The following is a 120550-nucleotide window of genomic DNA, read 5'->3' as shown; positions in this document are numbered from 1 at the left end:
GTCAAGCTGGCTTCCGTCAAGTGGGGTCGTCACATTCCAACTAACAGAATGACAAACGTGTCCCTTTTTATCAAAAAATAGGGACTGAAATGTGACTTTTTTTTCCTAGGGACTAAATTGTGCCTCGTGAAAATTGCTAAGGACGAAAAAGGGTATTTACTCAATTATTAAATATTCCCGGTAATATTTACGTCTACCAAACAATTTTTTTATACCATTTCCGGTAAACTGAATTTCTCATTATATGACTGGAAATCATCGATTCCCGGACACAAAAAAATTTCTCTTGTACCAAACACATCCATTTTTTTTAGTAGATAAGAAGGGCAAAAGCCCAAACTGCAGAAAACAAACTAACAACTAGAAAAACGACTCGGAGGCTGCGCTATAAAGATTAGAACTTATACAAAAGATCCAACTCCTTCACCCTTGTCAATAGCCATGTTGGCGAAGAAATCAGCACACGTATTACCTTAATGATAAATGTAACTGAACTCGATGGACTAAACCCTTTTCATGCAAGCTCAATCTTAGTCATCAAATGAGACTCTGCATTACCAACCAACCTTAATAACTCTCTTTCAAAAATAATTTTCTGTATAACCCATGCTTCAAGCAACCTCCTTCCCTTTCAAAACACCTTATAGTGGATGAAGTATGAATAACTTTGTGAGCATCAGCCATTATCCACCTTTAATTTAATTTAAAGTATATCATTATCTTAATCTATTAAATTCAAGGATAAATATATAATTATTTTAAAATTAAATTCACTTTTTAATTTTCTTTCTCGCAAGTATATTGTGTGCATTAAAATATTCAACTGTTGATTTAAGGGGGATATTTTTTTCCGTTCGTTCGCAGGAAGAAAAGTATTCTCCTGTCAAGAGACATCCAAAATTTCAAATATTTTTTTTCTATTTTTTTAATAAAAAATGTGATGGGCTCCATGCATTCCTCTGACAGAAGAATTCATTAACCTTTGGTTTAAATGCGTGTTTAACTCATTCATTAGAAACATAAATAAAGAATTATATTTTAGACGATCATAAAATCTGACATACATGCATAAATACAGCACAAAATCAATTATAAACTCAATGATTACTAACCCGTTTTAGATCACAACATCAAACTACAGCTTCCTAAGTCAAGGATTAGTTTATGAGGAATATTCTCAGACCCATTTTTCGTTTTTTGAATTTCTATTTTCTATTTTTTTCTTGTTTCTCTGGTTAAAAAACAACAAAAAGGAGAAATTATACTTATACCTTTTTTTTTTTCAACCACTTTCGATATTGGTGGATCAAAATCAAATGAGAGTTGTTGTTTTCATTTTGATCTAGTAATAATAAAAATGGTTGTAATTTTTTTTTTATAAATATAACCTCTTTTGGAAAAAGAAAAAAAAAGTTATAAATTAAGAGACAAGTTATTGCGAATTACGTAAGAAAGAGATTCTTTTGCTGGGTTGTTGGCATTTAAATGAGAAGCCAAAAAAATGGGACAAGAAATGAGAAACAGTATTTTATTTCTTTATTTTTTTCTTTCTTTTCATGAGTATTAATATCTAGAATGAGCTGTTAACATTGATTATGAAATGATAACATTAATAGCTAATAAATAATTCATAACTCACCCTAATACTAGTACTCGTTAGGATATCACAATAAATCACTCTATATAATGAGTAAGTGAGAGGCACGAAAGTGAATTAATGTTGATGCAACATGCTGATCCTTAAAGTCAAGGGTAATCCCTTGTATGGGCAAGTAATCTATTAGTCAATCTTATTTATCAGCTGTCACATATATTCCTGTTACTATATATATGCTTGCCAGTTATCACCTACACTTGAAACAAGCCTTTAGGTATTAAAATGTTAAAAGCAATGCTAGCTTTGTGCTTCGGTTCATTTTCTAAAATACCATGGAAGAATTGGTAAAAGCACAACACAGCAATTTCTTAATGTTCTTTTTCCAATGATCAAATAGTGGGTGAATGAAAGGATGAAAAGTAAGACAAAGAGTACGGAATTTTCCTCCTTTTTTGGCTAATCAAAAGTAATTTATCTTCTTTTTATTTCTTCCTTTTTCTATATTTTCTGTTTTCTCTTTCAAGTTTCAAAGGTGGAATTTTCCCTCTCTCGCTGCCCCAGTAGTCGGAATATTAATAACTTTCCCTTTTGTAGCAGTAGTTCAAATTAGATTGGCTGTGGCAAATTAGATTGAGATCTTACAAGTCACAAAATGATGATGTATATAATGCCCCCATAGTTATGACTATGAGAAATAAATTTGCATTTATTTTAGATATAATAATTGACTGGGTATGAGAATTTAAGTAATAAAAAATAAATATAAAAATTAGCTTTGACAGGATTTGCAGACCCAGCATAATTTTCAAATATAAATAGAACCATAAGAACTACTAAGTAATAAGTGATACTTTTTCAACCAAAAAAAAAAAAATAAGTGATACTTTAATAATGTGAAAATCTCATATAGGTACCTAGATCCTGCTAATTGGGTACCAATGTGTGTGTATACCTATTAAAACGTGTCAAAATTTGTTTTTATATATATATTTGCTCCACAATCTCATTACAAATTTACTCTGGATGACTTTTTTATCAAATATATAGGAAAGCTTTTATCTTCGGTCACTGAGAAAATGAAATATGTGAGACTCACCTGTTTAAAAAAAAAAAATCAATGCAAAAATTAAAGTATCATTGGAAGAAATTTGTGTTCTCCTATTAACTCCCTTTATATATAGAGAGATAGGATCATTTGACACTAGTGTCAAATTTAAAGTTTGACACCTCATCTGAGAGTCATTAGATCAAAAAAGATCAATGACTCTGATTTATAAGCATGTGACACCATTGATCTTTTTTTATCTAACGGCTCTCAAATGATGTGTCAAATTTTAAATTTGACATTGATGTCAAATAATCCTACCTCAATATATATATATATATATATATATATATATATATATATATATATATATATATATATTAAATAACTAGTCTTACTCTTTGAAATTGAACAGAAATTCAATCCTAATCATCTGTTATCTTCATGCTAACACTTTCACTATACCAAAAAAATTAATTAGGTAATCGGTTTGATCTTAATAATTCTTGAAACATATATGACATATATCTTAATACATAAAAAAAAATGCTTGTTTTCAAACAATCAACATAACACAAATGATTTCTAATTATTTTTTTTGTACAAATGAAGTTTAAGATTTTATGTGTAAAAAAAAAAATTAATCTATGGTAAAATTATGTGAAATGATTTGACTTTAAAGTTTTAAATAATTTTTAAAAAGCTTAATATTGCTTAAATTACTGTTAAACATATTATCTACTTTTTTTTTGGAGGTTACATATTATCTACTTTAACCACAAGATATAACTTAATTAATAAACTGATTTATATGAAAGTGAGGTTTAATTATATAACAAAACTATAAAAATTCATGAAGAACATCCTATAATCAGAAACAAATTGACAACCGGATGAAAATTAATCTTTAATAATAAAACTAATTTGAGTGAACCATATAAAGTTTATAGTGTCCACGCCACTCTAACTCGAATAGTTTGAAATGCTGGAGCGAGTCCATGCAAATAGTGAAAGTGAACCATAATATTAATAATAATTATTATAAGAATAATTACTATATGCTAATTAATCATACATTACATAACATTCATGATTTCGTATCATATGACATAGATACATATGCGAATGCGAATATGCCAAGAATGGGAACCACCTGACGCGCGACTTGGCTTGCTCTACGCTACGCCCGCCGAAGGAAGACACATCACCATCCGGGGTGGGTCCCACCTTCTCACTTTCTCTCTCCTGTCCCAACTTTCCGCTTCTTATGCTGCCCAAGCTGCCCTAATTGCCCGCTCTCTGTACGGTCAGACTCATAGTCTGTTTGGGGAAGAACGGGCACATCAAACTCCTACCCCTCTCTCTTCTTCGGGCAGCCCCACACACACAAACCCATATTCCATTTAAAACAACAACAATAATTTCCATTTCTTTTCCCTTAAAAAAATAAAAAAAATATATATTAAAGAATGTGAGAGAAATAGAATTCATAATTTTTTAATTATATATTTATTTACAGAGAAAGATTATACTTATTATTTATTTTTATTTACAATATTTTACAATTATATGTTGATTTTCGTCAATTAATAATTATTATTTTTGCAAATTAAATTTATTAATTAATATTTAATTTATAATGAATGATAATCATTGATCGACAAAAATTAACAATTAAGATATGATTATAAAAGATTAAAAAAAAAAAAAAGTTGTATATATAATTTTTCCCTTTTTAATATATCTATTATCTGTTTTTTCTAATTTTCCACATTTTTGTTTCCTTTTTTCCATTTCAGCATTGAGTTTGTAGTTTTACTGGGTCAGCTTGCATAGGATAGGACACAGCCTCGTCTCCGAGATTTATGTTTGTGTTTTTTCTCTGAGCATAGCTTTTCTGAATTGAGCTAAGTTGCTGTGTTCCTTTTGGGTAAAGGGTTCGCATTACTGTTTAGTTTGCCCACAAGCTGATCAATCTAGGGTTCAACGGATTTGTTATTTTGTTTTGGGGGTTTTGATCTGCTTCATGTGATCTACACCCCTTTTGTGTCAGTTACATTTTTAAACTTCTGGGTTTCCTTTGTTTTTTGGTTTTGAGTGGTAAAGTTGTGATTTTTAGGTTTTGTTTGGGAATTTGTCATCTGGGTCTGGTTTTCTTGTGGGTGATTTTGCTGGTTGTGGTGGTGGGAGGTTGGACATTGTGGGGGGTGGGGGTGTTTTGAATTTGGGGTGGGTTGGTTTTGATGATTTCTGGGTTTGATTCTTTAGGACTTGCTCGAGATGGGGTTGGGTGCTGAGAATGGTAAGGTGGTGGAGTCTTTGGATGTGAGTAAATCAAAGTGGAGGAAGAAGAAGAAGAAAGAGGATAGGGTAGTGGAAGAGGAAGAGACTGGGTGTTGGCTTAGGCTGAGGTTCATTGGCAGCTGCATTTCTTCGAGATCCAAGGTTGATAGCTCAGTTAGCGGCACCAGCACTAATTATGGTAACTTCTATCTCCCTAGAAGAATTACTCTTCTTCTTTTGTGCTTTGAGGTTCCATCTTTGAACATGTTTTTTGTGATTTATTTTTATCGTACATAATATTTTAGTCAAACTCAGGGTGGCATCAAAATAAAGTTGAACATGTTGAAATTTACTTGTTAAAAAGTAACAAATTTGAGTTTCTCATAGTTCCTGCTTATTCAAAACTATATGGAAATATATTCCTAAGGCAGGTTGGGGTTAAAATACAGACAATGTTTTGTTTAGGATTGTGTGAGAGCTTTGAAAGGGCAGTCATGGTTCATTCTCTTGTGCCATCCCCGTGCCCAAAACATCATTGACTGAGAGTTCCTTCACCTCATTGAGTTGGGGATGAGTTCATAATTTAGACAATTTCATTTATGACTTGGTAAACTTGTGACAATCAAGTTCCATCACCCGATATTCGCTTGCGCGTGTGTGTGTGTTTGTCAAGCATGCCGAAAGAGAACTTCTTAGTTGGACAAAATTTCACTGGTTTTCTGCATTTCCTTTTTCTTGATTTATCAAATTACTCTTGAATTGGTACCTAGATCTCCATCTTGTTTAAGCCCAATACTGCATGATGCTATCTTATTGCTTTTTCTAATCATTTACCCTCTCTTTACTGGACTTTGGCTTCTCATTAGCTGAAAGTAAATCAACTAATGATACAAGTAGAGACCAACCAACAGTTCCAATAGTCTCTTCGACTACCACAAGTAATACTGAAAGCAATTCATCCACTTCCAAACTTGAAGAGGAGCTTAAAGTTGCTTCCAGGCTGCGAAAATTCTCTTTCAATGATCTTAAGTTGGCAACAAGAAATTTTCGGCCAGAGAGTCTTCTTGGTGAAGGTGGTTTTGGTTGTGTGTTCAAGGGATGGATTGAAGAAAATGGAACAGCACCAGTGAAGCCTGGCACAGGGCTTACTGTTGCTGTTAAAACCCTCAACCACGATGGGCTCCAGGGTCATAAAGAATGGCTGGTTTGTAATTTCACTAATATAATTTTTCTTCCGTTGAGTTTAACTTTTTGTATTTTCTTAAAGATGTGTCTTTTCATTGAATATTATATACTGAATTCTATGAAGTTTTAATTTCTTGTTTGGTTCATGTGACAGGCTGAAGTAAATTTCCTTGGTGATCTAGTTCATCCAAACCTTGTTAAACTTATAGGTTACTGCATTGAAGATGATCAAAGGTTGCTAGTATATGAATTCATGCCTCGGGGTAGCCTGGAAAACCACTTGTTTAGGAGTAAGTTACTATTTTCTGACTATTAGTTTCTCAATTCTTTTTCCAATAATAGCTGGATCATTACTGCACCTCGAACATCAGAGGGAGGAGCCTGCCGTGTGTCTCTTGGGAAGCATAGTTCCCTCCCAATACAAAGCCCAATAAATATATGTTTTTGGCTTCTGGTATGAAAAAAAAAAAAAATTGGGTAGGGAGAGATGTGCTTCTGTTATATATGATGTAGTTTACTCTAGTGATCGGCTTAGTTAAAAATAATGTTTAGAGCTAATCTATACCCTTGTAGTAGTGTTTCTATTAATAAAGATCCTGTTTTTTTACTGAGTATCTCACTTGCTTTTTCTTGTTGAAATTTAGCAGCTTCCTCTTACATGGATGAAGTATAGATTGGAATTTGAAATTTCTACTTTATACTCTTCGTTTGAATTGTATACTTAGATCCATTTTCTTATGTACTCATGTTCGAAACTATATCTTCTGAAGGATCCCTGCCTCTTCCGTGGTCCATTAGGATGAAAATTGCACTAGGAGCCGCAAAGGGTCTTGCTTTTCTTCATGAGGAAGCTGAACGACCTGTAATATATAGGGATTTCAAAACTTCCAATATACTATTGGATGCAGTAAGTGCCAATGTTACTATATGATTACATTTTTTCATTTTTCCTTTATTTTGACCTTTATGATATTGTAATAATTCAGGACTACAATGCCAAGCTCTCAGACTTTGGACTTGCAAAAGATGGTCCAGAGGGTGATAAAACCCATGTGTCTACTCGAGTGATGGGAACTTATGGTTATGCAGCGCCAGAATATGTCATGACGGGTAAGTTTAGTTGGATATGCTTAAGTCGAAATCTGCAAGATTTAGTTGTTATTTTTCAGTGAATTAAAGCATGCCTATTCTTGGGTATTTCTATCTGACTATATTTTTTTGGGCATTTTTTTATCTCGGAATTCATTTGTCCTGATCCTGATGACTATCACTAAATATTTCTGAACAAAAACATCTGCACCGTGATTTCTTGTGGACCATGCTCTCATAATGTTTGTAACTTTCAAAACTTGCAGTTCTATTATATTTGGCTGATGATTTTCACTCACATTCGTTCCTTGTCTATATAAATGTAATCCAACATCCGTATCATCTAATCCTTATATAATCAGATTTATACTTTTGTGGCAGGACATCTTACATCAAGAAGTGATGTGTATAGTTTTGGAGTGGTACTACTTGAGATGTTGACCGGCAGAAGATCTATGGACAAAAACCGACCCAATGGTGAACACAACCTTGTGGAATGGGCTAGACCACATCTAGGGGAGAGAAGAAGGTTCTACAGATTGATAGACCCTCGCTTGGAAGGTCACTTTTCTGTAAAAGGAGCTCAGAAAGCTGCTCATCTGGCTGCTCACTGCCTTAGCAGAGATCCAAAAGCAAGACCCCTCATGAGTGAAGTTGTAGAAGCTTTAAAGCCTCTCCCAAACCTGAAGGACATGGCTAGTTCATCATATTATTTCCAAACAATGCAAGGTGAACGTTTTAGTGCAAGCCCAAATACTAGAAATGGGAGAACACAAGGAGCATTGCTCACCAGGAATGGACAGCAGCAAAGGAGCCTTTCAATTTCACATGGTACTCATGCATCTCCATTTCACCATCAGTATCCCCAACAATCACCAAAACCCAATGGCAAGGCATAGAGTTGATGAATTTTCATTTTTCTTTTGGTCTCTCCCTTCTTTTTCATCATTTCTTATTTCCTAAGTATAGATGTAACTTGTGTCAAGCCATTTGTTCATGGGACAACTTGAGAGCAAAAGAAGCATGCTGCTTTTGTGATGTATGTTATGAGTGTTGATTCCACCCCATAGAGCAGGGAAGAATGTAAGAGCAAGTGAAGCTTATTCAGCAACTATGTCTTATGTCAAATTGTCAACCAATATGTTTCTTCAGATTGTTTGGAAATATTCAAGATTATTAACTCCTCAATTTTATTTCTTTTTCTTCCATTTTCTCCTCAAACAGTGAGGCTCCTTAAAAATTAATCACAAGCTTTTGTTTATGGAAAGATGAGAAAGAAGCCTTTTTTTCATTAATTTATGTCAGGTTTTTTTATCCCATCAATTAATCATTGAAGCTCTTTATGAAATAAATCTTTGACATGTTCCCAAAACAAAAAATAAAACTTTGACATGGTAGGCCATTGTCATCATCAAATTTACGTGCAAATAACTAAGTACGCATATGAATGGTGTGCAATATAATATATTGTTCCAATTTTCGTGTATAAATTTTGTGGAGAAGATTTCTTATCTTGCTGAAAGTGAAATCTATCTCTATAAATAGGTTAGGTTTGATTAGGTTTTGCCTTAAAATACTTTAGTTCTGGGTTAATTTATTAGTATAACGAGGAAAACTTTTCTGAATAAGTTATCTTCTACTCAAACAAAAATGTGGGGCCATTGTTTTTTTTATAAAATAAAAAATAATTTTTTTTTTGACACTAAACTCGATGTTAGTGCAGGAAGTGTTTCTTCTCAACTGTGAAATAAGACAATCATTGCCCTAGTATAATATAGGCCCAAATTATAAGTCTGATTTAGTTTATATTTAAAAAATAAAAATATTGTCCTAGATTTGTTAGCATGTTTAAACTTATTAGGTATTCAATAATTTAAAAATAAAATAAAATAAAATTACTTTATTACTCAAAATTATTAAAATAGTAGTCTATTTATTTTATTTAAAATAAATAATATGTTATAAGTCGACATGTAGGCTTATAGGCAAAAAAAAAATAATAGTCTGCTTTCTAAATAGATTTTTTTTTTAAGTTGAGTCTATTATATTTGACTATATATAATAGGCCGAGTCTGGCCTAATGTAGGCTAAGTCGTAAGTCCCTGTTAGAGTGACTGATCCATTTACATCTCAATCTCTAACTAACTTAAGAATGCACGTGCATCCCACCATCAATTTTTTTTCTCCTCTTTTTTCTCTTTCCTTTACTGTTTTGGATTAATGGGAAATCTAATCCCCATAAATTTTAGGCGTATATTATGTTTTTTTTGTGTGGATACAAGTGAAAATTGAACATATTCTAGTACAATTTATCGAAACTCCTCGTCACTAGAGCAATCTTTGTGGCTTATGTTATGTTTCAATTTAGTTGAGATTCATCAAGGTTAAGAATTGAGAATTCAATTAATTTTAATATATCTTTGTAGAGCGAAAAATGATGTCAGTTTAATGTTTTTATTTACTAAGTATTTTTTATGTTTTGGGTGTGAGATTAATTACATTCGAAGTCAATTTAAATGACATGAGTATGGTTGTACTTTAAAATAAAAATAAAAATACATGAGTATGATACAATTTTTTTTTTTTTAATGATAATTTGTGAAAACCTAATCTTACGGATCAATCGTTAAGTGCAAATGGATCCTAACCTAAATCTTATTTAAATGAAAGTGAGGAGTGAATTCTAATAATTGAATCTGGTATGTTTGGTTTGATTTCAACGTAAAATTGTATTTTTAAAAATAATTGTGTGCTTTTAAAATAATTCTAATGCTAGTAATCTAGTTCACAAAAAAAAAAAACTAGTAATCTATTAGAGATGAAATAATGAAGATTGAAGCCTTATTTAATTCTTGAATCATGCTGATATAAGTGAAGGTGATATTGACGTTGACAAAAATTGTTGTATTCAATACTAAACAATACATCTTTCTTTTTTTCTCATTGTTTTTAGTACACGATTCTAATTATTTTTTTTGGAGGAGTCAGATCCTTTGATATTTTCATAATTCGAGCGAAGAAAGGGCTTCGTGACAAATATCTAGCTCTAACCCCAATTTTTTTTTTTCCAGGATTCGAGTTCCTATTTTTTTGATAATTCGAAGTTTTTTTTTTTCTCATCTAAAGAATTTAATTTAATTCATTATTTTTTCAGCCATACATTTACATGCACAATCGTAAAGAAATCTCACCCATGTGAATTAGCTTGTTTTGCATCAAAGAAAGCTTTTAATCATAATAGAAATCGTGACCACCAATTTAAGTAAGTACGATCTATAAAAAAAAAACAAAAAAATTGCAATCTAACCCGTTTAATTTTCCTGCTGAGACGGATATAATATTTGAATATCTCTTTACCCAATTACTATATGAAAAAGTATCTTTCATTTTAAAGGACGTAAAATTGTGTCATTTTAAGAGAGAGAAAGAGATAGATAAAGAAAGAGAGAGTTGACAAAAAAAATAAAGATGTGGGTCCTACCTCTTTGTGAGAGTGAAATAATGTAAGTTGTGTCAATTAAAAGAATAAACATTTTTCCAATTATTATAAGACATAAATGCACCCAAAAATATATGCACCAAAAAACAAAAAAGAAAAAGATGAAGAAGAAGGGGAAATGCATGTAAAACAAAAAAAGGAAAATGCACATTACAGTTACAGATAAAGCGTAGCAGCGGCTACAAATGTTTGAGACACAAAAATTGATTTGTTAGCAAAACCTTTTCCTTTTCCTTTTCCCTCTCTCTCTCTCTCTCTCTCTCTCTAGCTTTCAGGTGAGACAACAAATTTCTCCGTTTCTTCACCACCTTTTTTGCTTCCAATTCCTCTTTTTTTTTTTTTTTTTTTTTTTTTCATGCAATTCACTTATATATGGTTTTGATTCTTTATATTTTAGTTATTGCTTTAGAACACTTGATTTGATTACAGTTATAATAACATCCTTATGAATATAGGTCATTTTTCTGTGTTTGCTAATTAGCCTGGTTATATCATATATCATATATCTCATGCCCTTCTTGTACTAATATATAAATATAAATTGAAATACATTATTACCAAGTCTGGTGATTCAGAAGTGAAACTGCAAAAATGTATATATATATATGTCTAATGTGATTTCTGACTGTAGGTGATACTGGTTGGAAGGTCTTGTTGTTTAGACTATCTATTAGATCAGATGTTCATGGTTCTCATGTCCTTTTTTTTCAGAATTTAATGGGTTATTACTTAATTCAGAGGCATTATGTTAGATTTTCTTGCTATTTTTGTTCAGGGATCCTAAAGATGGGACTAGCTCTGGGTTGTCTTCAAGTGGACCAGTCAACAGTAGCTATCAAAGAAGTTTTTGGGAAGTATGATGATGTGCTTGAACCTGGTTGCCACTTTGTGCCCTGGTTCTTTGGCAATCAAGTAGCTGGTTACCTTTCATTGCGTGTGCAGCAGCTAGATGTTCGTTGCGAAACCAAGACAAAGGTTTGCTTTTAAAAACTAAAATGCATATACGAGACAAAGATCTGTCTAACAATATATTTTAAGTATTAGCTTGTGTCTGTTCATTTTTTGCACAAAATGTTGCACATATATTTTCCTGATTTTCTTTGCTTATCTGATCTTGATATATCATATCCCATCAGGACAATGTTTTTGTCACTGTGGTTGCATCTATCCAATATCGAGCACTGGCAGAAAAGGCAGTGGATGCTTTTTACAAACTTAGCAATACCAGAGAACAGATTCAAGCCTATGTCTTTGATGGTGTGGATTTTGTGACCTAAACGCATATTAAAAATTGGATTCTTTGGATGCTTTATTAGGATGAGACTGATAAATTCCTATTGCTATTTCAGTTATCCGGGCATGTGTTCCAAAGATGGAACTAGATTCCTCTTTCGAGCAGAAAAATGAAATTGCAAAAGCTGTTGAGGAAGAACTTGAAAAGGTATTTCCGTATTCCTTTCTTTTTTTTTTTTGTGGACAACTAAAGGGTTAGCACTTAGCATCCATAATGTTTGGTTTTTTACTTGCTGTGCATACGAAGGCAATGTCTGCTTATGGGTATGAAATAGTTCAGACTCTTATTGTGGATATTGAACCAGATGAGCATGTGAAGAGAGCCATGAACGAGATAAATGCTGGTATGCTTTCTGTATTGGCATATTATTTTGGTTGAGCTCAAATTATTATTATTTTTATCTCTTTCAGTTTCATACTGTACATGGAAGAAATATTCATTTATAGGAAATTACGTGTCATTAAATTGATTATCTTACAAAAAGGTTATAATGCATACAGCAGATCAGCTAGCTGTCAGGAGAAAAAAAATGTGATAACAGCACCTAAACTTTAGTCTATAGAAAGAAAACTGCCGAATTATCAAACCCCTTAATCCTTGGGATTTTAATTTCAGATTCCGTTGCTCCCCTGAAGCTAGTGAATAGATGCCAATCACTCCCAACTAGCTAACGTTCGAATCAAATTCTAACGATGCTAACTTGGTTGGCACATAATGAAGGCTGAAAGTTCCATTTTCAATTTCCGATTTGATGAAAATTTTGTCAATCCTCACATGCTTCATCCATTGTGCTGAATAGGATTATGAACGATGCTAACAGGACCTTCAAGTGGAATAAATGGTCTTGTTGCAACCTAATAGTCCAAGGTTCACAAACTCCTTGAGCAATTGCCCTATATTCTGCCTCAGCTCTACTTCTCACAACAATAGTTTGTTTCTTGCTTCTACATGTCACTACATTGCCCCGCACTTTTGTACAATACCCAGTGGTTGATTTTGTGTCTTCTAATGAGCTCGTGCAATCAGCATTTGTGTAGCATTGACTATTACTCTAGAACAATAGTCTTTTGCCAGGAGTCCCTTTTAGGTAGTGAAGGATTTCATTAACAGTATCTATCTCTTAGTAGGAGAATGTATGAACGGACTCATAACACTAACCACTACCCATTAAACCTTGACTAGTGAGGGTGGGGTGAGGACAATCCTTATATGCAGCTTTACCCATACATATTTGCAAAGAGATTATTTCCTGGATTCGAACTCATGACCTTTCAGTCACGAAAGAGCAACTTTACCTTTACTCGAGGCTCACCTCCTTCTTGGACTCATAACCGTAAACAATTTCAGGTTTAGTGAGGAATAGGTAGGTCATCTTCCCTAATAAGTACGGGTAGGATTTCTTTGCCATAGGAGGATCTTCTCCGTGTTCTGCTTCAAATTTTCTGTCTATAGGATTTCCAGCAGCCTTGCACCTATGTTTTCTAGTCTCCTTCAGTAGATCAAGAGTATATTTCCTTTAGGATATAAAAATGCCTTTCTTGCTACTTGCTACTTTCTAATTCAATCCCAAGAAAGTATTCTAAGTGTCCAAGGTCTTTTACCTTAAATTCTGCCTGAAGCTGACTTTTCAGCCTTTCAATTCCTTTAGTGTCATCTCCAGTAACCACTCTATCATTTACATAGACAATAAGTACTACTTTCTTCCCATTTTCAACTTTTTTAACAAAGAGGGTATAATCTGTACGATGAACCAATTCAACCCAAAAGCTTAAGCTGTTGGGTGGGGCTATACTAATGGTTTTATATTTATCTAACATGCCCCCTCACACGAGAGCCCATTGGGCTTAAAGGGTAGATGATGCATCAGGTTCAGGTTACATGTGCTAAGAGACTCCACAATATTTAATTATTTTTATTAATAGAATGGAGGAAGGTGAGGATCGAACTTGTGACCACTTTGTCACGCCTGCTCTGATACCATGTAATGAACCAATTCAACCCAAAAGTTTAAGCTGTTGGGTGAGGCTACACTAATGGTTTTATATTTATCTAACAATCTGCACTGTTTGATAGTTGAGCTAAATATGGTGAACCAAGCTTCACCCCAAAGCGATATGCGGAAGTTAAGATAGCTTTACCCTAACGAATTTAGCACATGACTTGAAAACATTAGGGACCACAAGCAACATCTAGAATGTAGCCATTTTTTTTTTTCATTTAGCTATATCATTTTGCTATGGAGTTTAAACACAAGTGCTATTATGGAATATGCTATTCTCAACAAGGTAATTTGAAAGTTCATGAGAAAAATATTCTTTGCCATTCGAAGAATCTAATTAGGGGACAGAAACACATTTTGGACAAGTTTGTGAAATTGTTTAAATACGTTTCTGGTCTCAGATTTGTCTTTCATGAGATAGGTCCAACTTATGCATGTGATCAACTGATCATCAATAAATATAATGAAACATCTTGATCCAGTTAGATTAGGAATTTGGGCAGGACCCAATAGGTCACTATGATTGAGGTTAAAAGGTTTGATTTTTAATAAGAGTGCTCAGTATGATGTTTTTGAGATTGCTTTGCGCTAATATAAATTTCAAATTGGAAAGAGGAAACATCTTTATTCATAAATAACTTCGTATACAAGGACTTGAGATAATTGAAGCTAGGATGACCTAAATTTTTATGCCAAAACATTACATCAGAATCTGAAACAGTAGAGAAGGAAAACTTTGATTGTATTTGAGGTTTTGAAAATAGAGACCACTTGTTCCTCAGCATTACCATACATCATGCCCAAAGTCAAATCCACAACCAGTAGGAGGAAAAATGACTGCACAATTTTGATCTATGGATAGTTTGCTAACTGAAATTAAATTGTATTTCAAGTTGGGAACATCAATAACAGATTTCAAACTTAAGCCACATAAATTCAGATCACCAATTTCAGCAACAAGGGAAGAACTTCCATCTGCCACTGTAATTCTCATCTCACTATCACGCCTTTTATCGGAAGAAAACTAAGTCAGGTCCAGTCATGTGGTCTGAAGCTCCTGAATCAACAATCCAACCAGCAAAATTTTATAGTAGGAGTAGAAGTTGTAGGGGCAGAAGGTTCAGTTCTGATCTGACTGAATAAATTCTTGAGCATCTCCATTTGTTCAATGGTGAATGGAGAGCTATTTGGCTTATGTTGCTCCCTAGTAGTCTCTGCCACAAGGGAAGATGCGAAGTTATTGTGTTTCCTTTGACTATGAGGCTTACAATCCGAAGCTTTTCCGTGGATGTTGCAGCATGTTTCCTTGGTGTGTTAAGGATTTTGGCAAGGATAACCCCACAGTTTGTTATCTTTATAGCGTTGGCTCTTTGATAAAAACCTTGGGATGCACTACCCCAAAAGTTAGCTCAAAATGTGGGATATATTCAAGGCTTTATAAACCCCAAATTAGTTGCCTATACAACCAATATAGTACTCCAAATCCCATATCTTGCAAATGGGTCTTAACATTCAACCACGCTCTGCAGCCCCGACGCCCACGCGGGCTAGCTTTGCGTTAGTCTTTTACTAGCCCTAGGCGACACTGCAATGCCAGCGTTACCACCCGTGCCGCTCGATTGCAATTGGAAGACATAGTGGAAGGCTTTGATACCATTTGATAAGAACCTTGAGATGCACTACCCCAAAAGCTACCTCAAAGGGTGAGATTACCTAAGGCTTTATAAACCTCACATTAATTGCTCATACAATCAGTGTGGGACTCCAAGTCCCATATCTTGCAAATGGGTCCTAACACTCTTGTTGCTAGACTCTCCCCCGTTTAAGATTAAAGTACAGCCAAATTGGTGAGTTTCCTCCACAGTTGGACTTGTATTCAGCATCATTTTTCTTCTACTTTCTTCCCTCTTAACTTCAGCAAAAACTTCACTGATTGTAGGTAGCGGCTTATTTCCAAGGATACGACCCCTCACTTCATGAAGTTCTTTGTTATGTCCATGAGGGAAATAAAAAACTCTTTCCTTGTCACGCATTTGATTATATAGCAGGCTGTCTTTAGTACACTTCCACTTTATGGCGTAGAAAACATCCATCTCTTACCACAACTCAACCAATACATTATGGTATTCAGTAACAGACCTATTTCCTTGCCAAAGAGTATGTTGGATCTCAAAACATTGAGAAGAATTTTCAAAGTCTTGAGTACATTTCTTGGACTGTTTTCCAGATTTCATGAGTTGTGTTGAGAAAAAGGAGATTCGAACAATTTTAGGTTCCATAGAATTGGTCAACCATGCCATCAGAGTTCTCTGCTTCTTATGCCTTGTATGTCGAATCTGACAACGCTGGTGCAGAGGTGTCTCTAGTGAGATAGCCCATCTTCTCCCCTCCCTTTCATAACGAGGAAGGGTAATGGTTACCACTCTCGAAAATTTAACCCATTTAATTTATGCTGGGCTATTTGGAAGTAGTTAGACAAACTAGGCACTGGATTATGGTGCACCAGGGTGGTCTGTTGGAAATTCTGTGTGCGTGAGGCACCATCACACTTGGGTGTTTCAGGGGTATTCGGTCAATTCCAGCCATGAAAGAGTTCTGGCCTTGTCCCATGGTTATAGGAATAAGGAAAACAGAGGTGTCGAACACAATTTTCTGTTTTATTCTACAATATATAAACAGATTAACTAGCTGTTGGGAGAAAAATATATGATAACAACACCTAAACTTTAGTCCATAGACAGAAAACTCCCAAAAAATAGAAAAAGAAATAAATTTACAAATAATAATCCCATGATTTTGGGATTAATCAAATCCCTTAATTGTTGTTATTTTAATTTCAAATTCCTTCATAGACTTTAGAAGAAAATTGTATCAGTGACGATGTCCCCTAAACTTCACAGGCTTTATTGCAGATGAGAAACATCTTTAGATTAAGTCTTGTTTTGAGCAAAAACTTGTTTAACTTGACATTTTCTTCTATTTTTTCTTTACCCTGTGCTTTAATCATTGCAAATAGCTGCAAGAATGAGGTTGGCTGCAAATGAGAAAGCTGAAGCAGAGAAGATTCTGCAGATCAAGAGGGCAGAAGGAGATGCAGAATCGAAGTATCTAGCAGGACTTGGAATAGCTCGTCAACGTCAAGCCATAGTAGATGGTCTGAGGGACAGTGTGCTGGCTTTTGCGGAAAATGTCCCTGGGACAAGCTCAAAGGATGTCATGGACATGGTTCTGGTGACCCAATATTTTGACACGTTGAAGGATATTGGTGCATCCTCAAAATCCAATTCTGTTTTTGTTCCACACGGACCAGGTGCCGTCAGAGATATTGCTTCACAATTTAGAGATGGCCTTCTTCAGGGAAACATGTCTCGGTCTTGAAGTCGTATCACATTAGTAGAACTATTGGAGTTTATCTTCTAAACTTTATCGATATAAAATTTTTAATTTTGTCTATGGCTTTTGAGTTTTTTAACTAGTTTGGTTTGTTTGTATGCCCTTCCATACCCACTGTCTTTCTGTCCTTGTCGTATTCTTTTTAAAGTTGTGAATAGTCAAATATAGTACTGTTATTTTTTATTTGGAAATATAAATAATTGTGTGCTGAATTGCTTCACTTGTGGCTTGTGCTTTTGTTTGCAAAGATGTTAAGATATAAAGTTGTCCTTGACCTTGTCCTACTATCAGAATTAGTGATAGGATTAAGTCATGCCAGGGAACAGGTCCACTCAGAAGGTGAGAGGATTTTGCCCACAAAATCTTCAGATCATCTTGGCCAGGAAGATCATTGTTAAAACATTGTTATTCTGTTAAAAAAATGTTTCAAATTTCTTTAAGAAAAAAAAAGGGGTGAGAAAAACCCTAGAAAATGGAGAACTTGGTTTCATAAAGAGCAGGTTCATGAGTTCCTTTTGGTTCTCCACCTCTGGTCATGGTTCAGAGCACAAGTTATGCTTCCTTATCCCACAATGCCAATCGATAGTGTAAACACCTTCTATGTGCTTTTTAGTGCCTGTGTGTTATGTCATGCTTGACACGGGTTACTGACGAGAGTATTTGTTGGCACCTAGTGCAATGACAAGATATTGCTAATGAGAATAAATGTTGAAAAGCACAGGAAGAAGAGGTCATCATCAATTCATCATCATCACCACCACCACTTATTTTGGCAATTGGAAAACCACTAATACCTAGCTTCTTAAGATCATGGCTAGGTGTCAAAGATAGTAAATAAAAAAAAAATGGATGCATGGGGGAATTTTAGGAAATGGCATGAAAATTTAAAGGTGTTTGAATGCAAGATTTTTGCTATATTATGCTGTTATAAGCCATGATAGTAGCATGCCCCGCTCAAATATGTTTTATTGAGGAGAGGAAAAAGTTTCTGCACCTAATCTTCAGTTTTAAGAGTGCTTTGCTTTGGGTTCCTTAGGTTCTTCCCATTGGTGATTGAGCAATTTTTCCTCTGCCATTTCTGCAAGTGCCCATTTGTCCATTGCTGCAAGTATAAATTCCTACAAGATGTTTGATTTTGAGTTGTTTATTAAACAGAATTATGGTGATATGTTTATAACACAAAAATCATAATGATGCATGGGCTTTTCGGGTGTCTATGACGCATTTGTCATTTCGTTGTTTGATGTAACTTTGAAGAAGATAGAATACGGGCTTTGGGGTGAGTTATGTCACAAGAGTGAAGGGATTGGGCCTGAGGTGGTTTTCACTTTTCATAGTCACATATTTTAATTTCGTTTAGCATTGGAAGGAGTATCCCCAACTATTTTCTCTGATAAATGTTATTTTACCCTTTAAGTCTCAGCAGCTTATAGTGTAGTTTTGCTTTTGTTCCCTTAAAAATAGTGAAAAACAAAGGAGTTGAAATAATTTATTACACTTCCCCTTCAAAGGCAAAACCCTTAAATAAGCCATTACCCACCACGCAAACATCGAATTGGTATGTATGTTTAGTATCAAGTCTCCATTGTTTCTTTGTTTTCAAGGGATGAAACAGAGAAAATAACAGAAAAATAACACACTCATGGCTCATGGAATGTGATCAACCAACAGTTAAAATTAACACCCACTTAACACTTTGATGGTTAAGCAAAGTTGATGGAGGTTTAGTCACATAACAACTTTAGGAGGTAAATTGATAACAAGCATTAAAAAAGCTACAGACCAATGTGATTGTTAAACATACGTAATTATTAAAACTTATTCTTTGTCACATACAACAAGCATATCATAAAAACTTAGAAGGTAGTTATTATTTTACTTACGATAAATTGCACTATTTTTGTCTATCAAAAGAAAAAAATTGCACTATTTTTAAATCCAGACTTGCAAATTAAAAAAATTAATATTTGAGTTAAAAATTTAAGGTACAAATTAGTCACACCAAGTAATTTGTCCCACCAAGTGAATTGGTCACAATTTGATTAGTTCAACCAGCCTTTTAAAAAAAATCAATTTGAAATTTTAATTACAAAATGCATTTTTTTATTTCTAATTTATTTTCTGTATATAAAATAAAAAAATCCACTAAATTTAAAAATACAACCTGATATAGAGTCACCATTCAATAATTATTTATAAAATACAAATTTAATAAAATCTGATCATTAAATTATGGAATATTATTTTAAAAATAAATTACACGTTCACACAAATAACTACTTCAAAATAAAATTGAACAATGAAACATCAACCATTTTTCAAGTTAATTAAAGGTTTGTTAACTTAATGAGAACTTTTAATTTAGCAATTAAAGAAATTCAATGACCGTAAATAATTATTAAATTGTATAAATGTCATACTTGCTCCTGAAGCAAGTAAATACAACACCCCCCCCCCCCCCCCCCCCCCCCTTCCTGCTCCTCTCCAAATGTCAATAAAAACTAGATATTCACATTCGAACAAAATCCAAAAAAAAAAAAAACTAAACATATTGCAGTAACTCTCACCTTCCATGTTCAAAATCTTACTCAAATGTGCATCAATCAATGACGTTCGGATGAATCTGTTGAATAAATACAAATTTAAAATTTGTTTGTGCTTTATTAATTTTACACCCCACGCCCCCCAAGATAGAAGAAATTAATAGCTCCAAAATGAAGGACCAAAGGTTCATTCGGAAAGTCAAACCCTACCACTAAACTTATTGCCTCCACCACAAGAGGCGCGGCCTATATCACTCACAAAATCACCAAGTTTAAGGCTTTAAGGCCACTGCAAGACCAACCTTTGCACTCTTTTCAATGGCCCCAGTATCCACCTCACTGACGATAGACACACGGGTTCTTGGATTCCAATCATGCTGGATCAGAGCACTTGCCCTGCCATAGTTATTCACCCGAGCTTTCAACAAGGTTATGGGGTCAAGTGCATGCTGTGTGCCAATAGTGAGCATATTTTCGTTGCTAGAAAAGCTATGCGAAAGCTCCGCACCAACAGCAGTGTTAGTCAGCGGGCTTACAATGTGGTAATACGAGGCATTAAGAGTGTCACCTTTATCATTTCTACATTAATAAAAAAAAGGAACAAATAAATCAGGAGATCAATTCAAGTTGTATAAGAATATGAATAACACTCTAAAATGGTAGGCACAAATAACTACATAACCTCCCAATAAATACTTACATAGTTAGAGACGCAATAAGGTCAGCATGAGTAAGGTTCAGCCCTGCATTGTATTTGACAAAGTTGCCAGAGGCAGTATCAAATGAAAGATCAGTCCCAACAGCGACCAAATTATTTCCAACCACACCAGAGAAGTTAACAATAGGACTTGCTGTCAATCCAATGCTGGTGCTGATTCCAGCATACTCATGCTGGTACTGGAGTTCCACCTATTAAACACCACAGAGAGAATGAATATCATCATCATTCAGGACACTTGAAAAATTATTGTTGACATTAAGTGAATACAAGAAACCTATAATAAAGTAACAATTTACAAGATAGGACACAGGTAAATTCTTATTACCTTGCCAGATTTCTGATCTGGAAAAATGAAGCTAAAAATTGACTTGAGTCCAGGTGCAGGTTCATCCACAGTAATGGTCGTAAGTAGCTGAAAGGTATTCAGTCAGACAAAAGACATGTAGCATGAGCTGTAACTAATCATCAGGTATTTTGTTGTATGAGGCTTGCGTACACAATAGTCAATTAAATTATAAAGGCTGCTAAGATTCCTAATGATCATTCCCAGCCAGCCACAGAAAATAACTCTCATTATAAAAAATTTGCAAACCAAAAAATAAATAAATAAAGGGAGTAACCAGTTACATATCACAGGTAACAGACCTCAGGCAAAAACATAGTTGTCAGCTAAAAATAAAAACTAAGAATATACATTAGATAAATCAATAGAAATCATTGCAATTAATTTTACTATTGCAAAATGGCTCGAGTGTTACGAGTAAAATTATCACAGGTTGAAATTTCGACTCACATTTGAGTTAGTGTCCACTTTGACATCCGTTGTGATGTTCTTGTTCTTAATCTTAGTGCTAACATCGGCCAAATATACCTCGCCCTTCCTCACTCCAGTTGAAGTGATTTCCTGAATATAGAAACCAGTTGAAACTGTCAGAACACTGATAACTCAGCTCTTACAATAAACCAATGAATCCAGAATTCAAGCTAACTAACAACAATCGCCATTACAGTGAAATGAAAAACTTCAACTAGTTTCTTGAATCATTTCCGAATTCATATCAATTATTACAAAATAATCAGCAGAGTTTCCAACTCCAACTGTCCAACATTTAAATTGCGCTGTCAGATAGGGTTTCCATCATCTTGACAAAATAAATTAAAAAAAAAAGAGAGGAAAAAGAAAAAGTAGACATGCAATAAAACTTAGAAAATGACGAAAATCACAAAATTAAAAATTAAAAAAAAAATCAACAAAATAAATTTTCCATAATCAAAGTTCAAAAAAAATTCTAATGCAGAGGCAAATAGTCTTGTTGAAATTTATAAAAAAAAATAAACAAAGGAACTTACCACTCCAGTAGAAGTGTAAGTGGTGATGGTGAACTTGTGGTCATTCTGATAATCCTTGAACAGAAGATCTGAATTGCGATTTTCAGTGAAGGTGAAATTTTCATGGAGATTGATACATGAAGAAGAAAATTAAACGAAAACTGAATAAGCTGAATGATTCAAAATGAAAAAAAAAAAAGAACAAATCGGTCACCTCGAGCTCTCTTGCCGATGTCGGAGTAGAGACCTGGACCTTTCACCATGATTTTCCCGGGAAAATTGAAGCGGAAAATGCGAGAAAATAAAGGTAGGAGAAGAAGAGGGAAAATGTGTGGAATTGTTGGCAGAAGAGCAAAAGAGAAACCCTAATATCTGGGACGGTGAGGATGAAGCACAACCGTTAGATGGAAATATGGAATCGTGAGCGTTGATTTAGAATATGAGAATGAGTTGCCCCGAGAATCGGGACAATGTGTTGATCTGTGGCATATTCCCTCTCCAATTTGGATTCTCTTTTTCTTTGTCATTTGATGAGTTGTTCACGTACGTGTAATAACATGAGCGACATGGATATTATTATTATTATTATTTATTTTTTATCAAAGTCTAAAAGGAAATATTTTATATTTTATATTTTATAAAAGGTTTTATAAAATATAAATGTAGTTGCACCGAACAAACACCAGTTATTAATTAATGAGACTTGATTCTTCTACACCGATTATTACATGTTTTATATTTAAATTTAGTTTTTATTTGTAGGCTGCATGTAATTTCACTAAATTTTTTATATGTTTACCGAATTTATTATATCTTAATAAACCATATCAAGTTTATTAATCGTAGTTGTAAAGTAGTCTTAAGGGACTCCGAAAGAATATTATATAAATAAAATAAAAGTTGGAAGTCTCGCCCAACAATTTCTTCTTTTATTACTGGGGTCTGGGGCTGCTCATTTTGGAAAAGACATCTTCTGATTGAAAATAATTATTGAAAGCGAAAACAATTTATCTTGACATAATTTATCTCATTTTACTTTTATAAAGAGGTAGAACCCACATTTTTATTTTTTTTTATTTATCTTTTTTCTATTTTAAAATAACACAATTTTACATTTTTTAAAATGACACACATTTTTTCCTTAATTAAAAAGTCATTTCTTATATTATTAATGACTTGCATAGAGTTTCCTTGTTGAGGATTATTAGTGTTAGTTAAGTCTAACCTTCGTGATGGGCCAATAGATAGGCCCAGAAGCAGGTGATAGATATCCATGGTGAATTGATTCAGTGTTGATATTTGGACCAAACCAGGCAACGAGCTATCGAAGATCTGTTTGGAGCACCTGATAAAGAAGATAAAATAGGATAATTTATCATATCTTACTTTTATTTCTTGTTTGGTGAGTCAATAAGATATGATTAGTTTATCCTATTGTCTTATTTTATCCTATCCAATACATGATTTCTTATTTTATTTTGTTTTTTGTTTTTCCTTTCTCTTTCTATATAATCTTATCAGATTACTAATCAGGTGCTCATCAAATACAGGACATGATATCAGCTTATCAGCCTCATATCATATCTTACCATTATCTTATCATCGTATCCACCAAACAAGCCCTATAATCTTTTCAACATATTTTGTTTTGTTTATTTATTTGGTAAGATAATATTGGCAAAATGTAAACAACACACAAAAAACACATGGGTAAGATAATAATAGTATTATTAATACCTGGTAATGTTAAATTTGTTTCATCCAAAAGAATCTTATCCAAAAATACAAAACACATGGGTTTTATTTTATTTTTTTAAACCAAAACACACCGTTTTCTTTCAAAGCCAACCCTCCTGGACAAAACAAGTCTATTTCGTCTCATTTGTTCCCTTTTATTCTTCCCCCAAATTTTTCAAAAAGTACTTCATATACTACCAGGAAAGTCTTATTTAATAGTTACTGTTCGACAAAAACAAGTCTACTACTTCGTCTCATTTGTTCCTTCTTTTATCTTCAAAATTTTCAAAAAGTTCTCCACATGCAAAACAAGAAAGTTATTAGTTACAGTTCTCTCTTAAGAATCTGCTTGTGACAATTGATTCAATCCCTAGTAAAGGAATAATTTTTCGTTTTTGGAATTTTTTAAGTGAGTCAAAAAACAATGATTATCAGCTTTATTGAAACGATCGGTTTAATAAATTTGTTACATGGATTTAGACAATATTTGTAGTTTTAAATTTTATATCCATGTCTTAATTAAAACAAATACACAACGTTAACTAGGCATAAGTGGATAAATTAGTCCCTTTTAAAATCAAGGACTGATGAAATGAGATATAAATTTCTTTTATGGAATACAAGTTCCATTGTTATCGATAATGGATGCTGATCGTTTTACAATAAAGATAGCAAAAAATATCACCTCTAAAAAAAATATAGGAATAAATAAACTAATCGTATCGTACTGACGGAACCTAACTGAATTATGTTATTAAACTTATATTAACTTCACATACTCAAAACAAAAAAGTTGTTGATAGGTGTTTATATAAAATACCACTTCTTTTATCCAAAATAAAAAATATCAATTTTCGTGTAGTCTAATTTGATATTTTTTTACCATTATGAGTAAGTTTACCTTATTTTAATATGAGATTTGTTTTTCTCGTGTTACATGAGAAAATAAATTTTTCTTACACACACCATAAAAAAATGTGTCACTTTTTTTTTTTTTTTTTTGTTAAATAAGTGAATCTTACACTTGATGTATCTATGATATGAGGTTAGGATTTTTCTATAACGTAAATTTTATTTTCCCCTTTTAATATATGCACAAGAAAATGGTATTGATGAGGGACTTTTGGGTCTGTAGACAGAATTTGTTGGGGAGAAGAGCACACCAAAGATGACCTTTTTTTTTTTACCATTTTAACAAAAAATAAATGAAATATGGGTTTGATATTTGTTATTTTAAATGACATAAGTTATGTCATTTTAAGAGAGAGATAGACACAGAAAATATAAATCATTAGGAGAGAGAAAGTGGGTGATTTTTAATTTAAAATTTAAATAAAAAAATTTATTTTGTGTCTACCTCTATCTTAAAATGACATAACTTTATGTCATTTAAAATGATAAACACTTTTTCCACAAAATATATGTTAAAAAATTATTTTATTATATTGTAAGAAAATAATTATCTCATGTTATAAAAATAAAACTATAAATAAGATCTATAGATAAAGAGAAAGATGAGATCTACCCAATTTTATGCCTGTAAAAAATTTATTTCACTGGTCCAAAATGTTCATGGAAATTTTATTCCCATTGTCTTATCAATAAGGGGGTGTTTGGTTCAAGTTTTTGGAGAGGATTACTGGTAATCTTTCTTTGGTAAATGTAATTACCACGTTTGGTAGAAGGAATAAATTACGATTCCCGGATATCCAAGGATTACCGGTAATTTGATTTATAAAGAAAAGTCACTATTCAGATTATCAAAAATAATATGGTAATTCGGAATACCAATCAGAATACCAAGTAAAGGGAAAGCACAACAATAAATTTTGAGACAAAAATACTCCAATACACATAAAAATCTAGACCCAATCTATCAACTACAAAAGTAAAAATAGTTTGGGGTTATTTTTGTAAAATAACCTCATATTCCAAGTCATATTTCGTTCTAAACCAAATATGGAATCAGTAATTTTTACCCAATATTTCCGGTAATATTTTGGCGAACCAAACACATCTTTCGTAGATTCCAAGTAAACTCAATTTCTACTGAATTCCCATTAATCATGATTCCCGGTCACCAAAAAATTTCTCGTGTACCAAACACACCCTAAGGGTAGTGGGATCATGGTGTCAGATGGCAACGTTCTGCCAGTCTTGTTGGGGCAGTCAAAAAGAAATTGATGGGATGAACGGTCAAAGATTTTATTAAATGGTAGCCATGGTCTCAGTATATGCCAGCATACTTTAGCCTTCAGGTAAAAAATAATATATTGTTTAGCATTGTTTATTTTTTGAATAGGAAAGTTATGTCACGATTAATTTAACTACTTTCTCATAAAACTACGAAAATTATAGCAATAATCATGTGAATAATCAATTGTCATTTTACTAACAAAACTTTAACAATTTCATATAACATTAAAGATATGATAAATCTCCACGAAAAAAAAAGATTTGATAAATACATGAACTCATAAATAATATAAATACATTCAAAATTAAAATTAAACTCTTTTGGAAAGGAATAAATTTATATTCATATAAGAATAAGAATTCTTGAACCTTTATTAATATTTAATTTTATTTATATCTAATAAGTCTAATATATTGAAGATGAGAGTTATGTAAACCGTCATATACAAACAGAACTAACGATTAATAATAAATACAAGAGTTTTTAAATTTACACGAATATAAATTATTCTCCACAACTCCTAAACAAATTTTCTAACATGTAATAAGCTCTCGAGAAGTAGGTCACGAATTCATTGAAAAAAAATGTTATGTGAAGCTAATTTTTATAAGGGAACATAAGAGCCATATTATGAATTTTAAGGAAACAAAGATGTTGTTCGGAGTTAAAGATTTGTTCTTCTTGGAGTTGTGAGAGACAAGGAAAAGCCTCAGCATAAAATATGCTAGTATGTGTTGAACACTGGGTCAATCAGTCACAATTTTGTGGGTTGAGTTATACTGCCTCTCATGGAAATGGATAAAAAAAAACATGATATGATCACGTGGAAATATCACAATCATACAAATGTAAATTAACGGTTATGATTTCGTAACTATTTATTTTAATATTTTTTTCTCTCTTCCTTTATTATCATTGATCTACCTTTGTATGATTATGATTCTCCACATGATATGTTTATGTGAATTTTCACATGAAAAGATCCAGATCTCTGCCTCATATATAGGTGGGTTAAAGTGAGTTGGACGGAGGAATGGGAAGGAAATAATAGCGCGGGAGAAGAAATATTTTTATTACAATAAGCTAATAGGAGTGCGTTATATCAGCTCAAATAATTTTTGAAGAGAGAAAAAATAATTTTTAATATTTTACCTATATACTACCGATAATATATAGTATAAATATTATCGTCACATCCAAAAATAAATACAAGGGTGGTATTGAAAGTTTTCTTGGTGGGGATCAACACTTTTTTTATTTGATATTGTTGGTTCCAAATGAATTCACCAGGAAGGTATATTGAGTTTATAAAATCAATGCTAGTAACAAATTTTACTAATAAAAAAATATTAAAGAGATAACAACGCGATTACATGGGAAAAATTCTAAGAGGATGTAAAAAACCCAAAATCCCAATTCGGATATCTTTATCCAATTGGATGATAAGTTCAGAGCCAAGCTCAATTTAAAGTATAAAAATATAACATATTATCCTTTTATATAATAATTCACCCAAACTTATCTCTAGATTTAGGTACCAAGTAAATTGTGTCCCAATTGTCAAATTCATGACAATTGCAATATACAGTTTCAACTTAACTCTAAGTCAAAAATATTTTTCTAAATAAAATAGATTTGATTGTTTACAATATAGAATCAAAATTGATTTCAATTCGTTTCAATTGATTTTCAATCTTATTCTTTTTCAATTCGATTTCAATTCAATCCCTAAATATTTTGGCAATCAGAGACAAAGAAGAGGGATCAAAATCATATTAATCCTTCAACAAATTAACCTATTTGTCATTTCAAAAACTAAATAAAGTGTTAGATGACTTGATTTCGCTTGTTTGCTGTCATCCAAACTGCACAATATATGATACCCAACAGATTTGTCATTTTCATAGATATCTCATTGTTTATTCATCAACATATTCACGACTTTGGTGCCATATATATTATATAATACATGTTTGATTTTATATTTGATTATGTTATAGTTTTGTTGCAAAATTACAATATCTATGCGCGTCTTCAATGGTCATTCATTGCCATTATAGTTGAAGGTCAAAATGAACAAAACCAAAAGACTCACACTTCCATAAAAAAATACTATCATTAAAGTAATTTTTTAATAATAATACCAGTATAAAGTTACACAGTGACACATATATTTAGGGGTATAAATGAGTCAGGCAGCCTAACAGGGGCAGCATAACAAGGGTAGCCTACATCCAGGTCAGCCTCGACCTATTACATACAGTCAAATAAAATAGGTTCAAGCTTTTAAAAAAGCTTATTTAGAAAGCATGTCATATGCTTTGTTTACATGTCAGGTCTATAAATCTTCAGGCCAACTTATATCTTATTATTTATTTTAATGATTTTGAATAATAAAAGTAATATTATTTTAAATATTGAATGTCTAATAGACTTAAACAGGCTAACATACCTAGACCAAGACTTTTGTTTTTAAATATAGGTCACACCAGACTTATAATTTGAGATTACACAAGGTTAAAAGATCAAACCAGGCCTAAAGTATTTTACACAGAACTGACTTATTTAAGCCATTCAAGCCCATTTACACTCCTACACACATCTCTCTTAATCACACAAGTCATTAGATAATGTGATAATTTTAATATAATTTTTTTAATATTAATTTACTCATCGATAAAATAATAAAATTTTTAAGTTGATATTTTCAACATATAAATAACCCGCCGGTGGCGGAGCCAGAAATTTATACTAAGGGCTAAAATAAAGTGGTTACTCTCTTGTAGATCTGCCTATGCTTCTCCGGCACTCTGTGAGTGTCAATATTTTCCACATCAAATAGAGCTTTAAGCCTCTCTAAAACAACTATTTCTGATTTGGGTCCATATCTTTCTAATTTGAGTAAAGAAGTATTTACTACAGGAGTGGTGAAAATTTTCTCAATACCCATTTGAGCAAACACTTATCTACAAGCAGAAAGAACAAAAGATCATCACAAAACCATAAAAAGAACCATTATCTCGTTGAAACGCAAACTTGCAAAACTAAATAAAACATTTCTGGGTATTTTTTTTTTTTTTTTTAATTTCAACGGGTAAAAGCATAGATAACAATAAAAATATAAACTAGAAGACTGAAGAGCAATTGTAACCATCGGCGGCAACAAGACTAGCAGATTTACTACTACATGACAACATCCCCAAGCAAATCTCAATAACATTAACCATAGAAAGCATCAAGAAAAGGAAACACATGACAGATCCAATAGCATATCCCAACATTCCAAACCTAAGACTAAGTGCCTTGATATTGGTGTGTGCTCTGAAAGCCTCATCCACGTCCTTGCTGTTTAACAAGTTGAGTGTGAGCTTCAATCCTTGCGCCATCAACGAAGAGAAGAGGAAGAAGTTGAAGGAGACAATCTCAAATTTTTTAGGTATTGTTTGACTCGGGAGAATTTTTTTTTTAATACGGAAATGTAATTGACAGGGAAATGGTTGAAAAATGAGTTTGGTAGGAAAATGTAAAAAAAGTTATTTGGTTGACCCAAATATTATCAGAGAAATTTATTTAAATATGCAAAATCTATTTCCGGAAGAAACTTTGCACCTATTTTTTCACTTCTCCATTTATCTCAAAATACCACATCTCAAGTGGTATTCTGTAACAGTGAATTTCATCCAAAAATCAACATAAAAGTCATTTTCCCATCTATCTTATTTGCCTGGTATTTCTTGAAAAAACTTGAACTAAACGTGATACTTTTCAATATTCACTTACACTTTCCCATCAATCCCAAAATAAACCAACAACCAAACACTACCTTGGGAGGTGTTTGGTAGGAGCTTTTGATTTTTTTTTCCATGCAACTTGAAGTGTGTTTTCTATTTCACTGTGTTTGGTAGGAGATTTAATAAAATTTAGATAGGAGAATGCTTTACCCATCCATCTCATTTTGTTTGCAAAATTTCTTTCAAAACACTGTTCCAGAAACCCATATTGATGGTAGTATTTTGGGTTTGATGGGGAAAAAAAATTTGAGCATGAAATTGTTGACTAAATTGTTACTGTGTATATTGTTGAAAGTGTATTTTTAACCAAATTTTTCTGGTAATATTTTTACCTTCCAAACAACTTTTTTTATATTTTTCTACCAAAATCATTTTCACACCATATGCCTAGTAATTGTATTTTCCTGATAACAGAAAATTTTCTCCTCTATCAAACACCCCCTTAAAGTTTTTTTTGGGGGGGATTATAACCACCTGTTTCGTTTTTTAGAGGATGGAAACAAAAGGAGCATACTTTTAGTGATCCAGATTACTGGAGATGAAAATATAAATAAAAAAAGAAAAAAAGTATTTTTTTTCCCCCACATTTGAAAAAGGGACCACTAAAAATATTCTCAGATGAAAGGATTAATTTCATAGGCAAGTACAGGTGTCTGATCAAAAACCATAATGATCCCAAAATGGTAACACTTTTCATTCTTTTTTTGTTAAGGGAAAGACAAACGAATCAAGTATTCAGTATGATTTGCCGCATGTGTAATTCATGAAGTGCACTGACATTGAATGTTGATATACTGATCTAATTTAATGTAAAATAAAAATTTGAATACCAGGGGAAAATAAAAAGTTTAATTGAATTAGATTAGTTTTTAATTTTAATTTTAAAAATTGATATAATTTAAATTTAATTATATTTATATGTATAGATACTACAATTTTATTATGAAATTATGGTACTTTATATTTATTCTCTTATTTTTTATCGAACAAAAATTAGTAATTAATCATTCATTAATATGTGGTTAATTCAACTTTATGTTAAAACTGTTATAATTATTATGAAATATAATTAAGAGATAAATTATTTTACCTATCTTATTTTCATACCTACTTTATTCATTATTCTCCAATAACATTAAATCAGTTCTTAACTCTCTCCTCTCGAGACCCTAATTTAATAGTATTAAAGAGTAGTGAGTAAGATAGACATAAAAAAATATAAATAAACTAATCTATCCCTATAAATAATTATAGTATTTTTTTTATTTTGACAAAGACGATTAAACCGTGACCCATATGGAGTGTAATCTAAAATTTGCTTAATTAAGTTATCAAAAAAAAAAAAAAAAAATTTGCTTAATTAAGTAATAATTTTATTTGAATTTGTATATATCTAACAATGATTAATATGGGTAGTTGAAGGGAACGAAATTAGAACGAAAGAAGAGAATTAGGGAGGATATTTAGACATTATGAAATATACTTGAATTATTTTCTTCTTCTCTTTTTATGTGTTGATTGAACTAACAATTTATAGAATTATAACTTCAACAAAGATAAGAAAATCCTAATTTAAATTTAAAACTAATAACACTTACATGATAACAATTAATAAGACAATTTAAACAATTAACATAAATATAAACTAATCTAATAAGAAATAATTAGGATAATGCGATCATGATAAATCTTGATTACTATAGTAACAATATAAGGCTAACTCATAGGCATATGACCAAAAAAAGTATTTGTTAGGCAAAAATTAACTTTATTAAATAAGAAAATTTCATAATGAGTTTATTTATTTAGGCAAGGCTATAGATAACAACAATATCAATCCTTTGGTGTTAAAGGCAATGCAAACCCATAACATAAATAATCTCACGGAATGTTACTCTCATTTTATATTAGAGTAATTTTCTCATATTATATAGAGAAGTCACGTGAAGCTCATTATTAAAAAATAAAAAAGAAAAAATAGATAAAATAATCGAAATGGAATAACATAAGATAATTATATTATATAAAATGAGAATAATATTTTTCATAGTACTTTTATATAAAAAAAATGAGTATATTTTGTTAGGGATTTTTTTTTTTTTTAGAAAATTGTCAACAGTGCTTTACTAGCAAAACAAGAAAAGTTATTATCTCATCCATCCCGAGACGAAAATCATTGGAAGTAACATACAATTTTTATTTTATTTTTTATTTGTAAGGAATCTAAAGAATTTTAAAAAAAATCCTGTCCACGTTTACAAGTATGTGCAAGCTAAGAGAGGTGGTGTCTGTTGTGTCGCTGCAACATCTTCCTTAACATTTCCTTGCAAAAGGAGCCACCATACCATGATCTTCTCCACCACCGTTTCCTTAGAGCCACTCTTCAACTTTTGCCATTCTCGCAGAGAAGCTTCCATTCACCGTTCCAAGCCAAAGCCATTGTTCCCGCCTTTCTCTCTCAGTTCCTCTTCCAACACCATCAAAAACTATGCCTCTTGGAACTTCTGCTATTCCCGGCCACACCACAGGTTCCACACTCCAAAGTTTGAAGCTTTTGCAACGAAAACAGATACCCTCGAGTCTCTTCAATCCTCTGATGTCCTCTTCAACCGGACTTTCCCCATCAACCGAACTGAACTGGTCTCTCACCTTTGCCATAACACTTTTTTTTTTTTTTTTTATTGAACATTGTTTTGTTTGTTGAGAAAGTTCTGAGAAAACCCAGAAGAAAAAAATTTAATTTTTCAGAGGAAACAGTGAAGAAGAAGTTAAAGGGTATTAGAATTTTGCTTTTAACATTTTTCTCCGCGGAGAGTAAAAGGGGTATAATTTTGGATCAGCTCAATCAGCTTGGTTGTTATTACTGTTATTTGTTTTTTTGGGTCATCGCGTTTTCTTTTGATTTTCTGAGCAATCAAACAGAATGGTGTTACTGTAAAAGTATCTAGTGAGTTTAATGTTTGCACTTCCAAAAAAGGAAATTACCAGTACATAAAAAGGCAAAAGGTTTTTTTTTTTCTTTACCTTTTTCTCTTTGTTTTTTCATTGACTAGACATAGTTTGGTGTTTGGCGTTGATGGGATTGTTGTCATAATTGAAATGGAATCTGCAGGTGGAGGGAAAGATCTTTGTAAGATTAGATCAGGGGAAGGATTTGAGAAATTGGGAGCTTACAGTGGGTTGCAATCTACCGGGAAAATGGATTCTTCACTGGGGAGTTTCCCATGTGGATGATGTTGGAAGGTACGTCATGTTTAACAAGGTGTTTGAATTTGCTTTCATTATAATTTTGAGATATCTGGTTATTGTACTTTATTTGAAATCATTGTAAGAGAAAAATCTTAATCTTAATGATCCAATAAAGATATATGATGATGATGATGTAAGCTTGATTCTGCAGTGAATGGGATCAACCTCCTCGTGATATGATACCCCCTGGATCTATTCCTATAAAGGTAGACATTGGCTTCATGATTCATGATCTCTCATATGGCAAATGTTCATTATTGCCATGCAGAAAGTTTGAGTGTGAAGTGAAAATTTCAGGACTATGCAATAGAGACACCTTTGAAGAAATCATGGTCATCTGCTGAAGGAGACACTCTTCATGAAGTCAAGATTGATCTTAAACCCAGCAATGAAATTTCAGCAGTTAATTTTGTTCTCAAGGTTTATTTTCTTTCAGTTAGCAGCTGGAGATGTTAGTTACTACTTACTAGTGTTAGAAATGTAATTGTCAAGTACCCCCACCCCCCAAATTTCTTTATTTCTTGCTTCTTTCCAATATGGGTGGTCCTGTTGATGTAGGATGAGGATACTGGTGCTTGGTATCAACACAAAGGAAGAGATTTCAAGGTTCCTCTGGTCAACTCCCTCAAGGATGATGCTAATATTATTGGACCTAAAAAGAGCTTTAGTTTATGGCCAGGTTTTTTTGAAATCATTATGCATTGTGATTTTTTTGCTTCTTCAATGAATTCTTATTTTATCTCTCTTAAATTTGTGCATGTCATGGCTTTATTTTTATTTTTTTTAGAGAGTCAAATAAATAATAATCCTATGATAAATTATAGCACGTAGTTTCAACTAGTTCCTGTTTGTTATATCACCTTCAAGTTTTATAAATGAAGATACTTTTTCTTAAGATGCTTATAGATGATAAACAATAGAGTGGACAGCCATTGAGAATATTACAGCAAAGAAAAGAGAAAGGAGAAGAGAATGTTTGCCATTTGATGTGTATCTCAGTGCTGTGTAGTATTTTCCATTTTAACATAGGGAAAAGTAACAATTTGGTTGATCACAATTTTGTCAGAAGAATGAAACTTGATTATATCCTAACGTCATCCTGTACAAAATTTTGGTATGGGGAGCCAGTTATCTACTTAATTTTCAAAAGATGATTAGTTGTGCTTATAATATGCGTTAGGGATACTTCTTTTCTTTTTATTTTAATTTTGTTATCCTTTTAGATATGTCCTCACACCATATTTTTTGTGAACTTGAGCTGAGACACGTTTCATGGTTTTTACTCACTCACAGAGGCCTTGGGGCGGATATCTAACATTCTCCTCAAGTCGGAAGGAACAGATGACAAAGTTCAAGATAACAACAGTGAATCCAGAGGTCCAAAACAGGAAAATAGTCAACTAGAAGGTTTCTATGTAGAACTGCCTATTACCAAGGAAGTTACTGTCAATAACTCTATCAGTGTCTCCATTAGGAAATGCTCTGAGACAGCTAAAAATCTTTTATATTTAGAAACGGATATAACTGGAGATATTCTCCTTCACTGGGGAGTTTGCAGGGATGATTTGAGAATGTGGGAAGTTCCCCCAGCTCCTCATCCACCAAAAACAGTAGCATTTAAAGACAGAGCTTTGAGAACTCAATTACAGGTAGAAATCTGACAAATTGTCCCTCTTTTGTTTTTTATGTTTTAGCGCTTGTTTAGGTTAATAAATATATTTCAATACTATTGCTCCATTGGTGATGTTCTTGTCTTTGACAAATTCAAGGAAGATGTTCCTATACTTATATACTTGCATAAGATCTCAAACCTGATTTTTCCATCGTTTTCTAAATTATAATAAATAAATCACTTAATATGGTTTTGTCTTATCAGACTATAAAAATTAAGACTGTATCTTTGTGTCAATATCTCAAGGATTAACCTTGTGTTCTTGTCTTTCCTTTAGTTAGGTGTGGGTGTTCTCTTAAAGTCAAATCTATGTACTTTTTTTATTTAAGGTTTCTTAACCATTCTTTTGACGATTTAATCCACTGAATGTTCAAAGTTTTATATCTAAATAATTCCAGAAACTCGGTGCATTTTACCCTCCAGCCAGCACTTTTATATAACTGCATTTCTTTTATAAATACTGCTGTAAGTTTATATGAGTTGATGAATATATTTGGATCATGATTGAAATATTGAATACATAATATTCAATCAACCTGCAGTCAAGAGACAGTGGATCAGGAAGTTCAGTACAAATCTCCTTGGGAGAAGAATTTTCAGGATTTCTTTTTGTTCTTAAGCTAAATGAAAATACATGGCTAAATTTCATGGGAAATGACTTCTACATCCCTCTCCCAAGTTCTAGTAGTGCAATTATTGGCAATAGAGAGGATCAATCAGAAGGTGTGCAGAGGGAAGTGACTGAAAAAGCAGATCAAGAGGAATCTGTCTCTGCATTTACTGATGGAATAATCAATGAGATAAGGCATTTGGTGACAGACATTTCCTCCGAGAAAAGTCGAAAGACGAAATCCAAAGAAGCACAGGAAATCATTCTTCAAGAAATCGAAAGACTTGCTGCTGAAGCATATAGTATCTTCAGAAGCTCCGTTCCAACTTTCTCTGAGGAAACTGTTGCGGCATTTGAGGCTGCTGTGGTATCTGAGGCTGCTGTGGAATCTGAGCCTGCCATGGAATCTGACCCTGCTGTGGAATCCAAGAAAGTGGTGTTGCCTTACTCGCCTCCAAAAGTATCCTCAGGAACAGGCACTGGGTATGAAATATTATGCCAAGGATTCAACTGGGAATCTCATAAGTCTGGAAGATGGTACATGGAGCTTAAAGAGAAAGCTGCAGAACTAGCGTCATTTGGCTTCACAGTCATTTGGTTACCACCACCTACAGATTCTGTTTCGCCTGAAGGATACATGCCAAGGGATTTATATAATTTAAATTCCAGGTACTTGATTAAAATCCTTTTAAAGGTCTAGTTATTTCAAAGTTGCTGATGGCAGTTATCTTTAAGTATTTAGATAGCAGGCCCAGTGTTAAGAAAATTGCTTTCACTCAAAAGCATTTGCCAGATGCTGCACCTTCAAATATTATCATCACTGATTCACTTGAGTGGCAGGAAATATTCTTTGATGTGCTGATTTATATAATGCTTGAGAAAAAGATGAATAAAACTTTGTCTCAGGATAGAAAATAATCACATATCTCCATGAAAAGGAAACTTTTGATATGAACTGTTATATCTTTTATTTAATATATCAGATATGGAACCTTTGATGAACTGAAGGATGTGGTGAAAAGATTTCATGAAGCGGGAATCAAAGTGCTTGGAGATGTCGTTTTAAATCACCGCTGTGCCCAGTTTAAGAATCAGAATGGTATTTGGAACATATTTGGAGGTCGTCTCAACTGGGATGATCGCGCAGTTGTAGCTGATGATCCACATTTTCAGGTTTATTTGTGAGAGTTTTAGATATGTACTTTGTTCTTTACTCTTTACACACTATTAATAATCATACTAAAAAGAATCAGATATATCTTTTCTATTTTCTCTATATTCTCAGCTACTTGTCTAGTTTCTTTATTCGGTTGAAGAACAATGCCTTTCACTTATGTTTTTCCCCCTACTATTAGGCTAGTCAATTTTCTATTCCGAGAATGAGAACCATTGATAATTGATATCAACACTCATAACATGTTTCTAGGAAAGAAGATATAAGTGCTTTGTTTGCTGTTTCCTAGTAAAGTTGGGTACATTTGAAAACTACAGATTGAAGTGTAATAGTTTTTTATTTATATCTTATTTAACCCCCAGCATATCATTCTATTGTTTATGTTTTTAAACTACTTTGTGATTACTTGTAATTATATCTTATACTACTTTGTGCTTGTTTTCAATTTTATTTCATTGATTGAAAACAGAATAACTTTATACTCATTAACCTAGATTACAGTAATTAGCAGTCATCTGAAGTTCAGGGTGAATAATTTTCCTAAAATGTATGGTATAATCTTAAGTACATTTGTATGCAATTGGTAGCACACTTACATTAGTTAAAATTGTTTGAAAGATGCCAATCTTTAATTTTTGTGAGAGGAAGAGACACTTTGTGAATATTTTATCGTATGTTCATATTTTATTCTTATCACTTTGTTAAGTAAACTACGTAATAATAAACTCATAAGTTATTTGTAGATTGTTACTGGATTTGGCGGTCCTATCTGCAACCCCAGGAACCTAATTTTTATGTAATGTCATAAAGTTGGTACTCCCAGATTATTCAAAGTTCCCACATAATAAGAGACCATGGAGTGGATTATGATGATATCGGTAACCAAAGATTTTTCCATCCCTGATTATTATGTAATTGAACCCTATCCTTAATAGGAGTACATAGCATATTTCTTTGTACCTATTGTAAATAGAAAAGGTTGTTGTTTTCTAAGAATAAATAAAATAAAATAGGTTTAATGACTAAATTTTGTGAAGCAAAGGCTCATATGCATTATGTAAAGCAGATCTTCATGTACATTACATTTTTGAGTTGGAAGCCCACTGAATATGCCAGCTGTCTGCATGATAAACAAAATTTGACAACAATGAAGCATTTGAAGTGCCTTTGGTGTTAGTGTGAGATATTATATGACACTGTTATCTTTCTGGGTTAATCTGACATAAATAATGGATATTCTTTCTGCCATACAGGGGAGGGGCAACAAGAGTAGTGGAGATAGTTTCCATGCTGCTCCAAACATTGATCATTCCCAGGAATTTGTGAGAAAGGATCTTAAAGAATGGTTATGCTGGTTGAGGTTTATACTCGTTACCCTAATTTTCAATAGCTTACTATTAGCACAAAATGTTGTGTCAGAGGGAAACATATCCAATCAGTTTGTAAGTAGTTCATACATTATAATGTTGTATTATGAGTCATGATTTCATTGCCAAAATGGCTATGCTGGAGAACTAAGACAATCTGGCATAGAAAATGATGTTAAGATCATCTTTTGGAGACTCTGGCATGTAGCATAACCAATAAGACAATGTTCTAGTTTCATGTAAGAATTCACATGTGTGCTTCAACTTCATGATATATTGATGGAACCAGAAAAATAACATTGAAATTATAGAGATAATGGAGGCCATGCCTCTTTTACATACACTAATTTGCAGAAAATAAACCCCAAGAAAGCCTCAACTCCCCCTCAAACCAAATACCTAGGCTTAAGAGTTCCCTAGAGGTCTCTCATTTCCCACTAACCACTTCTGAATACATGAATAATGAAAACCCCACCCCCAAATCACTTTATATAACAACATCTCTCTCCTCTAACTAACTACTATGGACTCTTTTGCATTGCTGAACTTGGGCCCACTAATCATAGCCCATCATATAACAAGAGACTTTCAACTTCTTTTACGAGAGGATGCTTGAACATGCTTCAACTTCATGATCTAAGTTTCTATCCTATCATCACACTTTTATGGGCGTCTTAATTTATCTCATGCTTGTCATGTTGTCCTTTTGCACTAATGAATGACTCCCGTGGTAAATTTTTTTCCATGGATGAATCATACTGGTGGTGACTTATGCTGACTATGATTCAAACCTTCCCCATTTTTTTCTGTTTGCAGTTTGGTTACATCTCTAGTCCCACATGCATCGCTTGCACTTGTGTTATATCTTTAATTTATTTTCTTTTTGTGTGTTTGATTATAACAAGTCTGTCTCCAGAGTCCAGTCCTAGATGCTATCACCTGCCACTGCGTTATATCTTTTGGTTTATTTTCTTTTAGTTTGTTTAATTGTAACCACTGACAAGCTTAAGGCTTAATAAGTGTTGTAAATAGTAGTTTAGAATAGTAGTTTACTAGTCCCACATCATGTATATCTCTTTGTGTTGAAATATATAAGGCCTTGGGCACTCCCACCCTTTGAGCTAGCTTTTGGAGTGGTGTATCCCAAGGTTCTTTACATGGTATCAGAGCTTGAGGTTCGATCCTCACCGCCCCCCACTTTAAAGTGGAAGCACAAAAAAGGTAAACTAAAGATTGGGCCTGTTGCATAATCCACGCTTCAAGCCAAGAGGGCTCTTGTGTGAGGGGGCATGTTGAGATATATAACGCCTTGGGCACTCCCACCCTTTGAGCTAGCTTTTGGAGTGGTGTATCCCAAGGTTCTTTACACTTTGTACTTCCTTTCTTTTCAGTTATATAATAGACTCTCCGTTGTGTAGTTGAGACACGAATTACTGATAATTCTCTTGGATTCTGATATTCAACATGGTATCAAGAGCCTAAAGAGAAAGATCCTAATCCTCGTTTTTCCGGTGGACCTACTGTTTGCCGAGTACCATTTTTCCGGTCACTGAAACATCAGTCAGTTCTTCGGCCACCACCATCCACCTCTTCCGCCACCAGAAAATTTTTCCGGCGACTATTCAGATCAAATAGTACGTCAACAGACTCAGAAAGAGCCAATCTATCCAACGCCGCCAACCCCACCATCGTCGGAGTTGTTACGCGCTCTCACGCACCACTCCACTCTCTGCGCGTGGTTTCCACGCACCACATTCCTCCGGCACGTGCGGCGTTTTCCGGCAGCCGTTCACGTCGACCAAAGATAGAATCGGTCACCCTTCCACCCTCTATCTAGATCTGCCTTCACTTCGTTCAATGGAGTTCGTTTGGACCACACATCTTCTCGGATTTGTTCTGCCCGTGTTTGTGCCTCCATTTTCTTGCTGTCCATTTGGATCCAGCCGCCAGAACCTCTGTTTGTCATCGTCGTGTGCTAGTTTCCTTTGTTCCTTGTTCGCGTCCATCGTTCCAGATCGGTTCAGCTCATGTCCTGTTCATCGACCGTTTTGTGACTGGAAGTGAAGTGAGTATTCTTACATATAAAGATCCGACGTTTCTTCTTCGTTGTCGGTCCTGTTACAGCAAGCTCGTCGTCCTTGTTGCTTATCCGCTGCTGTCAAGTACCGCCAGTCATATTTTTGACCGCTTACTGCAACCGGTTTTATAGGTGCTTTGTTCACTTTTTAGAGCCATAGGTGATTCTAGCTCCTTTATCCCCGTTTCCACGACTACTATTTTGCATACTGGTAAAGGTAATACCTTTGTTGGTTTCACACAAAATTCATCCTTTGGTCATTGGGTTCTTGATTCCGGTGCCTCTGATCATATTTCTGGTAATAAGTCTTTATTCTCTTCTCTTTCTACCTCTAGTTATTTGCCTGTTGTTACTATGGCTAATGTTTCCCAAGTTCAGTCTAGTGGAATTGGAACAATACATCTTTTTCCTTCTCATACTATTGATAACGTGCTTTATGTCCCTGGTACACCCTTTAATCTCCTTTCCATTAGTCGTTTAATACATTCTCTTGATTGTCTCATCTCTTTTACTAAAGATTCTGTTGTTTTACAGGATCGGAGTTCGGGGAGGACAATTGGTGGCGGATTTGAGTCCAACGGCCTTTACATGCTTTCCAGTTCCTCTTATGCTCATTCGGTATTAGATTCTCCACTCACTGTTCACGCTCAGTTGGGTCATCCTAGTCTTACAAATCTCCAATAGATGGTGCCACATCTATCCAAATTGACCACTTTGCAATGTGAATCATGTCAATTTGGGAAACATACTCGCAGTTTTTTTCCTGATAAAGCCAATCATCGTGCATCATCTCCTTTTAGTTTGGTTCACTATGATGTTTGGGGACCTAGTCGTACTAAGTCAACTCGGGGGTATAGATATTTTGTTACCTTTATTGATGATTATTCTCGGAACACTTGGTTATTTTTACTGAAAAATTGCTCTGAGTTGTTTTCCGTATTTCAATAGTTTTATCATGAAATCCTTACTCAATTTGGTGTTTCTATCCGTACTTTCTGTAGTGATAATGCTCGTGAGTATCTGTCTCAAGCATTTCAATCATTTATGGCCTTTCACGACATTCTTCACCACATATCATGTGCGCACCCCCCCAACAAAATGGGGTTTTTGAAAGGAAAAATCGCCATCTTATTGAAACAACTCAAACACTCTTAATTCATGGGAATGTTCCTACCAATTATTCGGGCGATGCTATCCTCACTGCATGTTATCTCATTAATCGCATGCCCTCCTTTGTCCTCGATAACCAGGTAGCGTACTCTATCTTGATCCCCATCGGCCTTTACATTCCTCACCCTTTCGTATTTTTGGTTCTACTTGTTTTGTCCATCAACTCGGCCCAATCGTGACAAGTTGTCTGCTAAGTCCCACAAATGTGTGTTCCTCGGTTACCCTCGGACACAAAAAGGTTATCAATGTTACTCTCCTAGTCTCCGTCGCTCTTTTGTCTCGGCGGACGTTACCTTCTTTGAGTCTGTGCCATTTTTTGGCTCCACCTCTGTTCCTGGTGATTCTGTTGATACTCTATTTCCTTTATCCTCTGTTCTAGTTCAATATGTCCCAGCACCAGATCCTCCACCAGCATTGCCTTCTGTCACATCTTCAGATGTCCCGGCACCAGATCCCCCTCTCTAGGTTTATCACCGTCGGCCACGTCCCTCCATGCCCCAAGACACTGACTCTGTTGATAATGAAGTTCCTGTGGACTCAGATCTGCCGTCATCAACTCCTACGGCTTCGGTCCCGCCCTCAAACATTGACCTACCAATTGCTTTCCGGAAAGGTACTCGCGATACTCGTTCTCCACTCAGGTATTCAATAAATATGAGTTATCATCGCCTTTCTCATCACATTTTGCTTGTCTCTCTTCTTTGTCTTTTGTGTCTGTTCCTAAGACTACAGGTGAGGCGTTATCACATCCTGGATGGCGGCAGACTATGATTGACGAGATGTGTGCACTTCATGGCAGTTGTACTTGGGATATGGTTCATCTTCCCTCTGGAAAATCTGTTGTTGGATGTATATGGATATTTACTGTCAAGGTTGGTCCTACAGACAGGTGGATCGTCTCAAAGCACCTTTGGTGGCCAAGGGATACACTCAGGTATTTGGTGAGGTTTCTGGGATACATTTTCCCCTGTTGCGAAAATGGCGTCTGTTCGCCTCTTTATTACTATGGCTGTTATCCGTCATTGGCCCCTTTATCAATTGGATGTCAAAATTGCTTTCCTCATTGGTGATCTTGCAAAAGAAGTTTACATGGAGCAACCTCCTGAGTTTGTTGCTCTTCGGTCTAGTTTGTCGACTCCGCAAATCTTTGTATGGTCTCAAACAGTCTCCGCGAGCTTGGTTTGGGAGGTTTAGTATCATTATCCAGCAGTTTGGTATGACTCGAAGTGAGGCTGATCACTCAGTCTTTTATCGCCACTCAGACTCCGGATCTATTTATTTGGTGGTATATGTAGATGACATTGTGATTACAGGTGACGACCATCAAGACATTACTCAGTTAAAACAACATCTCAATCATCATTTTCAGACAAAAGATCTTGGAAGACTATGATATTTCTTGGGAATTGAAGTGGCTCAATCCAAGGATGGTATTGTGATATCTCAAAGAAAATATACTATGGATATTCTTGAGGAGACAACTCTGTTGAATGCTAAGCCCGTCGGTACTCCTATGGATCCAAATGTCAAGCCCATGCCAAATCAGGGGAATTATTTTTAGATCCAAAAAGGTATAGAAGATTGGTTGGGAAGCTGAACTATCTCACAGTTACTCGACCAGACATCTCGTTTGCAGTCAGTGTAGTAAGTCAGTTCTTGAATTATCCTTGTGAAGATTACTGGAATGCAGTGATTCGTATCCTCAAGTACATCAAAAATGCTCCAGATAAAGGTCTCTTCTATAAAAACAAAGGTCATACCAGAGTTGTGGGATACTCAGATGCTGATTGGGCAGGTTCCCCTAGTGATAGAAGATCTACATCTGGGTATTGTGTATTCCTTGGAGGTAACTTGGTTTCTTTGAAAAGCAAGAAACAAAGTGTAGTTGTCAGATCAAGTGTTGAAGCGGAATATCGCTCCATGGCCAAACACATTGAAGTAGACTGTCATTTTGTTAAAGAAAAAGTCCTCTCAGAAGATATAGTCACTAGTTTTGTTAACTCAACTGATCAAATTGCTGATGTATTCACAAAGTCTTTGAGAGGGCCTATGATAGTTCACTTATGTAGCAAGCTTGGTGCATATGATCTATATGCTTTAGATTGAGGGGGAGTGTTGTAAATAGTAGTTTACTAGTCATACATCATGTATATCTCTTTGTACTTCCTTTCTTTTCAGTTATATAATAGACTCTCCGCCTATGAAGCACGGATACGCAAAATAAAAAAATTTCTACGTATCGGACACACGTCCGATACGGATACGTTGGGATACTCTTTCTTTGCGTATCAGATGAGTCAATGACATTTCAGTAATTTTTTAAAAAATAATTAAAGCGTGTTTTTTTTTTTTACAAAAAGCACCCAAATCGATTGAATCTCAGACGCGCTTAAAGTTCTACTCACTGTTGGTTCGCCGTCGCTAGTTTCTCCTTCGTCGTTGGTTCGCCGTTCCTGTTCCTCCTCCGCCGTTGTTCGCCGTCGGCCGTCGCTGTTCCTCCTCGGCTCCTCCACGGTGGTAGCTGTTCGCAATCGATCTTTCTTCCTCCTTGGCTGTCGGTGGTAGCTGTTCGTCCTCCGACCTCCATCGTCGTTCTTCCTCCTTGGCTTTCGTTCTGCTCCTTTTGGCTTTTTGTCGGTCGCTGCTCAAAAAGGATCCTCTCGCACGGAGTCACGGTGTCGGTAGGTAAGTGAAGGATCAAATGATGTATATTCTATTTGTATATGGTATAATATAATAGAATGGAGTGATTTTTATATTGAAGGATCCAATGCTCCTTGGTCTGCTCAAATATAATATAATATACAAATATATTTTTATATTATATTTGTATATTCTATTTACATAAAATTTAAAATATATTATATTTGTATATTCTATTTACATAAAATTTATATTGTTATATTCTGTATATTTGTATATTGTATATTCTATATTTAATTTTTCCATTTAACATGATTTTGAAGTAACGTATATTTGTATATTTTATTATATTTTGTTAATGTGAAGTACACTATTTTAAAAATATTATTTAATACTAAGACATATCGGAACGTATCGAAATATTAGTATTTTTGAAGTAACGTATCGGACACACGTATCGGGAACGTATCGAAAATGCCGTATCGGTATCGGTGCTTCATAGCTCTCCGCTGTGTAGTTGAGACACGCGGATTAGTGATAATTCTCTTGGATTCTGATATTCAACGTTAAGTTTTGATTTGTGTTAGATTTATATGAAACCATTAATGTAGCCTTACCCAATAGCTTAAGTTTTTGGGTTGAATTGATTCTTTACATGGTATCAGAGCCTTGTGTCCTGGGTTCAATCCTCATCGCTCCCCATTTAATTATTAATTAATTTAGTATTGTGGAGTTTCTTAGCACAGGTAGGTGGGCCTGTGCATTGTTCACCCTTCAAGCCTCGTGGGCTCTTGTGTGAGGGGGCATGTTAGAGTTATATAAAACCATTAAAGTAGCTTCACCCAACAGCTTAAGCTTTTGGGTTGAATTGATTCTTTACAATTTGAAAGGGAGTGTTATAATGTATAGAAAATATCTCATAAAAATAATTACTATTATATCTAAACATTTTAGAGTACCTTATATGATCTCTCAGGAGTGGTTTTTGTATTTCATCATATTTCATTATTTGTTTCCTTGTTTAATTAGGATTAAGGGACTAATATTAGTATAAGTAGCGGTTAGTGCTTTTACCTTTGTATCAAACCAATATATTAAAAACCACTTAAAAAACCACTCCTCGTTAAACCCGACTAGAGAGTGTGGGATGGATGCAATCATTGTACGTAGCCTTACCCTTGCATAATTGTAATGAGGCTGTTTCTTAGATTTGAACCCATGACCTTTCAGTCATGAAGGAACAACTTTACTACTGCTTCAGTTCGCCCCCTTTTGTATCAAACCAATATACAAGAGAATATTATTCCGTCTCTTTTATCTCTTTTTTACTCATCCTTTACCTACATCTCTTTAATTTCAACATTTACCATGTGTCTGTGATGCTCATTTATATATTTTCGCCCCTTTTTGTTTCTGTTGCATTGAAGTATTACAAGAATTGTATCTTTTTCTAATGCTGTGTAATTTCCAGGGAAGAAATTGGGTATGATGGGTGGAGGCTTGACTTTGTTAGAGGATTTTGGGGTGGTTATGTAAAGGACTACCTGCAGGCAACTGAGCCTTACTTTGCTGTTGGAGAATACTGGGATTCCCTCAGTTATACATATGGTGAAATGGATCATAATCAAGATGCACATAGGCAGAGGATCATTGACTGGATTAATGCTACCAGTGGCACTGCTGGTGCATTTGATGTTACAACTAAAGGGATTCTTCACGGTGTAAGCACTCAATGATTTCAATAACGTTTATTCAAATTTTACATATTCCATGTATAAAATATTCTTGGTGTGTTTCTCTTACATAACATGAAAATTTGACAGTCATATGTGTTTTCAAATATTCTTCACGGTGTATGCTACTTTCTTACTTGAGCTTCTGTTCTTTTCTTTTTATCTTTCATTAATTTTACTGTTACAGTGATAATGCTTTTAGTTAAAGAATCTCATACTCATTGCTGATAAGCTGCTTGCTGCCATTTTTGAAATTTTTAATGTTTGTTTATTCTTTAATCTTGAAGAAATTTGATTTAATTTCCGCTCCATATAGGCATTGGAAAGATGTGAATATTGGCGATTGTCAGATAAGAAGGGAAAACCCCCTGGTGTTCTTGGATGGTGGCCCTCCCGTGCTGTTACTTTTATAGAAAATCATGACACTGGTTCTACCCAGGTTTGAACTTCCCCTTTCAAAAATATCTCGGTACAGTTTGAGATTTTTTCAAGGTTGAATAATTGAATTTGGTTGAAATAATTTTATTATCATTGGCTGTGCTTCACCTAATATTATGAATGATACCACTAGAAAAATCGGAAATTTTCAAATTAGGCATTTTCCTTTGAATTTCTTCAGATTGTTTATGTAGATTTATGTATCTACCTGTGGATCCATATTAGTGTAATTATAAACATTTGTAATAGTTTTATGTACTAAAAAGTAATGGTTGAAAGGATTTAAATTTACTCAATGCGTGGTATTTATAAGTGTTGATTAGATAAGCTGTTAATATGATGAAACAAGATTCAGAATTGCAAGCATTTAAATACGGGGATAGCCATATATAACAGATAAAGCTATCTGATATCTACATGTACCCCGTCCTCTTGCAGGAATTCATTTGTTCATACTGTTTTATATGCTAAAAAAAGTATCAACTACTATAAAATTTCCTTCATATTTTCTCTTGAAGGGTCATTGGAGATTTCCCAGTGGAAAAGAAATGCAAGGATATGCTTACATTCTTACTCACCCAGGAACTCCATCAGTGTTCTTTGACCACATTTTCTCTCACAATAAAACTGAGATAGCGACACTTATCTCTATCAGGAAGCGGAACAAGATCCACTGCAGGAGTACAGTAAGTATCAGAATATTCTCTTATATTCTACTTAGTTATTGTTTAAGTGGATGGATATTTTCTGGGGTGGACGATGAGGAAAATTTTCTTTGCATGTCAAAGTGATAGAAACTGGAAATCTGAACTGAAATATCACTGTATTATTTACTGGAATATCACAAAGCTAATTTTGGTTACAAACTTGGGTCAAGAGAGTGAAACTATTTACTCATCATAATATAGATGAAGACAATGATGCTGTTGGACAAATAAACGAAATTCTCTGTTTGCAACAGTCCTTAAGAATGCAATTATGTTTTGTCTGCAGTTGTTATATATATATATATATATATATATATATATATAGTGAGCATGAGGTGAGGGCAATTTTTGAATGCAGTCTTACCCTTGTATATTTGCAAAGAAGCTATTTTCCAAATTTGAACTCATGACCTTTCAGTTACAAAGGAGCAATTTTACCGTTGCTCCAGCTTCGCCTGTGTTTTCTTGGGGTTTGATAGGGAATCCATATGCATGCTTACATTATCATGATTCTCTTGATATGTTCTTTAGATGGCCATTCTTTGTCCAACTATATAATGTACAAACATTGAAATTATTGGAACACTCACTTTTCTTTCCCGGTGTTTAAGGTTCAAATTTGTAAGGCAGAAAGGGATGTTTATGCTGCTATCATAGATACAAAAGTTGCTATGAAGATTGGACCTGGTCATTTTGAACCGCCTAGTGGATCCCAAAGATGGTCCTCAGCTTTGGAGGGAAGAGACTATCAGATTTGGGAGGCATCATAATGTAATTATATGTATCTTGTAAGTATATATTCCTTTGGAAAATCTTCCTTATTGCATATGCCATTGCCTTTCTTAGGAGGCAAGTATAAATAGTCAAGAATAGGATATTGTATTCGGATTATGGTACTGCAGGCTGCAATTGAAGTGAGTTGAGTTGTGCCACACTGTTGCTGAACGTATATATGATTCATAGAAGCAACATTATGGAGAAGGCTGCAGAGTGTTCGTTTCAGTCAAAAAGCTGGCTCCTTTGAAACTAGAAAGCCTTCAAATCAGGAAATGAATTGTATCATATGTTACTATGTTTACAAATTTAGACATTTATTATGACAATAAATGTATCGAACAACTGGCATCGATAGTACATAATTATCTTTTATTGTTTGTAAAAATGAATAAGGGATGATTGAAAGATTTCATGATTATATATTATTTTAATCATCTGATTTTAAATAATTTTTAGATTAGAAAATGTTTAATTAAAATGAAGAATTTATACATCCTTCTCTTTCCAAAAGCATCTATCCTAAATATATCTCAAGTTTACAAATTTATGAAATTTTAGTTCTTGATTTTTCACTTGTTCATATCTTTTGTATGGTAGAAGGTAAACTATCTTGACCTGAAGATGGCATATGAGTAAGTTAAGATTGAATACAATGGGAATAATTATCTTAAAGATGAGTATCAGTATGCCTTGCCACCCTCCAATTGCAAGCAAACTAAGATGGTTAATCGTTTCGGTTGAAGGTTTATTTTGAGATTGATGGGAAAGTGTAAGTGGATATTGAAAAATATCACGTTTGGTTCAGATTTTTTCAAAAAATACTAGACAAATAGGATAGATGGGAAAATGATTTTTGTTTTGATTTTTGGATGAAATTCATTGTTACAGAATACCACTTGAGATGTGGTATTTTGAGATAACTGGATAAGTGAAAAAAACAGGTACAAAGTTTCTCCCGAACATAAATTTTGCATATTTAAATAAATTTCCCTGGTAATATTTCGGTCAACTAAACAATTTTTTTTACATTTTCCTACCAAACTTAATTTTCAACCATTTCCCTATCAATTATATTTCCCTAGTAAAAAATAATTTCTCTCAAACCAAACACTACCTACCTTAGAGACTTATATCCGGTGCTTTGGTTCTGAACAATCAAAGAATTGGTTGTCCTTGTGGGTCTCAAATCATGGTTTATGAAATCAAAACTTTGAATTTTTTTTTTCGGTAGATAAACTTTGAATTTTGTATGTCCCTATATGATTTTTTTAAAATATTAAAAAATATCATGCACGGTGAAAGCTGGAAAATCCGGTGTTTAGCATCACTTCCCAAATTTAATTTGATGTAGTTTTCCTATTTAGTATCGTATATTGTATTTTTATTTTCTTCTAATATACTTTTTAAAAAAGATATTTAAAATGTACAGTATTATCAATTTATCTCAAATTTTAATTTTTTATATCAAATTAATTTTAAAGTTAAATACATATTGAATTTAAATTGTAACGCATATACTTTATTTAAAAAAAAGAGAGTAAAGTATGAGTGATTACAGGTTAATCAGTTTTTAATGACTAATTTCATACTTAAAGAGTGAAAAAATCTCATAGAAAAAATAGTTTGTAATAAGTTATCTACATTGAACCCAAAACAACGTTATTTTGATATGGAAATCAAGGTATTTTTATAATTATAATTTATCTTAGGGTTATAATAGTCTTTCTTATTATATTTTTTTAATTTTTCAACTCAAAACAACGTAGTTTTGGAAGTGTATTCACTGTCTTTTTATAGAGTGATGTAGATTACTTTTCAGTAAGCATGGGCCTAAAATTGTTTCATAACTACTTCAGTAAGCATGAGCTAGTTAGATAATTGCTCAGGCATTAGAATGAAAGCTAGCTTTTTTTATCATTCCATGTGAAAATGAATAGCTTTGCATATACCTGATACCCGTTTCCACAGGAATTAACGTTGATAAAGCTCGGCAAAGGGAATAAACTCTTTTCTGTCCGGTTTTCAGTTATACAACCCGATAAGAGACCAAGTTGGTTGGAACTTTTACACAAATTGACAGCTAAGTACTCCTTTTGGACGACATTTACTAGACATTTATTAACAACTTTCCTTATTGACACATTTTGCTTTTGCACGTTATAGTATATACGACAGAATCACTTATACATGGTTATCCCAAAAAACAAAAAAGTTTTCTAAAGACATTTTGGACTCATTATTCAGAACATGCAAAACCCATTTGTCTCACTTTCTAATGCCAAAATTACACCGTCATTGGATTCGCCAACTTTGGTCTTTTTTAGGATGAGTTACTGCAAGCTTATTTATTTATTTTTGGAGGCAAATTGCCTTTTTTAAGTTTGATATACTAACTTTGTAATGTATATTTAGGGTTGACGATACTGGATGAGAATCCAAATGTGAGCAGTGAAGTTACACATGGTTAAAAATGTGTTAAATGAAGACTATATAAGTGGAAGGACTCCTAAATCCAAATTGTCTTTTCACATGTGGAGTCGTCATTTGATCCACTTAACCAATGTAAGACTTCACCACTCACACTTAAATTCCAAACAACCATAGTTCTAAAATGCATGGAAATATAATAATCTTTCGAAGACTTTGATTCTATCAAAAGCTTTGTTATGGATAGTTCTCAACAAAAAAAGTTGTCTTACATTGAGCCATATGATTCTTTTCATACCTTAATAAGTAGGCTCTTAGCTGCAGGCTCTTTTGGTTTTGTGTGGTGTGGACAAATTAAATTTGTCTTATGGTAAAGTTATCATCGACATTTTTGTGTCTTTCTTTCAAAAAGCAGTTAAAAAACAACAAAAGGACAACTCAAGCATGAAACAAATTTTCTGTAGGATATATAGTTAAGTCACAGCTTGAACCTGGTATCTTGTTCCAAGTAAGTTGCAGTGTTATCTATTGGCTTTGGCTGCTGAGAATCAAGAAGAGTGAAATGGAGCTTGCCACTGTGAAGTCTGAATTGAACCCAAGAAGTCACCGGTTACTCATGATAGATGGTGAGACTAATGGCACTAAGTGTGTCAAAAGGCGGCGAAGAGATTCATCTGTAGCACTGTTAGTGGGCAATGAACAACAAGGTGAACAAACAGAAGAAAAGCAACCATTAGGTGGCCAATCAACCACCCCCACAGTGAAAAGAAGCTCAAGGTTCAGGGGTGTTAGCAGGCATGTGATGTTAATAAACACCATACTCTTTTTTCTTGCTGTTTGTGGTTGCTTTCTGATTTGAAGCTAATTGTTAGATGTAATATAAAATCATTCATATGTCTTCATTTAACAACTAAGTCCAAATGACTCTTGTTTGAGAGGGCATGTTAGATATGTAATATAAAACCATGGAGAAGGATCCATTTACAAAACCTGCCCCTAAAACCATTCATGTAGCTTCGCCTAGACATGACACTAATTGTATCTTCTTGTCAAGCAGACACAGGTGGACTGGAAGGTTTGAAGCCCATCTATGGGATAAAGGGACCTGGAATCCAACTCAGAAGAAGAAAGGAAAGCAAGGTAGAGATTTTGAACACTTCATTTACTTCACTTTAATTGGATATCATTCTTCTTTTGCTTTTTCTGATTGCTCACACCTTGTTCATTGCATTGTGGTCTTGTTTGTGAATGTGGATTTGTTTGCCTTGCTGACGTGGAGCAGTATATTTGGGTGAGTACTTCAGCTGTTTGATTCCAACAGTATCTTCTCTGAATAATATGATAGAGTAGAAATTGACCTTTTGATGCTCACTCATGCTTTAATCAGGAGCTTATAATGATGAAGAAGCTGCTGCTAGAGCTTATGATTTGGCTGCACTCAAGTACTGGGGAACTTCAACTTTCACAAATTTCCCTGTATGTCTATTGTACATAAACTGCATAAGTTTAGTACCTCACCAATATCCATGCCTCATACAATGAGATATTTTTGCAGGTACCTGATTATGAGAAGGAACTTGAGATAATGAAAACTGTAACCAAAGAAGAATATCTAGCTTCATTGAGAAGGTAATCCCATTTCTTCAAGAAATACTGCCATTAAGACTTTTTGATACCTTTCCAAGTTCTAAATCCTTTTCTGTTTTTATTGTAGGAGGAGCAGTGGTTTTTCTAGAGGTGTATCAAAGTATAGAGGAGTAGCAAGGTGAATTTTTTTTCTGACTTTTGCAATCAAACTCTACCCTTTTGTTTCCAACAAAGAAATATTTGATGCTAAGTATAAGTCTGAAAACTGATTGCAGGCACCATCACAATGGAAGATGGGAAGCAAGGATTGGGAGAGTGTTCGGCAACAAGTACCTCTACCTTGGGACTTACAGTGAGTTTTCAAGATCTTAATCCCTTTGTTTCTTTTGAAGAACACAATTCAAATAACATTGGCCATTCTACTCTACACCCAAATTTTTAGAAACAAAGGATCAAAAGATTTGAACCTGATAATAGGATAACAAGTCACACTCATTTTCTTAGCTGCTATCTTATATATGTGTTCAATGTCTTCCTCTAAAGGTACACAAGAAGAGGCAGCTCGCGCATATGATATTGCAGCAATAGAATATAGAGGCATAAATGCAGTGACAAACTTTGACTTGAGCACCTACATCAGATGGCTAAGACCAGGAGCACAATCTACTACTTCTCAAGAGCAAAAGCCAGGCACAGACCCTCAACCCTATGCAAACTCTAACTCCATCCAAACCAGAGGAAACACTGATGTAACCGACTCCAACATCCAGCCATTCCCCACAGGTGAATTGGACAGTACCAAGAAGCAAGACCTTTTCAACCACATGGCCCCTTTAAGTCCTTGCAATAAGTCATCTTCCCCAACAGCATTAGGACTTCTCCTAAAATCCTCAGTGTTCAGAGAACTGATGCAGAGAAATCTGAATTCTTCTAATGAAGAAGCTGAAGAAGTTGAATTGAAATACCCTCAAGAGGGCAGTGATGGGATTGGAGGGATATTTGATATTGATGTCAGCAGTAACTCTTACTTGTGCCCTTCCAATATCAACAAATTACCTAACTTGGAGTCACCAGAAGAGAGGACATTGCCTGTGTATCATAGAACTGTGCAATCCCTATGGAATGGTGATTTCAACATTTCTAACAGATAATTTGTTATCTTTTTATGGTGTTAAGAAACACAGTTGAGAGAAAATCTCCTTTCTTAGCATACTTGTGAATATCAAATAATTGCTAAGATGTGCATACTAGCACTGCACCTTTTCTGCTCATAAATCAACAATGTTAATAATTTTGAAACAATGTATAAAACTGTTTCATCCAGTCTTGTGTTGACACCTTATTTAATGATGTTGACTATGTTAACACTATATGAGAAGTCAAAATCACTTAAACAATATGAAGCTTGCTTATTAGTGCATTCAATCCCTATTGTTCAATGGTCATCATCTATATAACTAATTTGCCAACATATACAGCTAACTTAATGTAGAGCTTTTTAAATCTGTATAGGATCCAAATCCATTTTCAATTAACATATTCTAATTCAAATGCTGCCTTGGTCGCTAGAAATTGGTTTCAACTTTCAATAGCAGCTATACTTTACCAAACATGAGGAAAAAATTATAGCTCGTAGTATAAGCAAGCACTTTTTTATAAACAGGACAGAGAATGGGAAAAATCCAGAAAACTTAAGCAAGCACATTTCGTCCTAACATTTAACACAAACTTAAAATCCCCAATTGTTATAGTATGTTATACATGATAGGTAGATCTATGCAGTGGCAGCGCATTAAGCACATCCCAAAACACTCAAGCACGAAGTAACATTTTAAATATATTAATTGTATCATTACCTAGCAACTTAAACTTTTAAAATAATATTTCTTTTTCTTTTATTTATATATTTATTTATTTATTTTTGTTTCCGAGGGTCTCTCCACCCATTTGAATAATTAGTTCAAGACAATATCTACTCAAAAAGACATAAGCAACTTGCCAAATCAATTTCTTTCAAGAAGCGTTTGCTACATCAGAATTACGACAATAATATATAAGATGGGGTGTTATGAATGTGAATATGATAGGAATATACATGTAGGTGTATCTAAAGTAGGTTGTAGGGGATTATGTGCTACTGATGAGGTGGCATAACTAACTTTAGAATATTCAAAAATATTAGACTCAGTATAAAAAGGGAGGATAGAAAGTGTGTCAAATGGACCGGGAAATTGAGACTTGGGCTCTGAAAAACCAAATTGGGAGAGAATCAGAGCACTCTCTAATTGCTCTGAAAACCATTTAGCTTTTCTTGTATTTTTTCCTTTTTTCTTCCGTTACTATCAAATTGTCTCTGTAGTTGTATTTTCCTTTGCTGAAATATAATAGAAAATCCAATTCTCTCGGCCCTTGTCAGTGTTTTGTTGCATTTTACTCTAATAATTTGCCAGATCCTAACAGAATACTTTAAAAACCAAGAACATAGGGAGATATAACAATGCAAAATGTCTATGAGTCCTAGATCTCCATCAAAGATACTTCACGTGCAAACTAGACATCAGAAATTTCCTTACGACCAATATACTCAAGGTATCTTGCATTTCCATATTGAGATAACATCATGACAGACTATATCAAACAAATTAAAATAAGCAAAATGCTACTGAACCAGAATCTTTTTGCCAAATTTTTTAACAGAATGAGTTGGCATACTTGATAACTTTTCGATGGATGAATGACCCCATCCAACAACCACCCTTAAACCTAGCTGAATTCTGTCAGTTTTGGCTAATCGACATTACTGAATAGGTCTTGCTGCAGATACATAAACCTGAGGAAAATAAATAAAGCTTTTCCAGTTCTGATTACATTCCTCAATATGATTTAGGTTGAAAAGCTTGTGTTTTTCACAAATACGGTTATTAATCTTCAGGATGTTCAGTAACAACTGTTCTACTAGGGCATGTCCTAATATTGTGTCCCTCTCTATGGCACAACCGACACTTGTATGATCTTCGAGAGGCCATGTCCCTTATTTTATTAGAAACAACTTGAGGGCATGTCCTGCTGTTATGGCCATATTGGTGACATATTTTACACTGATGGTGTTTTATAACTCTCCCATTACTATGGCTTATCCTTAACTTTCTACACGTTCTTCTGTTGTGGCCTTTTTCCCCACATAGCCTACATGCAAACCTGCGATCAATCAAACTATCCTTGAGTTCTGGACAGTAGTGTCTCCTATGCCCTTCCCGTCCACAGTTTTGGCAGTAGAATTTCACTCCTGCATTAGAGGGGAAAAGAAAAAGCCCAATGAGTCAGAAGTTCAACCATGCCTACCAGCCATGAAGTCACAGGTGCAGGGGTATAAAAATGACCCTTCATGGCCATGCTCCTTTTCTGACGGTTTATTGGATCACTAAAGTAAGCTTTCATTGCTTTGGAGGTCTGCTTTCTTGCTGCAACAGTTCCCTTGGCTTTCTGCATCCATTAAAGCAAATATTCATTGTGCAGAATTTTCAGTATGCCAAAATTCTAATGCTTTAAATACTTGCACAATTTTCACCCTGGCAAGCAGAAGTCTTGTGACCACACTCAAGTAGTAACTCATGCCCTTCATGTATGTTTTTGTATTTCTATCCGAGGCATACAATTTATGTATTTCTATCCGAGGCATACAATTTATGCTAACAGAAAAGAAAATTACTCAGCCTTTGGTAGATTTCGTATTACCTAGCCTGATCAAAATTAGCATCAAACTTATAGAATTCATAAAACATGTGCAAACAGAAAAGGTAAATGCTCAGGCTGTAGAAGATGTCTTATTCCCTAGCCTAATTAAAATCATAGCATTCAAAAACTATTCAAGAGTTTCGTTGAGCTAGGACTAAAAGGAAATTTATTATTGATAAAACTCAATTCATTTCATTGTAGAGTAAACACTCATTTTGATCCTTCAAAGATATACACAACATCATATTAGCCTTACATCAGTGACATCAAATTGGTCCTTCAATTATGATTAATGCCATTAGTTTTCGTACTTCAAGGACAAGTTTGATATCATTTTACGGACCAATTTGATGGCAAAATTGTGAAGTTTAAGGACTGACTAATTTGATGTCCCATATTATCTTTGGAAGATTAATTTGATATATTTTTAAATGGAGAACTAATATGGTATAGTACATATCTTTGGATGACCAAAATGAGTCTTTACTCCTTTACCATATCACAGAAAAATAAACACATTAAAAAATTATTTTGGAATCGTGTTTATTCCTGTGGACATTCCTCATAGATCAAAATCAAGTGATTCCTAATTTCCTAAATGTCAATGAATCAAACAAATATTAACTTGTGAACAAAAATAATTATGAAGGAAGCAATCCATTTACAATTCTGAGAGCAATCACCATTTTTTAAAGCACCAAGTTCAAATGAAATGCAAGTCTTAACGTTTTAAACCTTAATAGCAGCCACTCTCTGAGCCTGAAGCATGGGATCCTGGTGGATAATCTTCATTCGGTTGCTAAATAGACCAGTTTTAGCATTGAGACTCTGCAATCATTCAACTAAACAAAGACATTTAAGTGTGCAACCTTAACAATATCTGAAAATCCTCTTTCTCAGATTATCATATTAATACACCAGTAAACACAAGGAAAGAGAAAACAGTGCAAAATCAATACACAAATATAACCGTCCTCTGAACTTTTGCATGGTCTGTCCATGCATAACATGAAGAAGTTAATGCTCAAGTCTCTTTAACTAAAAATAGGTTAATACCGAAGTCCACATGATAAGAAGCATTCTTATCAACTTAGTTCTCAACGTATGGGACCCCACAAAGAGCCATTTGATTATAGGAATTACTTCTCTCATGTAGTAGGAGAGAAGTTCTCTCATGTTGAGAGACAAATAAAGTGGGGCCTACCAATTCTTAAAAAAAAGAAAAAGAGAAAGGCACATTTTTCGATGTGAGTGCAACATGAGAGATCAATCTCATGCAACATGAGAGTATAATTTCTCTTTGATTATACACATAAATGTGTTCTTTCTTCTCTCTCTCTCTCTCTGTGTGTGTGTGTTTTTTGAGCGTGCATGAGCATTTATTATGTATGTATGTGTTTGTGTGTCTATATATATATATCAATCAAAGAAGGGAACAAGCTAATGGGCTCAACACCTGTGATTCATGTAAAACATATGCATTTTAACAATTCGTATCCAATATAATAATCATGTTATGTAAGGTTAAGCACCCAACTAACTTTTAATGAACGACTAATCTTTAATCCGACTTCAGGAGAAGGTGACTGGTAAACACGCTTGGATTTTTTCTTCACTTTTAGCTTTATGTCTAAGTTGTCAACTTCGTCATCTTCCTTCACTTTAAGTGGGGAACTGGGAAAAAAGTAAAACTATTAAACCCATAAAGAAACATTCTGTATGACCAAAATAAAAAAAAAAACCATTTTGCATAATTCAAGGATTTAGAAGCAAAATAAACAACACATTAAAGTATGTTAAGTAAATAAAACACCATCATATAAATTTTTTATGACATCCTAATGCTAAGAAGTTCACATAAATTAACTTCGAGTCAAGTATACACAATAACAAGAATTAATGCAATACAAATAAAAACCAAAAGCTCCCTACCCAGGTGCTTGCACCTCCCTTGTACAAAATAATAATAATAATAATAATAATAATAATAAATAAAAACCACAAGAGTTGTTTATAATACCATAACTAAAAATGATATAATTATGATTTTAACCAATAAGTCAAAATAATTACCCTCTGAAAGAACAAAATACATTATTGATTATAGAAAGCATGTTAAACATTTAACATTTTATATTGATGGATCATGGTTGTCCATTAATAGAAAAATGCTGCACCAAGTTTCAGAAACCAATATAACAAGTGTAGGGAGCCAGACAGAGAGTAGCAATGCCAGTTATAGCATTTCAACAGCATAATTTGATATAATTTCCTATCCACATGTGACATGAAGAAGTTGAAAAGATGTAAAACATTATATAAGGGGAACAAAAAAGAAAATCAGAATAAAATCTTTTGAATATAGAAACAGCCAGTTGAGCAGTTTACATTGATATTCGAGATATTAAAGAGTAAGAATTGATCCCTTTTGATAGATTGAGAAGGAACATTACACATTACTATTTGGTATATTTATGAACCATTTTTTACAGCAATATTGATTTGAAAGAGGGGTAAGAAGCATGGACATTGACATGGAGGAGGATATTGGGACATAAAAATTGAAGTTGTCATATGAGAATGTGAAATGTCATGTCAAACAAGTATCCGGTATGTGTTTGATTCGAGTATTTAATTTGTCCAACAAAGAGACTGCTCCTTTTTGAAGTGTCAGTGTTTGTGATAACTGAAGTTAGAAAGAGTTTGCAAATGCGAAATGTCATGTCAAACAAGTATCCGGTATGTGTTTGATTCGAGTATTTAATTTGTCCAACAAAGAGACTGCTCCTTTTTGAAGTGTCAGTGTTTGTGATAACTGAAGTTAGAAAGAGTTTGCAAATGCGTTTTTACATTAACATGCACATGATAATGTAAAAAGTCTTAATAATAATGCCAAGGAGTTAACAGAACCAGTCAAGAAAGACGAAATTTATATATCGAAAGTTACGTAGAACGGGCTCTCTCCCATGGTTGTTCATCAATTGATTCTTCCCATATAACACAATCTCCAGAGCACTGGTGGCAAGTCAGTATACCCTGTTTGTACGAAGACCAAAGGACAACAAAATGGTAAAGCAAAGTAACTATTGTGCAAGGATATGATGTTATATATCTGTGTTTTACAACTACTATGAATATTAGAAAATACCAAGCGAGAATCAGTGAATATATGAAGTCATAAACATGTAAGATGCAAAATTAAGAATGGTTTATCTAACTAGTAAATCTTGTGTCTTACAATTGAATAAGTGTCTCAACATCATGGCATCAAGTTATGTGTTGAAGTGTGAGGGTGCGCATCAATATAAGTCCGTAATAATGTGAATTGTTTTGCCTTGTGATTAATTCTCTGTAATAATAGTCTTTCATGGCCCAAGGAAATCAGTTGAATTAGAAAGACTGGTTAGGCTTTCAGGCTTTCACACTGTTATTCTAGCATTCTCCTAATTCATGAGTCTAGGCATAGACACTCTAGAGCCATGATATACTGCAACTTTCTTTCCTAAAGGAGCCACTACCAAATATCAAATATCATGTCTCATTGTCCATGAACTCTAAATATTTCCCATGTGAGTGCATGGAGGAAAGAAGTAAAAGCCCATGCACCCCATCCTCAAGCGAATTTTAAATTAAGAAAAAAGAAGAAGTTAAATTCAAATCAGATATGAATTAATTTCAAGCTGTCTTAGATGGAAAAGAGGCATGTAAGACAACCACATTTACAAAAATTTGATGAACCTAGTTTGTCAGAGGCAATTTGGGTATTCATGGCACAAATGATCTAAGCCATTAAACCCTCCTAAGACCAAGTTGAGATTCTGCTTCATTCAGTAAGCAAATATAATTACGAAGGGAAGTACCTTTCCATTACATATTGGACAGTCTGATCTTGATCTTTCAATTCCACACTCTGTACAAGGAGTATAACCCCTTCCCCGGCAACTTGGACATGGTAACTCTCTGATATACTGTCCATTTGGACCAAACCAGGACCTTGGTTCGGGTGTATGAGAGTTAGCTTTGCTGGACACTCTGCACAAAGGAACCACCCTTCTTCATAAAATACCTAATGTGGAGCAATCTTAACCAACATCCAAATCTTAGTGCATTTTGAGTAACTTGAAAAATTATTATTGTATGTATATATTCAAGACAGTTTGCAATTAACCACACCAAATAGCTTAATCTTTTATCTGAGAAGACCTGGAAAATAAAAAAAAAGAATGATATTTTCAGGGTGGTTGGGAATTGGACACATGTAACAAACTGAAGTATTGGCATTGGCAACAACTTCCAGATGTACAAAAATATTGCTAGTTTCATGTAATGCTTTACTAAGTGCACCTCTATAAACTGACTCAATCATGGTAAAAAATCCAAAACCATTGTTTTGCTTAAAGCTAGCTCTTGTTTTCTCAAAACCCCAGACCCAAAAGAGTACAAGTTTCTCTATGCTGAGTGAACTGAGCATAAGGCGCAGCTAAACCTTAATAGACATCATATTTTCATTACAATGCTGCAGAAAATTCAGACATGCAAGAACCCAAATTTCACTTGAATAAAACTACAAATTTATGGTTTATGACAATAAAATAGAAAAATAAATAAATAAATAAATAAAAATGAAAAAGTAGAGACCTTGGCTTAAATTCCTCATCCAGTCCGAACAGTTCCCCTGGAGCACTGTAACCCAACTGTCACAAAAATATCATCACATTATCCACACAAAAAAGTAAAAGAAAAAAAAATTTATGGTTTTGTTTCTGTTTTTTTAAATAAACAAAATGGGCGACAAAAAAAGAGTGTGCCTGTGTTGGTTTTGGGATGGAAAAGGAGTCATCGGTGAGTGAGGAACAAAGGGTGGTGTTAGTGTTGGCATGAAGCAAGAGCAAGAGATGCATGTTTGGTTGCTTTGTGGATGGATATGTCAGAACGCGAAATGGAGTGGGGAACGTGTGAACTTGATAGGTATTCATTTGGTGCTGTTTATTTTTGCTTATTCAAACTCTTTTCTGTTTTATCAACATGATTATGGCAACTTGTTCTTCGTACTTGGGTGCGTTTGGTCTGTGTGTGTGTTTAATGTGTGGCTAAAAAAGAGACAACAAAAGGCGAGTGGATTACTATCACTACCATATGCCTTCGAACGAGGAGCAGTTATCAAAATGTTATTTTTTCTCAAAAAAATTTACTTAAATATCACGTGAATAGTATTTTTTATCAAACTGCTCCCATGTTGTCACATAATTCGCTATGACTAATAGCAAATTACATTTGTCAATGATTTTGTGAAATGTGGGCACACTTTTGTAGGAAAAAGCTGACGTGTTATAATTCGCTATTAGTAGTAACAAATTTCATCTGCAATATGACCACGTGTCACGAAATCATTGGTGAACGTAATTCGCTACCAATGGTAGCGAATTATGACACATGTTAATTTGGTAAAAAATACTATTCACATGACATTTGGCTAAAAAATTTAGTCAAAAAGTGACACTTTGTCACTATTCCCTAGTGTGCTCCTTTTTTTGGAAGAAAAAATAAATAAAACTTTTTTCTTTTATTTTTATGGATTTAATATATTTTTTAGAAATGTATTTATCTGCTGCACATATATTTACATATCATCCATTTGTATGTGTGTAAAGTTTTGATTAAAAAATATTAAACCCTTACTTTATTTGAGTTTTAAATTTAGTCTCAAAATTATATTCCATTTTGTTTTTATTTTATTTTTTAAAACTTATTACGTTCATCTCAATTATTAACCCATTAAAAATCTTTAGAAAAAAAAATTAAAAGAGGGAGAATTGGTTCTTTAAAATTCAATTATAGATTATTTTATAAATTAAAAAAATTATTCCAACTAAAATACAAATAATAAAGAAAAATAAAACAGATAAAAGATAAGAGATAGATTTGATATAGTAGTGAGAGATTTTAATAAGCAGTGTTAGGTTATGTGTATCATTTTAATTTATATAAAAAAAAAAAAAAAATATATATATATATATATATATATATATATATATATATATATCTTTGTTTAGTCACATATTAAATCGCCTGAGTTTTTTACCTCATGTCAATTTTTATTTCTATTTTTTTACAAGAATTCTCGCAAAATCTTTCACTTCATGCCTAATGTAAAGTGCACAACTTTTTTTTCCCCAACTACATTGCAAATTTCTCTCTTTATTTCCATCTGAAATAGAATATACTGTATTTTTTTCTTTCGAGAATACCACAAAAATCTTCATTTATCTCCACTCAAAATATAATAATTAGCTCAAAAAAATTTCTTTAAACGCTACACGCACGATTTCCTTTTTTTACTAGGGCAAGATATTCATTCTACTCCTACATCTAAATGCTCTTATAAATTTATATAAAACAATTAGCAACTGTTTGTTTAGAGTAAATACACAAGTTTTTGTTATAAGAGGTTTATCTACTTAATGTGATTTCTCACCTCGCAATAATTAGTCTTCGGCGGCTGTCGGCTAGTGGATACCTAGTCTAATATTGTATTTAAAGCGTATTAAATGAGAACACAGATAGAATAATACTACACAAGTGGTTGAATCATATGAACACATGTGGATGCTGGATATACAAATTGTGAGGGATTTCTTGCTCCATATAGAGGCTATCGATACCATCGTAGTGATTGGAGATATGAGTATAAACCATCATATTAACATTTGGGCTCTTAAAAATGCGTTGGGCTATACTTAGAATGAATGGCTAACTAATAGACACATAAATTGATTTTAGTGTTCTTTATTTGCAACTGTATTCGTATTTTGTAATTCATCGTCATGCCTTTTTGAATGAGTGAAACATGGTTTTTGAATGAGTGAAACATGATTTTTGAATGATACAAAAGTAAGTAGTTAAATGAATCAAGATTTTTGAATGGTGTGCATAAATATAGAGGATAAAAAAATTAATTTAAAATATTATGTCTAAAATTATAATTGTTACAATTGTATAAATAAATTTAAAAAATTTAAAATTAATTTATAATAATTTTTATGATATTTTGTTAAAAAAGATATTTTAGTCTATTTATATCATATCCTTATGATATTTGGTGCACCTCTAACACATGATAGGATAGCATAATCCTATATCACATTGCTAATCCAATGCACATCAAGATATGATATGTGTTTATCCTATCCATATCATATCATATCCTTATCCAACTATCTTATCCTATTTGTTTTTATCATATCATGTCCACTAAACGAGCCCTTAAGGACCAATGCATGGAATTGAAATATTTTAAATACCAATCAATAGAATAAGCAAAATTTATTATAATATAATACGTAATGTGCATTATTTTTGGGTGTAAGAAAGTTGAGATTTTGTGTCTTTTCACAAAATTTTATAATTTAATTTAGTGATTAACAAAATTTTAAAACTTGGGTTATCCCTTAATTATTATTTTAATACTTATATTAATTTACATGATCAAATAAAATAAGTTATATTCCTATGTTTTAGCAAATTAAACTGATCCTAAAGCACTCAAAAAGTGAGAACAATGGATCACAAGAACGCTATAGTTTATGGTTTACTAATCATCAATCTTTTCCAAAGAGTTATTTTTTCATATAAAAGTTTAAATTAGAGAAGACATATCCTATATATAATTAGGAAAGATTACAAATTTTATTGACGAAAAGGAAAATCTAAGAATCAAACCAAAACCATATGATTGAAATTTAATTTTGCTATTTATGAGAGAATAATTGTACCTTGCAGAGTAAAAAAGACCTTATTAAATCTTGAAGAACAAAAATGATTAAAAGCGGTACAAAAATGATCAAAAGCCTACAAAATTATCAAAAACAGATATCATGGAGCATAGAGAGCCACTAGAAAAATCATCGGAGGAGGAGGACATCCTGAAGTGCAGTAATAAACGAAATAAGGATCGTGGAAATCAATTTTCCCATGATGTATCAATGGTTCTTAGGGAGGAACCCTGGATGAGGGACCAAGAGGAGCGTCAAACTTCATGGAAGGAAATGTTGTTACGTCATAATGGAGAGAAGGATAACTGGGAGGGTGATGCATGATACCTATGAAGAAGAAAACTTGCAGGGTGATCTGGCTGAAGAAGAAGACGTTAATTTTGGGGGCATAAAGATGTGGGAGGAAGAGGATGGGAGGACTCATTTTGGCTGCACGTTAAGAGGAAGAAGACGTTTGCATAAAGTGTGGGAGAAAGAATTAATTGTTAACTTGCTGGGCAGATCAATAGGTGTTTCTTTCATGAAGAAAAAGACTGAGGCTTTATGGGCTAGGAAGGGAAGAGTGAATGTCACTGATATTGGGAACGAGTTCTATGTGGTCCAGTTTAGTGATGATGAAGACATGGAATTTGCTCTTAATGAAGGCCCTTGGGTTGCCCTAGGTCACTATTTGTCTCTACGTAAATGGGAACCTGCTTTCAGGCCAAACGCTGAGGGCATCTCAAAAATAGCAGCTTGGATCTGTCTCCCTGATATTCCATTGGAGTTTTATTATAAGGATTTCTTTCGTATGGTGGGTAACTGGATACGAAAGCTGATAAAAATTGATAGCACTACAAACCTTCATGCCATGGGTCGCTTTGTAAGAATTTGTGTTGGACTGGATTTGGCTAAACCGTTGAAAGGAAAGTATGTTCTTGAGGGAATGTTGAAGCAAATTGAGTATGAAGGTCTAGGACTTATTTGTTTCAACTGGTGAAAGTATGGCCATACTAAAGATTCCTGCTCTGATTTAGTGCAGGGACAAATTGTGGCTAATGAAGCTCATCATAATGGAGATGGTGGAGAAGAAAAAATTGAAGAAAATCGTGACGGGCCTATGCCTTGGATGGTGGTTAGCAGACAACGTCGTCCTAGAAGCCAAGCTGCTGTTCAGGAAGGCAGAACTCCGACAACAGTGAGGAGAATCATACGTCGTGATTTCGGGGAGAATTCAGCGCAATCGAAGCAGTTATCAGTGCAATCATATCAGCCCATATTAAATGCGCCAACTACAAAAACGAGATATGATATTCTATCGAAAAATGAGGAAATGAATCAAGTTGAGTTGGAGGTGATTAATGAGGGACCCAATCATGTGTATAAATCAAGCGTTATAATTGACCAAATGACCGTGGGGGAGGGAGCAATCATCGCAAAAAGTAAAGAATTCATTAATAATAGTATACAAGGAATTAATCGTAGAGATCTTTCGAGTCAACCTAGGATTGCATTGGAGGAACATGCAGATAGATTCATACATATTAGGGGACCCTCAGATGATAGGTTAGTTACTAAAAGCAACCTTATGCCATCAAAGAAAGAAGAAATTCCCAAGAAGATAGGGTAACGTCAGCAAGTTGTTGCTAAAACTCAGAACCAGCTTTTGAAAACACCAACGTTGATTGGAGAGAGATAAGTTCATATGCATCCCGACCAAAACACAGAAATGGAAGTAGATCAAAATCTGGGAGACCACAGTGGAGGTGCAAATGGTTTAAAAAAATCCTAAAGCTCCATATCCTAATAGAGCTTTGGTCATTAACCAATCGGAGTCCTATAATATTATGCATCATATGGAGGTTGATAAAGTAGTTATTGATGAAGACAGTTTTGAGGAAGATAAGAGATCAGCAGGGAACCTAAACCTGCAACCTGTATGGTGAATTAATGTCTTTGATTGCTTGGAACTGCCGAGGTGCAGCAAAAAAAAGGTTTATAGAAGCCTTGACTAGTATGATACAGAAACACAGAGTAGATTTGACTACTATTTTTGAACCTCAAATAAGTGGTATGAAGGCTAAGAAGATTATAAGAAGGATAGGGTATAGTGGTTGTATTGTTGAAGAAGCTCAAGGTTTCATGGGAGGGATTCAGGTATTGTGGAGCATGGAGAATTGTCAAGTTACGATTTTGGAAAAAACCATGCAAATGATTCATTTGAAGGTATGTTTCTCAGATAAGGTTGCTTTCATCTGCACCTTTATTTACGCTAATTCTAGAGAAGAGGTTAGATGTAGCGTTTGGCAGGATCCTCGTCGGATTGCAGATACTATAAATGAACCCTAGCTTACTACTGGTGATTTTAATGAGATTGCTTCCCCTTTAGAGAAACGTGGAGGTGCCACAGTAGAATTATATAAATGCAATAGGTTTGCATCCCTCCTTACGGATTTGAAGATGATTGATTTGGATAGTTCAGGATCTAAATTTACTTGGCGTGGTCCTCGTTTCCTGAATATGGATAGAGTATACAAAAGGCTAGATCGTGCTTGTAGCAATGATAGGTGGAGGGTTATCTTTGAGGAAGGCCATGTAAGAGCCCTTCCTAGATTAAATAGTGACCATAATCCTCTACTTATAACTTTGACCCCTTCCAAAGATGAGTGGAAGGAACGACCTTTCCGTTCTCATTCTTTTTGGCAAGATCACAACCTTTTCAACCAATTTCTTATGGAGAATTGGAACGTGCATGGCAACATAGCTGATTGTTTGAAGATGCTTACCCCTTGCATTAAGGAGCTTACCCCTTGCATTAAGGAGTGGAACGAGGTTATTGGGAATATCAAGCATAGGAAGAAAAGTTGATGAGTAGACTAGAAGGTATCCAAAGAGCCATTTCTGAGCACAATAAAGATTACCTAGAGAAAGTGAAATGTAAGATCAAATCTGAGCTTGAAGAGGTACTTGACCACGAAGAGTTATTATGGTATGAAAAATCTCGAACGGAGTGGATTAACGAAGGTGATAGAAACACGAGATACTATCATACAAAGACTATTATCAGAAGGAAAAGATGAAAAAAATGTGAAACTTAAGGATGATAATGGAAGTTGGATTCGAGAAGAGGAAGGCCTGGTAAAGATGATTCGTGATTTTTTCAGTAATCTCTTCAAGGATGAAGCCTGTCATGAGTGGATTAGTACTAGCTGGCCTACAGTGCATGATGATGTCATTGATAAATTAAGGGCATGTGTTACTAAGGAGGAAGTTAGAAAAACTTTTTTTCTCAATGAAAGAATCTAAAGCTCTGGCAGATGATGGTTACATAGCTGCTTTTTATTAAAAGAACTTGAATGTTTCTTTAATATCGTCTAGTTTGTCGTTTTCTTTGTTGGAAAAAAAGAAGTTATTCCTGTATCATGACAAAACCAAAGCCCTTTTATAAAACATTGTGAGAGAATTTTTACTTTCAGTGATGTATTAGAAATTGAATTCTAAATATTTTTCAGGGGCAGGAACATTGTTCCGGTTCTGTCTCTATTTCGCAAATGTGATAGCATTGTAAACAGAACTGAACACAAACACGTACGAACACACCCCAAATTAAAAGCATACAAGAAAATATATAAAAGTTTCTCCAAATCCTTGAGCATAAAATAAATAGTCTTGATCTACATATCAAAAAATAAAATCCCAAAGTTTAAAATAAATAAACAAACCCATGGAAGAGTCAGCAAAATGATAACTGGATAAAAAAGTGAAACCCCCAACAAATTACCAGCTTTGGTCTGGAGGTATATTAAGGTAACTTGGTTGGATCCACACCCCTTTAACGTGACGGCTACTTGGATAAGATAAGTAATGTAAAATCCTTTTGCTCGGGCTTTTTCAGATATTCTAGTTGCAAGAATGTTTTCACCTTGAATTGCAAAGCCACATTGACCACTAGAGCGTGTCACTAGCGTTCCGCATGTAGAAATTGAAACATTTGCCTCTAGTCCCAGTTTACTCTTTACATCCATATACTTCAACATGTTTCTTTGCATTTCATACCTCAATTCACCCACGGTAAATTTATAGCAGCGTGGAGCTATCGCACGAGTCCTCCATACTTGGGTATTAGCATCAAAGGAACTAAACCATAAAAGTCATCAAAAAAATGAAATTTCCCTTGACCAAAGGCAGCAAAAGTTATTGAATACAAACTTAATCTATGGCAAGAAAAATTGTGCTTGGCCCATATGCTATTCCCCCTGCAAAGCAAGTAGAGTTCTAATTCATAATCATTGCTTCGACTAATCACAACAAGAGTGCAATCTTGAGAAGTGGGAACAGATGAAAATGCCGCAATATGGTCAGATAATTCTGTGAAAGGACAGCTTGGAAGCTCTATTTTTGCTCTGGAAAAGGGGCAAAAGAAGAACATTGAACCATGTCGATGTTGGGTTTGCTCTTTTACTAAAGCCCAAATGGGTTATTAGTATGAGAAGAGCCCAAGGAACCTAGAGCCCAATGAGCTAGGGTTTCTTGAAACCCATATAAATAGTACCTCTTAAGTCATCAGCCTCCTAGGTCTTTTTTGTGAGAAAGAGGCAAGCTCAGAATCTAATCAGTGCTCACACACTTCCTCTTCCTCCTCGAGAGATAGTTTGGAAGATCTGCCACAGTCCAGCTTCAAGGAGGTTGTTCGTGCTGCGGCACTGAGGTGAGCTGTTCGTGAAGAGGAATCCTACAAGGGAAGATTCTACACGAGACCTGCGCACCGAGAGGTAATTGTGAAACAAGGATGATTCGGTAAGCATACCAATGTACTAGGTCCTAAACCGCTTCCGCATAAATCTAAGATTTCCTACAATTGGTATCAGAGCCTTGGCTGTACATTGGTATGTGAATCTAGTTTCACTATTCATGTAATTAGTTTTGCTTCTTGAAATGTAGCACCTAGGGTTCTAGGATTATGGTATGAATCTAGCAAGACAAGAAGCCATCCTTCATTGGATGCAAGGCAAGTTGCCCCATCTAGTTCCGGGATGTTGATGGTGTAGATTTTATCTTGGTTGCTTAGCAGGGAACACTGAGAACCTTCCCCATCATCATACAGAAGAAACCAAGGTCAGCTCCAGAACATTTATGCTTAGCTTTTGAAGAAGCATTGTGCCAATCTTTGCAAACACCACGGAAACACAGAAAATCAATCAGTCCTAGACCATCCGCAATTGGTATGAGCAGGTCTTCAGGCAGATTTGACCACTGCACTTTTTGCATTTTATTCTGCATCTGGTAGAATCATATCATAGGTAAGAAAAAGAGAGAAGAATGAATATGTTATATATTAATGTTTTGTGAAGTGATACGAAATAGAAAACATTCATCTCTATTTACATTAAATAAAAAATTCTTAAAATAAAGAAATAATTTATGAAATTTACACAAATAGAGAAACTAATCCTAACAAATCCTCTGACATACTCTAATTAGATGTTCCATGTATAATCTTAATATTACAAAGATATTCTAAAAATTCTAACACATTTGACTTCTTGCTATTCCAATTTGCTTCACGGAACTATAAAAATAGGTTTATTATATGTATACTGAAAATAGAAAATTAACAAAACTGATAGCAGCCTAAATCATTCGAGCACAAGACCACTCAACTCAAGTGAAACATGCATTTCTGATGCAAATTAATCAAACCTAATAAGAATAAGATTGAGATTGGGAGAAGTAGAAATAGAAAAATAAAAAATGAAGAGGTAAAATTAAATATTTACAAATGTATTTGTAGAGGGATAGTAGTTTGCATACCATCTGCATTTTCTTAACCTTCTTCCTTCCCAAAACTGAAGCGCTAACCTTTTTCCCCTTCTTAACATTCTTCTTTCCACCTCTTGAGGAGGATCCTTCAGTGTTGCCCAGATCCTGTAAATCTGTATCTCCAGACACCATGCTTCCAGGAACTTTCAGGTTAAATAGTGGCCGCACGAACATGCAGGGGTTGGTTTGCACGAAGGTGTGAACTGCAGGTCCGACGAGGAAGATAGAATGAGAATCGAAACCCAGATCGAAGAAGAAGGGTGAAATAAGGGTGCTAGGTGGAAAGGGGCGAAAGTTGAAAGCAAAATAGAAATTTGGTTCGAAGATCCAAACCTGAATTTCTTGCTCGGCGGCGAGGATGGAGCTGGACCGGCGGCGAACAAGGCGGTGGACGTCGACGAGGAAGAGAGGGCCGACGTAAGGGTGAATAGGATTAAAAAAACCTAAAGATAGATTTTAAATTATAATTTTGTGTTTTTTTAGATTCCAAGTAGTTGTGAATCAACAATTATAATTCATTAGCTTAAATTTAATGGAACAAATTTATTATTAATTAATTGATAAATATCAACAATTAAAATTTAAATTTTAAAAAATGTTATATTTTTTAAAAATATTTTTCTCTTGATTTCATAAATAATAGAAAATTACAAAAATAATTCTAGTTGACACGTGAACCGCGGGTTAACCCCTGATCCGTCACAAAAATAAAACATGTCAAATTTTAGACCCAAATACGATCCATTTAAATTTGCGGGTTAACACTACGTATATTTTGACAAATTGTGTCACGGGTCAACTCGTGGATAAGATCTATATTGTCACTCTATGCAACCTTACCAAGAGATTACATATTTGCAAACTTAAAAATTGAAATTCAAATCAGATATGAATTTAATTTCAAGCTGTCTTAGATGGAAAAGGGGCATGTAAGACAACCACGTTTACAAAAATGTGATGATCCTAGCTTTTCTGAGGCAAGTTGGGTATTCGTGGCACAAATGATCTAAGTCATTAAAGCCTCCTAAGACAAAGTTGGAATTCTGCTTCATTGAGTAAACAAATATAATTATGAAGGGAAGTACCTTTCCATTACATATTGGACATGGTAACTCTCTGATATACTGTCCATTTGGACCAAACCAGGACCTTGGTTCTGGTGTCTGAGAGTTCGCTTTGCTGGACACACTGCACAAAGGAACCGCCCTTCTTCATAAAATATCTAATTTGGAACAATCTAACCAACATCCAAATCTTAATCTGCATTTTGAGTAATTTCAAAAATTGAGCATTATTGCATGCAGTTTGCAATTAACCACACCAAATAGCTTAATCTTTTTACCTGAGAAGACCTGAAAAATAAAAATAAAAAGAATGATATTTTCAGGGGGGTTGGGAATTGGACACATGTAACAAACTGAAGTATTGGCATTGGCAACAACTTCCAGATGAACAAAAATATTGCTAATTTCATGTAATGTTTTACTAAGTGAACCTCTATAAACTGACTCAATCATGGTAAAAAATCCAAAACAATTGTTTTGCTTAAAGCTAGCTCTTGTTTTCTCAAAACCCCATACCCAAAAGAGCACAAGTTTCTCTATGCTGAGTGAACTGAGCATAAGGCGCAGCTAAACCTTAATAGACATCATATTTTCATTACAATGCTGCAGAAAATTCAGACAAGCAAGAACCCAAAATTCACTTGAATAAAACCACTAATTTATGGTTTATGACAATAAAATAGAAAAATAAATAAATAAATAAATAAAAGTTGAGACCTTGGCTTAAGTTCCTCATCCATTTCGAACAGTTCCCCTGGTGGACTGTAACCCAACTGTCACAAAAATATCATCACATTATTCCAAAAAAAAAAAAAAAAAAAAAAAATTTATGGTTTTGTTTGTGTTTTTTTAAGATTAAAAAACATGGGCGCAAATAAAAGGTTAAAATAAAATAAAATTATGTGCCTGTGTTGGTTTTGGAATGGAAAAGGAGGCATCGCTGAGTGAGGAAGAAAGGGTGGTGTTAGTGTTGGCATGAAGCAAAACCAAGAGATGCATGTTTGATTGCTTTGTGGATGGATATGTCTTTAGCGCGAAATGGAGTGGGGGAAAAATATTTTTACTTTTATTATTAAATTTTTTTTATAAAAGTGAGTGAGTTTTATTGTTAAAAAAATAAAAATAAAATCAATTTATTTTAAGAGGTAGGTTATATTTACAACTTTTTTTTACAACCTCTTACAACTATATCTTAACACTGTTGATTTCCGCTAATCAACGGTTATGATTTTCACAAATTAAACTCATTAATTAAGTATTAATTCACAATAAATGATAACCGTTGATTGACGAAAATCAATGGTGTTAAGATATAGTTGTAAGAGATTGTAAAAAAAAAAAAAAAAAGGTTACAAAGAGGTGTTTGGTAAGTGATTTTTAGGGGGATTGATGGTTAAGTGAGAGAGTGGTTATTGAATAGATGTGTTTGGCAGAAGAGTATGAGAAATAAAAGCAGCAACCTGGTTCCCAATGAAACTGTGCGGTGTGTGTAAATTTTGGTCCAAAACACTGTTTCAAAAGACCACCTTGGAGGTGGTATATGGAGATAATTGGGTGAGCAAAAATTTTGGCGCCATGATTGTTACGGAAATGCCCATTGCCTTCGCGAACATCTGGTCCCAGTCTCTGTGGCAAAACAAGAAACACCTTCTCGTCAACAACAGATTCATCCACCATTACATTTTCACATCGTAAATAAATAAAAATTCCAGTAGCACTATTTTCATCATGCCTATGATGGACAAAAAAAACACCTTAACTAACATAAGAGCTTCGAACACAACTTGGTCCAAAGAAGCGACCCTGCAACCCAAAACAAATTACACAAGTTTTTAGCAAAGATTGCAACTTTCCGAAGTGGGCAATCAAAAAAACGAAATGGGTCTATTCAGAAATCGAAATTCTGATACAAGACATAAGGATGAGTTTGATTTGGAGAACAGTGAAGGAAGCCAAGTACGGTGGTGAAGTGGAATGCTAGCAAAAGTATGACGGTGAAACCATGGCCATAGTCTTAGAGGCCGTAATAATTGTTGGGTCATGTGTGATTCTGCAAATATGATATGAAAACAGAAATGATGATGCTATTTGGCTATTCCTCTTCATGGCACAGGTGTCCCACAACGATACTTTCACAGGTCTCTTGAATAATCACAAGGGTATTTTTGATTTTTTGACATTTTTCGTCGTTATTATTTTACTTTTAATCAAATATAATTTTAATAAATTTCTGTTAATTTTCTTGATAATATTATGGTCTATCAAACAATTTTTTTTTAATTTTCCCACTACTTTAATTTTTCAACCATTTCTCCATTAATTATATTTGAGGTAGGATCCTTTGACACTGCCGTCAAATTTCAAATTTGACACTTCATCTGAGAGCCGTTAGATTAAAAAAGATCAACGACTCTGATTTGAAAGCATGTGACACCATTGATCTTTTTTGATCTAACGACTCTCAGATGAGGTGTCAAATTTAAAATTTGACACCGGTGTCAAAGGATCCTATCTCATTATATTTACATGGTCAAAAAATTTATCTCCTCTATCAGACGCCCTCTAAGTATAACCTTACTCTTACTTTAATATGAATGTGAGAAATTGTTTTTACAATAAAATTAAAAATGTTAAATTGATATTTAGCTTTTTAGAGAGTAGTAATATTCTAAATCTATCATTCACAAATACTTTGTCATTCTTATCGTTTCACGTCACCAACTAAGTCAACCCAACTTGTGATTTTATTTACTATTAATTGAAAAGAAATATTCACTATCTTGAAATCTAAAAAACATTTAATACTTGTTTATTTAAGTAATTCGTGGAGAGTAATAAAAATATTTTAATGTCTTCTTAACATTCGATAAGGACATATTTTAATAAATCCCGTTTTTAAATATTATTAATAAACAGAATACTATTTTACTGTGAAAGTTACCACAAAATTGAGCATATTTAACTTTTTTTAAGCAAATACTTGTGAGTTTTTATTACACCTTGTTTTACTCATTGAGACCAAACCAAAACATCATTGCATCAAACGGAACAAAAACCGGGAAATACAGAAGCAATTGAAGCGGCAGACACAAAAGCAGAGAGAAGATATAAAGAGACAGGTGAAGATGTTGGATTTGCAGTTGAAGCTACACTCACTACCATCACTATCATCTTCATCTTCTTCTTCTTCTTCTTCACTTAAGCAGTGCCCAAACCACTCTTTCTCTCCAAAGTCTTTTCCTTTCAACCCTTCTTCTGAACCCCTCACAGTCACCAAACCAATCAGATGCCGCCACTCAGAACTCTTTGATCAGAAAACCTTTTCCTCCACACCACAAGCTGCAACCTCGACTGCTTCAGGTACTTTTTTTCTTACCCTCTTTCCTTTTTTTGTTTTGTTTTGTTTTGTTTTTCCTCAACCCCTCAATTCCATTTTTGTTTGGTTTCTGAAAGCCTGTGTGGTTGCTGAGATAATAAAGCCTGATTTTTTTTATTATTGTATCTGAGTAATATTTAGGCAAAAGCAACTCTTGGGTTTCTCTGCAACCAGGTTGAGGCTTGATTTTCCCATTTGAAACTTTTATTTTAGTTGTTGGAAAAAAAAAAGAACAGATTTTTATGCTATATATTTTGTCAATGACAACTACAGAGTGGTGGGTAAGTTAAGAAATTTTCAAAGGGTTGGTGTTGTATAATGCACTCATTTGCTTTCTAGTTTGATGGTTATTGTTTGCTTATGTGTGTTTAGTTGGAGCTTTGCCACCTAGGGTTTATGTTGGTCACACCATTTACAAAGGGAAGGCTGCACTCTCAGTGACTCCTAGACCCCCGGATTTCGCCCCACTCGATGTATGTTTTTATTTTTGTTTTGACGGTGGTTATCATTGAATGTGCTGTAATCATTCTGGACTTGTTTCATGGAATTTGTGAATTGAATGTTTAACTTGGGAAGATTTTGCTGCATTTTTTCAGTCAGGGGCATTCAAAATATCTAGGGAAGGTTATGTGCTGCTTCAGTTTGCGCCTGCTGTTGCTTCCCGTCAATATGATTGGAATAGAAAACAGGTGAGTTATGCTTCTTCTGTAATTTGAGGGTAATATCTATGTTATTATTGATCCCAGAACTAGAAGTTCTTATGTGCTAAAGTTTAGGTCAAATTTGAACTGTTGAGAGTATTTCTCTTAAGAGTACGTTTTTCTGACAAAACCTGAGTGAGTTTGGCATTTTGATCTCTCTAGTTTTGAATTTTTTTTTATTTTTGTGCGGGTAGTTATTAAAAATTTTAGACTCTTTTATTCTCTCTTAAGCTAATCCAAACACACACCGTAAAGAACCACTTCAGGTGTTAGGTGAGGGCGGTGTTAGGTGAGGGCCTTTTTAATGATTTATATTATTCTCTAACACACCCCCTCACACAAGAGCTCTTTGGTCTTGAAGTGTGGATATTGCACAGGTCCAATTTTTGGTTTACTTTCTTTTGTGCTTTTTCTTTTATATTTAATTCCACAAGTGGGGGGCGGCGAGGATCGAACTCGTGAGCTTATGGTCACTGAAGCTCTGATACCATGTAAAGAACCACTTCAACCCAAAATCTTAAGGTGTTAGGGGAAGGCCTTTTTAATTATTTATATTATTCTCTAACACACACTTTGCTTATATGCTTTTACCAACAATAACTTGATGATCCTAGTTTCCTGGTTCATGCTTCTGTATGTTGTGAACCCAACCGAGTGAAATGTCGTCCTGTCCAGTGAAAATTGAATTAGTCATTTCATTGAACTTTTTTATTCTGGTAGAGTTAGTCACTTGATCTTATAGTTTAAATATGAGATCATTGTCATTTTGCTTGAGTGCAGGTGTTCTCGTTATCAGTAGGTGAAATGGGAAGTGTGATTAGCCTTGGAACAAGGGAGTCTTGTGAATTTTTTCATGATCCTTTGAAGGGAAAAAGGTAGTTTCTACGCAATGCCTTCTAATTATTGTAAAATGTAAATCTATAATGGGGTTAACATTTTAGAATATCTCTGGTCATTTCTTGATTTATCTCTGTGATAAAAATTGCATTTTCTTTTTTCTTTTTTTGTGTAAGGGGCATGGGGAGCTGATGGTGTCTTTTCCTCCTTATACCCTGGATGGAATAAAAATATGTGATCTTTGACCGTATATGTGGGTTCATACATACTGACTAAGTCATTAATTACATACTGTTTAATAGATTTTGCTTTCTTCTTTTTGCTATGTGGTTGGATGTGGGGGAGCGGGTTTCAATGTCGTAAGTTATTGTTGCTGTGCTTATATACCTCTAAAGCATTTTCAAAATTGTCTTGTTATGCAGTGATGAAGGTAAAGTCAGGAAAGTTTTGAAGCTAGAGCCTCTTCCGGACAGTTCCGGTCACTTCTTTAACCTCAGTAATCATCTTTCTTTACTGTATCAATTTTATATTATTTCCTTGCCATATTGAAGTTGCTGGGGCACCATGAAATATTGGGTTGATTGAGTCCATTACATAATTTGTGAACTGCAAAAAGCTCACACAGTAGTGCGATATTTGGATGGTGTTCAATCTTACTGTAATCATTTAAAATAATGACCTATCGGCCCCATTTTTATGCCCATGCCTGCAATATAAATGAAGAAAGTTAATTGTCTTAATATTTGCTCCAGTTCTGACTTTGTTATGGGATTTTTGAAGGTGTTCAAAACAAGCTTCTGAACATGGATGAAAGCATCATTATCCCTATTACAAAAGCAGAGTTAGCAGTTTTGAGCTCTATTTTCAATGTATAGCTCTCTCTCTATTACTATCTATCTTTGCCTTTTAATGCGAAAAATTGCATTGCCATGATTCTCTAATTGTTCAATGGAAAGATGTTATAGAAGAAATGACTGATTACAGAGAAGTAGCAATCAAAATCTGATTGATGCAGTAAACTTTGCAATAATAGTATGTCAACCTTCTTAAGCCATGAAAATTCCTTTGCCTGGCCAAACTAGGAGCATGTCTTTTGGCTTTTGTAGTATGAAGTCATGAAGTCTTAGTGGTTTATATATAGATTTTATGCTTGTCTTTTTGAAAGAGAATTTTGAATAGCTCAATTGGCTGTTGGAAAAGTAGTCCGGTTATGTTTATTCACTACAGTGATATAGCACTTCAACAAGGGTTTTTTGTACATGTTTCAAATGCTTTCAAAATGCAAATCTTTCTTTTATGCATACAACCTTATTAATATTTTGCTCATTCTGATCGCACTTCTGTTGCTTTTTTCTGTAGTTTATTATGCCATATCTTCTAGGTTGGCATACATTTGCAAACTCCATAAAGCCAGAGGATGCCAGCTTAGTCAATAATGCCAACCCAAGATTCGGAGGTGACTATGAATGGAACAGATAGGGATCACTTTTTGCCTGTATTACAACACCCTCACCTTGTGCACACTTCTTAACTTTGAAATGTGTTAAATCACTTCATCCTGTTAACTGAGATTTGTTTAAGAAATATTGAGATAGTATTGAACACACACTTTTGAGTTATAATTCCTTGTTTCTATTGATTCTGTGCGTGTTATGATATTTTGGCTGAAAAAGTAGAAAATCATAATAAAAAGATTTAGTGCATTCAAATTAGATTTAGTGCGTTCAAATTGACATATCAAATCATAAAGTTCATAAATAAAGAAATTTAGTGCATTCAAATTAGATTTATTATGTCAATCATATTATTAATTTTGTAATGTTCATTTATTAACTGTGATAATTATCTATTAATTAATCTTTTGATTCACTTACTATATCCAAAGAATGTGCATTAAGTTTAACCAATTTAAATAACATTAGTCTTTTTTTTTTGGTTTAAGTAATAAGGAACAATGTTGTTAAAATCGAGATCTTAAGTAAGATTGGAAGGGGATTAAAAAATCGTAAATCGTAAAATTGTAATGTAAAAAAATCGTAAAAAATCATAAAAACGTGAAAGCATTTGTAAAATTGTTTTGATAAATTTTTTTTGTAAAAATATAAAATCGTAGTGATAAATTAAAATTTTAACAACAATGATAAGGAGCTTGCCTTTCTTAATCTGAAACGTGGTCTGTGTTCAAGAGAGCCACCTCTTATATAGTTCTGACACTGTTCAAACCATAATAGTTGGGTTGCTCATGGACTGGTTGGGTAAAAAATATCAATGTTTCAATTGCATGAAGTAAAAGAAAATATCCTAAAAAGTGGATGTAATTAATTATGGCTTGTCATTCTCTATCATCATATTTTCATCGTATCCATCACTCACTTACTATATCCAAAGAATGTGCATTTTGTACAAAATTTTTTGATGGAGACTAAATTTTGTTAGAAAATTTATTTTTGTAACAGATTTTAATAGAAAAAAAATTCTGTCGCTTTTCAACAAAAAGTATTCTGACGAAAAAATAATTTTGTGACAAAATTTTTATCGTTTGCAACGTAGAAATTTCGATGAAATTTGGTGACAAAACCAAGTCAAAAATGGGTCAGGTCAGATTTGATCCACTTCAGAAACCAAGTTAGACCCTCTTCAGAAACCAAGTCAGGTCAGATCCGACCCAGTTCTGAACTAGTTCAAAAAAATTCAAACCAAGTCAGACCTGACTTGGATTAAATTAAAGAGGGTCGGGTCAAAATACCTGACCTACAAAAATCAAGTTGGGTTGAGTCGGCACAAAAACCTGACCCATGCACAACCGTAAACCAATCTATTACCCAACTCAAACTGATTAAGAGACCGTTTGCATTGGCTTATAAAAAAGTCTTTTTTATGGCTTCTTTATTTTAAAAGTACTTTTTATAAAAGCTATAGTTATTTAGATTTTTAAAAAAATATTTGATTTTTTAAAAAAATATTTGATTTTTGAAAAAAATATTTGACTTTTGACTTCTGCTTTTTTTAGAAGCTAAAATTTTTAGCTTCTAAACAAAGTAAATTTTTGACTTTTTTTTATGACTTCTGCTTTTTTCAAAAGCATGCATTTATAATAGACTTTTTTCGAAAAATACTTTTTTTTCTTAAGAAAAACAGTAACTTTTGAAGAAAAAAAAGCTCATCCAAAAGAGCTTTAAATGACTAATTTATTAGGTTTCGGATTGACCCGACAGATTCAAGCTGGGTTTAATAACACTGAGCATAACATTCAGTCATTCATCAACAAAGTGTTTAAGTTGGGCTGTAGAGCCTAACGGTATATACACCCCCCCTCTTGGTTTGGGGTTTTACCACATTTTATACATATTTTCTATTTTCATCGAGTTTTGGTTTATAGACGAAGTGATATATATGCTATTGCGAAAACTACGATTATATTATTTTTTTAATTTGTGATAACTGTTGCTCATAATACAACATCAATTCAATCTTGACACGTGGAGCAGATGAAAATACCAAAATATGGTCAGATAATTCTGAAAAAGGATAATTTCATAGATTTTTTTTTTTTTTGAAAATGGGCAAAATAAGAATATTAAGCCTTCTTGAAAGAGAAGCAGCCATCCTCCACTATGAGAGAATTTTTACTTTTAGTGATGCATTAGATATTGAATTCTAAATATTTTTCAGGGGCAGGAACGTTGTTCCCTTTATGACCTTACAATAAAACAGTCTATTTCGCAAATGTTAGCATTATAAATAGAAGTGAACACAAACGCGTACGAACACACCCCAAATTAAAAGCATACAAGAAAAATATATAAAAACTTCTCCAAATCCTTGAGCATAAAATAGTCTTAAATCTATAGATCAAAAAATAAAATCCCAAAGTTTAAAATAAATAAACAAACGAGTCAGCAAAATGATAACTAGATAAAAAAGTGAAAACCCCCCCCAACAAATTACCAGCTTTGGTCTGGAGGTATATTAAGGTAACTTGGTTGGATCCACACCCCTTTAAGATGACGGCTTTCAGATTCTGTAGTTGCATGAACGTTTTCACCTTGAATTGCAATGCAACATTGACCACTAGAGTCTGTCATTAGCTTTCCGCATGTAGAAATTGAAACATTTGCCTCTAATCCCAGTTTACTCTTCGCATCCATCATCCTGTCTATATGTATTTTATGGCTCAATTCACCCATGGGTAGAAATACAAGATACCTGTTCCCTTTTAGGGGCTTAGCTGAATGAAAGGCAACTAAACTTTCCCACTCGTCCAAGAATTGAAATTCCCATGCACCAAACACAACACAAGTTATTTTATCCAAAACAAGTATACCGCAAGGAAAATTATGCTTGGCCCATATACTATTCCCCCTGCAAAGCAAGTAGAGTTTTAATTCATGATCATTGATTCGACTAATCACAACAACAATGCAATCTTGAGAAGTGGGAACAGATGAAAATGCTGCAACATGGTTAGATAATTCTGTGAAAGGACAGCTTGGAAGCTCTATTTTTGCTCTGGAAAAGGGGCAAAAGAAGAACATTGAACCATGTCGAAAGACAAGCAGCCATCCTTCATTGGATGCAAGGCAAGTTGCCCCGTCTAGTTCTGGGATGTTGATGGTGTAGATTTTATCTTGGTTGCTTAGCAGGGAACACTGAGAACCTTCCCCATCATCATACAGAAGAAACCAAGGATCAGCTCCAGAACATTTATGCTTAGCTTTTGAAGAAGCATTGTGCCAATCTTTGCAAACACCACGGAAACACAGAAAATCAATCAGTCCTAGACCATCCGCAATTCGTATGAGCAGGTCTTCAGGCAGATTTGACCACTGCACTTTTTGCATTTTATTCTGCATCTGGTAGAATCATATCATATCATAGGTAAGAAAAAGAGAGCAGAATGAATATGTTATATATTAATGTTTTGTGAAGTGATACGAAATAGAAAAACATTCATCTCTATTTACATTAAATAAAAAATTCTTAAAATAAAGAAGTAATTTATGAAATTTAAACAAATAGAGAAACTAATCCTAACAAATCCTCTGACGTGCTCTAATTAGATGTTCCATGTATAATCTTAATATTACAAAGATATTCTAAAAATTCTAACACATTTGACTTCTTGCTATTCCAATTTGCTTAATATTACAAAGGTATTCTAATTAGATGTTCCATGTATAATCTTAATATTCTAAAAAAGTAATTGCAACATGATCAATAAGTGCTTCGCCGAGTTTAAAACTCACCACCTACTATTTCTATAAGTAATTGCAAAATGGCCCGGCAGACTCTTTTAATATTCAATTTCACTTTGATTAATTGATTCTAACAAATCTCAACTCTAAAAATCACTCTCCATCAAATCTCTACTGTGAGGGTGAAGTGAATGCAATGTTTATACGCAACCTTATCTTTACATATTTATAAAGAGACTACATATTTACAAAAAGATCTGTTTTCACTATTCAAACTCATAACCTTTCAGTTAAATTTTTTTTTTTACCGTTATTTCAAACTCGTGCTCTTTATCATTATTAGAGATATTTTTTAATTTATTTATTTTAAAAAAATATCTCTAACAAATCAAAATGGAAAAGTGTGAAGAGTCACTGTGGGATAAATAAATTTTAGAGATCAAATTTTCTAAAGAATAATATCACACGACGACTAAAATAAATTGGAAATTTGTATAAAAAAAATAAATTTGAAAATAAATTAAGAGCTCAAATGGGGTTTATCAACTTATAATAGGCAAACGATGGTAACTCTATAAACAAATCGTTTATTTCAAACAAATATACAGCAAAAAATAAAATAAAATTATTGAACAGTGAATACCATGCTTAATTGTATAACCTTAATACAAGGAAGAATAGCGAGGTGAAGCAAATATAGAAGATGCCGTGATCGTGTTCGCAGTATCGAAAGACGATGTTAATAAGAAGCAATAACGATCGTGTTGTGTTCACTGTCAAAAGACAATAGTAATAAGAAGCAATAACAAATTAGGATTTATCATTACCATGGATCACTTTGCATTGCAGAATCGTTGAAGTATGAACTTGTAAAACATGAAAGAAAAGGAGAGTGGGTTTTGGCAAAAGGAATCGAAAAGTAAACTAGGGGTGTTCGCGGTCTGTACTGGATCGGTTTTGAAAGTAAAACTCATCCGATCCAATGTTTGATCATGTAATCATCCCTTCGGTTTAGATTTTTTTTCAAATCCGATCCGATCCAATCCAATTTTTTTCGGTTTGGATTGGATCGATTTTCGGTTTTTTGAATATCCTAAAATTAGTTTCATGATTATTATGCAAATAACATCTTTTGTATATATTGGCTTTGTAAAAAAAAATTTGAAATAGAAAAATATCAGTAAACAATACTACAGGAGACGTGACTAAGTTTTTTTTGGGTTTAGTTGATGAGTTAATGGGTCTTGAGTTTGAAAAATTTTGAGCTATTATTGGAGTAAGGACAAGTAGGTAGAGGATAATTAATATATTGGATCAGTTTGGATTGGATCGATTTTTATCAACCCATCCGAAAATCGATCCAAACCAATTAAAATTTGCGATTTTCTTTCGGTTTCTGATTTTTCGGTTTTCGATTTATTCGGTTATCGGTTTTTCGGTTCGGTTTTCACGGTTTGAATCGGTTTGGATCAGTTGATGAACACTGTTGCGAAAAATCGGCAAGTGCACCGATCGTACCAAGTAATAAAAAGTGAGAAGAGTATCGTCTCCACAGGGATTGGGTCGAATATCAATTAATTGTTTCTTTTAAGAATGGAAGAACAAGAGTTGATTTGAAAGTAATAGTGGTTGTAACAATTGTGAACTATTCAATATTTCGTGAACAATTCAAAGAGAAGATTGAAAACTTAGAATCAAAAGTTGAGAATTGAGAAAATATTATAAAGAAACTATTGCAGTAAAAGACTCCAACATCTTTCCGATCCCCACCTTGTAATAATGATTAATATTTATGTTTAATTACCCAATTGATCAAACAATTCACCATCTATAATTAATTAGTTAAGCCCTAATCCCTTAGTGATCTTAACCTTATTAACCCTATTAGAATCCTAATCCCTTATAAATCCCTTTTCAAGTTAATCTTTAAGCCCAGCGAATTTTTCACATTTGCAGTTCATATAGCCTATCCCTAGTGCATACATGAACAGTTATCTTACCTTTTGTCAGGAATTAGAATACCAATATCCCTATTGCGAACCCTAACCCTCGTAATCCTAATAGAGTCGCGAATTCTAAAAGAATTATGGGATGAAGAACAGAGTAAAATAAATTCAATTGAATAATTAACCATAAACTTAACCAAAAAACTAGCCAGACATATTCATGTCTGACAATTTAAATTATGAGAAAGAGTTCATGAAAATGTAAAACCGGAAGAAGAAGAAGTCTTGATACGCCAGCTTCCTCTCCAATTTCTCTTTGCCAAAAGATGATTTTCTTTTAGAGTTTCTGCTTCCTTTATATAGCCAGCTACTCAATCAGGTCATAATCCTTGCATTAATTCTGATTAAATTTCCATTTTTCTTATAATTCCACCAATCAATCAGGTCATGATCCTCTAATTAATTCTGATTAAATTTCCATTTTTCTCATAATTCCACCAATCAATCAGGTCATAATCCTCTCATTGATTAAATTTCCATTTTCATCAAACTCCACAAATCAAGGAATGCATTCATGACGCCCGCGCGATCAGTGCCAAATTTGCGACTCCACAAATCAAGGATTACATTCATGACGCCTGCACGATCAGCGCCAAATTCGCGCGGATCGCGCGGACAAACAGAAAGTAATTTGCCAAAATCACGCGGATTGCGCCATTTTCGCACGTTTTGAGCGAGACTATGCAATTTCAACTTCTTTCTTTCACTTCTTTTTGGTGTTTCCTGCTATCAAAATGCATAAATTGAGTGAGAGAATGATTGAGAAGAAATAATCAATATTTCTTGCATTTATGAGCTTATTTTCACACATTTATAATTAATTCCTTGCTTCTTTTACTTAGAAATCACCATATGTTAGACGCATATCAAACACCCCTAGAGTAAAATGCTATTCTACCAAATAATTGAGAGGTTATTTATTCTTAAAACTTTCGCTCTAAACCCTTCGTATTACTCTTCAAATATGAAATATTGGTTACTAGATTTTTTCTTCATATGGGCTCTAACCCATAGTTATCCAATATTCCTTGATTTGCGAGTGCAATAGCAAAGCGTAATATAAGGACTTTTTGTTTTCCTTTTTTATCTCTTTCAGTTATATGATAAAGATATTTCTAAATTAAATTTTATGTTAAATGTATATTACTTGTACGATCGGTGCACTTGCCGTGAGTAGCAACAAGTTTTTGGCGCCGTTGCCGGGGAACAAGTTTTTGTACGCTCTGCTCTGTGGAACTGAAACCTAGGCATGCGTATGCTTCACCGATTCATAGATCTGCCCCAGACCCATTTTCCCAATAGCTGAAATTTCAAACCTCTTTTATCTGATCAGACCTAAATCCCTAACTCTCCATTTTTGTTTCTCTCTTCCGCCGCAATGGATACACTACCAGAAACCACAGGAACAAATACTTCCCCATCCGCATCTTCACATGCTTCTCGTCCCTCTGTTGTCCCGCATGTTGCTAAATACCGAAAGGAAGCATCCTTTGCCAAGATATTTCAGTGCACTCACTGTGGCGATTCCGGTCATTCGAAGCACCGGTGTTATGAAATAATTGGGTATCCTGATTGGTGGGATTTCACCAAACTTCCTCGTCGCAAGGCTGTCTCTAAAGCTCTTCTTTCCTCCGACGGTGACTCTTCTTCCTCTCCTAAAGCAACTGCTATCTATGAAGGCGTATTAGGTAATTCTCTTGCTCTTTCTACTCACTATAGTAATTTGTCTTGGATAATTGATACTGGTGCATCAAACCATATGATTCATGATGCTTCTGATTTGACTGAATTTTTGCCTTGTGATAAGTATTCTGTTACTACTGCAAATGGTAGCACTGCTTCAATTACTGGTCAAGGAACTTTTGTTTTATCACCCACCATTACCCTGCACTCTGTACTTGTTGTCCCCTCCCTTGAGTTTAATCTATTGTCTGTGAGTAAATTGACTTCTGAACTTCATTGTGAAGTATTGTTTTATCCAACGTTCTGTGTGTTTCAGGACCTCCAAACAAAAATGATTTTTGGCTATGGTGTTAGAAAGAACAACCTCTATTTTTTTGAAGCCCCTCATAGTGCATCAGAGATAAAGTATAGAGCAGCTGTTGTTCATAGTTCTGAAAATAAACATCCTACACTATGGCTATGGCATAGGAGATTAGGACACCCCTCTTTTTCGTATCTGAATAAGTTGTTTCCTCATTTATTTTCGAATAGTAAACCTTCTGAATTGCATTGTCCTACTTGTGAAATGGCTAAAAGCCATCGTTTGCCTTTTTATCCTAGTTCAAATAAAAGTGAAATTCCATTTCAAGTTATTCATTCTGATGTATGGGGACCAACTCGTGTGTCTTCTTTCTCAAATGCTTTTTATTATGTTTCTTTTATTGATGAATGCACTAGGATGATGTGGATCTCTTTACTCAAAAACAAAAATGAGGTGTTTTCTGTATTTCAAAATTTTCATAACATGGTTGCTACTCAATTTAAAACTTCAATCCAAATTCTGCAATCTGACAATGGACTTGAATATAAAAAAAAAAGCATTTTTTGATTTTTTAAACTCTAAAGGGATCAAACATCAAACCTCTTGTGCATATACCCCTCAGCAAAATGGTTTGGCTAAAAGAAAAAACAGGCAATTATTAGAATTCACTCAAGCTTTTTTATTTGACATGGATGTACCCTCTCACTATTGGGGAGAAGCTGTTCTTTCTGCAGCTTATGTTCTCAATCGAAGTCCCTCTAGTTCTTTGAAGTTTCTAACCCCTCAACAGAAACTTGAAACCTTTTTTTTCAATTCCCCATGTTATGAATCTAGAACCTAAAGTTTTCGTTTGCACTGCATTTGTGCATATACCAAAAGTTCTTCGCACCAAACTTGATCCTTGTGCTAGGAAATGTATCTTTGTGGGCTACTCTGACTCCCAAAAGGGCTACCGCTGTTTTGATCCTAAAACCCACAAGATGTATGTCACACTTGAAGTCTCTTTTAATGAATCCGAAGGTTACTATTCAGGGGGAGTCCCCTCTTCTTCTTCTCAGGGGGAGATACCTAATACTCGAGAAGAAGAATTCTGGTCTTCTACTTCTATTCCTATCCCTTCCTCTACAAATACTAATTCTCTTCAAAGTCCTCCTCTACATGAGACACCAGACATACCCCCACATACCTGAGACCTTGTCCTTAGATACATCTGAAACACATTCTGAATCTCCTGCCACTGAAACCACTTCTGCCCAAAATACAGATCATCCAATCCTACCTGCTATTGAAGTCATTTCTGTCCAAAATACTGATCCTTTACCTTCGGATATTACACATATTAGACGATCAGAGAGGGCAAACAAAGGCATTCCAAAGGCCACTTATGAACCGAATCTGAAAGTGAAAGGGAAATATCCCATCAGCAATTATGTGTCATCTCATAGGTTATCTGAATCATATGCTTTAACAATTGATCAATTATCTATTGTACAAATTCCTAATAGTGTGCAGGAAGCCTTGGAGGATCCTAAATGGAAGCAAGCTATGAACATTGAAATGGAGGCACTTTAGAAAAATGAGACTTGGAACCTGACATCTCTACCGGAGGGAAAGAAGACAATTGGTTGCAAATGGGTTTATACTGTGAAGCTAAGGGCAGATGGGAGTATTGACAGATACAAAGCAAGGCTTGTAGCAAAAGGATTTACACAAAAGTATGGAGTAGACTATCAAGAGACATTTGCTCCAGTGGCGAAACTCAATACAATCAGAATCTTAATATCTATTGCAGCAAACAGAAATTGGCCTTTGAAACAATTTGATGTAAAGAACGCCTTTTTAAATGGTGATCTAGAAGAGGAAGTCTACATGGAAGTACCACCTGAAGTAAAGTTGGCATCTTCGAAACAAGATGTGGTTTGTAAGCTAAAAAAAGCACTCTATGGTCTTAAACAATCACCAAGAGCGTGGTTTGGTAGGTTCTCTTTAGCAATGAAGAAATTTGGGTATCAATAAAGCAACTCAGATCACACTCTATTTATAAAGCGGAACCGAGGAAATGTGGCTATACTTATTGTGTATGTAGATGATATGGTGTTAACTGGGGATGATCTAGAAGAAATGAAATCTCTTGAGAAGAAGTTGGCTGCAGAATTTGAAATGAAGGATCTTGGTCCACTTAAATACTTTCTTGGTATAGAAATTTCCAGATCAGAACAAGGAATATTTTTATCTCAAAGGAAATACATTTTGGATCTTCTCTCGGAAACTGGATTATTGGGCAGCAAGTCAGCAGATACTCCAATGGAGATGAATCACTCACTTGGTGTCTATCCAAATCAGATTGAGGCAAATAAGGGCAGATATCAAAGGTTAGTAGGAAAACTTATATATTTATCATATACCAGACCTGATATTGCATATTCTGTAAGCATTGTTAGCAGATTTATGCATTCTCCTAGTGATGAACATATGAGAGCTGTATACCGGATCCTAAGGTATCTCAAAGGATCTCCAGGAAAAGGCTTGTTATTTTCAAAAAATAATAGACCATGCATTGAAGGCTATACAGACTCAGATTGGGCTGGTGACAAAACTACAAGGCAATCAACCTCCGGATATTTTACTTTTGTTGAGGGAAATTTAGTCACTTGGAGAAGTAAGAAGCAAAAAATAGTGGCTAGATCCAGTGCTGAAGCTGAATTCAGGGGCATGACTTATGGTGTCTGTGAACTTTTATGGATTAAAAACATACTAACTGAATTAGGAATTACATATAATCAGCCAATGAACCTTTTGTGTGACAATAAAGCTGCTATAGAGATAACACACAATCCGGTCCAACATGACAGAACCAAACATGTTGAGGTGGACAAGCATTTTATAAAGGAGAAGCTTGATAATCATATAATTCAGGTTCCCCACATACGCTCCCAGGAGCAACTTGCTGATATACTAACAAAAGCTGTTTCTGGAAAAGTTTTTGAAGAAGCTATTAACAAGTTGGGCATGTTAGACATTCATGCACCAACTTGAGGGGGAGTGTTGAAGATAGGAATTATCTTCTGAATTTGTTGTAATTAGATAAGATTAATTTGTTTTTAGTTTGTTAAGATGTTAGCTAAATGTTAGTTGTTTAGTTTGATAAAGATGTTATCTGATTGTTAGTAGGTGTTTGTTATTATTTCTTGTATATATATACCTCAATTAAAGAGGTAAAAGTATGAAAGATATGTATATTTCCAGGATTAGAATTTTGACAATTTTGCTGTTTTTTTTTCGATTTTCGATTAATTCAGTTTTCGGCTTTTCGGTTCGGTCACTGTGATTTGAATCGGTCTGGATCGGTTGATAAACACCCCTAAAGCCAAGGAGCTTTTGAAGCTAAGCGATGGAAGGTGAGGCGTCATCGGATGGGTCCTCCTCCGTCTGCAATGATATGAGATAGAGGAATCATTCACCAACATATTTTAGGAAAAACTTGAGGTTTTCTAGCTCTTCATTGCAATTCTTCCACCAACATCACTTGGTTTCTCTGAATGCTTATTCAAGCAAGAAAAGAGCTTTGATTATACTCTGTTGTTGCAAGCATTTTTTTGTTTTTATGTATGTAAAGGTTAAGGGTTAGAGAAGAAAGATAATGATGTGACAACATATTCACAAAGAAAAAAAGAGGAGAGGTGAAAAGAAACAAAGAACTAATAAGAGTCAATGGCTAGAGTTGAACAATTTATTCATTTGATATTCGCTCAAGATGGTTGGGTTAAACTCAATGTTGATGGCTCTAGTTCGATGGTGGGACATAGACAGGCTATGGCAGAGTTAGTTATTAGTCTAAAGTGCAAAAACAAAGGCAACCTGGTTGAGATTCAATTCTTAATCAAATTGATCTTACAAACTTGGTGTTACCTTAATTAATAAAACTACGTATTGGGAATCGTTGAGTGCTTTCAAGCTAGGTCCAAGATACAAAAGCGTCTTTATCCAACATAGTAATCGATAAACGTAGAGGAGCAGCCCTCGTGTGAACATTTTAGTCGATATGAATGGTTTAGTTTTAATTTTCTAAGGTCCTTATCATATTTTAACCTTGTTCATCCGAAACACCTAAGGATCTTTTCAGTTAAAGAATGTGCTACTTTGTGCTAAGCAAAATTATATATCACATGCAAGTCAATCTTAAGGAAAATTTGTATATATTTTTAATAAATCTTTTTATCTTTTCCTAAACTTATAAATGGTTCAAGGCTATTATTTGAATGATATAATTTTATTTATTATAAAAAAAATATAACAGCAAAAATATAGATGTCAACATAAATTAAATCTTCCCAAAATTTCTCTCTAGTAGAAAAAAATTGTATTGATGCAAAATTATTGGGATGTAATGTAAACCATATAGTTGGCGATGGGACTTTGGAATTATATTTGGCGATGGATATAGGTGTAAATAGGTCGAGTCGGTCTAGATTTTGGCTTAAATAGGCCAGACCTGTATAAAATACTTTAGTCTGGTCTTGTCTGTTAGCTTATGTAGGCCCAAATTATAAGTCTGTTTGATCTAAATTTAAAAAACAAAAATATTGACCTGAGCCTGTTTAAGCCAATTAGACATTCAATAATTAAAAAAAATTACTTTATTATTCAAAATCATTAAAATAATAATTTATTTATTTTATTTTATTTAAAATAAATAATATGATATAAGCTGATCCGTAGACTTATAGGTCCGACATGTAAAAGAGCCTATGACCTATTTTCTAAATATGTTTTTTTAGGCCTTAGTTTTTTTCTATTTTACTATATGTAATAAGTCAAATATAACCTAATGTAAGCCAAGCCGTAAATCCCTGTTAGGCCACGATTTACACCCCTAGGATGGTTATGGAATAGATTATTAATTTTAATTTTAATATCAAACAGGCAGAATTTAATGCATGATAAAAAATAAAAGCATATCTTTCACCGTTGAATCACAACTGATTAAATTAATCCTTACATTACATGTTTCAGCCTCCCATTAGGTAGAATTTGGCGGGTCCCATAGCAAAAAGGATTTTAATTTTGTCCAAATTGCAAATATGCTATATATGCCTACTTCCTCCTAGCCATAATAAGACTCAGAAATTTCCATTTCCTTCACCCATCTCTCTCTTTTTCTCTCTCACACGCACAGGTACACGATAGTAACAGTCATGCCTATTTGGACAAGTGACTACGTATAAGTTATAATAACATGCTACCATGAAGTACCAAATAAGTTAGTTGAAGGTGCCACGTGGGTGATAGGGATGTTTAATTGGAACAGTGAACCATTTTCTCACGTTTCACCAAAATATTTACCAGACTGCCATGTCAATAGTAAAATTTCCCAGAATGCAACGTGGCATAATTCGTTACACTGTGTAGCGAATTATGCTTGCTGATGTGGCACGTCTCAATTGAGGTCATTGTCATTTTGCTTAATTGCAGTTGTTCCCGTTATCATTGGTTGACTTGGGACATCTAGCATTTAGCCTTGGAAAAGGAAGGCCTTTGAATTTTCGTATGACCCTCTGAAATTGTCTTGTTATGCAGTGACGTAGGTAAAGTAAAACAAGTACTGGACGTGGATCGTCTTCCTGATCGTCTGGCTACTCCTTGAGAATAAGTAATCATTTAACCTATTTTTATGGCAATGTCATATGAATATGTTTATGTAGGTGTATGTAATATGGGTAGTAGTGGATTATATTCTACCAATGAGGTGGCATAACTAACTTTAGGAGAGAGAATAGAATATTCTAGTAAGAGGTTAGGCTTATTAGGATTCAGAGAGAACATAAAGAGACAAGAGAGAAGTCTGAGAGAAGAGAGAGATTGAAAGAATTTCTGTATTGAATAATTTGAATCGTACAAGACTATTGCACTTATATAAAGAAGACGAACTCTGCAACTAAAACAGACTCAACAGAAGCCCGTTGTCAGCTAACAACTTTACAGAGAAAGGAATTCAGTGAGTCACTGCTTATACTGATAATTATACACCTGATGCAGTAAGTAAATGGTAAAACTACAATGACACAGTAAAACTAACACAGTAACAAAGTAAAATACTTTTATTCTCTTATACTGAATATATAATGGGTTTGTGAATAGTGTGTGAGGGTATGAAAAATCTAGAAAGTTGGATCAGAACATTGGGAGAGAGTGAGAACTTTCCAATTGTCACACACTATCCTTTACCTTCTTGCATTGTTTTTCAATTCCAAGTTCATTGTAATTTTTCTTTCCTTTCTGTAATTGTCTCTGTTCACTATCATAGTTTGTATTTGTCTCGTGTTGAATATTTGAAAATATGATGTTATTCATGCTAAAAGTCTCTGTTATTTGTTGTTGGTTCTTATTTTGACATGGAGGTTCTTATCATAATGCTTGTAATACGACTTTGTTATGTTATTTTTGAAGGTCTTCAAAGCAAATTTCTGATAGAAGATCAAGGCATTTGTGTCTCTTACATATGTAGAAACATTATTTTTGTGCTCACTTATCACTGTATAGCTCCCTCATTCCCTCTCAATCTTCCTTCTAATACCAGTAACTACTTTGCTATGTTTTCTTAATAATACTTTGCTCATTCTGAACTTGTTTCAATTTTTTCTGTAGTTTATCATTCGTTGCCTTGCTAGTTGGCATGCTTTGTCAAACTCCGCAAAGTCAGTAGTGAGTAGACTATGAATGATTTTGGTTCACTTTTCTATCCTCATATTTCGAACCCTGTGGTAAGTTGGTAACCACTGATGGAGGATGACTTCCTGATATGCAAATGTATGGGTAGTTCCCATGTGATAAATGACTTGCTTTCTTGCCAAATTAACTTTATGGCAATAGAATTCCTCTTTGGAATGCTTATTTGTGTAAATGTTGGATATTGATGTGACTTGTGCTAGTATGACTTATCAATTAGATTATCTTGCTTATTTGTCATCATTGCATCATTCTTGTTCTAGTTATTAGCTTTGGTGCAGTGAAGTCTTGTGAATTTTCTTATCATCCTTTGAAAGAAAAAATATTGTTTCTATGCGATGTCTTCTCATTATTATAAAATGTAAATCTTTAATAGTGTTACATATTAGACTGAATGAATTAATAAAATGAATGAATAGAGAATTAATCAATGAATGAATGAATAGAGAATGAATGAATGAATGAAGGAATAGAATGATTGAATGAATGAATAGAATGATTGAATGAATGAATAGAGAATGAATGATTAAATGAATGAATAAACGATTGAATGAATGAATCAATAGAATGAATGAATAGTCAACAAGGTCTTGAACGTGAAGCCTCTTCTTCATCGTTCTAGTTTAAAATGTGAGGTCATTGTCATTTTGCTTAATTGCAGTTGTTCCCATTATCATTGGTTGACTTGGGACATATGGCATTTAGCCTTGGAGAAAGGAAGGCCTTTGCATTTTCGTATGATCCTCTGATTGGAAAAAAGATTGGTTTTCTTCAATGCCTTTTAGTTTTTATAGAATGTAAATCAGTGCTTATATATCTTTAAAGTATTTCTGAAATTGTCTTGTTATGCAGTGACGTAGGTAAAGTAAAATAAGTGCTGAACGTGGATCGTCTTTCTGATCGTTCTGACTACTCCTTTAGAATAAGTAATCATTTGACCTATTTTTATGGCAATGTGATATTAATATGCTTAAGTAGGTGTATGTAATATGGGTAGTAGTGGATTATATTCTACCAATGAGGTGGCATAACTAACTTTATGAGAGAGAATAGAATATTCTAGTAGGAGGTCAGGCTTATTAGGATTCAGAGAGAACATAAAGAGACAAGAGAGAAATCTGAGAGAAGAGAGAGATCGAAAGAATTTCCGTATTGAATAATTTGAATCGTACAAGACTATTGCACTTATATAAAGAAGATGAACGCAACAACTAGAATAGACTCAACATAAGCCAGTTGTCAGCTAACAACTTTACAGAGAAAGGAATCCAGTGAGTCACTGCTTATACTAATAATTATACACTTGATGCAGTAAGTAAATGGTAAAACTACAATGACACAGTAAAACTAACACAGTAACAAAGTAAAATACTTCTATTCTCTTACACTGAATATATGATGGGATTGTGAATAGTGTGTGAGGGTATGAAAAATCTGGAAAGTTCGATTAGAACCTTGGGAGAGAGTGAGGTCTTTCCAATTGTCACACACTATCCTTTATGTAACACTCGTTCTAGAACCGGTTTGTTAACATTGCTTTATGATATTAAGCGCATTTACAATCACATTGGTTCATTTAAAAACTCGGATGAATTTTTGTTTACTTTGTAAAACTTACTTGGTTTTCCTTTTTAACAACGCCGAGTTTAAAATAATCAATTGTGTGACCATAACCTTATTACCTTGCGGAATAATCAAAACTAAACTTAACATCATATTATTATTTTGTTCGAGTTCAATACTACACTCTCTTCACTTTTTATTAAATTGGAATTTCTATACTTACTTTATAGTTTTCATCGCACACTATGTTATAGATCTCTCAGTTAGCTTCGCGTGGGTTCAAACCACGCTCAAATCGGAGATCTGTAGCTCAAGTTATGACCATTTTATTAAACTAGGTTGGTGTTGTTTCGGGATGCGCGCCCGAGCTCTCAAATGGGCGCTTGAGCGCCCAACGGCGAAGAATTTTGTCATCGTTAGGTTTTTTAGCGCCCTTGGGCGTGCAACGTCGCGCTTGAGTGCCCAATTCAGTGCTTGAGCTCCCAAATCAGCGCTTGAGTGCCCAACACCTGGGGCAGACTTGGTCTCTCTTATTTTTGGTGAATTTCTTGGGGAAATTTCATTCCCTTTTCATTCTTCAAGGGCCATAACACCTAATATGAAAGGCCAACCATGGTCGCACACCATGTGGCATCCACATTTCACAAACACTTTACCAATTTGTCATGCAAATCAAAATAAAAAAAAAACATAACTACATATTCATCAATATGTTAAAGTCTCAATGAAATATCCATATGGTACTCAAAATACATATCCATTATAACTCAATTACAACTCAAGTTTCACCATGCTTTTCCACAAAATATATTCATCTTGACATAAGTGCATGCATAATCAAAATACTGGCTAGAGCCTTCATCAAATGATACAAGTATGTCAAGACATTCAAAATATATGCGAAAGTATGCATCACTCCTCGGGCTTCCTGCCTTGAGGTTCATCTCTTGTACTATCTATGAATCCTGAAAATAAATTCCACAAGGGGTGAGAGACAATATCAGTAAACTCAAGGGCTTTGGAGACCCCTCCAACCCTGAGCTCACTTACATGTTATACAGGCATCAAAATAGCATATAGCATACAACACATAGCGATTCTACTGGCCAGGGAACCATCTAGTCAAGCATAAGCGCAAGACCATCCAATCCAGTCAAGCATAAGCGCAAGACCAACCACAATCCAAGTCAAGCATAATCGCAGGACCAATCACAATACAGGAACATGCATATACACCCAATTTTCATACCAATGTACACACATGCCATACAAACCACATCAACCCATGGGGTGTGGTAGAACAATAAGGGATAAAGTTCCCAAAATCCAAGAGTTTACCTCTTTTGTAGGCTTATCCTCTAGATTCCTCTTGGCACCATCCTCACAATATTACCAATTATAATTGTCCAACCTATAAGTCTTCAATTCCAAGAGTGAAACACTAACCCCCAATAGGTTTATATGGTGATTTTTACATGCACTCAACCATAGGATCAATATTCCTACCTCAAACAACAATGGTTCAAGCATCAACACCATTATTAATTCATAAATTTTGAAATCCCCAATTTGCCTCAAAACCCTAACCCCAAATCATGGAATCCACTACAAACTCAAGAAAAGCAACTTACAATGGTTATAGCTTACCTCAAGGCTTCACCCAAGTTGATTTCCAACATTCCAAAAGCTCAAAAATCCCATCAATGGCTACCCTCTTGAAGACCCACGAAAATGGCACAAGAATGGTGGATCTCTTGCTCTCAAATCTTGGCTTCTTAGTAGTTAAAGAGGGGAAAAGTGAGGAAATGGGGTTATGAGAGTGAACCAAGTGCAATGCAAGCTCCTTGACTCTTACGGTGGAATTTAGACAAAGAAAAAAAAAATGAAAGGGGAGAAGGAGATGAGAAGCACGATGGGGAAGAAGAATTGAGAGAGGAGAGGAAACTTTTTATTCTATAATTATATCTAATTGTGAACTTACTCTTTTACCATTTGGTCCTTTCACTTATTACATAGTCATCCCCTTTCACTTCATACTCTTGATTTATAATTGGGCTCCTATGTAATTTAACCTATCAATTATATATATTATTGCTTTAATTAATGCAATTTTAATCATTAGGGGTATTATACTTTACCTTCTTGCATTGTTTTTCAATTCCAAGTTCATTGTAATTTTTCTTTCCTTTCTGTAATTGGCTCTGTTCACTGTCATAGTTTGTAATTGCCTCTTGATGAATATTTGAAAATATGATGTTATTCATGCCAAAAGTCTCTGTTATTTGTGGTTGGTTCTTATTTTGACATTGAGGTTCTTATCATAATGCATGTAATACGACTTTCTTATGTTATTTTTGAAGGTCTTCAAAGCAAATTTCTGATAGAAGATCAAGGCATTTGTGTCTCTCCTACACATGCAGAAACATTAGTTTTGTGCTCACATATCACTGTATAGCTCCCTCCTTCCCTCTCAATCTGTGTTCTAATACCAATAACTACATTGCCATGTTTCCTTAATAATACTTTGCTCATTCTGAACTTGTTTCTATTTTTTCTGTAGTTTATCATTCGTTGCCTTGCTGGTTGGCATGCCTTGTCAAATTCCGCAAAGCCAGCTGGTTGGCATGCCTTGTCAAACTCCGCAAAGCCAGTACTAAGTAGACTATGAATGATTTTGGTTCACTTTTCTATCCTCATATTTTGAACCCTGTGGTAAGTTGGTAACTACTGATGGAGGATGACTTTTTGATATGCAAATGTATGGGTAGTTCCCATGTGATAAACGACTTGCTTTCTTGCCAAATTAACTTTCTGGCAATAGAATTCCTCTTTGGAATGCTTTTTTGTGTAAATGTTGGATATTGATGTGACTTGTGCTAGTATGACTTATCAATTAGATTATCTTGTTGATTTGTCGTCATTGCATCATTCTTGTTCTAGTTATTAGCTTTGGTGCAGTGAAGTCTTGTGAATTTTCTTATCATACTCTGAAAGAAAAAATATTGTTTCTATGCAATGCCTTCTCATTATTATAAAATGTAAATCTGTAATAGGGTTACATATTAGAATGAATGAATTAATAAAATGAATGAATAGAGTAAATGATTGAATGAATGAATGATTGAATGAATGAATGAATAGAGAATGAATGGTTGAATGAATGATTGAATGAATGAATGAATAAATGATTAAATGAATGAATCAATAGAATGAATGAATAGTCAAAAAGGTCTTGAACGTGAAGCCTATTCTTTATCGTTCTAGTTTAAAATTTGAGGTTATTGTCATTTTGCTTAATTGCAGTTGTTCCCGTTATCATTGGTTGACCTGGGACATCTGACTTTTAGCCTTGGAGAAGGGAAGGCCTTTGAATTTTCGTATGATCCTCTGATTGGAAAAATGTTGGTTTTCTTAAATGCCTTTTAGTTTTTATAGAATGTAAATCTGTGCTTATATATCTTTAAAATATTTCTGAAATTGTCTTGTTATGCAGTGACGTAGGTAAAAGTAAAACAAGTGCTTGACGTGGATCGTCATCCTGATCGTCTGGCTACTCCTTTAGAATAAGTAATCATTTGACCTATTTTTATGACAATGTGATACGAATATGCTTACGTAGGTGTATGTAATATGGGTAGTAGGGGATTATATTCTACCAATGAGTTGAATAACTAACTTTAAGAGAGAGTAGAATATTCTAGTAGGAGGGTAGGCTTATTAGGATTCAGAGAGAACATAAAGAGACAAGAGAGAAGTCTGAGAGAAGAAAGAGATCGAAAGAATTTCTGTATTGAATAATTTGAATCGTACAAGACTATTGCACATATATAAAGAAGACGAACTCTGCAACTAAAACAGACTCAACAGAAGCCCGTTGTCAGCTAACAACTTTACAGAGAAAGGAATCCAGTGAGTCACTGCATATACTGATAATTATACACCTTATGCAGTAAGTAAATGGTAAAACTACAATGACACAGTACAACTAACACAGTAACAAAGTAAAATACTGAATATATGATGGGTTTGTGAAGAGTGTGTGAGGGTATGAAAAATCTGGAAAGTTATATTAGAACCTTGGGAGAGAGTGAGGCCTTTCCAATTGTCACACACTATCCTTTACCTTCTTGCATTGTTTTTCAATTCCAAGTTCATTGTAATTTTTTTTTCCTTTATGTAATTGTCTCTGTTTGTAATTGTCCCTTGATGAATATTTGAAAATATGATGTTATTCATGCCAAAAGTCTCTGTTATTTGTTGTTGGTTCTTATTTTGACATGGAGGTTCTTACCATAATGCCTGTAATACGACTTTGTTATGCTATTTTTAAAGGTCTTCAAAGCAAATTTCTTATAGAAGATCAAGGCATTTGTGTCTCTCTTACACATGCAGAAACATTAGTTTTGTGCTCACTTATCACTGCATAGCTCCCTCCTTCCCTCTCAATCTGCCTTCTAATATCAATAACTACATTGCCATGTTTCCTTAATAATACTTTGCTCATTCTGACCTTGTTTTAATTTTTTATGTAGTTTATCATTCGTTTCCCTGCTGGTTGGCATGCCTTGTCAAACTCCACAAAGCCAGTACTGAGTAGACTATGAATGATTTTGGTTCACTTTTTTATCCTCATATTTTGAACACTGTGGTAAGTTGGTAACTACTGATGGAGGATGACTTTCTGATATGCAAATGTAAGGGTAGTTCCCATGTGATAAACGACTTGCTTTCTTGCCAAATTAACTTTTTGCAATAGAATTCCTCTTTGGAATGTTTTTGTGTGTAAATGTTAGATATTGCTGTGACTTGTGCTAGTATGACTTATCAATTGGATTATCTTGCTGATTCGTCATCACTGCATCATTCTTGTTCTAGTTATTAGCCTTGGTGCAGTGAAGACTTCTGAATTTTCTTATCATCCTTTGAAAGAAAAAATATTGTTTCTATGCAATGCCTTCTCATTATTATAAAATTTAAATCTGTAATAGAGTTACATATTAGAACGAATGAATAGAGAATGGATGAATGAATAGAATAAATGATTGAATGATTGAATGCATGAATGAATAGAGAATGAATGGTTGAATGGTTGAATGAATGAATGAATTAATGATTAAATGAATGAATCAATAGAATGAATGAATAGTCAAAAAGGTCTTGAACATTTGTTGACTTGGGACATCTGGCTTTTAGCCCTGGAGAAGGGAAGGCCTTTGAATTTTCGTATTGAAAAAATGTTAGTTTTCTTCAATGCCTTTTAATTTTTATAGAATGTAAATCTGTGCTTATATATCTTTAAAGTATTTCTGAAATTGTCTTATTATGCAGTGACGTAGGTAAAGTAAAACAAGTGCTGGACGTGGATCGTCTTCCTGATCGTCTGGCTACTCCTTTAGAATAAGTAATCATTTGACCTATTTTTATGGCAATGTGATATTTATGTAGGTGTATGTAATATGGGTAATAGTGGATTATATTCTACCAATGAGGTGGCATAACTAACTTTAGGAGAGAGAATAAAATATTCTAGTAGGAGGTTAGACTTACTAGGATTAATATAAAGAGACAAGAGAGAAGAGAGATCGAGAGAATTTCTGTATTGAATAATTTGAATCGTACAAGACTCAACAGAAGCCAGTGGTCAGCTAACAACTTTACAGAGAAAGGAATCCAGTGAGTCACTGCTTATACTGATAATTATACACCTGATGCAGTAAGTAAATGGTAAAAGTACAATGACACAGTAAAACTAACACAGTATATTTTCGTATACTAAATATATGATGGGTTTGTGAAGGGTGTGTGATGGTATGAAAAATCTGGAAAGTTGGATTAGAACCTTGGGAGAGAGTGAGGCCTTTCCAATTGTCACACACTATCCTTTACCTTCTTGCATTATTTTTCAATTCCAAGTTCATTGTAATTTTTCTTTCCTCTCTGTAATTGTCTCTGTTCACTATCATAGTTTGTACTTGTCTCTTGATGAATATTCTAAAATATGATGTTATTCATGCCAAAAGTCTCTGTTATTTGTTGTTGGTTCTTATTTTGACATGGAGGTTCTTACCATAATGCCTGTATTACGACTTTGTTATGTTATTTTTGAAGGTCTTCAAAGCAAATTTCTGACAGAAGATCAAGGCATCTGTGTCTCTCTTACACATGCAGAAACATTAGTTTTGTGCTCACTTATCACCAAAGTTATCAAATGCGGATTGCGGCATGTCGCGGCCAACCCTGAAAAACGCTATAACATTATAGCGGGTTGCGATTTAAATTTAGGATAAAATTGATATTTTTCCATATGACAGGAATATGGCCGCGATTTGCGATTGCAATGGCCGCTGTTGCATTTTGATGAGGCGCGAAGCAGTTTCTTGCGATGAGGCACCACAACGCCCATACGGCACGGCTCGCGGAGCTATCGCGGCGCAGTTAACTACTATCCTTATCACTTTATAGCTCACTCCTTCCCTCTCAATCTGCATTCTAATACTAATAACTACATTGACATGTTTCCTTAATAATACTTTACTCATTCTGACCTTGTTGCTATTTTTTATGTAGTTTATCATTCGTTGCTTTGCTGGTTGGCATGCCTTGTCAAACTCCGCAAAGCCAGTACTGAGTAGACTATGAATGATTTTGGTTCACTTTTTATCCTTATATTTTGAACCCTGTGGTAAGTTGGTAAGTACTGGTGGAGGATGACTTTCTGATATGAGAATTAACATGTTTCTATGCAGAGAATTCTAATTACCGGTGGTTAACATGAGAATTCTAATTATTAGCCTTGGTGCAGAGAAGTATTGTGAATTTTCTTACGATCCTTTGAAAGAAAAAATATTACTTCTGTGCAATGCCTTCTCATTATTATAAATTGTAAATATGTAATGGTGTTACGTATTAGAATGAATGAATTAATAAAATGAATGAATAGAGAATGAATTAATGAATAGAGAATGAATAGTTTACCAAAAAAAAATCCATATTAGAATTAATATCTTTGATCATTGCTTGATTCATCTCTGCGATAAGAATTGTATTTTTCATTGTTATAAGCTATCTTTTGTGTTTATATACCTTCAAAGTATTTCCAAAGTTGTCTTGTTATGCAGTAATGAAGGTAAAGTCAAAAAAAGTCTTGAACGTGAAGCGTCTTCCTAATCATTCTGGTCACTACTCTAACGTAAGTAATCATCCTTCTTCATGAACCTTTGTTGATATTATTGTGTCTTTTATCTTACTTTATTTTCCTTAGTACTATTTTGTTTGAACATGCTGTTAATCCGGGCAAATATGTTGTTAGTGCTGCATATTTGGTCACTTCTTTCACATAAGTAAGCATTAACAACATCTACGGAAGGATAGTGCTGCTTCAGTTTGCACATGCTGTTAGTCCGGGCAAATATGATTATGATTGGGATAAAAAACAAGAGAATTATGCTTCTTCTATGATTTGCGGTTAATATTCATGTTATTATATCATTGTCTTCGTTGAAATTTATGATTTTGTTTGACTTTGTCACTTGGTCTTATAGTTTAAAATATGGGGTCATTATTATTTTACTTAATTGCAGGTGTTCCCGTTATCGGCGGTTGACATGAGAATTCTAATTATTAGCCTTGATGCAGAGAAGTCTTGTGAATTTTCATACGATCATTTGAAAGGAACAAGGTTGTTTTTGCGCAATGCCTTCTAATTATTATAAAATGTAAATTTATAATGGGGTTAACATATTAAAATAAATGAATGAATAAAATGAATAATTAGAATGAATGAATAGAATTAATAGCTTACCAAAATAAAATATTAGAATGAATATCTCTGATCATTCCTTGATCTATCTCTCCGCTAAGAATTGCATTTTCATTGTTATAAGCTTTGGCTTTTGTGCTTATATACCTTTAAAGTATTTCCAAAATTGTCTTTTTATGTAGTAATGAAGATAAAGTCAAAAAAGTCTTGAACGAGAAGCCTTTTCCTAATTGTTCTAGTTTAAAATATGAGGTTATTGTCATTTTGCTTAATTGCAAGTATTCCGTCATAAGTGGGTTACATGAGAATTCTAATTATTAGCTTGTGGTGTAGATAAGTCTTGTGAGTTTTCTTAGAGTAATATCTTTTTTGGTCCTCAGCAAATTTCACGATGCCCGCTTTAGTCTCCAGCAAATAAAAAAGTTATTCGTGGTCCCTAAGAAATTCAAAATAGATCAATTTAGTTGAAATTGTGGTTCCTCGCAAATTCAAAAAAGACCCACATTAGTCTCTCAAAAGAACTAAAATGGATCCACTTTGAATTTCTTAGGGACCACGGATAGCCTTTTTATTTGTTAGGGACTAAAGCGGGTATCGTAAAATTTGCTGAACACCAAAAAAGATATTTCCTCATTTTCTTATGATCCTTTGAAAGGAAAAACGTTATTTCTACACAATGCCTTTATTTATTATAAAATGTAAATCTGTTGATGTGGTTAACATATTAGAATGAAAAGCTTTAAGTTATTTTTTTCTTTTCTTCATTTATAAAAAGTTTTTTTTGGAAATAAAAAATCTGAAAATAAGTGCTGCCAAACGTACGTGCATTTTTATAAATCTTCTAGACTTCGTGTTACGTGAATTAAGACTATGGGTATCGGTTGAATGCTTTGAAGCTATGCAGTACAAGAGTGCTATCATCGAGTATGGGAATTAATTGATAAAATATTATTCTACTTTAATTAATGATTTCAAATTTGAGACTTAAATATGCAGTTGTTTTAAATTTTTTAATAGAAAGTGTCTCGTCGCCCTTATAATTCTACGCGATTTGAATACCTATCGAAAATCATGTGAATATAAAATATCATTTGAATAAAGATACTTGAATTTTTTTTAATGAACAATTGATATTTATTTTTTATTTCTGCAAATCATTACACTTAAAATAAAGGGGAAAAACATGGAGTGATATCTTAAATGAATAAAAATAAATTAGAGATTCATAAATTAAATTGTAAAAAAAAAATACTATAATGATATAATTAGTATAAATGAGATCATTTATATTTATTTCACGGGGACTTAGATTAGAGAGAGATATTGAGGTTGAGGGAGCTAAAGTGGGGAGGAAGTGGGTATTATATATGGATAGTGAAAATGGGGGAGGGGGATACTAAAAAGAGTTTTTAGGTTTTAATGAAGGTTAAAGTGGAGAATCCCTTTATAATAATATAAATATAATATAGTATAAATATAAATGATAGGATAAATTTGTAACGAAATTAATTAAACTATTGGGTCGTGATGTAAACCGTTGTCCAAAATAGATTATTAGGTGGGACTTATGAATTATATTAAATAAAAATATTAAATAATTTTAAATACCAAACCGCTTGAATTTAATGCAAAAAAAAAAAAAAAAAAAAAACGCATATAATTCTCCATTGAATGATATCTGATAAACTTAATCCTCACATTTCATGTTTCAGCTTCCCATGTCAACAAACCACCATTGACATGCATTTCTCAAACTGATAATAAACCGAAATTTGTTTACAAGCTACCTGCCAAAAAAATTTGTTTTGCAAGCACCCCACTCAAAATTGTTACATATCAATAAGATCAAGTGTAACTCATTGAACAACCAGAATTGATACAAACTGATGTATAAAAAATAAATGATACAAACTGAGGTCATATTTCAACATTTCTTTCCAAACAATTTTTAGAAACGATCAGCCTAAAAGTCAAAACATAAAGTGATTAACCTTGGTCAAATGATAACAATTACCGACAAATGAAACTCAACAGCTAGAAAGCCTAAACCAACTGAAACCAAAGTAGCACAACCAATAGCGTATTACCAAAAACAGTAAATATTACTAATGAAAAAGAAACCATATGTATATAACCTGCAAAATTGGACAACTCTAAATCTAAAACATAGTCTCAAAGTATTATCATGAAGTCTCAATGCTAGCAAACTATCAGCTCAAGTGTCAGAAACACAAACAAATATATGTAGTCTTTATAATGACGTCATTGTATAAATTCTTGATTTCAGCTATCACAATTGAAGCTTATACTCACATCATTGCAAATAAATGAAACAATAAATTGACCTGGTGGAAATTGTCATATTAGTTACGATTATGTTATAATTATTGAGTTTCCTCAGTTACAATTCAATCTATATTACAATATATTATATCTATGTATTTACATTCTTATGCCTTGTCTCCTCGTTCACAAATATGTCATCCTTCCTCTTGGGTAGGCCTTCCCAGTTTCTATTTCCTACCATTTTATATAAAATTTGTAAAGTAACTCAAGTCTTATAACATTAATTCTAGGGCAAAGACCTCAACCTTAAATCTCAACGAGCCTCTACAGGTTCTTAGTGGTGTTGTGGCCATTGCAGACATTGAGGGATTATATGACTAGGTTAAGGAGTTTTGACAGGAGCTTGCGAATGGGTGGCTTCGAGATTTGGGAAAGGTCACAACCTATCATGAAAATGGCCTTACATTATTTAGCTATGAAGTAGAGGAACTTGCCGAGGAGCTTTCGAAGCTAAGCGATGGAAGGTGGGGCGTCATTGATGGTCCTCCATCTACGACGATCGATATGAGATAGAGGAATCATTCACCAACGTATTTATGGAAAAAACTTGAGGTTTTCTAGCCTTTCATCGCAGTTCTTGTCCATTGACATCATTGGTTTCTTTGAACGCTTATTCAACCAAGAAAATAGCTCTGATTATATTCTGTTGTTTTCGGGTATGCAAGGGTTAAGGGTTAGAGAATATATTGATGGGATGAGATATTCACAGAGAAAAAAGAGAGGAGAGGTTAAACGAAACAAAGAATGAATTAAGAGACAATGGCTAGAGTTGAACAATTTATTCATTTGATATTCGCTCGAGATGGTTGGGTTAAACTCAACGTTGATGGCTGATCTAGTTCGATATGAGGAACAAAAACATGCTATGGTGGAGTGATTAGGAATAGTGCAGGAGACTATCTCATTAGCTTATCACGTCACCTTGGCACTAGCAACACTTTAAAGACATAATTGTGGGAGATACTCACTGGCCTATGGCTTGCTTGGGAAGGAAGGAGGCTATAGCCTATAGGAAGGTCTAACTTGAAGTGGGAAATTTTTAATATGCTATTGTCCTTTCATGGTCCTTTTATTAAGGAAATGACGTAGATTTTTTATTTTATTTTTCTCTCTTTTCTCTTTACTCTTCTCTCTCCTCAATCTCTCTTTCACTCTCTCTCCTTTACCCCACCCAATTTCCTGTGGGCCAGGAGCGCCACATTTAATCTACTAAGAACTTGTCCTCAACCTCATTAAGAATAGGTGTCAGAGACAACATCCCATGTCTTCGCTGATCAAAGTCTTCAGGGGGCGTTTGGTACGCGAGATTCTTCAAGAATTCCGAAAAACTGAATTTTTCTAAATTTTAAATTTACGGATATTATCATAAACTGAATGTAAAAATTATATTTTTAAAAATTGAGATTCCCGGCTAAATTTCTTTTTTCCCGTACCAAACGTCCCCTTAGGAACTTGTTGAGTAGGCAATGGTCTATTAAGATATCTCATATATACAGGGAGGCAAATGAAGTTATTGATCATCTCACGACACACGACTTTTTGACCCTTATAACCCTTTAATAATAATTAATTATCAAATTGACTTTCATTATAAACTATTTCGAAAATTTAACCCCCTCAAAAAACATAACACCAATTTGTCCCTGTTTGACCGTTGACCACCAAGCCTACTCGGGTACACCCCTCCCTACCCGGGTATATTTTGAAATTTTTGATCTACCCGAATAGGGAGGGGTGTACCCAGGTATTGTTCTTGGTACTGAAAATTTACCCGGGTAGGGTAGAAAGGGGTGTACCCGAATAAATCTCCACATCCTCAACTTTCAAGAAGATGGCTCTCACTGAAGAACCTCAAGATGTACAATACTCTCCCTCATTCCTCGATGCCCTTCTATGTGAAGAGAAAGATACCTTTGAGGACGATTTTGATGCAAACGGTGTTGAGGTTGAGACCAATAACAACGACCCATCTGTGGGAAAGTTGCAATCTTTGCCTTTGGTTTTGCTAGACAATGACTTGTTCTGGGAAGACGAGGAACTTATCTCCTTAATCTCAAAAGAGGGAGAGACCCATTTGTGTTCTTGTAATCTCATCGCTGATGGAACACTAGAAGGGTCTCATGTTGAGGTGTGAGTTGGAAGACGTGAAGATTTATCCGGGTACATCTCTTTCTAACCGGATAAATAATTCAAGCAATTTTCCATTACCAAGAACAATATCCGGGTACATTCCTCTCTACCTGGGTAGACTTGGTGGTAACGGTTAAACATGGACAAATTGTTGTTATGTTTTTTGAGGGGGTTAAATTTTTTAAATAATTTATAATGAAAATCAATTTGATAATTAATTATTAATAAAAAATTATAAGTGTAAAAAAAACACACTTTGAATCCCTCATGAGACACGATCTTTGCATCATCAGCCACCAGTTAATTGTAGTAACATCCTAAATAGGGATAGAATGGATGTACGTGGGCTTAATTAGATTTTGTCATAATTGGCCTGTTTGTTTAATTTTCCTTTGATTCACCCACCCACCCACCCAAAAAAAAAAGAAGGAACAAGAGAAAGGGCACACTGACCCACGATTTGAGGGATACAATTGTGTCATGTGTCCCAATCACGTAAGAGGGTGTCAGGTCTTTGGCACGTTTAAAGGCACTCATTCCTACCGTGTCTTTAAATGTAAAGCGCTTTTTTTTTTTTAGAAAAAAGGAAAATTTCATAAATATAATTTACTTTTTTTATTACTTACAACCTTATTTTTTTTTCTTATCAACTATTCCGGTGATTTTTTTCTCTCTTTCACATTCAATCCATCCAAACTGATTGCTCGTTATTGGGTACAATGAAACCATCACAAAATCTGCCATAAGATCAACAATGAAGTATTAAATTGTCCTTTGTCTTCTTTTTTTCCTTTGCTCGTTTTCTTCTCTCTCTATCTGGAATTTAAATTTTGCTCATAGAATTTCACATATGCTATAGAATATCTAGTCCAAAATTGATGATGATATTTTATGATCATCAAAATGGTTACAAATCCCATTTTCTGCAGCTCTAATTATCACGTTCTGATACATCTACAGGTCTCTCATAGCAGCTTACTTGCTGGTCCTTAACGGTTATACCAATGTCTTCCATCTAGAAGGTGGTCTTTAACCATGGTTTAAAGAGGGACTACCAAGTCTTTAAGAGGAGTAAATCGAGTGCCATGAATGTGCATGTAGTGAAGCCTAGAGCTAGTTGTCCATAACGAGAATGTTGATTAATGCATATGAAGAATAGAACCGATGAATATAAATGTCAACATTGCACTAGTGCAGAAAATTAGTATACAAGAATTGACAATAAAATTGTCTAGTTATATTGATCTCATTGAACTAGGAGCCCACTCCTCATCACCCCAATAATCTTCTCTCCAACCTGGCTCTTGAGCAACAACCTTTTTTCACGGATTACCCTTTATTAATGTCAGTGCTCCTCCTTCTTTCATCCTCCCAAAGCATTAGGATCATTAAAAACATCAAATGCATTTTTGTCATTTAACCAAGAGAATTATTTGTCTCATTTCGTTGGAGATAGTTCTTTCATGTTATACACTCATCGAATTTTGTGTCAGCTTTTTTCATTTCTTTTTCCTTTTGTTTTAAAGTGGGGACCCCACATATTTATCTCACACACATGAAAGAACTATCTCAAGCAACATGAGATTAGTAACCCTCTTTAACCAAAGAAGTTCACACTCACCCTCAAAACTCAACACCAATGCAGTAATATATGCATCCCCCGGTAAGTCTGAAAATGAGACAACAAGTTGAGGGTCCATGTTTACCAAAGGATCAAATGCAGGAGGAAGGGGAACATGCACAATTGTAATAACCAATGCACTAATATATGCATCCCCCGGTAAGTCTGAAAATGAGACAATAAGTTGAGGGTCCATGTCTACCAAAGGATCAAATGCAGGAGGAAGGGGAACATGCACAATTGTAATACTCTTAGCTCTCAGCACACGAGCAGAGGCTCTTGATTTTGAGGTAACATGAACAACTATAAAATGCTTTGGCTTCCAACCAGTTGCATTCACTGCAAGCTTCCATCTCTCAGCAATCACCCTCAGCTGCATTCACTACAAACAATGAAAAAGTTAAAATATTATTTGAGAGATGGATAAAATGAGCAAGTTAATTCATTAACATTGTTAAAAAGAACTTGCATTGAAAAAAATCGCAAAGAGGTAATTAATAAAAAAATAATAATACAAATAATGGCACCTCCCCAACACCAAACATGTCATTAATTTCTTCACGCATGCTTAATAGCAAAGTTAATTTTTTTTTTCTTTTCAAAATCACCACACGTGCCGTCGATTTATTTATATAGTTGTTAATTTAGCTTTTGCAAAAAGTGGGTAATAATGCTAGATTTATTTCAAAGTTCGATCTCCATAAAATGATAGTTTGAGCGAAGGACATAATTTTTCCGTTTGTTTGTTTGTTTTTTTTTTTTTCCGTGAATGGATTTTTATGAGATTAATTCATACCCAGATTAGGGTAAGGTGTGTTTTGGCATGTCATTATTAATGAATTAAATGTGGCCAATCATATTATACTACTTTAGATTTCGAAGGCCATCAAATCTTCCTTCCTTAAAGAGAAAATTTCTCATTTTAATTTTGAGGAAGGTTCTTTTTGAGATTGCATTAAGGTATGGCAATCAAATTTAGTGTGAAACGTTTTGCAAAGAGAAGGTTTCTCCTATTTTTTTTAATTAAAAAAATGTGCTAAAGACCGTTCTAAATATTTTAAGAAATGTTTTAAGGAAACTAATTAAAATTGAATCCCTATGCCCTACAACCCTTGTGATTTTCCTACTATATTCCTAATTTTATTTTCGATTTTTTGATTTTTATTGGTCAATGAGGCAACTTGTGTGTGTATCTATCTAAAATATCTCATGGCGTGTTGGGAGTTTCTAGCAAGTTGACAAGAAAGACCCTCATCATTACACTTACACACACGACACAACACACACACACACACTTACTTTAGAGAAGAGAGAGAAAGAGTGTATTAGGGATTGGGACCGCTGAGCTGACCATATATAAAATAATTGTAACAAAAGAATCTTTCTCTCTCTCTCTCTCTAAGCAGCCGGTGGCCATGGAAGCATTTCTCTGACAAAGCTAAATTCTCTGTTCACATTCTTTTATTTCCTTTTTGGGTTTTTCACTCTTCATTTCAAGCTTCAATCTTTTCTCTCTACTGTGTCTGCATCTGCTCTCACACCCTTCTTCACTTACAAGTCAGAACTCTCTCTCTCTCTCTCTCTCCCTTAAAAATCCGTTTTTTGTTTTCTGTGAATGGATTTTCATGAAATTAATTCATACCCAGTTTAATTACTCTGGTGTTTGATTCCAAGAACCCTTAACTTGTTTAGTTGGTTGTTTGGTGTGTTGGTTGCTTATTAGTTATTAATCTTTGTTTGATATGTTTTGTGGAAATGGAAAAGTCGATCTAGGGTATCTACTAAGACTTGTGGCTTGTGATTGTGGGAAGAAAGTTTTATGGGTGTTTGGAAATTCTGGATTCTGCTGTTTTCTTGTTATGTGGTCTTTAAAATCATGAAGTAGCTTACCCCCACTTTTTTGTTTTGAGTCTGTGAGTGAAATGAACCCATCTTTTAACTCTCTGATGCATATGGATTTCGGTTGTTCAGTAAATTCTAGAGTTTGCTTATTAAGTATTATTGGCTTGATGATTGTTAAGCTCTGAGAAAATAAATTTAGCTCTATTGTCTGTATGTTTGTTTACTCTGAACCTTTGATGTATTATTCTCCCTTTTTCTCTAACACCTGTTTCTCTATGCACATGGGCATGTCAATGATTGATTACTACTGTTTGGATTGTACTTGATTGAGATATAGGTGGTGAGGATGTCGACTCCTTCAAGGAAAAGACTGATGAGAGATTTTAAAAGGTTGCAACAAGATCCACCTGCTGGCATCAGTGGAGCTCCTCAAGACAACAATATTATGCTTTGGAATGCTGTTATCTTTGGGTGTGTAGGAGTTTACAAATCCTGAAAACTTTCAATTTTCTTAATTGTATATTGCTCTTTATTTTGTGGTTTTGGTTTTTGGTTAATTAAATATATATTATAGCAATCTAATTGTGCTTTTCTTGCTGCTTTTCCAGACCAGATGACACCCCCTGGGATGGAGGTACAGTTATATCTTCTACTTCATTTAACTGAAAGACTTCGTATGTTGTGTCACTGATTTCTCATATTATAGTAATCATTTGTGACTTCTTGTATATGAATGAACTACATCGATAGGTAGTGGATGAACAGATTTTCATTCACAAGTAATTGATAGATATGAAAGTTGGTGTTACTAGAAGTGTCAAATATGGTGCTTTTCTTTTATTTGATTCATACAAACATGTGTTCAACTTGTAGGTGTGTCACACAAGGGTTACTATTTGATGTATTTTTGGTGTTTAGTTTTTGGGTTATTGCTCCAATTGTAGACAAAGAAGGTTTAAATTGACCTGTATCATGAATATTTAATGATACCTGGACACTGTATCTTCTAATTTCTGGACTTTCATCTGTGTTTTTCAGGTACGTTTAAGTTGACACTTCAGTTCACAGAGGATTATCCTAATAAACCACCTACAGTGCGCTTTGTTTCTCGAATGTTTCATCCAAACAGTAAGTTCAAAATTACCCTGCCATCCATTTTGGAGTTAGAATATCATTTGAAATAGTTATGCGGTCAATGCATGAGGGTTACCATTATGTTTAAACTAACAACTTCAAACTGAAATGGGAAGTATTTTTTTCTTTAAAAAAAAAACTACAAAATTAATCTGGCTTTTGGAAGTTATTGTAGAAACAGTTTCTGCACACTGGTGGTGATTTTGTCTTCCTGCAAGCTTTCTTTAAGAATAGTTTATCTTTAAAATAAAACATACATTATTGTTTAGTACTGTCCAGGTTTGTCACTTTGGTTCTATAGAGTGTTGATATCACTTTTTCTTCCCTTAATAAAGTTAGTCTTTTGTTAACGGCATCCTGTAATGCGGTTCAAATTTATTTGTATTTGTTTAAAAGAAAATTTGTATTTTAGATATTTAAATGCATGCTAAATTTCTGTAATAAAAAAACATGTATAGAGGATGAAATGGCCCTTTTCTCGTATCTCACATCTCTTTCCTGCACAAGCTGTTTTTGGGGATTGATATGATTAAAGTAGAGATCTTAAAAGTTCATATATAAATATTAAGGGTTCCCTTTTTGTCATTTGACATGACAAGAGCACTTTCCTACACACACAAATCAAGTGTGGGTCCCACGCTTAAAAAAAAAAAGTCAAACCAAAATCAGGATACGACGCCGTATCCTTGTTGCAGGAATGAACAGTGCCATTCCTGCAACATGATTCTTATATTTCCCAAATATTAAATGATTAGGATATTTTGAGACCTGTATAAGAATTGACATACTTGTACCATCTAATAACTTTATTAGACAATTATTTTAAAACAATCTGACTGTTGAATCATACAAAGTTAATAACTTAAAATGTTGATCTTAGATACCAAATTCATGAAAATTTTAACAATTACTAGAATGTGATCAAGCAGTGCATATTTTTATTTGTTTGAAAAAAATGTTATATCTTAATTTAAATTGATGGATATGAATTTTGGTTAGCATGATAATAACTTTCTATCTCGTTCTAAGCCCCTTTTTACTTGGCAATTTTAGTTTATGCGGATGGCAGTATATGCTTGGACATTTTACAAAATCAGTGGAGCCCAATTTATGATGTAGCTGCAATACTTACCTCAATCCAGGTAATTGTGATTCACTTGATATTTTGGTGTTTCTTTAAGACAATAAATGGCTAAAATGATTTGATTGTACCCAGTCCATCAATTTTGTCTACTATACAGTTTGTATCAATGTTGAATATAATTTGCTCAACCAAGGAAAAAAGAGAAAAAATCTGTTATGCAGATTGTTTTTCTTCTATATTACTTGAATTACTTGAGTCTTTGATTATGTTCTGTGTGTGCCTTTACCTGCATTGACTTATGAAATTATGAAACAAGAAACCACTTCCTTTCTTTCAATTAGAGTTGTGTACTCGCTCTAGGTGTCATATGTAGATTCATGTGCAGTTCCGATTCATCCGTCTTCAATATAATTCTCTCATTTTTTGGTGTTGCAGTCTTATATCCAAACCATTTTAGTTCACTCTGTCATTTGAGACTGGGAAACCCAAACTTTAAAGTTAATTTCACAAGTAATTATTAAATCTTGGTTTTTTACTGCACCCCTTCCTCTGCTTCCCCATTAGTTTCAACCATGTCTTTAGTCGTTGTGTATCACCTACATGTTTCTCTCTGTCATTTTCTATATTGCATAGTTTCTCTTCTACACATTCCAGCATTGGAACTTTCAACTATAGTTTTATGCTTCCGACTCTCATTTTTCTTCCTTAAGTCTGCTAGTTCCTCAAGCATTAGTTATGCCCTACTGATGTTTTATATTCAATCTCTACACGAGTCAGCATTTCTCTTGGTAACATCAGGTCATCAACCATGTCAATTACCCGCTTATGATTTGTTTGACAAGTGTACAAGGTTTAAATAACAATCACATGCATTGTAATTGTAAGCCCAAACTCTAGGGACGTGAGCCTTAGCAAGGGCTTACATTGGTGTATTTATAGATGACCTATTAATGAAAGTCCACTAGTAAGAATCAAATCTAAGTCCATTTTGTGGTTGCTGTTTTATCCTACCAATTGAGCCAACCCTTGTTGGCTTCATTTTCTCTTTAATGTTAAAGAATTCATATCAATCTATCTATCTATAGATAAGAAAACGAGAGAAGTACAAGGGAACAAGGGGTATAGAAAAAATAAAGAACAAAGTAACCAAGAAAAACACATTAAGAATTTGTATATATCTTAACAGAAAAATATTTTTGCAGTTAATGCAGATAAGTTATCTGCATTTACTTCCAAAACGACGTCGTTTTGAGATTGAAAGATTAGAAAATTATAATTATAAAGACTATAATAATCCTGAAATAATTTAAAATTACAAAAATACCATGATTTTCGCCTCAAAACGACGTCGTATTGGGCTTACTGTAAATAACTTATTTGCAGTAACTGCAGAAAAAACGAACTCATATCTTAATAGAATATATAATGTTTTTATTGTGCATTGATATTGATTCTTGTTATATTTCACTAATATGGCTTTTTTGTAGCAGTCACTGTTGTGTGATCCAAACCCAAATTCTCCAGCAAATTCTGAAGCTGCTCGGATGTTCAGTGAGAACAAGCGTGAATACAACAGAAGAGTACGTGAGATAGTTGAGCAGAGTTGGACTGCTGATTAATCATCATAGAGCCACCCTGGCACTTTGTTGTCACAGTATTTTATTGAATAATCACCAGACTTGAAAACAACATTTATGTTTTTCTAGCCCCTTTGACAATGTGCTTGCTCAAACTTTCTATGAATTTATGTTCCGTCTTATTTTGTCCATGTGGTGCGCATATGTGTTTTTGTTTACTCAAACCATCATTTGTTTCATCATTATATAACATATGATGACTTGTAGCTAAACAGACTATTTTGGTTAGCCCCTACAAAAAAGTTGTCCTTAGCCTTAGGAAAGTGTAAAGGCGGAGCAAGGAGTACATGCCATGCCAGTACAAGTATTACACACTATTTGAGGACTTATCAATTAAGTACCTTAATTTTATTGAAAAATATTATTAATTAAAAAGTCAAAAATATCTACCTTACACGAAAAAAAATACTTGGTATACATGACAACTTTTTCAATTGATTATTTTTATCAAAGTTGATGTTCTTAATTAACCATACAGTAAAGAGGTTTTTTGTTGATGTCTTCAAGTTTATTTATGCCTTTAACTGATTGGAACTGTGTTTTTTTTTTTTTGGGTAACATGTGTTTGTTTTTATAATCAAACTTAGAGGTTAGTAATCAATTGTAGAGAACTTTTTACCAGACAAAAGTTTAGATTAGGGAAATGTATGCCTAGGTAAGATTGTAAACGGCCTCGGAAGGAGGAAACCTGAGAAACTGGTTTCGACTGAACCTTGACCCCTAAGAGCAGGTTTATTTTATTTTTGTTTTTATTTTTTTTATAGAATTTTGCTCCTTTAAAATTGATATTTTAGACGATAGATTGCAACAAAATACTTGCACATATATAATAAACTATGAAGTTATTATAATTTACTTAATTTTTCAATCAACTATTAAAATTTCGCACTTTATTTTATGAAGGGCAGCCCTTATTATAGAGAAATCAAATTTTAAAATATTGTACATTCAGTATAAAATATCCCACAAATCGTACTGTGACGTGGCAAAACTCAATGAGTGATATCAGATTAACTCCAAAGTGAAATACTATAATAAAGCCTGTAGTTCTATGTATGCATCTGGGGAAAAAGAAAAGAAAAAAAGAGAAGAAAAATCTTATGATTTATTGGAACCATGGTAATCCAAAGGAACAAAGGATTGGTACGAATCCAACAGAAATACAAATGTGATAGGAACTTCAATAATAATAATAACAATAATATGGAAAAATGCAGGCCAAATTGTGTTTTTTGGCCTTATAGAAGAGATTACATATTTACATTATCATTTATTCATTATGATAAATGAACTTATGAAATGCTAGCAAACATTTGTTATTGACAGGTGGTTTACAATTTTGTGCTGAGGTTTCCACTGCTGGTCCACGACTCTTGAACTTGCATTGAGTACTGTAAATTCCACAGAACATCCTCTATTGAAGGCCGATTACTAGAAACCTTGTATAGACAATTCATTGTAATCTGAACTGCAGTCTTCATTGATTCATATGCATAAGTTCCTCTCAGGGAAGGATCAATAGCACTTCTTAGTATTGATGCTGCTTCTGATGAACCTTTCTCCAGCTGAACATGTTAAAGAGATAATCAAAGATAAGCAAAATATGTATCTTGATTTGGTTTCCATATTTTTTGGTTGCAATCAGATTATGCACTTGCAATTCTTCAATGGGGTTTAAAACATCTATTATGTAAGATTAGAAAACTTTAAAATTTGTTATTATTTTATTTGTAAGATATCTAACAACAAAAAGTGTTATGAATACCTCATCCTTCAGCTCCTCTACTTCACTAGAGGATGTAATTTGTTTGCCAGTGATAATTTCAAGTAGAATAACACCAAGCTGGTAGATATCTTCCTTTTCTGCATTATTTGTGCTGCATATGGGGTTAACAACATATTATACTTAGGATACAACAATGGAATAAAACAGAAGAAAGAGTTTATTAAGCAGAGAAATACCTGCCAATATTTTTGGGGGCACTTTGTTCACTAAGTGCACTCTGAAAATTGGTCAAGGCAGATACCATTGCAGGTTAGAGTTCTAGATGATGCAATCATGCATATATTACTGAGAGAACGATCAAATTATGTAGTGTGTTCTAACCTTGGATGGCAAAGGAATGCTGTATTTACTGACTTTTGCATTGAGACTATCATCCAACAGAATGTTCTCAATCTTCAAATTGTTGCCAAATATGGCAGGAGCAACTCCTGTGTGTAAGAAATGGATTCCTCTTGCAATGCCTATGCTGATTGCCATTCTCTGTGGCCATTTCAGCATTTCCCTCTTTCTCCCATCTGTTGAATGAAGACTCATGTTACATTTTTTGGGATATCCAAACCTTTGTTTTTTCTTTGCATTAAATTCTCTGTGATTGTTTACCTGTAAGTTGATCCCTTAATGAAACATTTGAGACGTGTTCAAATACAACGAAGACTGTGCTTGTTGTTTGGGGAGGGTCCTGGTGAGTAATTACACAGTGTCCTAGAACACTCACTATATGCCTATGTCTCAAATTGGGTAATACCTCTAGGTGCTGCATAATGCTGCGGGGCAAACCCTTTTGCTTTATTTTTATACAATTAACTAGGACCACTGAACCATCTCTGAGCCAACCTTTATATAGCTGTGATGATAAATGCCATTACAACTTAGTCATGTGGGTTCCATCTCATTATGGAGCACAAGTTAGGAATCCATAAAAATCATTTTTACCTGTCCCTGTGATCCTTCTCCTATTAAATTTGATGGGTCAAAGTTGTTTGTTGCATCTTCAATTTCCTCTGATGTGAAAATACAGTATGGTGGCAGTCCAACTGCAGCTAGCCTCATTGTCTGAGGAACACGTCCTATTCCCACAGGAGAAACCAGATTAATGCATCTCTTGAATGAAGGAATAAGAATTTGAATAAACATCTAAACCAACTGGGAGTAATAACTATGGTATAAATGTGTATACGATTTATCATACCATCAGTTAATAATAATAAAACAAAAAACAATAGTTTAGATGATAGGGAGCTTCTTCTCCTAATTTGAGAATGAAAAAATTTAATGATTGGAGAACCATCTCTAATATAGGTACGACGGTGCTCAAACCGGACTATTTGGATTTACGATGGACTTACTGAAAAAATACTAATAAAAAGAAAAGAAAAGAAAAGAACATAATGGTGGCCTTACTTGCATCAATATTTGGTCTTGAAGAAGCACGGGCAGAAAATTTATCAGCAACAGATCTGTGAATCTTATGATCTAATCTTTCTGCTTTGGACTTCCTCAAGATGAACGCAATGAGTAGAGCCAGAAGTGCTGCAATTCCAACAACCCCTCCAATTATACCAAGTACTAGGCCTAGTTCCATACCTGATTCCTTCTTCGCCATTTTAGCTTGAGGAGGCTTAACAGCTAAGGCTGCTTCTTTCTTGCAATATGAAGATGGATGTTGTTGATCATTTAACTTTCTGGTTGTTGACAAACAATTCCCAGAATATAGTACCTTGGCCTTTGAAGACAATGAACCAAGGCAGGATGGTAATTTTCCTTGCAGAAGGTTGCTTGAGATATCCACATATGTTAGTGCAGAACTACAAGCTATATTCACTGAGAGGTTACCTCTTAGATGGTTTGTAGCCAAGTTTAGGTACTGGAGGGAAGGAAGAGAGAAGAGAGAGGTTGGGATATTTCCAAACATTTCATTGGAAGAGATGTCAAATATCTGAAGTTTATCAAAGTGCATTAGTTGGGGAGGAATCTGATATCTCAGAGAATTCTTTCTCAAGATAATACTCACAAGATTGTTTTCCACAGAAGGGAATTCAGGACCAAGTTTGTTACCACCCAAATTGAGCTCTTCAAGAGAAGTTAGCCTTGTGAGATCTGGGACACTTCCATTGAAGAGATTATCAGCCAACACCAGACTCCTCAGATTCTTCATTGATGATATTGATGATGGGATTTCTCCATGAATGAAATTTGAGCTAATGTTTAGCACTTCCATAGACCAGAACCGGTTGATCTTGGCTGGTAAAGGACCCCACAAGCCCAAGGACACCAATGACAACACCTTTAAATTTGAAAGCTTTGTCATGACAGTAAATAAAGAATCAATGGAGAAGCTTGCTGAAAGAGTTTGAATGGAATTCAAAGAAGCTGTTATGGGGCTGTGTGAAGATGGGGAGCTCTTGTTTCCAACAATAGTTAATTCTGTCACATGACCATTTGAACACACTATCTTAAGGGAAGGTGATGGAGGGAGGAAGCAGAAGTTGGTCCAGTTTGTCCATCCTTGAAGAACTTGAGGATATTGAAGAAGTTTTTGAACTTGGAAAATAATTCTATTCTCACTTGGTGTTAGCTGTGCAATTGAAGTAGGAGTAAATAGAACAAGAATGATTGCAGGAAACAAGTAGTAGAAAGAAACCCAAAATTTCTTCATATTCTTAGGCTAAAATATTTGAAGGAAGATAGAGATTAACCAGTCACAGCATACTATACTTCAGAGTTCTAAGTTGAAGCAAATGAATTAACATCTAACACTAATAAGCAAAACTGTGACTGTAGCAGTTAAATTGCTGAGAAGATTGCATTACTTTCACCGAGTGGCTATATGAAACAGAATCTTTGATCTTGTCTATTTTATTCCTTTTTGTTTTTCTTTACAGTTGTGCAGAATATAATAATTTAAAGAGTAAAAGTTATCTGTCATAATATAATGATTGCAAGAAAAGATATTTGATGGGAAATTATGAGAATAAAGAATTTCACTAATGTGGAGCAGGTGGACAATGGGGGAGAGGACCCAAGTTTGTAAAGTGGATCTGAGATCTGAAAAGAATGAAATTTCAAAATTTTCAATGAAGCCACCATGAAAGTAGGAAGTTTAGTGAAGGAACCTTATTACACACATCACATATCACATGGAAGAGTGCAAGGCAATAAAAAGAAAATCCTGATCAGAGGGTGTGCCAACCATCATATTAAATAGCCACTTGGTTTGCTAGTTGCTACATTGCCCAAGAAATCCAAGTTTCAATGGTGCCACCAAAGTCAAAACAGCACTGAAATCAAAGTTGCAAGGTGCAGGAACTTGGGTGTTGACCATTCTATGATGGACCTGCATGTACCTTAACACTGCATTTTCTAAAGACTTTGTTCATGTGACCCACGTGCCGTGCCACGTGACTTTAGTGAAGGGTAGGGTTTTTGTGTCCATCATAATAATTTAACGTTTCATTGTCAACAATAATGCCATAACTGCACAATTGTTTTGTTTGGGTGGAAAGAGCTTAGATTTTGGAGTTTTGTGTTTGTGGATTTTGTGTCGGTGAGATGTTCCTCTAAAGTGAGAGCATAGTGAAGGTAAAGGACGAGGTTGCCACACACATTCTTGGTCAAATGCGTGACATTGACACATTTTTGAATGTGATATGCATTATTTCTACCTAATCCTGTGTTTGCTTATTATCCTCAGCATTAGAGAGTAAGCGTTTGTTACATATATACAGAAGTGTTGGACAACCTGTCAAGATTGAAATAGAGAAAAGGACAAGATCTGAAGGATGGTTTTAGGTAAGGTTTCCCTTCCATGCTTTGCTGGTACTGATCTATAGATTTAGTATAGTAATATAGAGCACTGGATTTGTCTTTTTGTCGCAATTTGATCATCATAATAATTTTGTTAGTAATATAAAAAATGTAATCACTTTGTTGTTTGAATGTATGATGATGGAGAATTTCAACGTTGAAGTATTTTGTAACTACTGTCAAACATGCTTAATTATAGAGTTCTTACCAATTAATTCTTATAAGCTATTATTAACTGTATCGTTCCATACCAGTACAGTCTCTGAAATCCCTATATGTTTTTTCCTCACTTGCACATTTTCTGGAAAAATTTTCACCCATCCCAAAATTACTGCAAGCTAGATGCATCTTATTAGTATAGGTACTACGAATTAATTCTTATAACCTGTCATCAACTATACTGTCTCATACCAGCACAGTCTCTGGAATCTCTCTCTTACGCGTGTTGATTCGATTCATTCATGTACCTCCGTCACTGAAAGCCTGTCAGGAGTCGCTCCTGTCTGTGCCCTTCTGCACCATGCCCTTTTCGCACTGACGATCACTTCACGTCTTCGTCAGCACCCAAGATGTTATATATTTTGTTAATATTTTATTGAAATAGAGAATATGGGAGAGTTTGTAAAAGAAGATTTTGCTGAATAGAGAATGCATGTGTTGAGATTTTGTTGAATAGAGAATGCAAGTGCTCAAATTTGGCAGAATATTATGTACTTTCGAGAAGTTTGATAGAAATAAAATATGAAAAAAAATGTTTGTACCTTCAAACCACAGTTATTTTAATTAAAATAATTATTTTGTATTTAATATTTAAATTACAAAAACCTTTCATTTTCTCACACCGTGATTTCTATTTTGTAACTCATTCTCTCAGCATAAAATACTATAATTTTGATTAAAATAATATAATTTTATGTCCTTAAAAAAATAAATACTAATCTCATAAAATATAATTGAAATAGCGATGGAAGTGTTCATGTTTTTGTTGAACTCGTCCAAAATGGTTGTAGTTGAGAAAATAGCTAAATATGTTATTAATGCTTATCTCATATAGTTTGGGTTAAATGGTGTTCAGGTTTTTTTTTTAACTTAAAAATGCACGCACATTTCACGAGTGTTTTTGTCAATCCGAGGATTAAAACTATGAACCGTTTACACGCTTAATCGCTTACTAGCATTTCCCTTTATTAAAAACCTCAACATACCATCTTAATTGATTCAATGGCTAAAAGGGAGCAAACTTTTGGTACATTTTGTGTATCAAACTCTGTTAAAATGGATAATTTTTTTTCTTCATTTTAACCCTTATTTTTTTTATATTTATCTTTATGTCCCTTTAAATTTTTCTCATTTAATAAATAGGTATGCCAAGTTTGGTACACATGTAATATTAAATATATTTCTCAAAGGGCTAACTTCGGAAACGGAAATCAATTTGTTTTTAAAAGAAATTTTTTTTTTTGGTAATCAAAAGAACACTTTTATTTCCATACCTAAACTCATATGTTTGTCTTTTATATCTATTTTGATGTTTTTATAAGGGATATTTTGTGGGTTTAAATTGATCATATATATATATATATATATATATATATATATATATATATATGGTAAAGCTTTGTTTTGGAGGTTACAAGAAATTGAACACAACACACTACACACACACCCCACACCACTAGGCTAACCCTAGTGGTGCATATATAGGGTAAAACTATCATCATGTAACATAATCTAAATAATTTTTCCTACTCAAACAAAAATGCATGTGGGTTCCATACATATAATAAAAACAAAAAATAAAAAATCCTGGTGCGGAAATAAATGGGTGAGTGGGTAAAAAATTTTATATCATGTTACATAATATTAGTTTTCCCAATATATATGTAGGGCAGGTTCTAAAACTAACAAGTCTTATACCATATCTCAACCGTTGATGGACGAAAATCATCGGTTGGTATTTATAGTATAATTAATGATTAGTTAATATTAATTAATTCATATGACTTCCTAAATTATAACTTCGAGAAAAGAGACATATCTCTAGCCTCCAAAGATTTTCCAAGAATTTACTTGTGATAGAGTTTGAACCCCTGGTCCAAGCAAAAACCCTTACAAATTCAGTTGCCAACTAAATTACCTTTAGGAGTCACTCTAAATATATTTTTAATTGAGGTGATTAATGACTTGAAACCCCCCTCCCCAATATTATCACCTCTCTCTCACACTCCATCCTTTTTTCTTTGTTTTTTTTTTCTTTCTTTTTTCCTTTTCTCTTCTTTTAATAATGACCCTAGCTGGTAAATCTTGATTAGAGGTTTAATTTAAGAATTTAAATGCCATAATTAGATTCAGAGTGTGATTTCGAGTATTTTGACTGTAATCATGACTAGGTTATGAACAGTGCGTTCTGCCGAATGATCTGCATTCTTGTGAATTACCCGGTAGAGCTAAAATGAGTAAAATGATTTTCGAGACATAATTTGACAATTCTGACTCCAAATATGAGTTCAGAACAAAAAATTGTATAGCCTGTCACTTTCCGTGAAAATCTCGTGAATAGTGTTTTCTACCGGGTATTTTGTACTGCTGTTGAAGCAACCGGTAGAGTGTAGAAACAAATAATTGATGAAATAAGAAAAAGAAAGTCCAACATATGCCAAGCAAGTCAAAATAAGCCTAAGTATGATAAATTTATAAGTTTTAAGTTTCGTAAGCAAACGGTGTACAGTTAGTGATTCACAGTGCATTTCATCAAAAACGGTACAGAAACCATACTGTGAATTATGAATATTGTTCCTTAGAAAATAAAAATTAATATAAATGAGTTCAGAAAAATAAAAATATGTTCGTAGCTTTAAGTTAGTTTCGAGCCAATCTAAGTCAAAATGCGCGAAAGAAAAACAACCGGTAAAAAGAACCACCTATGCATATAAGTCCAACTCACTTAAGTAATCACTATTCACTCAAAAAACTCTCTCTTCTCTCTCTTCATACCCGAGGTGTTCATCATGGAAGGGGGGGGGGGGTTAGGGTTTGAATTTATTTCTTTGATTTCTCCATCATCAATCCTCCAAATCCAAAAGTCTATTACATGAAATTGATTGTAAACCACCCAATGAATCCATTCCACCGATCAATTTGAGCTATAGTTGCTTGTGTGAGGAGTTTTTCCCTTTCCCCTTTTCGATTTACTATTCATCGAGGGTGGGAAATTGAGTTTTTGATGGAGCTTTTCTTGGAGGTTGTTGCTCACTAGGCTTTGTACAAGTGATTAGAGGTAATAAACCTCTATTTCCATGGTTTTATTTTGATGATT

At 34.0% G+C, this 120550-nt stretch overlaps 10 protein-coding genes and 1 pseudogene across 15 annotated transcripts; 6 read left to right on the top strand and 5 right to left on the bottom strand.

Annotated features, from left to right (window-relative positions):
- Positions 1-4480: 4480 nt before the first annotated feature.
- LOC133288646 (serine/threonine-protein kinase PBL34-like) lies at positions 4481-8379 on the top strand. The gene is made up of 6 exons (XM_061486457.1): positions 4481-5124; positions 5792-6129; positions 6265-6400; positions 6881-7017; positions 7097-7220; positions 7581-8379. The coding sequence occupies exons 1-6, from the start codon at positions 4923-4925 to the stop codon at positions 8096-8098; spliced, it is 1455 nt and encodes a 484-aa protein (XP_061342441.1). The 5' UTR covers positions 4481-4922; the 3' UTR covers positions 8099-8379.
- A 2437-nt stretch (positions 8380-10816) lies between these two features.
- LOC133288647 (hypersensitive-induced response protein 1) lies at positions 10817-17574 on the top strand. The gene is made up of 6 exons (XM_061486458.1): positions 10817-10973; positions 11474-11673; positions 11835-11955; positions 12048-12139; positions 12239-12335; positions 17008-17574. Exons 2-6 carry the CDS (start codon positions 11485-11487, stop codon positions 17367-17369), a joined length of 861 nt encoding a protein of 286 aa, XP_061342442.1. The 5' UTR covers positions 10817-10973; positions 11474-11484; the 3' UTR covers positions 17370-17574.
- Positions 17575-19915: 2341 nt separating this feature from the next.
- Positions 19916-22394, bottom strand: LOC133288648 (mitochondrial outer membrane protein porin of 36 kDa-like). The gene is made up of 6 exons (XM_061486459.1): positions 22192-22394; positions 21999-22066; positions 21442-21552; positions 20974-21060; positions 20628-20836; positions 19916-20506 (listed from the first exon to the last, which is right to left on the bottom strand). Exons 1-6 carry the CDS (start codon positions 22238-22240, stop codon positions 20200-20202), a joined length of 831 nt encoding a protein of 276 aa, XP_061342443.1. The 5' UTR covers positions 22241-22394; the 3' UTR covers positions 19916-20199.
- A 9609-nt stretch (positions 22395-32003) lies between these two features.
- On the top strand, positions 32004-47712 carry LOC133288619 (alpha-amylase 3, chloroplastic-like). Of its 2 annotated transcripts, XM_061486420.1 has the most exons (14): positions 32004-32342; positions 32815-32945; positions 33103-33157; positions 33249-33371; positions 33510-33630; positions 34245-34600; positions 35166-35597; positions 35664-35902; positions 36217-36406; positions 37661-37767; positions 45136-45385; positions 45714-45836; positions 46354-46521; positions 47154-47712. In XM_061486420.1, exons 1-14 carry the CDS (start codon positions 32049-32051, stop codon positions 47310-47312), a joined length of 2748 nt encoding a protein of 915 aa, XP_061342404.1. In that variant the 5' UTR covers positions 32004-32048; the 3' UTR covers positions 47313-47712. The 2 variants fall into 2 exon arrangements, with proteins under 2 accessions (XP_061342404.1, XP_061342403.1); XM_061486419.1 differs by having other exon boundaries at positions 35166-35902.
- Positions 47713-50282: 2570 nt separating this feature from the next.
- Positions 50283-52484, top strand: LOC133288633 (AP2-like ethylene-responsive transcription factor At1g79700). The gene is made up of 8 exons (XM_061486445.1): positions 50283-50541; positions 50804-50886; positions 51029-51037; positions 51134-51222; positions 51302-51375; positions 51461-51511; positions 51609-51685; positions 51877-52484. The coding sequence occupies exons 1-8, from the start codon at positions 50309-50311 to the stop codon at positions 52482-52484; spliced, it is 1224 nt and encodes a 407-aa protein (XP_061342429.1). The 5' UTR covers positions 50283-50308.
- A 1451-nt stretch (positions 52485-53935) lies between these two features.
- Positions 53936-60146, bottom strand: LOC133288624 (uncharacterized). 3 transcript variants are annotated; one of them, XM_061486428.1, is made up of 8 exons: positions 59877-60146; positions 59707-59762; positions 58929-59100; positions 58016-58104; positions 56610-56742; positions 55804-55896; positions 54714-54816; positions 53936-54619 (listed from the first exon to the last, which is right to left on the bottom strand). In XM_061486428.1, the coding sequence occupies exons 1-8, from the start codon at positions 60042-60044 to the stop codon at positions 54255-54257; spliced, it is 1179 nt and encodes a 392-aa protein (XP_061342412.1). In that variant the 5' UTR covers positions 60045-60146; the 3' UTR covers positions 53936-54254. The 3 variants fall into 3 exon arrangements, with proteins under 3 accessions (XP_061342412.1, XP_061342413.1, XP_061342414.1); XM_061486429.1 differs by lacking the exon at positions 58016-58104; XM_061486430.1 differs by lacking the exons at positions 56610-56742; positions 58016-58104.
- Positions 60147-66519: 6373 nt separating this feature from the next.
- On the bottom strand, positions 66520-69080 carry LOC133288669 (F-box protein At4g00893-like; annotated as a pseudogene).
- A 3651-nt stretch (positions 69081-72731) lies between these two features.
- Positions 72732-76201, top strand: LOC133288656 (single-stranded DNA-binding protein WHY1, chloroplastic-like). Its single transcript, XM_061486467.1, has 7 exons — positions 72732-73063; positions 73452-73552; positions 73676-73768; positions 74561-74655; positions 75040-75113; positions 75398-75486; positions 75977-76201. The coding sequence occupies exons 1-7, from the start codon at positions 72829-72831 to the stop codon at positions 76094-76096; spliced, it is 807 nt and encodes a 268-aa protein (XP_061342451.1). The 5' UTR covers positions 72732-72828; the 3' UTR covers positions 76097-76201.
- Positions 76202-78561: 2360 nt separating this feature from the next.
- On the bottom strand, positions 78562-79458 carry LOC133288632 (F-box protein At4g00893-like). Its single transcript, XM_061486444.1, has one exon. It carries the CDS (start codon positions 79456-79458, stop codon positions 78562-78564), a length of 897 nt encoding a protein of 298 aa, XP_061342428.1.
- Positions 79459-107258: 27800 nt separating this feature from the next.
- On the top strand, positions 107259-111856 carry LOC133288630 (ubiquitin-conjugating enzyme E2 2-like). Of its 2 annotated transcripts, none has more exons than XM_061486441.1 (6): positions 107259-107504; positions 108121-108260; positions 108398-108423; positions 108828-108917; positions 109977-110065; positions 111498-111856. In XM_061486441.1, the coding sequence occupies exons 2-6, from the start codon at positions 108136-108138 to the stop codon at positions 111624-111626; spliced, it is 459 nt and encodes a 152-aa protein (XP_061342425.1). In that variant the 5' UTR covers positions 107259-107504; positions 108121-108135; the 3' UTR covers positions 111627-111856. The 2 variants fall into 2 exon arrangements, with proteins under 2 accessions (XP_061342425.1, XP_061342424.1); XM_061486440.1 differs by having other exon boundaries at positions 107263-107504; positions 108127-108260.
- Positions 111857-112830: 974 nt separating this feature from the next.
- On the bottom strand, positions 112831-116200 carry LOC133288665 (probable LRR receptor-like serine/threonine-protein kinase At1g14390). Of its 2 annotated transcripts, XM_061486481.1 has the most exons (7): positions 114832-116200; positions 114364-114497; positions 114031-114274; positions 113752-113945; positions 113607-113647; positions 113410-113521; positions 112831-113209 (listed from the first exon to the last, which is right to left on the bottom strand). In XM_061486481.1, the coding sequence occupies exons 1-7, from the start codon at positions 116084-116086 to the stop codon at positions 112976-112978; spliced, it is 2214 nt and encodes a 737-aa protein (XP_061342465.1). In that variant the 5' UTR covers positions 116087-116200; the 3' UTR covers positions 112831-112975. The 2 variants fall into 2 exon arrangements, with proteins under 2 accessions (XP_061342465.1, XP_061342467.1); XM_061486483.1 differs by lacking the exon at positions 113607-113647 and having other exon boundaries at positions 113410-113532; positions 113737-113945.
- Positions 116201-120550: the final 4350 nt, after the last annotated feature.

Source organism: Gastrolobium bilobum, unplaced genomic scaffold (assembly GCF_033153095.1).
Source record: "Gastrolobium bilobum isolate Gb01-03AN ecotype WA unplaced genomic scaffold, APGP_CSIRO_Gbil_v1 utg12205, whole genome shotgun sequence".
Taxonomy (NCBI): Eukaryota; Viridiplantae; Streptophyta; class Magnoliopsida; order Fabales; family Fabaceae; genus Gastrolobium; species Gastrolobium bilobum.
Note: the sequence above shows the minus strand (reverse complement) of the source record. Positions and strands in the feature narration are given on the sequence as shown.

What these genes read in the sequence shown, in the direction of transcription:
- LOC133288619 (XM_061486419.1), top strand. Translation starts at nt 32,049, where the DNA reads ATGATCTTCTCCACCACCGTTTCCTTAGAGCCACTCTTCAACTTTTGC. An exon ending in CTTTGAGAACTCAATTACAG is followed by an intron (nt 34,601 to 35,165) that starts GTAGAAATCTGA and finishes ATCAACCTGCAG; the next exon opens with TCAAGAGACAGTGGATCAGG. An exon ending in AGATCCACTGCAGGAGTACA is followed by an intron (nt 46,522 to 47,153) that starts GTAAGTATCAGA and finishes CCGGTGTTTAAG; the next exon opens with GTTCAAATTTGTAAGGCAGA.
- LOC133288624 (XM_061486428.1), bottom strand. Translation starts at nt 60,044, where the DNA reads ATGAATACCTATCAAGTTCACACGTTCCCCACTCCATTTCGCGTTCTG. An exon ending in CCATCCCAAAACCAACACAG is followed by an intron (nt 59,763 to 59,876) that starts GCACACTCTTTT and finishes TTTTTGTGACAG; the next exon opens with TTGGGTTACAGTGCTCCAGG. An exon ending in GTCCAATATGTAATGGAAAG is followed by an intron (nt 58,105 to 58,928) that starts GTACTTCCCTTC and finishes TCGTACAAACAG; the next exon opens with GGTATACTGACTTGCCACCA.
- LOC133288646 (XM_061486457.1), top strand. Translation starts at nt 4,923, where the DNA reads ATGGGGTTGGGTGCTGAGAATGGTAAGGTGGTGGAGTCTTTGGATGTG. An exon ending in AGGGTCATAAAGAATGGCTG is followed by an intron (nt 6,130 to 6,264) that starts GTTTGTAATTTC and finishes TTCATGTGACAG; the next exon opens with GCTGAAGTAAATTTCCTTGG. An exon ending in GCCAGAATATGTCATGACGG is followed by an intron (nt 7,221 to 7,580) that starts GTAAGTTTAGTT and finishes CTTTTGTGGCAG; the next exon opens with GACATCTTACATCAAGAAGT.
- LOC133288656 (XM_061486467.1), top strand. Translation starts at nt 72,829, where the DNA reads ATGTTGGATTTGCAGTTGAAGCTACACTCACTACCATCACTATCATCT. An exon ending in TGCAACCTCGACTGCTTCAG is followed by an intron (nt 73,064 to 73,451) that starts GTACTTTTTTTC and finishes ATGTGTGTTTAG; the next exon opens with TTGGAGCTTTGCCACCTAGG. An exon ending in CGGATTTCGCCCCACTCGAT is followed by an intron (nt 73,553 to 73,675) that starts GTATGTTTTTAT and finishes GCATTTTTTCAG; the next exon opens with TCAGGGGCATTCAAAATATC.
- LOC133288630 (XM_061486441.1), top strand. Translation starts at nt 108,136, where the DNA reads ATGTCGACTCCTTCAAGGAAAAGACTGATGAGAGATTTTAAAAGGTTG. An exon ending in TGGAATGCTGTTATCTTTGG is followed by an intron (nt 108,261 to 108,397) that starts GTGTGTAGGAGT and finishes CTGCTTTTCCAG; the next exon opens with ACCAGATGACACCCCCTGGG. An exon ending in CAATACTTACCTCAATCCAG is followed by an intron (nt 110,066 to 111,497) that starts GTAATTGTGATT and finishes TTTTTGTAGCAG; the next exon opens with TCACTGTTGTGTGATCCAAA.
- LOC133288648 (XM_061486459.1), bottom strand. Translation starts at nt 22,240, where the DNA reads ATGGTGAAAGGTCCAGGTCTCTACTCCGACATCGGCAAGAGAGCTCGA. An exon ending in CATCGGCAAGAGAGCTCGAG is followed by an intron (nt 22,067 to 22,191) that starts GTGACCGATTTG and finishes ATCGCAATTCAG; the next exon opens with ATCTTCTGTTCAAGGATTAT. An exon ending in CTTACACTTCTACTGGAGTG is followed by an intron (nt 21,553 to 21,998) that starts GTAAGTTCCTTT and finishes TTCTATATTCAG; the next exon opens with GAAATCACTTCAACTGGAGT.
- LOC133288632 (XM_061486444.1), bottom strand. Translation starts at nt 79,458, where the DNA reads ATGCAAAAAGTGCAGTGGTCAAATCTGCCTGAAGACCTGCTCATACGA.
- LOC133288647 (XM_061486458.1), top strand. Translation starts at nt 11,485, where the DNA reads ATGGGACTAGCTCTGGGTTGTCTTCAAGTGGACCAGTCAACAGTAGCT. An exon ending in GTTGCGAAACCAAGACAAAG is followed by an intron (nt 11,674 to 11,834) that starts GTTTGCTTTTAA and finishes ATATCCCATCAG; the next exon opens with GACAATGTTTTTGTCACTGT. An exon ending in TTGAGGAAGAACTTGAAAAG is followed by an intron (nt 12,140 to 12,238) that starts GTATTTCCGTAT and finishes GTGCATACGAAG; the next exon opens with GCAATGTCTGCTTATGGGTA.
- LOC133288633 (XM_061486445.1), top strand. Translation starts at nt 50,309, where the DNA reads ATGGAGCTTGCCACTGTGAAGTCTGAATTGAACCCAAGAAGTCACCGG. An exon ending in CAACTTTCACAAATTTCCCT is followed by an intron (nt 51,223 to 51,301) that starts GTATGTCTATTG and finishes ATATTTTTGCAG; the next exon opens with GTACCTGATTATGAGAAGGA. An exon ending in TATCTAGCTTCATTGAGAAG is followed by an intron (nt 51,376 to 51,460) that starts GTAATCCCATTT and finishes TTTTTATTGTAG; the next exon opens with GAGGAGCAGTGGTTTTTCTA.
- LOC133288665 (XM_061486481.1), bottom strand. Translation starts at nt 116,086, where the DNA reads ATGAAGAAATTTTGGGTTTCTTTCTACTACTTGTTTCCTGCAATCATT. An exon ending in GCATTCCTTTGCCATCCAAG is followed by an intron (nt 113,648 to 113,751) that starts GTTAGAACACAC and finishes ACCAATTTTCAG; the next exon opens with AGTGCACTTAGTGAACAAAG. An exon ending in GCCCCCAAAAATATTGGCAG is followed by an intron (nt 113,522 to 113,606) that starts GTATTTCTCTGC and finishes CCCCATATGCAG; the next exon opens with CACAAATAATGCAGAAAAGG.